Source organism: Emydura macquarii, unplaced genomic scaffold (assembly GCF_026122565.2).
Source record: "Emydura macquarii macquarii isolate MOO-44397 ecotype Brisbane River unplaced genomic scaffold, CSIRO-AGI_Emac_v2 contig_2988, whole genome shotgun sequence".
Taxonomy (NCBI): domain Eukaryota; kingdom Metazoa; phylum Chordata; order Testudines; family Chelidae; genus Emydura; species Emydura macquarii.
In genome coordinates this window covers 5,725,843-5,859,602 of record NW_027133125.1, presented here as the reverse complement: position 1 = coordinate 5,859,602, position 133,760 = coordinate 5,725,843, and the positions used below count along the sequence as shown (strand labels likewise).

The following is a 133,760-nucleotide window of genomic DNA, read 5'->3' as shown; positions in this document are numbered from 1 at the left end:
AGGGCATCGAAAAAATTGCCTAATGCTCCAGGGTGAACACAGTGCTGACGCTCTACTCCTCTGGCACAAAGCTCATCTGTGCAGGAGACAGCCCTTTCTTGGGGCCCAGCCTGAGACCGTGGAAGGAGCTCCGCCAGCAACTGAGGACAGTCAGAACCCACCACCTTCCATCCCATGGACAAGGCGCATGTCTTTGACCTGCCTTCTCTGACACAAACACAGGGCAACATGTAAATAAACAACGAAAGAAAAACCACCTCCCTACCAAAACAAGACACTCCCCTGCACACACTCATCCCCCTGGGGAGAGGATGAGAGAACAAACAACACCTGACAGATGTTCGTCACTTTGCTTCGGGCATGCCTGGAAGGCACTCGGATCCTACGGTGGTGGGGTGGTAGAAGAACCAGAATAGAGCACCATAGATTTGGTGATGATTAAAGAAGATGGTCCAGGGATTTGGGTACTGACCTGGGACTCAAGAGATCTAATTCAAGCCTCTGCTTTACCCTGGACTCCCTGTGTGACCCAGACCAAGTCACTCCGTCTGGGCTTTGGTTGCCATCTGTGCAATAAGATAAGAGTGGTGCTCTGTCGCACGGGGATTTGGGAGGATAAATACATGAAAGACTGAGGTGGTCAGGTACTGCAGTGATGGGAGCCAGGTAAGTGCCATAGACAGACAAACAGAAGATGTGAAAAATGTTCCCTGCCGTTATGCTTTCAGTTCCCCAAACCGAGCAAAACTTCAGGATTTTAACATGAGACTCAGCCGTGATCAAAGCAAACGAAAGCCACTGTCCAGTGCAGCTTATTGCCGGGTATCTAAGAGTGCTCAGCTCTTCTGCAGGCTGACAGAGGAAGGGTAGTGTCATCAGACCTGTTCCTCGGGTGCGGACACTGAGGCATAGAGAGATGAGAAGGGAGTGGCCAAGGTCACAGTGAGCCAGGAGTGACTCAGGTCATCTGACCACAGGCCTTTTCTGTACCTACTGGGCCATGCTGTCCACCTCAAATATGGCTCCTGGTTCCCTGTTGTTCCGGGGGCTGCTCCTCTGTGTTGCTTTGAGACAGGATGACTTAACCGAGGTCAGGTCGACACTACAAAGTTTTGCCAGCATATGTCGGTTGGGCTGTGAAAAAACCACACTCCCATCCAACATAGCTCTGCCAAGAAAACCCCAGTGTAGACACAGCTATGTCATCAGAAGAGGGTTTCTGTCAGCATAGTGTATGTTGTTCAGGCAGTGGTGTTATTGTACGGACAGAAAAACCTCTTCCGTTGGCATAAACTGGGTCTACACTCACAGGCTCTGCCAGAATGACTATGCCGGGATGGCTGTACTGGCCGGGTTTGTGTAGTGCAGACAACCCCTGAGCTGAAACAGGAACAAAGGATGTAGGTCACATTACTAGATGGGGGGCTGTTTCCTGGAATGCGGTGACTGAAAAGGATTTAGGGCTCCTGGTGGATAACAAATTGGACAGGAACTCCCAGTGTGATACCAGAGCTAAGAGGGGTAATGTGATTCTTGGATGTTTCAGCAGCTGAGGAATATCTAACAGAGGTAGGGAAGAGATATGACTTCCGTATACAGCATTGGTGAGACCATGACTGTGACACTGTGTCCATTTGCAGTGTCCACACTTCAAAACTGATGTTAAAAACTGTAAAGGGTTCAGAAGACAGAAGGATGATTCGTGGTCTGGAAACCTGTCTTCTAGTGGGAGAGAAAAAGCTCAATTGACTTTGTTTATTAAAGAGAAGGTTAAGAGGTGTCTTCATCACAACCTATAACAGCGGTTCTCAACCTGCGGCCCAATCAGCACACGGCTGCAGCCCATGTGACATCCTCAGGGCCATACAGGTAGTATTGGATGCAGCCCACCTATCACACGGTAAACGGTTGAGAACACGGGTCTGTAAGGATCTGGGTGAGGCGGAGATAGCTGATACTAGACAGCTCTTTAGGGTAATGGAAAAAGTCAGAACGAGATCCAGTGGCTGGAACTTGAAGCCCTACAAATCCAGACTAGAAATAAGGCACGCATTTTTGACAGTGAGTGTAATTAACCATCTGAAGATCTTGCCTGGGGCTGGGGTGGATTTTCCATCACTTGAAATTTTTAAATCATAGCTGGATATTTTCTAAATGAGATACTGTGTGTCAAGCCGGAGTTATGGGACTGATATTAAAATAACTGGGTGAGATTTTCTGCCAGGTGTTATGCCGGAGGTCAGACTAGATGATCATAATGGTGTCTTCTGGCCTGAAACTCTATGGAGGTGTGAATTTTTCAGCTTTTTTGGAAAATTTTCATGGTTTTTTTTTTAATTTTTAATTTTTTTGTTTTCCCCCTTTTTTCCCCTGTTACCTTTTTGCCACCAGGTGAATAAACTGAATCCAGTCCAGGGCTTTCTTGACAATTTTGCCCTTTTTTTTTTCTTTTCCTTTTTCCTCTCTGTAACTTTTCTAAACCTTTCCAACTGTGGAAATGTCACACTGTGGCACAGTTACAGCATCTCATCCTTTTGCCACTTCGTCACTTTTTGAAGTTGAGAAAGTTTTAAAAAGTTAGAGTGGAAAAAGCAAAAAGTGCCCAAAATCCTCACCATAATTCCTTCCCTGAGGAACGGGAAAGAAACAAAACCCTGGCATTTCAAAATATTTGAAATTTGAACAAAGGAAACATTTCGATTACAGACAAAAGTGGAAAGAAAAATTTTATTTCATCTGAGGTTTCCCCTTGAATAATTTAATAGAAAACAGCCTTTTCTAACCACAGATTTCACTTTCGACAAAATCTCATTTCTCGTCAGGAAATCTTTACCATCCAAACGTTGCCCCCTAGTTCTACCCGAGATACTCAAATGGGGATAAAACTCACCATAGAAAGGATCTCGACCCTCAAAGAACTCTCTGAAGATGTCACGGATGCTGGCAAAGTTGAAAGTAAGTCCTGGGGCCCCCTCCTCAGCCATCGATGCCCCAGGATCTTCTGGGGAAAAGCAGAGAAAGGAAATGGCAAACACAGTGCCCCGAACCTGGAGCTGGCCCTCTCAAGGGTCCTCCAAAGGAACAAGAACAGGTGATAAACAGGGCACCCTGGTTGAAGGCTGTCCAGGCTGGGAACTAGCTTTCCCCTGCATTCAGAGAACATGCAGGGCAGTCTCACAGGGGACAGACATGCACCGCCCAATGGACCCTGGGATGAGCGCTGTGGGAACTGTACGAGGCGGAGCATGTGGAGACACGGGCGGGTTTCTGGAGAAAGCCCTGCCATTCACCATTGGAGGAGCTGAGGATCATTCCTCTTCCATTTCTCCCTCTGGCTGCTCCAGTCAGGCTACTCAGGCCATCCTCTCTCCCAGCTGTAAGGACCTAATCACCGGCTCAAACTCTGAAACCTGCCTTCTGCTCCCTGAGGCACCAGGTCCATCACTGGGGCAGCTGGTCCCACAGAATGTGAGACTCCAACTCACCGTAGAAAGGATCTTGTCCCCCAAAGAACTCTCTGAAGATGTCATGGGGGCTGCGGAAGTGGAACATAAATCCAGGGGCCCCCTCTTCAGCCCTCGATCCCCCAGGCCCTGTGTGGGGAAAGCAGAGAAAGGGAATGGGAAACACAGCACCCAGGCCCTGGAGTTGGCCCGCTCAAGAACCCTCCAAAGGGACGAGAACAGGTGACAAACAGGGCACCTGGCTGGGGGCTGCCCAGGCTGGGATCCCGTCTCACCCACTGCAGAGCCTGGGGCCAGGATGAAAGGCCCTGAAGTGCAGTGCTGATCTGGACAGTGGCTGTGTAAACGTGGCCCCTCCTCCCTCTGCCAGTGGGGCCCCTGTGGATATTTGCAGATGGACAGAAGCAAACGTTCTCTGCCTGGGGCTCCCGGCAGCTGTGCAGAGCCAGCCCAGCTCGGGGAGAAAGAGCCAGCGTCGATTCTGGTCCGTGTGTCACCCACAGAATTGGGAGCAGAGTTCCAGCTGCAGGGACAAATTCCAGCCCCAGGTTCAGCGGGGCCGTGGGTTGGGCCAACGTAACTGAAGGCAGGTGTGTCGCTCACCTGCCCCCGTGAGCCCGTCCTTGCCGTAGCGGTCGTAGAGGTCGCGCTTGCTCTCTGGAGGGGAGAAGGAGCGAGAGGTCACCCAGCCCATCTCCAGCCGGGTCTGGTCTCGTTGCAGACACAGCGGCCTTTCCCCCAGTGTGACCCTCCGCCCCACTACTGAGCCACCGGGGCCTCAGCCCTCCCCACAACTGGGAAACGGCTGGAGGAACAAACATGCAACTGCCACAGGCTTGCTGGGGCCAACGTCTGCACCACGGCTCCCTGCCCATCTCTGGGAGGCACTTTGATGCCCCTGTGCTGGATGCCACAGAAATGTGTAATGTAGACAGACACTGGGCGAATGGTGCCAGGGCTGCACCGTGTGCAGAGACGCTGCCGTGCAGGATCCAGCATGAGACTGGTCTCTGGCTTCTGCGCCGGGGGCCTGAGACATTGGACTCGGGTGCCCCTGCACCTACCACAGGCAGGGACTGGGCCTGGCAGAAGGATGCCCCGTGGCTCAGCTGCACGATGACCTTCATCCCTGGGAGGGGAAGGGAGAGCTTGAGACCACAGAAGGTAGCAGCCCACTGCTCAAAGAGGTGTCTGCCAGTGCCGAGGACCTGAGCAGAGCACTGAGGTGCCCCAGAGGAAACAGAGAGACAAGGCGGGTGAGAGAATATCTTTTATTGGGCCAGCTGCTGTTGGTGAAAGAGCCAGGAACCTGTAGAAGGGCTCTGCGGAGCTCAAAAGCTTGTCTCTTTCACCAGCAGAAGTTAGTCCAATAAAAGATATTATCTCGCCCACCTCGTCTCTCTGATATCCTGGGACCAGCACGGCTACAACAGCACTGCAGCCCGAGGAGGGAGACAGACAGACAGACAGACAGACGTTGAGCGTGTGAGTCAGCAGCTGCCAGGAGTGCAACACAAGTGCAGCAAAGAGGATGTGAGCATCAAGAACCGGCAATGGACTCAGAGCGAGAGCTGACGGCTGGAGAAGCGGTTCGGCCCCTTACTGTCTGACAGCACTTCATACGCCTCTGTGATTTCTTTGAACTTCCGCTCGGCGTATTGCTCAGCCTCGGGGTTTTTATCCGGGTGCCATCTCATTGCTGCCTTCCTGTACCTGCGCAGACCCAGAGAAACAATCAGCCACACCCGACTGTGCCCATTTCGTGAGGCGTTGTGCGTCCTGCCATGCAGGCAGCCCCCCGAGCCCTGCCACAGGGACCCACTCCTGCTGTGGGGAGCCCAGAGGAAACAGGATTCTTACCGCCTCTTTCTGCTCGCCGAGCTCTGCCTCGCACACTGGCCTGGCTCCAGGGAGCGCAGCTGGGGATGGAGGATCTTTCCTGCAGAGCTGGTTTTAGCTTCTGAGATGTCCCCTCTGCCCATGTGCAGTTCCCCTGTCCCACCATCACTACACCAACTCCACCCTGCCCGTTGCCCCATGTGGTGTGTTCGTCACCCCCGCGATAGCGCGCAGTTGGGTCCCACTCAGGGCCAGCAATGACTTCTCACAGCTCCAAGGACCTGGGGCCTTCCACCCCTAGTGACCCGCACAGCCCTCCTCCTACCCTGGGTTTGCAAGGACAGTTCTGCCACTCCGGCTGACCCCTGCCCACCTCCTCTCCCCCACCCCAATAACCCACCCCCATCTCCATCTCCATCTTTTCAGGACAGGCTCCTTTGAATGCGTGTGTCTTGATGCCCCTGTCCCAGTGATGGTCAATGGTCACTAGCTGGAATAACACCCCACTTATCACACCCCAGAGGGTATCCTACTCCGAGTCTCTTCTCCTGTCTTTGTCACAGCTAAGAGCCCATGAGGGGCCTCATCAGAGAGATCCGCAGAGACCTCCAGTCCCCCGGTGCTGGCCCGGGCGGAGAGCACTGGCAATCTCAGAGCCAGGTTATCGGGATGCGTGGGAAAAAGGAAGCGCCAAGGAAGGGGACTTACGCCTTTTTGATGTCATCGTCAGAGGCGTCCCAGGGAAGTTCCAGCAGTTTGTAATACTCTCCCATGGTGACCATCCGTCCTGTGCAGAGGCCAGCCGGGCAGCTGGGGAGGAGAAGCCGCCAGGAACTGGGGAGCGTCTCTGGAGATGCAGCACAAGTCTGCAGGCCTGTGGTCAGTAGTGGTCATGGCCATTCCTGTGGCTGGACAGCCCCATGCAGAATGGCAGCAGATGCATGCTGGAGATAACTGGCCCTAGGAGCATGGGACAGAACAAGTAAGTGGGCAGATCAGCCAGCTTGCACGTCCCAGAGAGAACAGACTCCAGTAGCCTAGATCCTCGCCAGCTGTACGTTGTCGTAGCGCCGTGATTTCAGTAGGGCTCTGCTGACTTCCACCCGCTGAGGAGCTACAGCTCACTCCATCCATGGTCCTTGTGTAGCGCAGAACCAACCCCTAGCCAGATCTCCCTTCCTCTCCCCGCACCCTGACAGAGCTATGAGGATCTCTCTGTCTTGAGTCCCGGTTTATATATGTCGGTCTGTCTGTCCGACTCGCACAGTGTCGCACTTATTTGTCCACTGAATGGCTCATGTGAGCCTTTTTCGCCAGAGCATCGTACTCGGAGCTCACAGAGTCCTAGAAATATCGAGCTGGAAGGGACCTCGAGAAGATTTCGAGTCCAGCCCTCTGTCTGAATCACAACCAGGTGAACCTAGACCATCCCTGACAGGGGTTTGTCCAACCTCTTCTTAAAAAACTCCAGTGCTGGTGTAACACACTGCTGGGGATACCCAGAGCTGGGAGCCATTGTGTTACCTCTTTGCCTCAGCAAGAGTGAGTCTGGCTGTCAGCTCCCTGCCACCCCAGCCTCCCCTCCTCCCCAGCAAACTCCTCCAGGCTCTCCCACCCCAAGCCCCGCCTAGCAGGTAACAATCACAGTGTAGTCACCGAAGGTAGTGCGGTTGCTACTCTCTTAACGGGTCAGTACACCAGGGGTCGGCATCCTTTCCGAAGCGGTGTGTCGAGTCTTCATTGATTCACTCTCATTTAAAGTGTCGGGTGCCAGAGCGCTGGCCACGTGACGTCATTTGGGAGAGGGGCGGGGCCAGGAGGGGGGAGTGGCTGCCGTGCCATGGGGGAGTGGCTGCCGTGCAGCGCTGCTTGGGCCAGAAGTGGCTCCGGCCAAGGGGCTGCTGGGCCCACATGGGAGAGGACGGGGCCAGGAGCCCTGTGTTCATTGGACTAGCAGTGCGAGTGCCAGTCAAAATCATGGCGCGTGCCACCTTTGGCATGCATACCATAGGTTGCTGACCCCTGCGGTACATCATAGTTCATTACTTTACCTGGGGTAAATGCACCCTCCCTTCAAGCCCAGCACTGAATTGGTTATAGTAAAAGTAACACAGGTTTGTTCACCAAATAGCATAGATGAGGCTGTGTCCACACTTCAAATGCTATTACTGCAGCCGTGCTAATGTAGTGCCTCACTGTAGACCAGCGGTTCTCAACCTACTTGCCATTGTGGGCCACTTATGCAGCTCTCTGTGTTATGTGGGCTGCACCCACTCAATAGATATACTACTGTACGGCCCTGAGGATGTCACCCGGCTGCAGCTATGTGCTGACTGGGACACAAGCAGCCCGCAGGCCATGGGTTGAAAACCACTGGTGTAGATGCCTACTACAGGGACAGGAGAGATTCTTCCATCTCTGTCATAAATCCACCTCTCTGAGAGGCAGTAGCTAGGTCGATGGAAGAATTCACAGAGACTTGGTGGGATAAATCTCATGACAGAAATAGTGGTCTAGAGGAGTACAGCTTGTTCAGGGAGGACAGGCAGGAAAAAGGGCGGGGGTGTTGCATTATACATCGAGAATATCTGCACTTGTTCTGAAAAGCAAAAGTAGGTGGGAGGCAGACTGCTTGGAAGTCTCTAGGTAAAGATAAAAGGGGGGAAATAGTGATGACATCACAGTAGGAGGTCTACTATAAACTGCCTGGTCATGAAGTGGAGGTGGATGAGGCATCTCTAGAAGAAATAATAGAAATATCCAAACCACAGGACCTGGTAGTAACGGAGGACTCTGACTGTACAGATGTCTGCTGGAAAAGTAATACAGCAAAACACAAAATTTCCAGTCAATATTCGGCATGTGTTGAAGACAACATTTTGTTTCAGAAAGTGGAGGAAATAACCAGGGGAACTGCCATTTTTTATCTAATTCTGACCAACCAGAAGGAATTGGCAGCAGATCTGGAGGCAAGGTGGGTGAAAGTGATCATGAAACGATAGATTTTATGATTCTAAGAAAAGGGAGTGACAGCAGCAAAATAAGGACAATGGATTTCAGAAAAGCAGACTTTAACTAACTCCGAAAACTGGTAGGTGAGGTCCCAGGAGAAGAAAATCTAAGGCAGTGTTTCTCAATTGGTGTTAGGGTTCCGCGAGCAGCTGTTCTCCGCGCCACTGCGAGCAGCTGTTTTCCGCGCCGCCGTGAGCAGCTGTTCTCCACGCCACCGAAAAAGGGAAGATGTCCCGGATTTTTCAGCAGAGGGTATCGAGTGTAAGTGTAATTTAATTTATATTTAATAGAGAAACGCTGACCTAGTTGTTTGTATATAATTTGCTTATTTCGACATTTTTTTTGGCCCCATATGTAAAAATACTGTTAAGAGTTTGGGGGTTCTGCAATTATTTATTGAGTTCAAAAGGGTTCCGTGGCCAAATTTAATTGAGAAACACTGATCTAAGGGATAAAGTCGTTCAGAAGATCTGGCAGTTTTCAAGGAGATAATATTAAAGGCCCAACTGCAAACTATTCCGATGCAAAGCAGATAGGAAGCATAATAAGAGACAACTGTGACTCCAACAGGAACACTTCAATGACCTGAAAATCAGAAAGGAATTCTACAAAAGTAGAAACACGGCCAAGTTGAGAAGTACAAAATAGCATAAGTTAGTAGGGACAAAATCAGAAAGGCTAAGGCACAAAATGAGTTACACCCAGCAAGGGACACAACAGGAGGTTCTTTAAATACTTTAGGAGCAAGAGAAAGATCTTGGAAGGTGTCAGTCCTCTACTTAGCAGGGAAGGACAGCAAATCACATCAAAAAGGCTGCGGGGCCAGGAGGGGGGACTGTTTTGCTTCAGTCTTCACTAAAAAGGTTCTGGTGACCAGATACTAAACACAATTAACATTAACCACAAGGGGGAAAGACCACAAGACACAATAGGGAAAGAACAGGTTAAAGTGCATTTAGATGAGTTAGATGTATTCATGGTGGCAGGAGCTGATGAAATTCTTCCTAGGATACTTAAGGAACTAGCTGAAGCGATCTTGGAACTGTTAGCAACTATCTTCTGGAATTCATGGAGGACGGGTGAAGTCCCAGAGGAGAGCAAACACTGTACCTATCTTTTAAAAAAGGAAACAAAGACCCGGAGAATTATAGACCAGTCAGCCTAACTTTGATACCTGGAAAGATACTGGAACAAATTATTAAGCAATCAATTGAAAGTACCTGTAGAATAATGGGATTATAAGGAATAGCCAGCATGGATGTGTCAAGAACAAATCATGCCTCACAAACATAATTTCCTTCTTTGCCAGTGTTCCTGGCGTAGTGGATAGGGGGGAAGCAGTAGACATGATGTATCTGGATTTTAGTAAGGCTTTTGACAGTCCCATATGATATTCTTATAAACATTCTAGGGAAATGGGGTCTAGATGAAATTGCAATGAGGTGGATGCACAACTGGTTGAAAGACTGTACTCAAAGAGTAGTTCTGGTTTGCTGTTGAACTGGGAGGGTGTATCTAGTGGGGTCCCACAGAGGTTAGTCCTGAGTCTGGTACCATTCAATATTTTCATTAGTGACTTGGATAATGGAGTGGAGAGTATGCTTATAAAATTTGGAGATGACACCGAAAAGGGAGGGGTTGCCAGCACTTCGGAGGACAGGATTAGAATTCAAAATGACCTTGACAAATTGGAAAACTGGTCTGAAATCAACAAGATGAAATTCTATAAAGACAAGTGCAAAGTACGGGAGTTACGAAGTTAAAATCGAATGCACAACTACAAAATGGGGAATAACTGGCCAGGTGACAGTACTGCTGAAAAGAATCTGGGGTGAAATATTGAATAGGAGTCAGCAATGTGGTGCAGCTGTGAAAAAGGCTAATCTCATTCTGAGGTGTATTAACAGGAATGTTTTATGTAAGACACGGGAGGTCATTGTCCTGCGCTACTTGGCACTGGTGAGGCCTCAGCTGGAGTACTGGGTCCAGTTCTGGGCACCGCGCTTTCGGAAAGATGTGGACAAATTAGAGAGAGTCCAGAGGAGAGAACAAAACTAATCAGAAGTTTAGAAAACCTGACCTCTGAGGAAAGGATAAAAAAAACTGGGAACGTTTAGTCTTGAGAAAAGAAAACTATGGGGGGAACTAATAACAGTCTTCAAACATGTTAAAGACTGTTCTAAAGAGGAGTGTGATCAGTCGTCCTTCACGTTGCTGAAGGTAGGACAAGAAGTAACGGGCTTAATGTGCAGCAAGGCAGATTGAGGTTAGAGATTAGAAAAAGCTTTCTACCTCTCAGGGTATTAAATCCTGGAATAGTCGTCCAGTGGAGACCTATGTAGAATCCCCATCTCTGACCCTACACAGCCCTTTTATCCACACCCTAACACGTTACTGGAATAATATTTGTACAAAATATTTGCAAACATAAGATCATAAGGCGATAAGTAAGAGTCAGCATGGATTTGTCAGGAACAAATCATGTCAAACCAACCTGCTACCTTTCTTTGACTGGGTAACAAGCCTTGTGGATGGGAGGATGTGGTAGATGTGGTATATCTTGTGTGACAGGGCCAGACCGCATGGCTATGACAGAGTGCTGGAAGGCATGTATGTTAGCCCCAGGCTCCATAAAGCCCTTTTTCCTGGGTAACCCAGCTGGGGCTAATTCCAGACAATTGGGCCAATTAGGCCACCTGGAGCCTATCAAAGACGCTGCCCCAGCAGTTAAAAGCCTCCATTTCAGGCAGGCCAGGGGGGCTGAAAGGGAGTTAACAGCCAGAGGCGAGGAGAGGAGAGGAGAGGAGAGGAGAGGAGAGGAGGCAGAGCAAAGCAAAGCAAAGCAAAGCAAAGCAAAGCAAAGCAAAGCGAGGCAACGCAGAGCAAAGAGAAGCGGAGCGGAGCGGAGCGGAGCGGAGCGGAGCGAGCTGAGCTGCCCTGCCCTGCCCTGCCCTGCCCTGCCCTGCCCTGCTGCAGCTATAGCCGCAGGGCTGGGGACTATCATCCGCTGCTGCTACCACACCGAGACAGAGAGGCTCCAGCCGGGGAAGGCCGAACAAACCCTTCACGCCGGTACCAGGGAGCAGGCTACAGGCTGGGGGGCCACGGACAGGCGACCCAGGGAAGGTAGTCGGTCTCCGGGACTAAGCAGGGTGAGACCACTCCTCAAAGGGTCCCTGGGTCGGGGGCCTGGGGCAGAGGGCGGGACCGGGTCTCCCCCCCCCTTCACTCCCCTCCCAGCTGCACCACTGGCGTTGCCGGTGAAGCGCAGGATCCACCAAGCGGAACAGGCGCACCCCTCCACACTTGACTTTAATAAGGCTTTTGATACCGTCTCGCATGAACTTCTCATAAACTTGGGAAATACAACCTAGATGGAGCTAATATCAGGTGTGTGCAGAACTGGTTGGAAAACCGTTCCCAGAGAGTAGTGCTCAGTGCTTCACAGTCAAGCTGGAAGGGCAGAATGAGTGGGGTCCCGCAGGGATCAGCTCTGGGTCCGGTTCTGTTCAATATCTTCAGCAATGATTTAGATAATGGCATAGAGAGCACACTTATTAACTTTGCGGATGATACCAAGCCGGCTGGGGTTGCAAGTGCTTTGGAGGATAGGATTATAATTCAGAATGATCTGGACAAACCGGAGAATTGGTCTGAGGTAAACAGGATGAAATTCAATAAGGACAAATGCGAAGTGCTCCACTTAAGAAGGAACAGTCGGTTGCACGCGTACACAATGGGTAGTGACTGCCTAGGAAGGAGAACTGCGGAAAGGGATCTGGGGTCAGAGTGGATCACAAACTAAATCTGAGTCAGCAGTGTGATGCTGCTGCAAAAAACGCGAACATGATTCTGGGCTGTGTTAGCAGGAGTGTTGTAAGTAAGACACAAGTAGTAATTCTACTGCTCTGCTCCGCGCTGATTAGGCCTCAACTGGAGTCTTGTGTCCAGTTTTGGGTGCCACAGTTCAGGAAATCGGTGGACAAATTGGAGGAAATCCAGAGAACAGCAACATAAGTGACTAACGTTTTAGAAAACACGAGCTATGAGGGAAGATTGAAAACAATTGTTTAGTCTAGAGAAAAGAAGACTGAGGGCAGGCCCGGCCTTAGCCATAGGTGAGGGAGGCAATTGCCTAGGGCAGCAAAACCTAAAGGGCGACTCCTGGGCTGCAGCCACCCGCCTGCTGCCTGGTCCTGGCGTGCAACCAGGAGCCCGGTGGCAGCCTCCAGTGTCCTGGGAAGCAGGTGGCAGCCACCCGTGTTTCCACTGGCAGTGGGCAGCAGCCACCCCGTAAGAATGACAGCCCCTGCACCCTGCAAATACTCAGATTTTTCCACGGGGGAGAGAGGGGTGCATGAAAAGGAAAAGGACCTGGGGGTAACCGTGGATAAAAAGCTGGATAGGAGTCAGCAGTGTGCCCTGGTTGTCAAGAAGGCTAACAGCATATTGGGCTGCATTAGTAGGAGCATTGCCAGCAGATCGCGGGAAGTGATTATTCCCCTCTATTCGGCACTGGTGAGGCCGCATTTAGAGTATTGTGTCCAGTTTTGGGCCCCCCACTACAAAAAGGATGTGGACAAGTTAAAGAGAGTCCAGCGGAGGGCAACAAAAATGATTAGGGGCCTGGAGCACAGGACTTATGAGGAGAGGCTGAGGGAACTAGGCTTGTTTAGTCTGCAAAAGAGAAGAGTGAGGGGGGATTTGATAGCAGCCTTGAACTACCTGAAAGGGGGTTCCAGGGAGGATGGAGCTAGGCTGTTCTCAGGGGTGGCAGGTGACAGAACAAGGAGCAACGGTCTCAAGTTGCAGGGCGGGAGGTCTAGGTTGGAAACTTTTTCCCTAGGAGGGTGGTGAAGCACTGGAATGGGCTACCTAGGGAGATGGTGGAATCTCCATCCTTAGAGGTTTTTAAGCTGAGGCTTGACAAAGCCCTGGCTGGGATGGTTCAGCTGAGGTTAGTCCTGCTTTGAGCAGGGGGTTGGACTAGATGACCGCTGTGGTCCCTTCCAACTCTAATATTCTATGATTCTTTGTTTTTATTTTGCCTAGGGCAGCAGAATATGTAAAGCCAGAACTGACTGAGAGGGGACGTGATAACCGTTTTCAAGTACATCAAAGGTTGTTACAAGGAGGAGGGAGAAAAATTGTTCTTCTTGGCCTCTGAGGACAGGACACGAAGCAATGGGCTGAAACTGCAGCAAGGGAGGTTTAGGTTGGACATCAGGAAAAACTTCCTAACTGTCAGGGTGGTTAATCACTGGAATAAATGGCCTAGGGAGGATGTGGAATCTCCATCATTGCAGATTTTTAAGTGCAGGTTAGACAAACACCTGTCAGGGGTGGTCTAGATATTACTTAGTCCTGCCCTGAGTGCAGGGAACAGGACTAGACGACCTCGCGAGGTCCCTTCCAGCCCTATGGTTCTATGAAAATATGCCTTGTGAGGTATCTATCACATGAAAGCTAATAACATGCTGATTATTAATATCACTGTAATATGCAAGTGTTAACGTTACATGTGACGTTATGAATTCCCTGTTTGATGTTACTTGAACATGTTTAAGACAAGACAGGCTAACCTAGGTAAAGGTGATAAACACATCTTCTCCCAACAGACCTCCTTCCTGGAGCAGCATCCCATGATTCCAGAACCGAAGCCCTCCCATCAACACCATCTGCGCAGCCCTGCATTCTTCTCTAGCATGCTGGGTTCCTGCCTGGCCCTTACTCTCAGCCAGGAGGATGGACAAGAACACAACCTATGCCCCTGACTCCCAATCACGTGGTATCTATGATGGTCCCTAAATCCATTTCAGAGTCACTTCTTTCCAGAGTATAATTCCCCATCGTGTAAGTAAGTGATGCATTCTTTGTTCCTAGACATGGGACTTTGTGTTTGGCCAGATTAGCCCCCGGTCTTTGATTATGTCCAGCTTTCCAACCACTCCAGATCGGTCTGTGTAAGAGGTCTATCCTTGTCATTATTTACTGCCTCACCAATTAATTCCCCATTAACAATTACATTTGGAGATGTGTCAGTCAGCCAGTTTTCACTCCTTTTACTGTGTGCTGCATTGATTTTACATTGTGCTAATATTTTAATCAGAACCTGTGCAGTAATGAGTCAAATGTCTTATACAAATCCAAGTGTAGTAGGTAAACACCAATCCCTTTATCGGGCACACTTGTAATCTTGTCAAAGAATGATATCGAATTTGTTTAACAAGATCTTTTTTTCCAGGAAACTATATTAATTGGTATTATTTACATGTTCGTATTGATAGTCTCAGATCAGCTGTTCAGTAGTTTTCCCTGGGAGTGATGTCAGACTAACTGGCCTTGTTACCTGGGTCTTCCTGTTTACCCTTTTTAAATAATTACCCGACTTTAGCTTTCTTCGGTCCTCTGGAAATGCTCCAATTTTCCTAGTCTTACAAAAAATTAATACCATTGTTCTGGAGAGTGCCTTAGCCAGCTCTTTTAAAACTCTTGGGTGTAAGTTATCTGGATCTGCTGATTTTAAAATGTTTAGCTTTAATAGGTGCTGTTTAACATCTTCCTTCATTACCGATGAAAAAGAAAGTAATTGATCATCTTATATAATATGGATACATTCTTCAGCTTGGTTAGAGATACAGACCAGAAATATTTATTAAACACTTTTGCCTTTTCCACACCATTATTGACGTTGTCACCACTCTGTCTAGACATGGACCCAGACCATTGTTAATACTATTATTTTTCTGATCTATTTTTAAAATATCGTCTCTTTAAGCCAATTGGCCATCGATGTTTTGTTGATACTCTGGGTGGGATCCGACCAGCCTCACTCGCTGAGGTTCTAAGATGCGCTGGGAGCTTTAGCCCACAGCCAGCCAGCCGGACCCCTGCCTGTCCTGGCAGATGAGACCTGCTGGGGCAGGGGAGGGTGTTGAGCTCACTCGCTGTTGGCTGCAGTTTGTGGCCCTCCCATGGGAGAGCGAGGGGCCAGGCTCCGTCTAGGGTGGTTATTAGACCCGTGCTCCGGAGACCAGCCCTTGTCTGACCCTCCTGCTTCCTCCTTACAGCCCCTTTCACTGTCCGCTCTGCACCAATTGCACCATGCGCTCTCCAGTCACCCCCTCTCCTCTTCAGCATCCCCCTTCCCACCCCTGAGGTCTCCATCCAGCTCTGCCCTCGCCCAAGGGATTTCTGAGCGCGAGGGGGTCTCCAGGATCAGGCCATACCTTACTGCATCAGGAGAGATTGTTCAGACTCCGCTGCCCTGCCTGCAGGTAGCCTCGGCGCTATGCCAGCCTTGCGGGGCAGGAGCTCACCTTCCTCCCCTGCTGACTGACAGCTGCTGCAGCCAATGGAAAGCTCCGGCTGATTGTGATGTCAGGGCCGTGCACTAGGAGGTTATACACTGGTGATGAGCCCCTCTTGGAGTTGAAGGCCAGGCGGGACCGTCAGATCATCCAGTCTGGCCTTCTCTGCAGCACCGGCCATTGCATTTCACCCAGTGCCCGCAGGGAGCACAGGGACCTGTCTGGTGAAAGGCACTGGGCTGGATGTGAAGTCATCAAGGGATGGAGACGCCACCGCTGCCCTGGGCCTTTGAGCCCATGGCTAATCACCCGCATGTTAATTTGTGCCTCATTTCTCATGGGAATCTGTCCGGCTTCCGCTCCCAGGCCTTGGCTCTGGGTCTGCCCGTCCCCGCTAGATGGAAGAGCTGGCCAGCGCCCGCGGAGCTCTCCCCGAAGGTCTGACACGCTGCAGACAAGCCACAGCGTGAGCTTCGTTTTGAAAAGCTGAGTGGACTGAGCGCTGTAAGTCTGCCGTGGTAAGCCATTATCGCTGGCCACGAGTCATTTCTGTGGCTCTTTTCTGCCCCCTCTCCAATTTTGCTACATCCCTGGAGAGGATCCTCCTTTCAGGACATTCCTTCCAGTTACCTGTGGCGTCACCCTGGCTAGTAACCCTCTCACTGCTGATGTGTATTGCTGTTTGTGTCCGTTACCAGTACATGGCCCTGGTTGTGCAGAACCCTGAGACATACGTGCTCCAGGGCTCACACAGGACACCTATCCTGAGCCTCGTCTGTGCCCCGGTAGACACGGAACATCCTCTGATGCCCTGTTGAAATTCACAGCATCCAAACCCCGGGGGTGTATATGAAATAATCGGGCTTATGTCTGTGGATTTATGGAGTTGAAGATGGTTGTACTGAGCCTGTCTCCTCTGCCTTGTGTTTCTAGAGCACCCGCCCCTGTGAGGTCAAAACGCTAGGTCAGACGCTGCTGGAGTGTGCTTGACGAGTGCGGACGGGCACGGCTCCAGGGAGCTCCCAGAGCCCCAGCTGGCACGGACGGGGCTGTTCCAAGGGCACTCGCGCTGCTGGAGTCCCAGGTGGGCACGGATGGGGCACTGCTGGGCACCCGCACACGTGGCCCGGACAGGGTGTTGGGAGGATGAAGTCCCTTGCGTGGGGCTCCCAGAATGAGGTAGGGGAGGGAATATCATTTATTGGACCCATTTCCCTCACCCACCTTATCTCTCTAATACGCCAGGACCAACACGGCTGCAACTCCGCTGCTCCTCGAATGGGCTGCTAGTTTTTTTAACCGCTCGGGGGGCGGGTCCAGAGCTGTTTGGATTCCAGTGGCCCTTCCTCCCCAGATCCCAGTGGTGTGGATTCAGGGGCTGTTTTGGGACAGTCGCCCTTTGACGGAGGGACACAGTGACTCAGCCAGGGAGACACAGCAGAGAAGAAGGGGACAGAGAGCACTTAGGTTAAAGGCAAATAGAAGCAGCAAAGGATGCATTGGCCCCTGCAGCGCTCTCCCTCCCTTGGCAATGCCCCCAACAGACACGGGGAGCTCGGGCGGCCTGTCCCACCCAACCTGACTGCCTCCTGGGAGGAATTAGGGTTGCTAGATGGGTGCCCTTTGGATGGGCTGGGAATGAAAGGTCACAGGGCAGGCCCAGACCTCTCCCCTCCCCCTGTGTTCTGCACCCCATATTGAACCTGGTTCCGAGGTGCCAGGGCAATGAGCACACGGCAATGAATTGATACAGTCAGTCCTCTCGCTGCCAGTCTCTGCACCGTCCAAGGCCCGGTGTGAAAGGTGTCGGGGTAACATGGGAGGCAAAGGGAAAGGATAACCAGCAGAGATGACAGTGAAGAAACCATGGCGCGCTCTTTCTTCGCAGCACCTGAGAGGAGGGTCCGTGTCCCCCGCCAATATATACAGTGTTCCTGAGCTCTTGGATTGGGCCAGTGATCTGCGGGGTGTCTGGCCGCAGCACCCCAGCCCCCAGGGGTCCGCACAGCACTGGTCTCCCTCCTCCCCGCATCTGAGTCTCCCTGTCACTCGGGAGCCAGGCAGTATTGTCTAGATTAGGGTTTGTGCTTCTCACGCCGTGGTCACGGGCGCCCCTAGCACAAAGCGCTTCCTTCCGCTCATGCACGCCCTGTGCCGGGGGCCCGCAGCAGCCCCCTCCGTGAGTGAAGTGCGGTGTGATGGCTGGCTGGGTGCAGCGTTAAACCGGGAAGATAATGGGTCCATGTGCTTCCCAGGGCTGCACCAGCTGTGTGACGAAGAGACACAGCTCAGACTGGGGCCTGCTAAATGGATGCAGCAAACTAAACCCTGCGAGGTGACTGGAGTAAATCTTTTATTGAAGGGGGAGAATTGTCCCAAGTGCTTCAGTGAGGAGGACAGGAGGCTGATTCCCAGCAGTCCAGAAGGGACATTTACCCTCTAATATTCATCGCCCTCCTCTTCCTCTCCTCCATCCACACTGTCTGTCCCCACCTCCTCGTAGTCCTTCTCCAGGGCGGCCATGTCCTCCCGGGCCTCGGAGAACTCCCCCTCCTCCATGCCCTCGCCCACATACCAGTGCACGAAGGCCCGCTTGGCATACATCAGGTCGAACTTGTGGTCCAGCCTCGCCCAGGCCTCGGCAATGGCCGTGGTGTTGCTCAGCATACACACGGCCCTCTGCACCTTGGCCAGGTCACCGCCGGGGACCACCGTCGGGGGCTGGTAGTTGATGCCCACCTTGAAGCCAGTGGGGCACCAGTCTACGAACTGGATGCTGCGCTTGGTTTTGATGGTGGCAATGGCAGCGTTGACGTCTTTGGGCACCACGTCACCGCGGTACAAGAGGCAGCAGGCCATGTATTTGCCATGGCGGGGGTCACACTTCACCATCTGATTGGCTGGCTCGAAGCAGGCGTTTGTGATCTCAGACACGGAGAGCTGTTCGTGATAGGCCTTCTCAGCAGAGATGACAGGGGCGTAGGTGGCCAGAGGGAAGTGGATCCGGGGGTAGGGCACCAGGTTGGTCTGGAACTCGGTCAGATCTACGTTGAGGGCGCCGTCGAAGCGCAGGGAGGCGGTGATGGAGGACACAATCTGGCCTATTAGCCTGTTCAGGTTGGTGTAGGTGGGGCGCTCGATGTCCAGGTTCCTGCGGCAGATGTCGTAGATGGCCTCGTTGTCTACCATGAAGGCGCAGTCCGAGTGCTCCAGGGTGGTGTGGGTGGTCAGGATGGAGTTGTATGGCTCCACCACCGCTGTGGATATCTGAGGTGCTGGGTAGATGGAGAACTCCAGCTTGGACTTCTTACCATAGTCAACGGAGAGTCGCTCCATCAGCAAGGAGGTGAACCCAGAGCCGGTGCCACCCCCGAAGCTGTGGAAGATGAGGAAGCCCTGGAGCCCCGTGCACTGGTCGGCCTGCGGGGATCCAGGAAAGAGAGGGAGGGCTCAGCATGGGGAGGGAGCAGGTGGCTGAGAGTGAGGTGGGTGTCTCCCAGCCCCGCTTTCCCAGCCCTGGTCGCAGAGTCGTCGGTGTCTCACAGAAACCTTCCCGGGGATCACTCCTCCCATTGGTTGTGCGGTGGGGCCCCTGGATTTCACCTGGGGGTTTATTGCTATCTGCTGTGCTATGAGATGACAGGCACTGTGGAGGGCGTTCACGCACTCTAGCACTTGTGAGGGAAGGTGGATGTGTTCCAGGAGAAAGAGGTTTATGGAAAACGTGTCTGCGGCCAGGGCCCCCGTATTGACTCACTCTCACACTCTCTCTCTGTCTTTCACCCCTTCCCTTTCCTTAGCCTGATTCCTAAAAGCCTCCTTCCACCTTCTGCTCCCAGAGCCCCACTACTCATCCTAGCTTTACCTGCTCCCCACGGAGCGGCTGCTCTGCCGTGGGCTCTGGTGCCAGCACTGCTGACCTCCTGGAACACCGAGCAGCCTGCTGCAGGGATTTATGGTGGCACCACCACGGTTTCTGCACTGGATACTCAGTAGTGCCAGCACCGCCGAGAGCAGGAAGAGGCTGGATGCACAGAACCTTCCCACAGGTTCCTTTTCCTGGGTGCATGCGGAACCATCCCCTCTTGTCTCCCTTCCCCGGTTCTCCCAGCCACACCCTGCACTTCTCTGCCTCTTCCCTGACAGCCGTCTGGGGTCTCCTGCCGCAGGAGCGAAGGGACCTGTTCTAGCGCCCATGGAAAGGGGTGAGCACAGCTCCAGCCAGCACACACGAGGCAGCTCTAATTCACTGCACACACTTGTGCGCTGAAGTTACTCTGTACCCGGAGGGCAAGGGCAGGAGCCCAACGAAGGCTGCATTAGCCGTTCACCGGGACCCTGAGGCTGCACCTCTGTGCCATACAATGGTGCAGATTCAAGCCAGCCTCGTCTTTCAGACTGAGGTGTGGCCTGCCGAGGAAGCTGCGGGTCCCAGCCTTGCAGCCTCCAGCTAGTTCCACGCAGAGAGGCCATTCAAATGGCGCTGGACCACCGCGTGCTGGCACCTGCAGACTATGCGGCCCAGCTGCACATTGGCTGCCACTGCTCTTGCTCCAGGGTGACCCAGGAAGCTGGAGTTGAAGGCAGTGAATGTGCTGGCAGCAGAGGAGACCGACGGTGCTGATGCACTCCCTCGCCCGGCATTATTTCCACCTGGAATCAGAAAACTTCCCCGACCCCCCCTCCCCAGCATATTTACCAGCTTCCGGATCCTGTCCAGCACCAAGTCGATGATCTCCTTGCCGATGGTGTAGTGCCCGCGGGCGTAGTTGTTGGCAGCATCTTCCTTGCCGGTGATGAGCTGCTCAGGGTGGAAGAGCTGGCGGTAAGTGCCGGTCCGGACCTCGTCTGGAATTCACAACGCAACCTGGTTAGCGTCGGCCCTGCCCGAGGTGACTGTGGTGCTCGTGCACAGCTGGAAGGAGCTGGTCGTGGGCTGGGCGGGTCAGCGAATGAGCAGCTATTCCCGTGACACTGACCTTCCCGCACCAGATGTGCATGGACCCTGGCCAGCCCCACAGAGGCTCTTACGCCTGCTCTGTGCCGTCCGGTTCAAGAGGGGACGGGGTGGCCCAGGGAGCCAGAGCCAGGATGCAGAGCCTTTCACGTCGGGTCCCTGGGGGCTGATCCCGCCCCGGGCAATGGGGCATTGTGAGGGGTTGGTTCGAACTCGGAGGCAGGCAGTGCACACAGAGGTCATTAGGCACCCAGCCCCAGCCCTCCCCGGCACGCAGCGCTCACCGATCACGGTGGGCTCCAGGTCCACAAAGACGGCCCTGGGGACGTGCTTCCCGGCGCCCGTCTCGCTGAAGAAGGTGTTGAAGGAGTCGTCCCCTCCCCCGATGGTCTTGTCGCTGGGCATCTGCCCGTCGGGCTGGATGCCGTGCTCCAGGCAGTACAGCTCCCAGCAGGCGTTCCCGATCTGCACACCGGCCTGGCCGACGTGGATGGAAATGCACTCCCGCTGGGGCGAAGAGCAAGTCACCGTCAGGGGAAGGGGCCCGGTCTCTGTCTGTGCAGCCTGGCATCCCAGGTCAGCACCTGCAGCCAGCCTCTGGGCTCCAGGGATCCAGAGCCTGGGGAGACCCACCCACCATCCCACCCTCCTCACACGGGGCTTGGGGGCTGCTTGTGCCTCAGAAAACCTGAGGGGCTCGGGGTGAGACCCTCCCCCAGCCCTGCCCAGTGCATCTCCCCTCAGCTGGCCTCCCACCGAATCCTGCTGCGTTGTCCCGTCCTGCCCCTCCGCACAGGTTCAGCCCCATTCATCTCTCACCTCCTGCCTCTCGGGCCACTCTCCCCACGTCTCCCCCTGCTCGCCTCCCTTCCCCGGCTCTCCTTCCCTTCCCAAGCAGGCTCCGCACAGCCCCCCTCGCCTGCGTCTTTGCCTCATTCCAGCCTGCACCCGGCCCGCTCCCACTGCGCTGCCCGAGCTTGTTCCGTCTCCTTCCTTTGCCCACTCCTGAATTTCTGCCATCTGCGCCCCTCCTTCCCCCCAGCCAGCGACAGCCACCGGACTCATGCTGGCCAAGTGCCATCTCTCTCCCGTGTCCTCCGCGCTCCGGAGCCCGCCCTGCTCTGCAGCTGCTCCGTGTGCTCCTGTCCACATGCTCCACCTGGTACAGCGCTCCGGGCACCTGAATCCTCCCTGGAGTAGTGCAGGAATTGCCTCTTTCATTGAACCCGGGAGCTCTGGAGATCCTGCCCCTCCTTCGCCTGGGAGTGCACCCCACTCGCCCCGGCAGGGCGGGCAGCCCCCGTAACAGCAGCTGGGACTCACCATTCTGCCAAGAGTCTTCGATCCGACAGCAGAGGGCTCGGAGGACGAAGGCTGGGAACAGAGGAGCTCTGAGCTGCGCCTTTTATAGTAGCTGGGAGGGAGGGTTTGTTGTTAGTGACAGTCTGATGGGTGGCGGGGCTGGGCTGGGCGCCGCTCCTCACGCTGTCCTCTGCTGAGCTGTCTCTGGGTTACAGCTCGTTCCAACACACAACGAGGGCCTCCCAGGGCCTTGGTTACACCAAACAAAGCAGTAACTGGGCCTGGCTCCTCGCTGCTGGCTGCCCGGGGCCTCATGGTGGCCACGCTTTTCTGAGCCGTTTCCAGTTTTTCAACAGCTTTTAAAACGTGGACACGAACCCAGCAAGGCCTCACTACTGCGAGGTACAGAGAAGACCACCTCCCTGCACTGACCCGATGCACCCCTGCTTCTACATCCAAGTGTCGCATTTCCCCTCCTAGCGACAGCGGCTTGCTACTGTGCGCCCTAAGTCCTTTCAGAGTCTCTGCTCTCCAGGGTCCAGCCCCCATCTTAGAAGTGTGCCCCACTTGCTTTGTTCCTAGATGTTTGTCCTTGAATTTGCTGTGGTGAGTCACACGTTGTCCAGTTGAGCCCGCCCCAAGCAGATGTCTGCACTGCGCTGTTTGCAGTGGCAGCCAGCTCCCTTTCCCGAGCAGACACAGGTAATTTACATCCCTGCAGGTGTCAGAGAAGTCTGGTTTTCCTGCCATTGTGCATTCCTCTGCATTTACTGACGCTACATCTCATCTGCCAGGACGTCGCCTGGGCCCGGCCTGTTTCATTTGCTCTGAACTTCCTCGCTGGTCCTGAGTACCCTAAATCATTTTGTGCCATCAACAAATTTTGCTGCCTCGTTGCTCACAGCCCAGCCCAGCCCTGCTTGTCATTAAATACATTAAGCAACAACCTTGTGACTCCTGCTGTCACCCTTTGGCCCTGCTGAAAATGGACCAGTTAGTCCTACTCTTTGCTCTCTGTCTCCTGGCCAGTTTTAGATCCAGGATAATACTTTGCCTCTCACCCACGACAACCTAGCTTCTTCAGCAGCTTCTTCTGCTGGACCCAGCGGAGAGCCTTTTGGAAGTCTCAATAAATTATATCACCTGAATCCCCTTTATTCACGGCTTTATTGGCACGTTCAAGGAATTGAAAGAGAGAAGCAGATTTTCCTTTGCAGGATGATTGGAAAAAGGCAAATCTAGTGCCCATCTTCAAAACAGGGAAGAAAGAGGATCCAGAGAACTACAGCCCAGTCAGCCTCACCTCAATCCCTGGAAAAATCATGGAGCAGGTCCTCAAGGAATCCATTTTGAGGCACTTGGAAGAGAGGAAGGTGATCAGGAACAGTCAACACAGATTCACCAAGGGCAAGTCATGCCTGACTAACCTGATTGCCTTCTATGAAGAGGTGACTGGCTCTGTGGATGTAGGGAAGGCGGTGGATGTGATATAGCTTGACTTTAGCAAAGCTTTTGATACTGTCTCCCACAGTATTCTTATCAGCAAGCTACAGACGTATGGGTTGGATGAATGGACTATAAAATGGACAGAGAACTGGCTAGAGCATAGGGCTCAACGAGTAGTGATCAATGGCTCGATGTCTAACTGGCAGCCGGTCACAAGCAGAGTGCCCCAGGGGTCGGTGCTGGGGCCGGTTTTGTTCAACATCTTCATCAATGATCTGGAGGATGGGGTAGATGCACCCTCAGCAAGTTTGCAGATGACACTAAGCTGGGGGGAGTGGTAGATACCCTGCAAGGTAGGGATAGGATACAGAGTGACCTAAACAAACTGGAGGATTGGGCGAAAAGAAATCTGATGAGGTTCAACAAGGACCAGTGCAGAGTCCTGCACTTAGGAAGGAAGAATCCCATGCACAGCTACAGACTGGGGACCGACGAGCTAGGCAGCAGCTCTGCAGAAAAGGACCTGGGGGTAACAGTGGATAGGAAGCTGGATATGAGTCAGCAGTGTGCCCTGGTTGTCAAGAAGGCTAATAGCATATTGGGCTTTGTTAGTAGGAGCATTGCCAGCAGATCGAGGGAAGTGATTATTCCCCTCTGTCATGCTGGGTAGAAGGGGGGGAGCATTTGTCATATTGGTTAACATCAGTGTGTCAAAATCATACTAATCCATGTGAGATAGGCCATGTCAGGTGCTGTTAGGAAGGTTATAATGTGCTAGGTCAGATGACAATACTTATGTCCATGTGTAATGTGTGTGATGGAAGTTACAGATATATCTGAGATATCTGTATTTCAAATTGTGCTGGCTGGGCCACGCCCCAGACAGGAGGGCGGCAGGACAACAGGCTGCTTAATGGCCCATTAAGACACTCATGGATGCCAGGGGCCCAGCAGGAAGCTAAAGGCAGACCTGGAGAGTTACCGGGATTGGCCCATGTGACTCTGGACTCCAGTTTAGTTCTTGTAACATTCCACAGGCCGCATGGCCAGGGTCAGGGGGTTTATAAGGCCAAGCCACAGAAACCATTTTGTCTTTGTTCCTGTCCAGCTGCAGACACACACCTACCTCTGGATCAATTCATTTTGCAACTGAACCGAAGGACTTAGACCCATCCAGGTACTGGATGTGAACCAGAGAGACTACACAAGCTGCAACTCCACATTTCTTCTAGAAACCTGATGTATCTGGACTTTCAATCATTTGTATGTATCTGATTTGCTTTGACTCTTTAACATTTCTCTCATGGTTTATTTCTTTCTTTTACAATAAACCTTTAGTTTTAGTTACTAAAGAATTGGCTGGCAGCGTGGGATTTTAGGTAAGATTCAAACTTATATTGCTCTGGTGCTGTGGCTGACCCCTTGGGGTCAGAGGGAACCTTTTTAGTAAAGAGCACAGAGTTTAAATAACTGGTCTCTTTACTGGACCTAGTGCTGATTTGGGAGCCTGGAGCTGAAATGCAGTAAAGGCGGCTGGGTGCATTTGTGGACTGGCTTCTGTGGGGATTCAGAAGTGCAGTTTGTGGCTGGTTGGGAAGCCGGGCTTCAGTGTTACCCACTGGTGCTGGGAGAATCTGCTCTCTGTTTGCAGCCTGCCCTGACCTTGGCATTTTCAGGTGGCTGCCCTGGGCATGGAACTGGTCACAGTGGCATAGTCTTAGCAGGATCCACAGAACCAGAACATTTGGGGTTTGGATCAGAACCTCACATACTCCAAGTTTTGAAATTTGACATTGAGAGTGTTAAGGTTAAAGTTAGTCAAGATGAGCGAGCGGAGATCATGAGGCTATGAGCGCAGAACAGCGTAAACGGTTCTGCAAAGAGAGAGAGAATTAGCTCTTAAAGGGAATATCTCAAAGCAGAAAATGAGAGATATGCTCAGAGACAACGACCTGGAAACAGGGTCTCCAGCTGACTTCCTCACAGAGATGGTAGTGGCAGGAGAGGGAGGGAGGGAGAGACAGACAGACAGACAGACAGACAGACACCAGGAGCTCAGAAGGCTGAGACCAAAAGCTGAGGCCAGAATTGCTAAAATCCAAAGGATAAATGAACTGGGGAAAAAGCTCATCAAAAACGGATGAAAAAAGCCAAAATCCAACTCCAGATCCTAGAAAAGCGGAAGCTGTGTCCTTCTGGCAGCCAGCTTCTCTCAGCAGCGATTGGGAGAAAATCTTCCCAGTTTGTAGCGATGTTGATGTGTTGGATACTGATGTGGTAAATATACACAGCCAGGTTAATGTCCCCAGTCCCAGAGGGAGTGTGAATGTACGTCTCCTGTGTTACCAGTGATCAGTGGGGAGATTTGTGAAGGGGGGGTGCATGAATGCAAGCAATGGTCTGTATGTAGCCAGGTGTGCTGTGACAAGGAAGAGAAGATCTCTAGCCTTGGGAGGGTGGAGAGCAGCAGCTTGTATGTTCCTCTGCTGAAAGAAAAACCATCTATCTCCCAGCTTGTCTGCAAGCAGCCGGGGGGCTGGGGCAGGGGAGAGGGAAGTGCGAAGTATTTGGCTGGCACGAGTAGCAGTTTATCTGACGGGGGAAAGTTGGTCTCTTGTGGGCTGTCTGTGGAGCAGGCAGAGAGTGCCTCTCGGGTTCTGCTGATAGAGGATCTGTCGGTGGGACCAGAGGTGGTTCTGGATTCAACTGAGACCCAGGAAGGAAGTGTTCCTAAATCTGCATCTGTTGGGGGTAATGGCTTGCCCATGGGGGAAGTTACCCCGGTCCCCAAAAGTTTGTCTGGTTACAGCCATGGGGGCTGGGACAAAGGAGGGAACATTCCAGATTGTTTGGATGCTAAGAAAGGCAGGTGACCTGCTGAGAAAGAGTTCATCTCCCAGCTGCTGTCTGAAGAGCAGACAGGGTGCGCCTCTCCGCCCGTGCTAACTGAGGGGTGCCAGTGATCTCGGGTTTGGTCCGGGACTTACCTGAAACCCCGAAAGAGTCTGTGTGGGCTCGGGGAAAGGTCTGTACAGCAGCCTCTAGCAGCTTGTCGCCTAAAACTGCTCCTGAGGGGATAAAACCTCCCGAGGGTCTTTGCGAGCAGTTTTCTGCCATGGCAGGGTGTGAAAGCGAAGTGATTAGTTGGGTCAGGACGAGTCACTGCCTGTGGCAAGCAACAGTTCACATGCTGAGAGACCTGGGTCAGTTTCTAACGGCCAGAACGTGTCACCGGTGGATGGATTCACTGACTGGGTTTTGGAAAGGTCCAGTTTGAATACCTGGAAAAAGGTTCCAGATGAAGTAAAATTATCAGGAAGCTTAAACAGCCTGTAACCAGCGGCTGTGCTTGGTAGTTCTAGTGGAAGGACAATGATGTGAAAACCTGAATGGCTCCAGGCTGGTAGCTCTGTAAGTGAACAGATAGAGCCTCAGTTTCAAAGGAAGGATTGGGCAGCTATAGTTACACTGCAGGACAGATGTGAAAGTGATCTCTTGGAGGAAGTGGGGGGGCAGGCAAACTCTGTGGGTGTGTGGTGTAGTCTCTTAGTGGACCCAGGTACATCTGGTGCTAGGTGGAGTCAGAGATTGGCAGTGAAAAGACATCAGAACCCTGTTTGTGAAAGGCTAGTGAGAATGGTTGATGTCTCTTTAAAACCAGGCCCAGACTTGAATCCGATAACAGTTAAGACTCTGGAAACTCGTGAACTAGCTAGTGAGTGTGTGTGTGTGTGTGTGGGGGGGGGGGGGTAATGCAAATTACCTGCCTGGCAGGGGGGAGGAGAATCTACCCATAGCTGTTGGCAAGGAGAACTCATCTCGGGCGGGGCCAGCTGAAGGCGGGTTGAGTGTGCCTGGGACGGCTCTGAATTTGAGTGAAAGTCAGAATGAATTTGTCAGGGCTCAACGAAAAAATGTTTCTTTGGAGGGGGCCAGAGTGGGGGGCCCAAGCCTAGCCCCAGCAGGGGGAGCAGGCAGATTTTTCATGCATGAGGGCTTGCTATACAGAGAATTCCCTGCAGGGGAAAAGCAGCCTCCTGATAAAAACTGCCATCAACTTACAGTGCCTGAGGGATGTGGAATTGAGGTGTTAAAGTTAGCTTGTGATGATCCCTTTGCAGGACATCTGGGCACAGGAAAACTGTGTGACAGGCTGAAGCAAAACTTGTATTGGCCTTACCTGTCTGACACAGCGCGGGGTTATTGCAGGAGCTGTGATTTGTGTCAGGAGCACAGGAGTTTGAAGGGTCCTAAGAAGGTGCCCCTGCAGCCTTTGCCCATTAGTGGGGAGGTGTTTGCCAGAGTGTCTGTGGATATTGGGGGGCCGCTCCCTAAACCTTCCAGAACTGGGAAGGAGTATATTCTGGGGTGGGTGGATTTCGCCACCAAGTACCCTGAGGCTGTGGCTTTATCTGATGTTAAGGCTGAGATAGTGGCCTCAGCTCGGTTTACTGTTTTTAGCAGGGTGGAGTTTCCCAAGGGAATCTTGTCAGACCCTATTGCCAATTGTAGGTCAGCTGTGTGTGAGCTGCTGTGGGAAAGGTGTGAAATAAGTCATCTGAAAGCTGCCCCTCATCATACAGAGACCAATGGCTGGGTGGAAGGATTTAACGGGACATTGAAGGCCATGCTAAAATGTACGTGGACAGACGCCAGAATGACTGGGGTGTCTGGTTACCTTATCTGCCGTATGCGTACAGAGGTGTATCCCAAGAGTCTACAGGGTCTGCTCCTTTTGGGCTGCTCTATGGGAGGCAGGTCAGGGGACCCCTGGATCTGATTTGTGATTCCTAATGTGGAGCATGTGTCACAGGTTAGAGAGGATTTACAGGACCCCACGAGAGGAGCATAAATCATGCACCAAGAACCCACCATTGCGCTAACTGAACCCTTACAAATGTGTGGAAAGGATTGAATAATATCGTTACCTCCATAGTGAACCTTACCAGGAAAAGGCCTGTTTTAGCTGAACATGGGTTTGCTATTAACATTTCTGCCATTGTTAAATCTTGTAGTTAATGTGTTGCTAATGCAAGAATTGTAGGAATGCACCATGTGCCTGATACTTTGTAAAACCCTGAAACACGTTAAAAACTGGAGGGACAGTGCCTACGATGCATTCAGCAGTGTCTGGGGATACCCCTTTCTGCATCGCTTTTGCGTGGGGGGGTGTCACGCTGTATGAATGAGGGGGGCCTTTGGGGTGTATTCAGGAGCTCTGGTTACTCCTTTCTACACCAGTCTCGCGGTGGCGGTGTCATGCTGGGTAGATGGCGGGGGGGGGGGGTAGAAGGGGGGAGCATTTGTCATATTGGTTAATGTCAGTGTGTCAGAATCATACTAATCCATGTGAGATAGGCCATGTCAGGTGCTGTTCGGAAGGTTATAATGTGCTAGGTCAGATGATAAAACTTATGTCCATGTGTAATGTGTGTGATGGAAGTTACAGATATATCTGAGATATCTGTATTGCAAATTGTGCTGGCTGGGACACACCCCAGACAGGAGGGCAGCAGGACAACAGGCTGCTTGATGGCCCATTAAGACACTCAGGGATGCCAGGGTCCCAGGAGGAAGCTAAAGGCAGACCTGGAGAGTTACCGGGATTGGCCCATGTGACTCTGGACTCCAGTTTAGTTCTTGTAACATTCCACAGGCCGTATGGCCAGGGCCAGGGGGTTTATAAGGCCAAGGCACAGAAACCATTTTGTCTTTGTTCCTGTCCAGCTGCAGACACACACCTACCTCTGGATCTATTCATTCTGCAACTGAACTGAAGGACTTAGACCAATCCAGGTACTGGATGTGAACCAGAGAGAACTACACAAGCTGCAACTCCACATTTCTTCCAGAAACCTGATGTATCTGGACTTTCAATCATTTGTATGTATCTGATTTGCTTTGACCCTTTAACATTTCTCTCATGGTTTGGTTCTTTCTTTTCACAATAAACCTTTAGTTTAGATACTAGAGGATTGGCTGGCAGCGTGGGATTTTAGGTAAGATCCAAACATACATTGCTCTGGTGCTGTGGCTGACCTCTTGGGGTCAGAGGGAACCTTTTTAGTAAAGAGCAGAGAGTTCTAGTAACTGGTCTCTTTACTGGACCCAGTGCTGATTTGGGAGCCAGAAGCTGAAATGCAGTTAAGGGGGCTGTGTGTATTTGTGGACTGGCTTCTGTGGGGATTCAGAAGTGCAGTTTGTGGCTGGTTGGGAAGTCTGACTTCAGTGTCACCCACCAGCGCTGGGAGAATCTGCTCTCCTTTTGCAGCCTGCCCTGACCTTGGCATTTTCATATGGCTGCCCTGGGCACGGGATGGGTCACACCCTCTATTCGGCATTGGTGAGGCCTCATTTGCAGTATTGTGTCCAGTTTTGGGCCCCCCACTACAGGAAGGATGTGGACAAATTGGAGAGAGTCCAGCGGAGGGCAACAAAAATGATTAGGGGGCTGGAGCACAAGGCTTACGAGGAGAGGCTGAGGGAACTAGACTTGTTCAGTCTGCAGAAGAGAAAAGTGAGGGGGGATTTGATAGCAGCCTTTAACTACCTGAAAGGGGGTTCTAGGGAGGATGGGGCTAGGCTGTTCTCAGTGGTGGCAGATGACAGAACAAGGAGCAACGGTCTCAAGTTGCAGTGGGGGAGGTCTAGGTTGGAAACTTTTTCACCAGGAGGCTGGTGAAGCACTGGAATGGGTTACCTAGGGAGGTGGTGGAATCTCCATCCTCAGAGGTTTTTAAGGCCTGGCTTGACAAAGCCCTGGCTGGGAGGGTTTAGGTGGGGTTGGTCCTGCTTTGAGCAGGGGGTCGGACTAGTGACCTCCTGAGCTCCCTTCCAACCCTCATCTTCTGTGATTGTCTGATCCCTGCTGGTTTGGCCTGTCCTGTCATGATCTGCTGGGCCTTTTGGAATTCTGTTATTTCATCGTTATTTTGGCTAAACACAGCCCGGAGCGGCCAGGAACACAGGGCCCTGGTATGATTGCAAGGGCTGGGGGAGCTGCACGTGTCAAGGGCTCTCTCTGAGTTCAGGGCCTAAATTCAGCCCATTCATTGACCCCTGCTGAAATCTGCCCGTCTGCTCTGTGCACGTGGAGCTGAGATGCAGGCAGGTCCCATGGTGGATTCTGCTTGATTCAGGGCTTCCCGCAGAGCCAAGGGCTCCTGACCTGCCCCTCGGTTCCCAACCGAAAGGTCATTTCTGGAGCTGTAGGGAAACTGCAGCCCCGCTGCACGGTGGGGGCTCAGGAGAGCCAGCCCGGTCCAGCTGCGGTTTAGTTTAACGCCCGCTGATTCGCACTCTGCGGTCTCTGTGTGGTGGTGATGTCTGTGAACACCAGCACTGGGCCAAGGCTTGAGGTTTTCTTCGCCGTGACACCAGCGGGAGGGTTCCTCTGTTCAGACCGAGAGCTGCCGTATCTTCCGCACGGTGCTGGTGCACCCTCCACACAGCGTGGTCCCGATCCCTGGCGACTAGGAGCGGGGCGGTTGTCCTGTCTTTGGGGCCCATTCACTCCGCGGCCTCGCTGGGACTCGCTAAGGGGGCTCGTTAGCACCAGTTGTAACGGTGGCTTCTGGGTTCCCCCCCCCCCCCCCAACTCATGTCAGGTGGCAGCCGCCACCCAGGCACCAGGTGGAAAGGACTTTGTCCCTACCCGCCGTGGCCATGGACAGCGCATCTCCCAGTTCTCAGCACTGGAGCTAAATCCTGCTGGGGGAGAGCAGCTGAGTCCCCCCTTCTCTCCGATGTTCAACAGCTGCGCAAGGTTCCCAGCGTCCTTGTCATATGCTGTGGGGATGGTAACAAACCGCAGAGCACTGGCAAGGGACGTGGACTCCCTGCCCCGCCCCTCTGGGCCGTGCCGCCAGCACAGCACACACTGGGATGCCCCTTGGAGCTGGCACGGGTGATTGCAGGGGGCAGGCTTCACGAGGCAGTCCTGGAAAGGCGGTGCTGAAATGCTCCTTGTCTGGTTTCTGTGGGTCAGTCACACCCAGGAGATCCCGTTTCCAGAGCCCGGTCTGTGCAGCGCACTCCCCGCCCAGCCGCACTACACAGCGCGTGACGTGCAATGGCTGGGGACTGTGCCGCCGCCAAGGCAGCGGTTCACCCCTGGGCACAGGCCGGCTAACGGCCTCTGATCTCCTCAGCAACAGAGCCCAGGGGAGCTGCACAGTGACCAAGTCAGGGAAGGAGAGGAGCAAAACTACATGGGTAGCCACGTGCCTGGGGCCTTCCTGGGCCTTGTTTGCACAGGGATTCCCTCAGCGCCGGGACTACGGAGACGCAGCCTGTGATGGGGAGTGGATTATTCACCTGCTGCCCCCGTGCCCAGCATGCACCCCTCAGCCCTGGCCTGCCTGAGTCCAGGCCGGTGGGGCAGGCTCTGCAGCGGGGCTCTGATCAAAGGCTGGGCAGTACTCTGGGGGCATCGTCGTCTTCCCAGGACCCAGTAGCGCAGCTGTTGGCATCAGCCACCTCCCTTGGGAATGGTGACGGAGGCCCTGTGTCCTGCTGGGCGGGGAGTCCTGGCCGGGCAGGTGGTGTGCTAGGGAAGGCGAGAGGCAGCGCTCAGTGGGATGTCCTGGGGCTGCGCTGGAGGGCCAGGGGGCAGAGACCGAATAAAGGCCTGTCCTGCCGGGACACATCTCCTGGCCAGTGCTCAGGATCCCCGCAGCATGGTCGGGAAAGGGGTCGATACCAGAGAAGGGCGGTCAGGTTCCAGGCAGGGCGGTGGCCGTCTGTGCTGTGGGAGCTCCGGAGCAGGCCTCCATTGTGCTGGGTGCTGCCAACACCGCCCAGGACCCTCGACTCAGGTGCCCCCCACCGGGGTTCAGCTGCTGCTCCTGCCACGTCAGACTGCCCTGCCTGCCCTGCCCTGGGGTGTGCTGGCTGGCGGGGGCTGCCCCAGCTGGGTGTCCCGGGACGGGCTGGTCTCCAGGCCACGGCTGCTTGCCCTGGGCTGGAGTGCTCTCTAGTGCTGGTGAGCAGCACCGTGACAAACGGGGGAATGTGCCGCGTCCCAGAACATTGGGGAGACCCGGCAGGCGAGGGAATGGTTTTTATTGGCCTGTCCCCCCTGGTCAGCGAGACCCAGAGCTCTTCTCCCGAGCGGACGAGAGCCCTGGAAAGCCGGCTTCTCGTCTCACCAACAGCCGCCATTCGCTCGCACACCTTGCCGCCCGGGCTGCACGTCTCCGCCAGCCACCCCTGGATCAAGCCGAACAGCTGGGGTTTGGCTGAAGCAGCTTCCCAAAGGGCCTCCCAGCTGGATGCGAACACTCAGCAGAGGGAGACGCCGCCCTCCCTTGGGCGTTGGTTCCAGGGGTGAATCGCCCGCACTGCTCACAAGCTGGGCCTTATTTCCAACCGGAACTTGTCGGGCTTCGGCTTCCAGCGACTGGCTCTTGTCCAGCCTTTCTCTGCTAGACTAAAGAGCCTGTCAGAACACGGCGTCGTCTTCCCCTGAACGTGCTCAGGTCCCTGCTCCAGCTTCTCTCTGATCATCTAACCAGACTCAGCTCTTTCCAGCTCACCATCAGGCATTCTCTCCAGCCCATGAAAACTGGATTCAGGGTCGAGTATCGGTCTCCCCGGGGCCATGTACAGAGGTGAAATCACCGCCCTGCTGCTACGCGCCACTCCTCGGCTTTACTTCCAAGAATCACCGTAGCCCTTTTCACCACAGCATCGCCCTGGGAGCTCATGGTCATTTATTTATCCACTATGACCCTGAAATCCTTTCTGAAGTCACTGCAGTCCCCTAGTCCATAGGTCTGGCCGGCAGGTCTCATTCCTCAGCTTCGCCTTTGTCTGGATTAAAACACGTTTTGTTTGAAAGGCGCAGCTTACCAAGCGCCCCAGATAACTCCGTCTGACGTCCTGTCCTCATCATCGTTTACCGCTCCGCCACTCTTCGTGTCAGCTGCAAATTTCATTATTATTGATTTTATATTTACTGCCAGACCATGGATGAAAATGTTGAATAGCATCAGGCGTAGAATCGCTCCCTGCAGAACCCTGCCAGAAATACCCCCACTTGGTGATGATTCTCCATTGACAACGACTTTCTGAAATCTGTACTAGCCTGTTCTGAAAGCATTTAAAGTGAGCGCCGGTGATGGTGTGTATACAGCGCTGTTTTCTGGTGTCAGGTGGTGTTGAGTTAATTGCCTTACAAAAGTCTAGTACATCTGTACCGCTGCTTTTATCAGCCAAACTTGAAATCTCATCCGTGGGTGAAAGCAGATTTGTTTGACAGGACCTGTTTTCATAAAGATCATCATGACTAGCGTTAATTATACTCGTATCCTTTGTATCTTTATCAATGGAATCCCATAGCAGCTTGTCCGTTGTTTGCCCAGGACTGATGTCAGGCTAACTAGCTTGTAGTCGTCCAGGCCATGCCGCGTGCCCTGTTTGAATATTGGTGTAACGTTAGCACGCTTCGAATTCCCACTATTGTATGATTGGTTAAAACTTAACGTCCGCGGACAAGATGTCAATCTGACAGCTCTTTTAGGACTGCTGGGTTCAAGTTGTCCAGGCCTGCTGATTTTACAACGTTTAGCCCTAGCAGATGTTACATCCTCTTCCATCAGCTTCATGTGACAGGAACACATCAGCCGGCTTCTCTCCAAGTGCAAAACAGAAATATTTACCAACTGCTTCTGCCTGCTCTGCGTCGTTATTAACAATTTACCGCCTCTCTCTAGTGATGGGCCTAGACCACTGCTAAGGTTTCCTTTGGTCCTAATATACTTTAAAACCTCTTCCTCCTTGTCCGTAGCGCCGCCAGCCATGGAGTTTTCCCTCAAGCTTTTAATGTCCGTTTTCAATTTTCTGCACTTCACAACTTCTCATTTCTATCAATTTCTTTCTGTTTCTCCTTTTGCCCATTTCTTATATGTTGCTTTTTAAATTTCTAATTGCTGCCTTCATTTCAACCATTAGCTAGGTCTGATTTTTAGCCAGTGTCCACTTCCTTGACTGTGGAATCATGGCTTTTCTGCTATCTACTAAATGCTGCTTAAAGAACTCCAAACTTTCATTCACATTTTTCTGTCTACAGTTTTCCTCTTGTTCAATTTCACTCAGTGTTTCTTAGCTTTGGAAATTAGCTGTTTTGAAGCACCCAGTGTATATATTACTCGGGAGGCCTGTCTCGGTATGTCCAGGTCATGAGCACTGATCCCTAAGCAACCTCTAGCTTTCAGCCTCCTGATTAATCTTATCGGTCCAAAGCAAGGTTACCTTGCACTGGGTGTGTGACGGAGCCCCCAGGACAGGGCTCTGGAATTATGCAGGACGCAGCCAGTCAGGACTCTGGTACTCGGAGTCTGCCTCCCCCCCGGGTCCCCGCACACCAGTGCAGCTGCCTCCTGACTCTGGCCTCCTAGCGTTCAGCGCTCCTCGTCCGCCCGGGCCCCCCCTAAGATCCCCTGGCCGGGACGCTAGAGCCTTACATGCCCCCAAAAGGCCAGGCACCCACCTTGCAGTGAGAGCAATTCCCAGCCAGCGCGGGAGGCAGGAGGCTTTATTAGATCTCAGGATCACAGCGTAGAAGGACTTGGCTAACAGCTTACCTAGGAGTTACAGCAGTGATCCCCCGAGGAGCCCCAGAGCCCCAGCTGTGGGCTCTGCTCCCAGCCAACCTCCCACAGGGCACTGGTTCTTCCGTCCAGGCAGCCGGTCACCCCTCCCCAGACCCAGCCCCTTACCCCTCCCCCATCCTTTGTCTCCTTCCCAGGCAAGGTGGCCACCCCTCCTGGTCTCCACCTGCCACAACCTGTCCCAGCTGGATGGGCCAGGGCAGGGAGTCCTGGCCGGGTCTGCGGACGTGTGGCTGGAGAAGGCCCAGCCGCCCTCCAGTGGTCTCTGCAATGATCACACACCCAGGTCCCATCACCGACATACAGGAGTAACTATGGGGAAACTGAGGCACACAGACCGCACACAGAGAAAACCCCGAGAATATCTCCACTTTGTCACAGGGGGTAATACCTTTTATGTTACAAAATGATCATTTACAATGTTCCAGAGGGGCAGCGTGTTAGTCTGTATACAGCAAAAACGACGAGAGCTCTGCGGCACGTTAAAGACTAACACATTTAATTTTAGCAGGCAGAAGCTTTCGTGAGGCTCCGCTCACTTCGTCAGATGCATTTACAATGTTAAGACCCTCAGATTATATTTTGCTACTGGCTGCATGAATCCTCCAGGATACGTCTCCCAGACTGAAGTCCCCCAGAGCAACACAATTTTTCTTTCCACACGTTACAGACGGGTGTGTAAGGAGTTGATGTGGCAGGCTGTAACAGACCCTAACAGTGTCGCACCCCCCCATCCCCCAGGGCTTTGTCAGTTAGCACATTGTTCCAGATGCATTCAGGATCCTGCTTGTCTGGGTTACCAATGACTCTAAAAGGTAGTGGTGTCTGCAGTGCAGAGGGCCACCCCTCGCCCCTTTTACCCGCTCTGGTATTCTTTAATAGGTTATAACCCGGAGATTTTAACTTTCCATTCATGCAAATTGCGCCCCCAGTTTTCAGTAATGCGACTTGTCTCAGATTTCTTCTCATCCGTGAAGCATTTCCAGCCTCTCTTGCTCATGTCCCAGCCCTCCGCACTGGTGTGGCAGTAACGCAATCTGTCTGCTCGTCACGTTCTGGCAGATCAAGTTCCACTTGTTCATGATCCCGTGATTTGAGTTTGTCTTGTTAGCACCTTCCTCTTCCTCTTCCATCGGTAGTTTGATGCTCTCCTGGCTGCCTCAGCCAGTCTCCAACTGAGAGGATCACCCTCCTCCCCCACACATGAGATTCAGACCACCCCGTCCATACAGCCGCCCTCCCACGGGAATGCAGCCCCGTGTTCACAGAACCAAAACCTTTCAGGGTTTTCTGCCTTCTCTCACTCCTGGCAGATGCAGGGAAATGAGTGGCAAGAACTCCCCTTCTGGCTAGTTCAGTCATGGCTGATTTGGCTGTCAGCACCATGCACAGGCGCTCATGGCTTCAGTCTTCACGGCTGCCCCAAGAAGCACAGCAGGCTGTCCAAGGCTGCCATGGAAGTGCAGAGGGATGATAACGTCAGAGCTGGAAGCACTCGGAGCTCTTTGGCTATAGATGCTGCTGCCCTGTCAAGGAAGCATTTTCATCCTCAGCAGTCCTGCAGATACCCCTCGCGCCTCGCCAGGACCTACGCGTTAAAGGTGTCGGCTGACCCCTTTTCCTGCAACAGCTCCTGGGGGCACTACGCAACCCTGTGATGGGGCAGTCGAGGATGCCAGACGAGTCTCCAAGACTCCAGGCTCTCCTTCCCTTTTTTCACAACTCTCTAGCCACTTCCTCGGTGCTCGGTCTGACATTGCTTCAGACCGATGGCTCTAGGGGACCGTGGAAGCGGGATATGCCCTTCAATTTGTTTCTTCCCTCCTTTCCTTCCAAACTGTTTCTCTTCGAGGCCATTTCAGGAGGTTCAATCTCTCCTCCGGGTGGGGGCCACAGAAGCGATCCCAGTGTCACAGAGGAATGGGGTTTTATTCCCACTGGTTCCTTATCCCGAGAGCAAAGGGAGATCTCAGGCCAGTTTTCGACCTACATCAACTGAACAGGTGACTAAAAATGATGAAGTTTCACGTGGTCACGCTGGCAGCCATTATCCCGCCCTGGATCCTGGAGGCTGGTACGCCATCCCCGACTTTTCCAGGTGGCAGTTTATCAAGGCCACGGGGTGTGTCTGATAGTCCTGTTCACAGGGCTGCTGCTTGGCCTGGGGTTTTACACAGACTCACGTCACAGGGCCCTTACCTGGTTTGCTGAATCACAGGGGGTGGCCATTGGCTCCTCCTCTCTGTCTGCGGCAGCCACAGGAAAACCTGCTGCGTGGGATGAGATTCTTCAGTGGCCCATTCTGGGAGCTGAATGTCCTTGATGGGCTGTCAATGCGCAGCTGGCTAGCCCCAGGTAAAGCCACCTGGAGTGTCACCCAGGAATGCCACACAGGTTTTAGCGACAGGTACACAGCCAGTATTCGTAAGGTCAGATACGGAGATGAGACACGGATTTAACCAGGAGAATTGCAGGGGATGGACTGTAACTTTTCCATTGACACCTCCCGGGACACACGTGGTATAAGATTATGGAAACTGTGTAGCAATGGTAACAACAGTGATATAAATGGTCGCCTTCTTACACACCGTATCACGGTTTGTTTCGGCTGGAGAAGAGCAGACTGCGGGGGCATGAGAACAGTTTAAAAGGCTGCTACAAGGAGGAGGGCGATTAAATTGTTCTCACATCCACCGAGGGCAGGGCCAGAAGCAACGGGCCTATATTTCAGCCAAGGAGCTTTCTCGTTAGCCATTGGGAAAGACGTCCTCGCTGCCAGGGGAGTTCAGCACGGGAACAAATGACCTGGGAGGCTGTGGAAGCTCCGTCACTGGAGGGGTTGAAGAGGAGGTTAGACAAACACCTGTCAGGGGAGGTCAAGATAATACTTAGCCCTGAGTCAGGCAGGAGCCTGGACTCGACGACCTACCAAGGTCCTTCCCAATCCGACATTTCTGTGACTCTAGAGACGATACCAAATTTGGACAAGTTCTCTCAGGCATTGTGCAGAGAGATCCCGTCTCACCTCCTGATTTCACGGCTGGTGGAATGCACATTGGCCGTCACTCAAAGAAGAAGGAATGGTTACTGAATTGTTTCAGGACTGTTGTTTCAGGCGTGTTGCACAGACCCATTCCTTGACCTGCCTGCCGACCCCTCTGCCCCGGCATTTTCCAGCAAGAAGGAACTGAAGGGGGAGGGAGGCAGCTGCTCTCTTTATACCTATATGCAGCAGCGCATGGCAGCAGAGAGCACTCAAACTGCACCAACGGGTGCCGCTGAGGGAAAAATCTCTTCCACCTGCGCTCGAGACGAGGCCACACCAAGAGTGGAGTGACGTGTGCAACATCTCGCAGAACAACGGTTACGGGACAGGTTAGTAACTGGTTTATACGTCCCCCGTGGGACAGAGAACCACTGAGAACTGCTTCTGGAGTACGGTCACTCCGTCATCTGTGCACCCACCTGATCCTAAGTTCATCGAGACACATTTCCCCAATTCGCTCATGAGTCTGCCCTGTGGGACCATGCAAAAAGCCTCGCTAACATCAAGATATGTCACGTCCACTGCTTCCCCCTGGCACTGGGCCAGTATCCCTGTCAGAGAAGGGAATGGGGCTGGTACAGCAGGATCTGTTCTTGACAAACCCATGCTGCCTATTCCTTAGAGCCCCGTGATCCTGCAGGCGCTTACGAGTGATTGTTTCACCACTGGTTCCAGTCTCTTTTCAGGTAGTGGAGTTAGGCTGGCTGGTCTATAATTCCCCAGGTCCTCTTTGTAGATAGATGCTGTGTCTGCCCTTCTCCTGTCCTCTGGGCCTTACCCACCTTCAGGAGTTCCTGAAGATAATCGTTAAATGTTCCCAGATTGCATCAGCTGGGTCCTTAGTACCTAGGATGAATGTCACCAGCCCCTGCTGTCTTGCATGCATCCAACCACTCTAAATACTCTCCCACCCGTTTTCCTGTCATCCATCTGGTTTTCTGTCTGTCTGGTTGGTTGGTTTCTGAGGTCCCCGTGTCAGGGAGCTCTGAATCTGTGGCTTCAGAGTTCGGAGAGTGGAGCCCTGCGGTGTACGGACTAATGAGCATGAGTCACCACTGCCTTCCCAGGTCTGCCGACAGCAGGTCAGCGAGTGGCCCACCGAGACCAGCCCCAGTAGCTGCTCCTGCTAGTGGAGACTCTTCTGCAGCTGCCTGGGACCTGCATTTGTGGAGCCGGGGCTGTGAGTTCTGCCTGGCTGTGGCCATGGGCTCCTTGCAGGACCTCGCTGGGGGGATCTCCTGGCCCACAGGCCTGGCTGTTCCTTGATCTTCTCTCCGGCAGAGCGGGCAGCCTGTGTCACTGACTCCTCTCTGCCTGCTCCTGACAGGCCTCTTGGTGCTGTCTTCCCTGCCAACCCTTCCCCACCGTCTCAGCCTGGGGTCAGCGATTCCCAGGGCCCGGTTTCTTGCCACGGCTGGGTGCAGCCCGACAAGCCCCTGGAGACGCAGCTCGCTCGGAGTCAGGCTCTGGAGCTGGAGGGAGACTCCGTCGGGGGCAGGACGCTGAGACGTTGCAGCAAAGCCACCACCAGCTCCAGGCCGCCCCGAGATATTTAGCCTGCACAGTCCCTCGTTCGTTTTGCCCAGGCCCTCTGCCCTTGTCTAGGCCAGGCTGTAAGCGGGCTGGGGGCTGCTGGTCCATGTTGGCTAGCGTGGTCTAACGCCTTCCAGCAGGCGGCACGGCTGGCCACCCGCGCGGTCACCACTGCATGAGGGAGCCAGCCCGGCCAGACGCCACCTCTCCCCGGCCAGCCCCAGGGTCTCTGGCTTTCCCTGTGAAATCCTGTCACTCATTCCTCACTGGCCGCCAGCACTGCCCTTCCAGCCCTGCCGCCAATGAAAACTGGACATCCTACAAGAGGGTGGAGCCACCATCAGCTGCCTTCACACCTGTCTGCACCCGACTCCCCATGAGTGACAGCTGCGGGAGCCCGTGTTATCCAGACAACAAATGTCCCAGGATCTTTGTCGGGGGCTAAGGCAACAAGCCACGTGTATTGTGACCACAGAAAACTGGTCAATAGTATCAATAAACAAAGTATCAACACGGTAACAACGTCAGTATTGTGCTTTACTGGGTGAACTAGTATCAATGATGTGAATACTAGGAAAACAGGATCAACACTGTATCAATACTGCAAATACAGAGACTCTTGGTAGTAAAATATACTTCCTGGACACATGTTTCAGTTGGTTCTTTCATTCACACTGACAGGCACACACAGACAGGGAGACAGACAAACATACACAGGGATTTCCCAGATGTTATAGTCACCAGCCTCTCGGTGCTCGTGTAGTCACTGGCCAGGTGACTGCAGCAGGAGCGTGAGGAGCAAGGTTCTGCCGATGGCACCGGTTCTCCTGGCTGGTTGGTGATGTAGACCCGAACCTCCAGCCTTCATCTTCTTGTCCCATTTTATGGAAAGGACACCATGTCAGTTTGTGGGTTTTTGCTCTGTCCTGCTGCATCTGCATTTGGTGTGATCCTTAATCACCCACATCCTTGCAAGCCTGATCAGATTTTGTCCTCTTCGGCCAGTTGAGTGGTAAAAGTTATTATCTTCGCTCCTTTCTTCCTCCCTCAAACCTTTTAGGTGAGGCTGGTGTTTTCTTCATCATGTTTCCACATCCCTTACTCAGACCAATTGTTCAGTCACTCTCCCTGTCTACACCCACCTCAATTGCTCAGCCATTCACACTCCAGTCACTCAGTGCCAACTCCTAGCTGAAGAACTCACATATTATTTTTAAAGCAAACATTATTTCATTTTTGCCAGTGTCTCTCACAATGAGGTTGGTCTATTACATTGCACAGGGCGGCTTCTCATACTTAAAATAGGGTTTTGATAAATACAGTGAAAGTGGGTAAAATGAACAGATCGAATGGTCAGTGGATGGTTTTACAAACAATCTTAAACCAAACAGAATGATACAGAGTACAGACAGACGTGGATCATTCTGCAGTAAACGGATATTGTAAAAAGGCTGAAGTGAACATTTCCAAGGGTAGAACCATCGGAGTCAGTTGAGGTTTTAGCTTTTGATTAAAGGTGCAGCGTGTCAGACTGAAGTGGGGGGGGGGGGCGTGTTTGTAGCTCTGTTCTTTCATGTATTTCATGAAAACAGGATTGGGCCAACGCCCATCCCTGTCCCTGCCTGGCCGAGAATCTGCATCCTAGGGAACTAGGTTCCCTTTCTAAGGGCCCGTGATCTGCCTCCTGGGAGCCGCTCACCTCCCAAGCCCTCCAGGGAGCAAGTACAGGCACGTTCCCAGCATCCCTGCTGGGTGCCATCTCTAAAACTTTCTTGCTGCTGTTACGGGAGTTTCTGTGGGGCTCCTAGAAGCCAGCAGTTCTCTAGATCCCAGACAGTGGCTGGGCAGGGGGATCATTCCTACATTGCAGTTGTTCCTGTATAGGGACCGTTCCTCCCTCTAGTCTTTTTTGCCGTATCTGTTCCTGTTAATAAGCCCGTGACACTGCGTCCACATTCTGCATGGCATGGGTGCAACAAGGCGGGTGAGAAGCTAGAAACAGAACATGCCGGAGAATGGCCGTGAGCAGAACCAGGTCATTATTGCTGGCGCGGCAGCCTCACCGCTCCCAGACCTAATGTGCAGCAGAGATCTGTGCATCAACAGGGGGAAGGCTGCCCAGACCCCCCCCCCACTCCCCTGGGGTTTTCCAGGCACACAACAGTGCTCCCTATAGCCAGACTCTGCTGAGTGGGTGAAATCTCCCAGCCCATCTCTCAGCCTGCAGTGCCAGGCCGGCACACCCCTGGCTCTCGGGGGGGACTGGCAAATTCATGGTGTGTTTTTCGGAGCTCGTTTGTCTAATGCCCATAACAATCATAGCGACATGAAGGAAGCTTTGCAAAATCGCACTGTCCTGAGGATCCGTCCCAGCGGGGAGGAGCTCAGCAACCTGGGCTTCAAAGCGACCGGTTCAACACATCACCTGCTGCCCTCTTACAAGCCCTGGAGTCTCTGCCTTTGACCGGAGGCCTCACGCAAGGACTCTTCAGAGGCCACAAGCAGGCAGCTCCCAGCGCCCGCACCGGGGAGCTGGGACAGCAGTTGTGGCTGTGCTCACCAGATGGAGCCATTCGCCTGGTTCACACTGGCAGGATCTCACCTCTCCACCCATTGCTGGTCTTGCAGCAGGCTCATGCAAATGTCCTGGCCTGTGGCCCCACGTCAGGGTGGCTCGTTTCTTCCCCCCAGGAATTGTCTGCCAGGCACGGCCAGGCCTGCTGGATTTCCCTCCAGAAAGGGCATTTTGGAGACAGTTTTTAGTGTAGTTCAGAGTGGGGATGAAAAGGATGTTGGTCAGAAATCGTCAGCGGGTGGAAATCGAACAGCTCCATGGATTTCAGCCGGGCTGCGTGGTCCTGACAGCCGCTGAGGAGCTGGCCCTGTACGTCCACTTGCCTGGGCCCTGATCCTGCAATTGGATCTGCTAGCATGGATCCAGTTGCCAGCTGGGGGCCGTATCTTCCCTCACTGGCCTCCCTGCTCGCCTTCCCTCGCTGCCCAGACGCTGTGACCTGCTCCAGGGCGCTGGGAGGAGAGGCGTAGCAAGGCGTGCAGGTGACAATAGTTTCTCGTGCTCTTCCTCTCAAAATCCTCCCAAACCTGCTTCCCTGTGGCCCCGGGTCGTGTCTTGGCTCAGTTAGGCTCCAGTCCTGGCTCTGTTCTGCATGCCAGTAATCGGTGTGAGTGAGATAAAGAGGGTCTGGGTCTAGATTTGACATAACTCTGTGAGGGATGATGATAAACGAAGGGAGGGGGAGGCTCATGTGATCAAAAATCATGAGTCAGGCTTCAGAGTATTATGGGATTGGCTTAAAAAACCAGGAGAGTCTTTTAAACCTTAGGTTCATGTGATTTTCTTTCTAGCCTTTATGGTGTCCAAGAGACGACTACGGCGAACATGACAGAGGGCTATAAAATCATGACTGGTGCGGAGAAAGTAAATCAGGAAGTGATATTTACTCCTTCTCATGACACAAGAACTGGGGCTCACCCAATGCAATTAACAGGCAGTGGGTTTAAAACGAACAAAAGGAAGCATTTCTTCACACAAGGCACAGCCAACCTGTGGAACTCCTTGCCAGAGGATGTTGTGAAGGCCAAGACTAAAATGGAGTTAAAAAAATAACTGGGTAAGTTCATGCAGGATGGGTCCAGCATCGGCGATTAGGCAGGCTGGGCAGGGATTGCTGTTTGCCAGGGGCTGGGAATGGCCGACGGGATGGATCACGGGGTGTTCCCTGGTCTGTTCATTGCCTCTGCAGCACCTGGCACTGGCCACTGTCAGAGACAGGACGTTGGGCTACACGGACCATTGGTCTGACCCCGTGAGGCCGTTCTTCTGATCTTATGACATGGGCTCTGAGTGTGGAATCAGGGAACTCTGAGCACCCAGCACCCCGGCTTGTCTGTCTGTCCCTGGTCCTTCTACAGCGCCCATCATTGGCAGCAAAGCACTCTGAGGCCAAGGCACAGCGACAGGGGAGTCACCTAGCGGGGACAGAGACGCTGCCCCTCCCCGAGCCGGCCTGGGTCACTCGCCGCCCTGCGGCAGAGACATGGTCCCAGCAATAGCAGATCCCAGCCCAGGCACGGCACACGTGCTCTGGACGTCAGGCTGGGAAACTGACCCGCAAGGGAAGGTGGGACCCAGCTCTGCCCCCAGCCCAGCCAGCGATGCTGGAGGAGGAGTGAGTGGCCTTAGCTGCCCGGAAGGGGGCAGGTTCCTAGTGGGTGCCCAAAGGGGGACCCTGCAGCCCCTTCCCTGTGCACCTGCAAAGCTGCCAGGCCACCCAGCATGGCAGAGTCACCCAGGCCAGGGCAGCCGCTGAGGCCCCTGCAGGCGTGGCTCTGTGCCCGGCACAACGGCCTGGTCAGCTCGCACAACCGCCCAGCCCGGGCAGTGGGGGTTGGCCTGGCCCCTCAGCAGCAGGGCCAGGGTACGCGCTCTGCCCGGCTCGCTAATGACCTGGCAGCTCCAGGCCCGGTGCTGCACCCGCGCCACCTGCCTGGGTGTGGGCAGCAGGCGTGCTCAGCGGGCCTTAACCCTGTGACTGCCGGCCTGCCGCTGGAGCGCTGCCGTGTCGCGCCACCCTGGTCCTGCTGCGCTGGGACTGGGGCTAAGCGGGAGCCCTGGGAGCCGCCGCCTCTGCTCACGCTCCGCGAATTCTTCTTCCGCTCGGTAACCGTTTCCGCTCGAAGCCCTCGGCCGAGGCTTGGCCGGCTGCCAGGCCACTTCCTTCTGCTCCCAACGGCTCTAAGGGTGGCCCACGTGACTGGGCCGGTGCCACCACAGCCAGCGCTGCTCTGCTCTGCTCTGCTCTGCTCTGCTGACACCCTGGGGTCAATGACTGGATTGCACAGTCTGGGGCCTGCCCACATGTTGCACAAATGCACCCAGCGGAGGGACACGGGGCCCCGCGGGGGGGCAGCTGTTTGCAGGACGCTCCTGCCCCAGCCATGGTTTGTAGTGAGACCAAGTTCCTGGGGCCGCTGTGTTTGGCTCCTGCCTGTGATGTGATAACGCTCCCCTGGGTCCCAGGGTAGAGACGCACAGGGTGTAAACGCGCTGCAATGACTGGGGTGTGCGGCTGTGTCTCCTCTGCCTCTGCTGGGCGGAATCCAAACCGTGTGTCATAGGCCCTATAGTAACGGGGGTTCTCCTTTTGCTCAGATGGGCGGGGCTTACGCTTCTGGGGCAGCCGGGACTGAGTCCTGCACCCTGCCCACCTCCGGGGATGTTCCAGGAGAGCCTGGTGGGCGGCTGTGCGACCCGGGCACAGGCCTCGGTGGCCAGATGTTTGAACCACCTCCACAGCACCACGCCCCGGCAGCCTGACTCATCGAACGCCGCCTGGCACCGCTGGGCCTGCGTTGTGCGTCTGTGCGCTTAGCAGCTGCAGCTCCTCCCACAGCCAAGCGCCGGGGGGGTGGTGGTGCCTGGGGGGCAGCTTTGCCAGGCAGGATGGCCCAGGGTTTTCAGTGACTGCCCCAGGACTCAGTGCGGCCTGCAAGTAGCAGCAGGACCAAGAGAGGCGAGTGTCTGTGAGCCAAGGCACTGGCACCGTGTCCCGTCTCCTACACAGCCTGGTCCATCACCAGCCAAACCCCTCACCTCCCCCACATCATTTCCACCCCCCCCTTTTTATCCTGCCCCCCCCCCCCCCCACTGCACGCTTCTCCAGTCCTGCTCCTGATCCTCCCCGTGCCCCAGCTCACTTCCCATAGCACCATGCGGGGGGTGGGGGGGATTAGCAGGGGTGGGGGGCACATGGAGCAGGATCCATGTGGCAGTGTAGCTGGCAGAGGATTAGGGGGAGCGGTAGAAGAGGGGGGAGCCCTGGTCTCCAGCCCTCCAGCTGTAGCACTTTCAGCTGACAAATGCCGCAGATGGGCCCGGGCACGCACAGGTATCAGCCCCGGCCCACAGCAGCTCTGGGCGGGCTGGACCCAGCGGCTCGTGGGCTGGGGGTGCTGGCCGGGAGGTAGCGGAGGCGGGGAAGGGGAATCGAGGTGTGGAGGACAGACGTTGCGTTGACTGACTTGGTGCTCGTCCCCGCAGTGGTTACGTTTGCGCGGGTTGGCGGGCTCTGCAGTCCGGCAGCCGTCCTCGCGTGAGAACAGTGTTCTTTGTACCGGGCCGAAGGGAGACGTTCCTGGGGAACGCTCGCCCAGCAGCCACCGCGGCACCAGAGCCTGCAGATGGCAGGCGGCATCAGCCCAGCGCGGAGCATTCGTGCCAACCTTGCTGTTGGGCTGCGTGGAGGGTGTGCTAGCCTAGATCTGGGGACCGGGCTGCCCTGAGAGGTTTAAATCCCTCCCTTCCCACACGGGCATTGTTCCAGAGGAGAAGCAGAGGAGACACTTTCCCTGGGTCCCCAGGTGACTTCATCAAACCGCAAACCCTGAGGTGGATCTGTAACGTGCTGGGGGCCGGGTGGGCTTGACTGGCCGGTGCCTGGGGCAGGTGAGTCAGGCCGGTCACTGCAAACGGGGTGTAACAACCCTTCCTCGCAGCCGCCCACACCCCGCTCCTTGGTGCAGAGGACGCCCGGCGTGGCACCGAGACCTGCTCTGCGCGGTGCGTCTGTGAGCTCTAGAAAATGGGACGTTTTCATTCAGAGTGGAAACAAATTAGCAGGTGGGGAGACGTGCGCCCAGGCAGCAAACGCGGCTCAGGGGTGATTCCAAGGTAGGGCCGGAGGTTGCTCTGTCTGCATGGGGACCTGCCAAAGGAAAGGAAATAGAACAGGCCCCTTTTTATTACCGCCGGCGCCTTCCCTCGGGTCTGCAGAGACCTGGGAAACTCTTTGCTTCCAAAGCGTCTTCTCTGCTTGCGTTCCCTTTAGCGATGCGGTCTGGTCTGCTTCTCCTGGAGGGCGACTGGAGACCTGGCGGGTTGTGACAGACACCACAGCCAGGAAAGCCGGGATCCTGCCTGGCTGGGTGGGGGGCAGTGACACTTTCACCATGCGCTGGGGTCTCTTGGCTTTGTTACCTCAGGTCACCAGCACCCAGCTGGCAGCTGGCGGAGGGCCCAGCAATGCCCCGTTCAGTGCGGGAGAAGGGTCCCCCCCCTTCCACCGCCGAGAGATCCCCTGGGAGCGGAGCCCAGGACCCGCAGCCCAGCTATTTCTACGACACGTGACAAGCAAACAAACCTGCCCGCCCCCGCTAATCCCGGGAGAGATCAAAGGCAGGCCGAAGGCGGGGGCAGGGCGCCTTTCCCACCGAGCCGGCCCGGGGCTGGGCCTGTCCGGGCAGGCCGTGCGGCTCTCCGCCCGGGGCGCGCTCCAGCCGTGCGTGCCGCGGCCTGTCCTCTCTCCGGCGACGGGCTGCCCGGGGCTCCCCGCTGCAGCGGGGCTGGGTGGGCAGCGCCTGGCGTGGGCCCCCCAACGTGGAAACGGCTCCCACGGAGCCTCCGCTTCCGGCCAAAGCTCGGGTGTAGACGCCGCCCCCCCGCAGTGTCAGGAGCTCGGCGCTGCCTCCCGGCCGCTACCACGAATGAACCCTGCCCCTTTGCCAAAGCCCAGGGCTTGCCGGGGGGGGCGAGGGGTGACCTATGGGGGGTGCTTTCGTTTGACCATCCCTCCCTATGAAAACAAGCCACGCCCCCTGGGCCAGGCTCGCAGGTGGGGGCGTGGTCTGTGTCGTCACCGCCCCCGGGGGCGTGTCCCGGCGCCAGGCCCCGCCCCCTCCATATAAAGGCGGCGCGCAGGGCCCGGCAGCGCAGCAGGCGAAGCTTTTCTCACCGAGACCTCGTCGCGCAGACTCACGTGAGATCCCAGCCGCTGCTGCGTCATGGTGAGCGCGGGGCCCGGGGCCCCCCGAGCCCTTGGGGGGGGGTTCCCCGCTGCGCAGTGGGGCTCCGTGCGCTGCGCTCTCTGTGCGGGCCGGGCCAGGTGCGCTGCGCAGCGCGCAGTGCCGGGCCGGGCGGCGGCGGGGCTGGAGTCCGCGCTCGGGGCGCAGGTGCGCGGCGGCCCTCGGACTCCTGGGTTCTGCGCCCGGCGCTGGCCTCTCGCTGGGGGGGGGCCTGGGCGGAGCCGCTGCTGGCCTCGGTCGCGGGGGGCCGGGGGCGCGGGCAGGACAGAGCCCGGGTGCCCTTGGGGGGGGCAGCGCCGGGCCGGGCTCAGGCTGGCCGTGGTGACGGCAGCCAGGCTCCTGCGGGGGGGGCCCCCCCGCTCCCCTACTGGTGCGGGGCTGGGCTGGCTGCAGACGAGCAGGGGCAGCTGCGCAGCGGGCGGGGGCGCTCGGCGAAACCCAGGACGGGGGTGGGGGGGAGAAGGGACAGGACGGGGGGGCCGAGGCTGCTGAGTGGGGCTGGGGGCGCTGGTGAGGCGCGGGGCTGCCTCCCCTGAGCGCTGGGCAGGGCGCCGGCCGGCTGTCCGTCCGTCCGTCTGGGGCCGGGGCTATTAATAGGCAGGTGAGCTGGGCGCGGGGGCTCTCCTGGAAATAGCCCTGCCGGGGCGGCGCTGCCGGGGCTCCGGGCCAACCCAGGCCGTCGGGGCTCCTCTCCGCGGAGGACACGGCGGGGGCTGTCTGCGGTGCCCGGCTTTCGAGGGGCGGCCGCCCGCGCGTTGCCCTGCCCGGGGAAGGGGCCCGGAGCCGGCATCCAGGCGAGCTGCAGCCCGGCCGGGGCGGAGCCGCTGCTCCTGGCTCTGGGCCGCCCACTCGTACCCGGGCCTGGGGGGCGCAGCGGGAGCGCGGCCCCTTCCCCGGAGGCGGCAGCAACCCCCGCCCCGCGTGGCGTCTCCATTTCCCAGCGGCGTTTCCTGTCTGCGCTGCGCGCCCTGCCCTGGAGGGGCCGGGGGGGGGGGGCTGAGACGCGGGGGTGCGCGCAGCTGAGCACCCCCGCCCCGGGCGGCTAACCCAGCGGCCTGCCCCCCAATCGGGGGGGGGGGAGCTCCTGGCTGGCGCGGGAGCCCCGTTGCAGCCCCGGCGCAGGGCTCGGTCCCGGGGAGCGCGTTTCTCGCCAGGCCCCCCCGTGCCGGGCGCGGATGGCGGGAGAGGCCGGAGGGTGGGGCTCGGGCTGTCTCAGCCGCCCTGGTTGGTCTGTGCCTGTTCAAATTTCTGCCGCGTCGTGGGGCCGGGACTCCCCGCGCGGGGCGGGGCGGGGCGGGGCGGGCTGGGAGCGGGAGATGGGGTGTGGCCAGCTGGGGGTCCGGCCTGGAGAACGGCGCCCCTCAATCCCGACCCACGGCCCCTGCTGCCAGTGTGAATCCTGGCCGGGGTGGGAACTGTCCCCTCCCCCCGCCTGCCCCACAGGGAGCTGCTGTGGGGCTGGGACAGGTCCTGGGACCAGCCTGTGCTGTGCGGGGGGCAGGAGGCTGGGCTGGCGCAGGTCCGGCGAGCGCTCTTACGGGGTGCGGTGGAGGCCGTGGGTGGGAGTAGGGAAATGCAGCGGTTGCACTGAGGCGGCTCGGGCCCGGGGGACCTGCGGCCGCACAGAGCTGGGCACTTCCTCCTTGTGGCATGAATGTCTCCAGCGTGGGACTGACGCAGCCGGGCGGGGGGGGGGCTCTGCCAACCGGGGGGATCCCAGCTCCCAGCGCAGGTGGGCAGCCGGAGAACGGGCAGGGCTTCCCGAGCGAGTGGCTGTGCCCTTGCTGCTCCCCTGGGCTGGGCCTGCTTGTGCCCCCTCCCTGGGAGCTCCGGGGCGGGTAGAGCTGGCTGCCCGGCTTGTGGGTGTGGGGAGGGGGCAGAGAGACCTTGCAGGCCTGGGGGGCAGAGCCCCTGGCCCTCTGCTGAGGGGGAAGAGCCCTGTGAGTGAGCAGGGACAGGAGCGTTTAGAAAGGGGGGGGTTGCAGGGAGTAGCAGGGCCAGCCTGTCTTTGCCGCCCGTGCCCACTCCATGCAGACGGGTGCCGGGGGCTGTTGTTCTGTGGGCTCGACTGTGCCCACAGAACTGCTCCTTCTGTTTGCCCCTGCCGGGGGGGGGGGCAGGCCCTAGCAGCTCCGGGGGCTCCGATCTGTGCTGCTGGCATAGGCAGGTACTGGGCAGCCGCTCTGCTGATGCCCCTCAGCCCTGCCGGTTGCTGGGTCCCTGGGCGGTGGGGACTGGCTGCGTCCTGCGGCGGGCGCGCGCTGTGCAGGGCTGGCGGGGAGCTGCGCGGGTGGGGCTGTAGCTCATGCGTTAGGTATGTGCCTGGCAGCTCAGCACCTGCCTCAGCGCTGCAGCCACGCTGCAGTCCTGGCTCCTCCCCTGCCACTGCAGCGACAGGCCGGGCTCCACGCAGGCCCCGGGCTCGCCTCTGAGCTGGAGCCGCTGGGGGAGCCGCCGGCATGGGGTGGCAGCCGAGATTCCAGCCTGCCCCCGAGAGGCTCCGGGCAGCTGCTCTGCCAGCAAGGGGGTCGTGGGCTGGAGTGTCCTGACCAGCTGCTGGGTTTGATCCCAGCCCTGCCACGGATGGGTTCTGTGGCCTTGGGCAAGTCCCTCCCCCTCCCTGGGCCTCAGCGTCCCCGATGCCTGTCATACACCTCGGGAGGTGGCAGGTGCCCAGCACCATCCCTGGGACAGGGAACCCCCCCCCCCCAGATGCTCTGCAGCAGCTGCTGCGGGTGGTGGGGAGGGCGGTGAAAGGCCAGGGGCAGCATGGCCCAGGAGTACATATCGGGGTGCGGCAGACAGACCCCTCTCGCTGCTCCCTGGCCCGTGTGAACACAGCTAGATCTAGGGCATGGCCTGCCCCACGTGTTCCCTGGGCCTGCGCTGTGTGCGTGAGGGGGCGGGCACTGCTCCACTCCTCCCCCACGCCTGCAGTCTGTGCTGAGCTGCAGGGGGGCGGGTACGCAGCGTGGCAGCCATTCACAGCCTGCAGCACTTTGCTGTGTGAGGCAACCTTCATCTGGGCTCTGCAGCGCAGGGCGCTGGTGTCAGGGTTGCAGGAGCAGGCGGCACATTCCCTGCACGTGACATAGAATTTCTGCCTGAGAATCCTGGGCTCCTGCACTGGGCCTGGGTACTGCCCCATAGAGCTGCCCAGGGTGTGGGTGGGGGCGCTGGTGGTGACTGTTCTCGACACCTCCAGCTGTCTAACCGACATGGAGCAGGCACTAATGTCCCAGGCCATCGGGCAGCCCTCTGACCAGCTGCTCCAATCCCATTCTGCCCTGCCAGCCCCCTCGCATGTGGGGGAGCTGCAGCCCCACCGAAGCGGCCCCCGTGCCCCATGCCAGCTGTCCTGGCAAGGCACCTCAATTGCCCTTTTCTCTCTGCAGCGTGAATGCATCTCAGTCCATGTCGGCCAGGCGGGCGTCCAGATGGGCAATACCTGCTGGGAGCTGTATTGCCTGGAGCACGGCATCCAGCCCGACGGGCAGATGCCCAGCGAGAAGACCATCGGCGGAGGGGACGACTCCTTCACCACCTTCTTCTGCGAGACGGGTGCCGGGAAGCACGTCCCCAGAGCTATCTTTGTGGACCTGGAACCCACCGTGATCGGTGAGCGAAGGCGCCCGCGGGGTGGAGTGACGCCCCCCTCGGTTAAAGGATCGAGGCCCCAGCCAGCTGCTGCTGGAGCAGGGTCTGCCTTGTGGACTGGCATGCACGGCAGCTGGCCAGCGTGGCTTTGATAACTCGCATGCCCGCTGGGCGGCGCTTGCCTTGCCCTGGCTCTGGGCCAGGCCCTTCCCCACGGCAGGGGTGGGGGTGGCTGGGAAGCGGCGTCTGTGCAGTGCTTTGAAGATGAAAAGCCCTGTGTACCGTGGTGCTCATTATCCATGACACAGGCTTGGTGCCCAGAGAAACCTCCCCAGGCGGTAGGGCTGCCCCTGGAGCAGTGACGCAGGCCTGGAGAAACTCAACTCCCTGCAGGGCAGGGGGCACAACTTTGGGGGGCAGAGAGAGTGCCCATGCCCTAGCAGCTTCCTCAGGGAAGTCCATCTAGCAGGCTGTTCCCCATGCCCTCCTGTTGCGTGGAGGCCAGCCAGCCTCTCTGCCCAGCGGGCCTGTTCAGTGCACCACCCTCGGCATGGCCTCGAGGTGTTCGGAGCAGTGGCGCCCAGATGGGGGATGCAGAGCAAGGTTTGGGGGCGAGTGGTGAGGCGCGGTGGCCGAGTGATCCCAGCAGCGGGCGGGGAGGGAGCGCTCTGCCCCCAGCTCTGCTGCGGGAGCCTTGGCTGCGCAGTAATGGCGGGGGGCCCGTTAATGGGGAGGGGGAGTGACTGGAAAAGTGTGTGCACCACTGGCCTAGAGCCCTGTCCAACACCCCTCCCCACGTCTCCCCCAGATGAGATTCGGACGGGCATCTACCGCCAGCTCTTCCACCCTGAGCAGCTCATCACCGGCAAGGAAGATGCTGCCAACAACTACGCCCGCGGGCACTACACCATCGGCAAAGAGATCATCGACCAAGTGCTGGACAGGATCCGGAAGCTGGTACGCTGCCGGGCGGGATGTGGAGGGTGGGGAGGTCCCTGTGCTCCGCTGCTTGCTGGAAGTCGAGCTCGGCTCGCCATGCTCCTGCCTTGGGGGCCCTGGCCGTGGGCCGTTCTGGGCAATGGTCAGGGGGCAGGAGGACTCCCTCCTCCTTGGGGCCCTGACTGGTGCTTGTTCTTCCTGCCGAATGGGTGGGCGGCCAGCGAGCTGGTGGAAGCCTTCCTCAGCTGGTTCTCTACCTGGATCGGTCTCAGCTGTGTCCAGGCCCCCGCCTGGTACGTTCTCCAGGGAGCTCTAACCTTCATTCTCCCCACAGGCCGACCAGTGCACGGGGCTCCAGGGATTCCTCGTCTTCCACAGCTTCGGGGGCGGCACTGGCTCTGGGTTCACCTCCCTGCTGATGGAGCGACTCTCCGTTGACTATGGTAAGAAGTCCAAGCTGGAGTTCGCCATCTACCCAGCTCCTCAGGTCTCCACCGCAGTGGTGGAGCCCTACAACTCCATCCTGACCACCCACACCACCCTGGAGCACTCGGACTGCGCCTTCATGGTGGACAACGAGGCCATCTACGACATCTGCCGCAGGAACCTGGACATCGAGCGCCCCACCTACACCAACCTCAACCGCCTTATTAGCCAGATTGTGTCCTCCATCACCGCCTCCCTGCGCTTCGACGGCGCCCTCAATGTAGATCTGACCGAGTTCCAGACCAACCTGGTGCCCTACCCCCGGATCCACTTCCCTCTGGCCACCTACGCCCCTGTCATCTCTGCTGAGAAGGCCTATCACGAACAGCTCTCCGTGTCCGAGATCACAAACTCCTGCTTCGAGCCAGCCAATCAGATGGTGAAGTGTGACCCCCGCCATGGCAAATACATGGCCTGCTGCCTCTTGTACCGCGGCGACGTGGTGCCCAAAGACGTCAACGCTGCCATTGCCGCCATCAAAACCAAGCGCAGCATCCAGTTCGTAGACTGGTGCCCCACTGGCTTCAAGGTGGGCATCAACTACCAGCCCCCGACGGTGGTCCCCGGCGGTGACCTGGCCAAGGTGCAGAGGGCCGTGTGTATGCTGAGCAACACCACGGCCATTGCCGAGGCCTGGGCGAGGCTGGACCACAAGTTCGACCTGATGTATGCCAAGCGGGCCTTCGTGCACTGGTATGTGGGCGAGGGCATGGAGGAGGGGGAGTTCTCCGAGGCCCGGGAGGACATGGCCGCCCTGGAGAAGGACTACGAGGAGGTCGGCCTTGACTCGTATGAAGATGAAGAGGAGGGCGAGGAGTACTGATGCGCCGGCTGAAGGACTTTCACGTTACACTTGTAAAATCCTTGAAAAGAAATAAACGCACTCTCTGTGGTCGTGAACAGAACCCTAAAGCTGTGTCTGGTTCTTGCCAGGTCGAGGGCTGCAGAGTGTCCCGGCTGCGCTGGGCTCCCTCCCAGCTGTACCGTGCCCACTGACTAGCCCCTCGCCTGAGGGGGAGGGCCTGGGTCTTGTGCCAGGAGGGTGGCCGGGAAGGGGGTCACAAGACACCTTGTGGCTACGGGGGGATCCTGGGCAGCACAGTAGGTGGGGTGAGCGGCCTGCGGAATACCCCACCCCAGTTACCCAGCCCCTGGCTGGTTGGCCTGGCCAGAGGGGAGTGGTGGCTGCGAAGGCTCAAGCCTGTGGCCTCCAGGGAGGGAAGGTAGGTGCAGGGGGGGCAAACCTGCCCATAGGTGTTCCTGGCCCAGGGTACAGTCTGCCTCACCCTCTCTGGCTGGAGGAGGGGCTGGACTCACCCCCTGGGGTTTGCTGGGGGAGTTAAGGGGCTGTTCCCCACAGGGCCAAGGGGTGGGGGGCTGATGCCCAGCTGTGAGTGGCCCTTGAGGCTGAGAAGGCCTAGTGGGGTTTGCACAGGGGCAGGGCTTGGTTCCCAGGCACCCCACTTCTGCAGGAAGGGGCCACCATGGCCAAGTCTCTGTTGCTTAATGAGTGGGGAAGTGTCCTTGTGGTGGCAGGACTAAAGGAGGGGGCTCGCCCTCCGGAAAACCCCCCAGCTGGCAAGTGCGGTCACTGAACCCTTGCCTGCCACCATTGCTGCGGGAGCTGGGGCTGGAATAGCAGCAGGGGGGAAGGGGTGTGTGGCTCTAGCCCAGGCCCTGGGGTGTGTTGCTGGCTGTCCCCCACTCCCACAGCTGGGTCAGCAGCTGCCCAGTGGTTCTTGGGAGTAGGTGGCTCCATCTCATGTGGGAGGGGGTGAGCTGGGCCCTGTGGGGTGGTTCCCTCTCCTGGGGCCCGGGCCTGACTCTGCTCTGCAGGCAGCCCCTGGGGCAAGGGGAGCCTGGGGCAGTACCAGCAGAGATTGGTGGCTCACCAGGGATTGTGCCCCCAGACCACCCTCTCCTCTTCCCCCCCCCCCCGGGAGCAGTAAGGGGCCCTGCTGCTCTTCATACCCCAGCACAAAAGGACCCTGGCATCCGAGTGGGGGCTGGGCAGGGCTGAGCACTTCTCTTGAATAGCCACGGGCTGCTTCATCCCTGCCCACCAGTTGTGGTTGCACCCAGGGCCGAGCTGAGCCAAGGCACTCCCAGCCCTGCAGCAAAGGGTCTGGGGCTACCAGTGCCTGGCCCGGGCCAGAGCTGCTGTGGGTCCTTCCATCATGGCTGCTGCCCTTCTCCCAGGCCCTGCTTTGAACTAAGCTGCGGGGAGCCAGCAGGGCTGGAGTGACGCTCAATAGTGTGGCTCCAGCACCATTCCCCTTCCCCCCCTCATCCCCCAGCTGCATGTGCAGGAATCCCACAGAGTCACAACACATTCTCTGAACACACACTTTACTGGCCAGGCAGCCCCTGGGGTGGGGGGCAGAGTGAACCCCACCTCCCTTCCAGCAGGAGGGGGAGCAGTTGCTGGGTGAGGGGGGCAGGCTGAGGCTCAGAAGGCACATCCCTCCCCACAGCCACAGGAACGCTGCTGAAGCTACTCCAGGGTGGTGCCAGCTGGATTCCAGGAGGCAGGGCTGGGCCCCACGGCCCTGGGAAAGGTGATGTGCTAATGCCATCTTCCCCTCCCTGGCCCAGTGGTGCTCTGGGGTGGGCAGGAGGAAGGGGCACATGGCGGGGCAGGGCACCAAAGCCCAGCAGAGCAGGTGCTCCTGGCAGGGGGTATTCTAGTGCCCAAGGCATGTGTCCACCAGCAAGTGCAGGCCCAAGGCTGGCTGTGATCCTAGCAGCGGGGCCGGGCCAGGTGCCCAGGGTGGTGCTGAAGCAGAGGCCCCATGACAGCGGGGCCAGGACTGAGTGCCACAGGGCGGGTTTTGCTTTTAATCTAAAACTCCATTTGAAAAGCAGTTCTGGGGCCCCGTTGTGGGCGCAGGGCAGCGCCCAACTGCTGCATGCAGGCCTGGCTGTGCCCCCTGGGGCCCGGTGCTCAGATGCGGGTGGTGTCCTGGCCGCTCAGGGCTGGCTGCAGGGCCTCCAGCTGGTCAAGTATGTGGGAGATGTGGGGCCGCTCCTGGGGGTTCACCACCAGCAGGGAGGAGAGCAGGCGCTCCAGCGCAGCCGAATACCTGCAAGAGGCATGTCAGTAAGACTGGGCCCGCTGGAGGGCGGGGGGCACGCACAGGGCGGGCAGCAAGGCCTGCTCCTTACCTGCCGTGGGGGGGCACGCTGACCGGGTTCTGCACAGCCAGTGCCACGCTGTCACCCTTCTGGAAGATCATGTCATAGGGGCCTTCGCCGAACATCATGCAGTACAGCACGCAGCCTAGGGACTGAACCAGGCGGGGTGAGACAGGGCCCAGGGCGTCCCCCTGCAGCCAGCCCTGAGAGCCTGGCTGGGGAGAAGCGGGCCGAGGGCAGGGGCAGGCCCAGGGGTTCCTTACCCAGATGTCGGTCCGCTCGTCGATCACGCAGTGACTCTCCACGGTGAAGAGCTCAGGGGCCCGGTACGAGATGGTGCAGCGCTGAGCTGCCCAGTCCTAGGAAAGGCAGAGCACACGGTGAACCTGGCCCTGGCCCACCCAGGACTGGCAGAGGTGCCAGCTCCCTTGCCCAGCACTGGCAAGACAAGAGCCCCTTGCTGCAGGGCATGAGCCAGGCTGGGAGGGGCAGCTCAGAGCAAGGCCGTGCAGTCTGCCTAGCTCTCAGTAATGGGAAAAGGCCTGTGGGGGGGCTCTTCACAGCTGGCAGGGCAGTAGGCCAGAGAGTGGCGTGGGGCAGGGTTAGATGGGGTCTCAGTCCCATTGCCTGCCTCGGACCCCAGCAGTGAGAGAAATGTTCCTGGGAGGTAGCCGAGCCAACAAGCGGATCCCTCCCCCCCCGTGTCCCATGGGCAAAGAGCCTTGTACCTGCACGGCCATGGCCTGCCGGGAGCCCTGCACCTCAATGAGGGCCTGGTTCATGGAGCCCAGGTCCATCAGCACCGGCTGCTCCTCATCGTCCAGCAGCACGTTGGTGGGCTTCAGGTCCCTGTGGGGAGCAAGAAACACTCAGTGCCCTGCAGCCTCCCAGGCCCCACTGAGGGGCCCAGAGCCCCCAGCTCTTCCAGTCCCACCCCCCAACTCCAGCTCTGCCGGCACCCTCCACTGACCCACACCCACCCAGCACTAGTGCCCCATTGCCCACGGTGAATGCTCCGGTGGGCCAGGTTCCCCCTGGGGCCAGAGCGTGGCCAAGGGCACTAGGCTCTGGCTGGGCTCACCTGTGTGCATAGCCTTTGTCATGAATGGCCTGCAGCCCTCTGCAGATGCCAAGGAGAATGGGGAGAATCCGCTCCTCAGACAGGAAGGTGCCTTTGTCACGCAGAGTTTCCACCTCGCTCCACAGGGTCCCTCTCTGGTGAGCAAACAGTGGCCCGGTTAGCGGGAGAGCAGGCGCTCTCTGTAGGGCATGTGGAGAGGGACACACACAGAGCACCTTCCCCGGCTGCCTCGCCTGCCAACACCTGTGGCCCAGCACGGCCCCAGGCTGGGGGCTGAGCCATGAAGGGGTCCCTCACCCAAACACAGCAGAGAATCCGCCCTACGCCAGCCTAGCTGCTACGCACCAGCTCCCAGGGAGATCCTTCTGCTAAGGGCTCCCCAGATCTCTCCTCAGGTGAGTGACCTCAGGGGGGCAGATCTGGAGAGCGACTTGAACCACAGCAGCCTGGCCTGTGCTTAGTCTCCCATCCCTGCTTGGTTCTTCTCCCCCTCCCCCCGCCGGTGCAGGCCGGGCCACCAGGGAGATTTTACACCTCCCTCTGGAGTTGTTGGGCCTGGGCCTTGCTGGCTGTGCGGTTCCTCTGTGCCCAACTCCTGGCCTTTGCTGCATGGGGCCGAGCGCAGCCCCTGCTCCCTCCCACCTGCCTCTCTGCCTCAGGTGCAATGAGGAGCCCACCTGGGCAGGGCAGGGGGACAGGTGCCCGGAGGAAGAGTAACCACCCTCTCCCCCCCCCAGCAGTGCCCCGGGCCCACGTTTCCCTGTCTCTCGCTGACCCCCAACGATGACCGCTCCCAGCATGCACTGCTACATCAGGCTACAAGGCCAGGTTCGATCTGAGGCCTTGTACACAAACGCAGCCCAGCGCTTGCGCTCCAGCCAAGGCGCCCCGGGGCGGCCTGTGGCCAGCAGGAGACGGGGATGGCCACCGCAGGCTGCAGGACTGAGCCCGTGTTGTGGCTGTGGCCTGGGAGAGAGGGCAGCCTCACCCTGAGGAAGGGCAGCAGCAGCCAGGCCTCGTGCTTGGACCCCTTCTCCACCATGCAGTGGGCCTGGAGCTGCAGGATGTTGGGGTGGTCGAAGAGGCGGTGCATCTCCACCTCGTGCAGGGCCTCCCTGCAGTCCTCCTGGTCATGGCACAGGATGCGCTTCAGGGCGTAGAAACGGCCGTCCTGCAGCCCCTCCACCAAGTCCACGTAGCTGAAGCCCCTGAGAGGCAGAGATGGCGTGAAGGGGGCAGGAGCGGCTCCCAACACCCCAGGGCAGGGGGGCTGAGCCATCATATCCAGGCGTCCCAGGGTTGCTGAGGGAGAGGACAACACTCCAGACAGCCAGGCGCAGACAGCGCCCCTTTCCCCCCAGCAGCACAGCTCCAAAACCCCCTTCCCCCCAATCCCCGCAGCTGCTTCCCTGAGCACCACTCACCCTCCGGCCTCATCACCCAGGCCACACAGCACCCGGAGCAGGGCCCAGCCCTGCAAGACAGGAGCCCCCCAGGACCCCTCCACACCCAGCTGGGAGAAGGGCAAACCTGCCCAGGCCCCAGTGAAGGGTTAATCCAGCTCTGCTTGGGGGTCTAGGACCCCCCGCCCCAGAAACACTCAGGACGCAGGGGTGAGGGCGCCCGCGCCCCCCACATGCAGCAAGCTGCCATCCCAGTGACACGTGGCCCCAGGTCCCCGGGGGGGGCTGCACTGGGTCACGGCAGCCCCCTCAGGACAGGGCTGGGGGGGGAGGGGCAGCCGAAGCTGTGACACCCCAGCAGCGTCACCCAGGGGCCGGGGAACTACCCTGCCCCAGGACAGGCCCCGCCCTGGCTCCCCACCCGTCCCCGCGGGGGGCGGGGGGGTGGCCGGACGCTGTGGGAAGCAGGACGCGGGGGCCAGGCCCAGCTTCGCCACCCGCTCACTGCGTCCGACCGCGGCACCTCCCTGCCTCAGTTTCCCCATCTGTGCGATGGGTGGAAGTGACACCAGCCAGGCGCGGGGACCGGGGGGGGGGTCCTCAGGAACCAGCCGCTGCCCCCCCGCAACCCTCTTCCCCGGGCCCCCCCGCGCTCGCCCCTCCCCCCGGCCCGGCCCCCCCGCGCTCACCCCTCCCCCAGGCGCTGCACCAGCCCGTAGCGCTGCCCCTCGATGCTGAGGCGGCCCCGCGCGCAGGCGCACAGCGCGTGGCCCATGGTGGCCCGTCCCGGGCCTGGCGCTGGGGGGGGCTGGGGGGGGCCGGACCCCGGCGGGGGGGGGGGGTCATGATGACGCGCAGGCCCCGCCCCTTCCCGGCAGCGACACGGGCCTCCGCGGCCCGCCCGGCCGGCGGCGCCTCTTCCGGAACAGCGCCTACGTCATCACCCTGCGCCAGCGGCCGCCTGGCAACCGCCGAGCGGGGGAGGGGCGTGGGCGGGGCTGTGAGCGAGGGGGCGGGGCGGGGCTGTGGGGGATGGGAGAGGGGATGGGTGAGAGGGCGGGGCTGTGGGGCAGGGGAGAGGTAGGGGAGGGGCGGGGCTGTGGGGGATGGGAGAGGGGGCGGGGCTGTGGGGGACGGGAGGGATGGGAGTGGGGGCGGGGTGGGGGTGTGAATGAGGGGGTGGGGCTGTGGGGGATGGGAGAGGTGGGGGAGGGGCGGGGCTGTGGGGGATGGGATGGGAGAGGGGGAGTGAGTGAGGGGGGTGGGGGCCGGGCTGTGAGTGAGGGGGAGGGGTGGCAAAGAGTTGGGGGGGTTGATAGGCCAGAGGGGAGGGCAGAGCCGGGGGTGGGGGCTCCCCTGCAGGAGGCTCCGGGGCGCTGAGGATCAGGAACCCTTGGGTGGCAGGTGGGTGCCCAGAGGGCTTGGCACTGAGCATGACGCAAACCCCCCCTCCCCCCCCACACACACACACAGGGGTGCCTGAGGTTTTCGTGCCCCCAGCGGGGCAGGAGCAGCCCTGCTCGCTCCTCCGGCTTTGCCCAGCAGGTCAGACTGCAGACGTGGGTGGCGCTGGCAGAGCCAAAAGCAGGGCTGGGAGCCTCTGCGGCACTGTCTAGTTTCTGAGACACACACAGGCGCAGTCACCACAGCCGTGGTGGGAAGAAGGACGCCCCCAACTCTGTGCTCAGGGCAGAAGCTGCTTGCTGCAGATTTCAGCACGGTCTGCCCCTCACCTTCACGTGTCGACACGTTAGAAAGGCAGGGACGAGCCCCTTGTCATGGCTGCTGGCCCGGGCACAGTCGGGGGATAATTATCCTCGCAGCCAGCCCAGCTTTGGAAGTTTCAGGCTGCCAGAGCAGTGCTGAAGAATGAGCACCTGGAATCTTTCCCCGCTGTGAAGAAACAAACAACAAATATTGTTTAAATTACGCTTCAAGCGGTCCCATTTTTTCCCAACTCCCTAATTTTGCAGTGAATGGCGGCACTCCAGTGTGCCCTTTTATTCTGCTGCTTAGTCCCTCTTCTCTGTGAGAGGCTTTCCTTTGCCTGCAATGGGCTCTGGGTCAGGTTACCAGGTAGATCCATATAGGCTGTGACACACATTCCTCTCTGAATGCCTTGATCTTACCAAATCTCCCCAGGGTTACACTTTTGTGGGACCTTTTCCCCAGAATCCTTTTGAGGAGCTTTTATATGTGCAGTCATGCACAGATCTAAAATGTGACGTTTGTGCACTCATGTTCATTTTGCTGATTTTTCCCAGCCTGTTCCTATATTTCTATAATCCACCACTCATGGCGCTCTTCACGACAGCGGGAAGCTTATTAGCTCATGGTGCCAGTTCTTGAGTTGAAACGGTCCTGCTTCTACAGACGCACTGCTGGAAGTTAGAAGAATTCCGCTTTTCAGACGTGAGTTTCCGTCATCTCTGGCAAGTTTTTTTTTTTTTTTTAACTGTATGTGTCATTATTTGGCCTCTTATTTTACCAAATCAGAGTAGGAAGTAGCAATAATTTCCAAGCCTTCCATTTAATTGGGGGGGGGGGGGAAGGAAAAGAAATAACCCACTGTTTTATATTTGCTTCATAGTGGTTTCATATGCTTTTTGTTTCATTAAGTCACAAATATTCACTGCCTCACTGAAAGGCATTGCAGTGTTGCCTTTGAAAATATTTAATTTAATGCAAATATATTAATAAAATAAAGTCTAGCCTATTCTTGTTACATTATTTTGGTTTTTATGCTTACAAGTTGATTTTAAACATTTTTTTCCAGTGTACAATGGCACCTGTCCCACCACAGAAGAGGAATATTTGGTTGGTTCTGCTGTGAGCAGGGGGTGGGACTAGATACCTCCTGAGGTCTCTTCCAACCCTCATCTTCTAGGATTGTATCTCTTTTTAAAAGAAAGGCCCCTGGCAATGAAAATTGTGACAATGAACAGCCATCCTTGAAAATTAACTGTCCTGCAGTTGTTACCCAAATAACAAATATCACAGGATCTTTTCAGGGGATAAGGCAACAAGCCACATTTATTGTGAACACAGAAATTTGGTAAATAGTATCAGTAGAAAGAAAAGTATCAACACTGTAATAACATCAATATTGTTCTTTACTTAGTGAAATAGTATTAATAATGTAAACTCTAGGAAAACCGTATTAACATTGTATCAATACTACAATTACAGAGACACGTTTCAATTGGTGCTTTCATTCACACGCACACACAGACAGGCACACACAAACAGGGAGACAGACAAACATACATGGGGGGTCTCATAAATGTTATAGTTACCAGCCTCTTGGTGCTCGTGATAGTGACTGGCCAGGTGACTGTAGCACGAGGATGAGGAGCAAGGTCCTGCTGATGCGCATCGGTACTCCTGGCTGATGTGATGATGTTGTAGACCCGAACCTCCAGCCTTCATCTTCTTGTCCCATTTTATAGGGAAAAGACCCCATGTCAGTCTATGGGTTTTGCTCTGCCCTGCTGCATCTGCATTTGGTGTGATCCTTAATCACCCACATCCTTGCAAGCCTGATCAGATTCTGTACTTTGAAGTGAACTGGCTCCAAAGTTATCAGGGTGGCTCCTCTTCGGCCAGGTGAGTGGTAAAAGTTATTACCTTCGCTTCTTTCTTCTTGTCTTTTTCGATATCCCTTACTCAGACCAATTGTTCAATCACTCTCCCTGTCTACACCCACCTCAATTGCTCAGCCATTCACACTTCAATCATTCAGTGCCAACTCCTAGCTGAAGAACTCCCATGTCTTTTAAAGCAAACATTATTTCATTTTTGCCAGTGTCTTTCACAGTTAGGTAGGTATATTGAAAGTGGGTAAATGGTAAAATTAACAGATAAAATGGTCTTAAAACAGATAGACTTATAGAAAGTAAGTGAACATTTAAAAGGGTAAAACCATACGAATCAGCTGAGGTTTTAAATTTTGATTCAAGTTACAGTGTGTCAGGCTGAAGTGCCTTTTGATAGGAAGAGGGGGGTGTTTGTGGCTCTGTTCTTTCATGTATTTTTCAAAAACAAGATTTTGGTCAACACAGAAAAATGGACTGGATAGTGATCCTCACACCAGCATATCAATGGCCACCAACTACACATCTAAGGATGTCCTGTGTGCTCTTACATCACCAGTGGGGACAGAAGGTTGTGTTAAACAGAAGTTAACTGTTCATGACAGGAAAAACAACATCTCCATTGCCACAGATATTTCATTGCACAAAGAGGAACAACCAGTACAGCCTAAGATGGATTCATATCCTTCTACAAATGGTTGATGTTTCAGCTGTAGTTGGTTTTCTTTGTACCCCTTCACTGAATACTCAGTTCTAGAATATTCTGTTTTTTGCTTTCCATGCCGTCACTTTGCTAGTCAAAGCACAATTGGACCCAGAGAACAATTCAACAATAGAAAGTTCATTGAGCGTGGCTTTAATGAATGGAAAGATTTTCATAGTTTATTAAAACAACATTCACTCAGTTCCAGGCATAATTCAGGAAAGGATTACACATGCCATTTATGTGCACTGCCACGCTCACAGATTTAATCGTGTCATTGCAGCCATACGTTCCAGCCCCACCCAGGGTCAAGAAGTCTTTGCATTTGCTCAGGAACTGTACATCTTCTTTAGCAGTAGTGACAAGCACAATGTTTGTTAAGGCAGGAGCTAGACTTGAGTTGGGTAGATTACGTGAAACGGGCTGGTCGTGCCGGTATGACTTCCAGTCCCTCCAGAAAGTGCATGCAAGATACAGCCCTGTAGTGGAAAGACTGGAAGCCATTTCAGTTCAGACAGCTGATGGCCCATCAGCTAGCACTGCAAAGGGCTTGTGCCAAGGCTGAGGAGCTATTCCTTTCTGCTGAGGCTTTTGGTTTTGGAAGGAATATTCAAGATTTTTGACTGCTGCTTCAGAAGAACTGCAAAATTGAAAACTTGGGTTTATCAAGTGTCCTGGAATTGGTAGCAAGCAATGTAGCTGCTCTTCAAGAAATGAAAACCTCTGAAGGCAAATGGAAGGAGCTATGGGATGCAACTGAGATCATTGTCAAGGACCTTGAAATTGCTGTTCTGGGTCAGGCAGTTGCATCTGCTGAGCACAGCAATGCAGAAATGGCCAGATATCTTCCCAGCTGGCCTTGGTTTTTGCTTCTAGCGCACTGGGTCCATCATCTACACAGGATGCTCCCAAGACTTGTGGTTCTGTTATCTGTGTTAAGGCTCCAAAACTGATACCTCAAGATTTGGGATTGGGAATACTCGCAGCCTACCGCCGGCTTCCCCCCGTGCTGCCGCTGAAATCTGTCCCGCCACAAACCCTGCCGCCGAAAAGCAACCCTGCCGGCTCCGCATGTTAGAAACCTTGCCGCCGAAATGTGGTTAACGGTGGGTAGGATTTGGCGGAGGGTAGGTCCCCCCCTTTTTTTTACTTGAGTACCACTTGGGTCAGGACCAGCAGTACTTGACCTGACCAGACTGGTACTTGGGAAAAAAAGGTTGAGAGCCGCTGCACTATAGGACATGTTTTCTAACCCTTTAATTGTTCTCATGGTCTTCTCTGGACCCACTCCAATTTATCAACACCCTGGAATCGTGTACACCAGAACTGGGTGCTGTTCCAGCAGCGATGGCACCGATAGAAAGAGCCACTTTTATGTGATGCGCAGCAGAAAGCGGCAACGGGAAATGGCTCTGCGGCTGGGCGTTCAGTTCCCAGAACTGGTGCACTTGGCTCCAGAAAACAGGGCTCTAGCTTGAGGGCACAACTGGTACAGGGCTGCAGGTCGGGCCCAGCACCTTCAGGCAAAACCGTGTGTGTGTCAGCACCATCATCCCCCTCAGGGTTTTGCAGCCCTCTTCTTTGGACTCCGTTCCCTCCGTTGGGAAGGGAAACTCCCCCATGCTGCTGGGGAATCATTTAGCTGCTGTAGAATATGCTAGAAGGCAGCGTGCTCTGAGCCAAGTGCAGTGTCACCAGCCCCTAGAATTGAAAAAATCACCAGTCAGGCCCCCAAAGTCTTGAATGGCTTAAAGATCACAAGAAAACAATCAACCCTGGGTTCTTTCTATTTGTCTCCTGGTTTCTGAGCCATTGTGTGTGTGTGGGAGACGGACGGACATCTTTTAAAGTTTTTCTCCCCATTCAGGAGGGCTAGAAACGTATTTATTTTTAAAACAGAAGCTGAGATTCTCTTGTCATGACCTGACTCCAGGAGCTGGGCCTTTAAGAAAAACATCCAACGATCACAAGACTCCTGCTAACATGAGGAGAGTTGGCTGCCCTGCAAGCGTCACCAAGTGGGTTACAGCCCACGAAAGCTTACGCCTGCAGAAATCAATTTGTTAGTCTTTAAAGTGCTACCGAACTCCCGTTGTTTCTCCTGCCCAGAGGCGCTCAGGGAACTCGTGTGAGTGAGGCTGGCTAGTGAGAGCAGACAGCACTGAAGTCCTCAGTGGAGAAGCCTCTGTGTCAATATGGCAGCACCCATCAGGCCTACAGCACCCGAAGGGGCCTGGCACTCACGCAAGCTCCCATCCGTGAGAATGGAATTGCTCCCGGCTACCAGGGTGGGGAGCGTCTGAGAGCCTGCAGGAGCTGCTCCTGTGCCTGTGTGTACACGCCTGCTCCAGCTTCTCTGGGGCTGGCCAGAGGTGCCTATTTCAGCCAGGCTCTGCTCTCACCTCCCATGGGGCTGCATCCAGCGACCTTCCGAACATCACCTGTTGGCCTGCTTTCAGCTGCAGCCTGCAGCTGCCAGGTCCCTTCTGCACCCGCTGTTCCAGCTCCCGGCCTGCGCCCGTCATGGTGAGGACCATGGGGAGCTTCCAGAGAACTGTTTGCTAATCGGGGCCTGGGGCGGAGAGCAGTCTGGCTCTGCGCAGGCAGGGCTGTGTCTCAGTCACAGAGGCTCTCCCGGTGTGGGTGGCCCTGCGTGGAGAGCCACTCCCTGCTTTGGCTAATGATGCCAGGAGAGCTGTCTGCAAGGCTGGGAAGGGGTGCAAGGAGAACGCATATTGGTCTCTGCCCCAGAAGGACCCTGCCCCCCTTCCAGTTCCGTGGCCAGCCTGCCTGTGCTTCACCCCAGGGCAGACCCCTCACAGGGGCACCGTGCCCCACTGCTGCAGCCATCACATCTCCTGCAAGGTGTGTAGTTCTGTGGGAAGCCCCAGCCCACCCCTGGAGCGCAGCCACAGGTCCAGCTGCTCGGACCTTGGAAGCAGAATGGCCGGTGTGAGCAGGGCCTTGCGGGTGATTTCGTGCGGTGGGGAACCGCGTCCCAGATGGGAGTTTGCACAGCAGCATGTTCCAGGCAAGCAAAGGCACTTGGATGGGCCGGGCTGGCATAGCAAAGTAGGTGGTCCCGGCCACAGGCCCCATTAGTGTCATGGGTTAACTGGGCTGGGGTAGCGGCCAGGAGGCCGAGGCATGGACCAGGAGCCATTGTGTGAAGGGGCCAGCCGCCCTCTCCCCTCCTCCTCCCAGCGTTCGCTGCTTACTGAAGGGAGAGAGCTGGAGGGGAGGGGGGCAGAGGAAAGAGGGAGGCACGTCTGGGAGGTATGGGAATCTGCCTTGCCAGCTGTGCCTGCCATCTCCCTGCCCTGGCTGCGCACCCCATTGTGAGCTGTCATGGAACGTGGTGATGCCCTGCTCTGTGGGGCGCCTGGGCCAAGGCAGGGGGCAGCGTCCAACAGAGACATGGACCTCCTGCTCTCCAGGGCGCCAGCCTCGCCGTGGTGCGTAATGGGGCAGCTCAGCTGGCCCAGGGGCTGCCCCGCCACAGGACTCCCTCCAGGGGCACAAACCCCTTCACCGGGGGCAGCTGGGCTTCACCTGGCATTGCCCTCAGGGACAAGCGTGTCTCGCGGCGCTGTCTGTGGGTGGCACCCGGTTACCAGCGCCGGGATCCCTGGGACTATCCTGGGGACCCCCTACCTCCCGCAGACCCCACAAGAGATCGCTGGACCCCTGGGCCCCTCCTGTGTGACCCCAGCACAGCCCCCATAGCGATGGCTGCTCCCCGGGCCCCGTCTGCCCCCAGCGCAGACCCCTGGGGACTGTGGCCCAGGGCTGCTCCCTGCTCATTCCCTTGGATGTTGGGTGTTCCCGTGGCAGGCGCTGCTGAGACATGCTGATCCCCTCTGTGCCCCACTGCCCCATGCTGGGTGTCCCTCGGCCCTGGCCTGGCCCGGGCAGTGCGCGGATGGGACCCCACGGGCATTCGTCTGTGCCGCGGGGCTGGCTCGAGCTGTAACTCCAGCGCTGCCCCTGGGCCTAGCCCAGGTCCTGTCCACACCCGGCTCGGCAGGGCCCAGCTCCAGACAGGGGCTGGGGCCCAGAGCTGCTGACGCAGCAGCTGGTCCAGCCCTGCCAGTGCCCGGGCGCGATCGCCCCGTGGGGGGGTCCCCGCCTGGCACCGTGTGTGTGTGTGTGTGGGGGGGGGGGGTGTCCCTGGCTGGCACCGTGTGTGTGGTGGGCGGGGGAGGAGGGGACCGGTCACTGTGCTCCAGGCTGCCGGGGGCTGCGATGCCCGGCGCTGTAGGAAGCCCAGCCCCCGCGGGAGGAGCGAAGTGGCGCGGGGGGGCTCCTTTCCACACCCCCTCCTCTGGGGCGGGGAGTGGCCTGAGTCTAGGACCTGGGGGAGGCGCTGGGCCGGGCTGACACGTGACGGCTCCTGCCCTCCCCCACCCCCCAGGCGCGGCCCCCGCCCCGAGCCGTGAGCAGGGACCATGGGGCCCGGAGCCGGGGCCCTGCTGCTGCTGGCGGCGGCGGTGCTGCAGCTGACGGTGAGCCGGGCCGGGCCGGGCCGGGGAAATGCGCCTTGACTCCGTCCTGGGAACCGGGTCTGGGCCCCCCCGTCTCACTCCTGGGCTGGATCAGCCCCGCCCCACCCCGCAGCCCCAGTGCCACGGTGAGGGGCGCCCCCTGCCCCACGCCCAGGGCCCCCCCCCGCTCCCCACACCCAGTCCCGCGTAGCACCGTGGCCTCTGGGCGCGTCGTGAGCAGCCCCCCCACTCGCCCCTCCTCTGACCCCCAGCCATGGGGCAGCAGGAGACTCTGCCCCTTCTCTGGGACCCAGGCCCCGCAGGGGCGGGCTCCGGGCGCGGGGGGGTCCCAGGGTGGGTGCCGGCCCATGGGGCGTCGTGTGCTAACGGTGCCCGTGGGCCAGGCGGGTGCCGGCGCCCGCTCCTTCCAGGTGGACCGCGCCAACGACTGCTTCCGGAAGGACGGCGCCCCGTTCCGCTACGTCTCGGGCAGCATCCACTACGCCCGCGTCCCGCGCCCCGCCTGGAGGGACCGGCTGCTGAAGATGTACATGAGCGGCCTCAACGCAGTGCAGGTGTAGGTGCTGCCAGAGGATGTGGGGCACGTCCGTGCCTGGGGCTGGTCCCGCCAGGGCCGCTCGCCCCCCGGGTATCGCTCCCAAAGGCCCGGGGGTCCCGGTTCCTGCCCCAGGATGGGAGCCTCCTGCAATCTCCTGGAGGCTGCGGTTGGCGCCGGTCCCCGAGCTCCAGGGCGCTGACCCCGGCCCTGCAGCGTTCGTCGAGCAGCAACCAGGGCCCCACGTGGGGGGGAAAAGGGGCACAGCCCGGCCCAGGCTGCAGCCCCCCTGGGTATGTGTGGGAGGGGGCCCATGTTACGTTTGTGCTGGGCCTGAAAACATTATGCTTGGGCCCTGCCAGCAACAGCCCCTTGCGGCTGGTGACAGCAACTCTGCGCTGGGCTGGGGCTCACAGGAGACGCGTCCCCGCCCCAGCGCGCCCAGCCGGCCCTTTGGTGTCCGGAGAGTTAACGCACCGATAAGCGTCAGGGCCCTGCCGCCAGGCCTGGGACCCACACGTGTCCTCAGAGATCTTCCCGGTGTGCTGCGCTGCTTGACCTTCCGCCACCTGCCGGGCCAAGAGCAGGGAGCCCCCCCCAAGGCAGGCAGACTCCGGCAGCTGCTCCCCGCACTGACCCTGACTCTCTTCCCCAGCTACGTCCCCTGGAATTACCACGAGCCGCTGCCCGGGCTCTACGACTTCACTGGGGACCGAGATCTGTGGAGCTTCCTGGACCTAACGGCGGAACTGGGCCTCCTGGTGATCCTGCGGCCCGGGCCCTACATCTGCGCCGAGTGGGAGATGGTGAGTGCCGGGGAGGGGCTGCTCTGCCCCAAGTCTGACCCCCCCAGCCCAGCTCTCCCCCCCCTCCCCCCCCCCCCGCTTGAGCTGAGTCCAGGCCGTTGGGATGGAAGCTCCTCCCGGGGGCCATCCGGCGAGCATCTGGGCGCGGGGAATACACGGCGTAGGCGCCCTCGGGGCAGCTGGAGCCGGGAACACCAGCCTGGAAATGGGCCAGGGGCGGGGGGCACCGCCGGAGGAGCAGAGCGACCCCTTCCAGCCACGCGCTGCGCAGGCTCCCCACGCCCGCTCTGCTAGCCCAGCCCTGGGCTCCCCCTGGCTCCCCGACCCCTTGCTGGCGGTTCTGTGACGCAGGCCAGTGACATCATGCAGCTCCTTCACTTGCCCCAGAACTGCCGCGTCTCGGGGGGCTGACGAGTCTCTTTCTCCTCTAGGGCGGCCTCCCTGCCTGGCTGCTGTGGAAACCAGACATTGTCCTGCGCTCCTCTGACCCAGGTACGGGGGGTCCATGGGGCCCAGGCCACCTGGCGCCTGCTCTCAGCCTCTCAGGCCCAGGGGGCTGTTGCCAGGACTCGGGGGGCTCTGGCCTTTCGCTGCTAGGCCTCTGCCCGTCCGTGGAGCCCCCGCGCCCCGAATGCAGAGGAGTTGGGCTCCTTCTCTGCCCCCCGGAGGCTGGCATCGGCTTCCCACCCCTGGGAGCGCTCGGAATGGCTGATGGGGCCCGGCTCCGCCTGCGCCCTGTGCACAGACCCGGCCGGCTCCTGGCTGTCCCGCTAATGCCGGTGGAGACGTGGACGCGCTGGAGACTGAGCCCGGCTGCGTTCTCTGCTTCCAGCTTACCTGCGGGCTGTGGATTCCTGGCTGGGCGTCCTGCTGCCCAGGATCGAGCCCCGTTTGTACCACAACGGAGGGAACATCATCAGTATTCAGGTGCCTGTGTGTGTGCGCCTGTGTGTGGGGAGGGAGAACTCTCTGGCTTCTTTCCAAGCCTGTTCCCAGCACCCTAGAGCCCTCTGCCCTGCCCCTGCGCTGCCTCTGTAGCCCTGCCCCACGGGAGGCTGCCTCTCGCTTCAGAACCAAGTGTCCCGTCAGCCGCGCTGAGCCTCCAGTGTCAGGACACACCAGGAAGCCGGGTCACGGTAACCGAGGCCCAGAGGTCTCAGCACGGGGCCAGGCGAGGCTGGGGCTGTGCAGGGGAGGGATGGAAGAGCCACGTGCTGGAGAGTGGGGGGGTTGGGGGGAGTGAACTGGAGCTATTGGCTGAAGCCTGCCCCCCCTCCCCCCCCATCTGTCCATCCATGGGACCTGGATTCACCTCTCGGGGTGGTGGCAGGACCCATGGCCCAGCCACAGGCTGAGACTTTGGGTGCAGGGGGGGCAGAGGCACAGAATTAGTGATGGAGGGACTGGAACAGCAGGAGGCCAGGAGACAGGGGCTCTGTGGGTCGGGAGTGAGGGGCATGGGCAGGGCTGGGGGGCCCGGGGCTGGGCTAGCCGGGCGGCGGGGCGGGAGTGTGGGGCACCGGAAGGCCAGGATCTGGGGGCAGTGGCTGAACTGCGTGTGGTCCCAGGTCAGGATCCTGGTGCTGGGGTGGGGGCGTGGGGGGGGCGCTCACCCCGTCTCTTCGCTGGCGCCGTGCTGTTCGCCGCCCTCTCCCCTCCCCCAGTGTGAGGGGGGGGCTGGCCCGGGGTGCCCCCCCCCCCTCACAGCGGCACTGGCCCCCCAGGTGGAGAACGAGTACGGGAGCTACTGGGCCTGCGACTACGACTACCTGCGTCACCTGCTGGCCTCCTTCCGCGCCCGGCTGGGCGGCCAGGTGCTGCTCTTCACCACCGACGGGAACAGCGCCGCCGAGCTGCGCTGCGGGACGCTGCAGGGCCTCTACGCCACCGTGGACTTCGGGCCAGGTGCCGCCGGGGGGGCGGGGGTGTGAAGGGGGCAGGACGGGGGCACGGGCCTCGCACTGACCTGCCTCCCTCTGTCCCCCAGGCCCCAACATCACGGAGGCGTTTGCCCCTCAGCGACTCTTTGAGCCCAAGGGACCTCTGGTGAGAGCAGGCCGGGCCGGGGGGGCGCTCCAGGCGGGGCTTGTGGGGGGGCTCCAGGCGGGGCTCGTGGGGGGCAGGCGCTGCCCAGGCCTTTGTGGTTTGGTTGCAGCAGGAGCTCTGTGCTCAGAAGTGCCCTGGGGGGCGTTTGGGGGGCTGGGTGGGGGGCTCTGGACTCCCTTGTCCCAGCAGGCCCAGTGCCGGGGGTGCCGGGGGGTGACTCGCTCTGGCGGCGGCTGGGAGCTCCCCCCCCCCCCCCAGAGCAGGGGGCCCCGTGGCCCAGCCGGCGGCCAGGGTGGGGGTAATGGCCCGTCTCCCGCAGGTGAACTCGGAGTACTACACAGGCTGGCTGGACTACTGGGGCGAGGCGCACGCTGGCTCCAGCCCCGCGCAGGTGGCGCAGGGCCTCCAGGACATGCTGCAGCTGGGAGCCAACGTCAACATGTGACTGTCCGGCCGCGCGGGGGCCGGGGCGGGATGGGGGGGCACCCCAGGGCCGCAGCCCCTCGGCAGGTCGCCCGTGGGACACCTGCTGCTCTGGCTGGTCCCGGAGGGCCCCAGGCCCAGGGCTTCCTCCGCCCAGGGCCACGTCATGGCAAAGTGAGAGGGGACCTGGCGCTGCCACCTGGCCGTGCCCGGGCCCCTCGGCGGTGGGGGGACGGCTGGCCCTGCCTGGGGAGCCCCCCGCAGCCGCCGCCCTGGGGGCTGCACCCAGCCGCTCCTTTGTCCCCGGTGCCCCGTCTCCTTGAGCCGGGCGGGCCAGGCCCTGGGGCGGTCCCGCTCCCTGCCCGGTGGCTGGTAGCAAAGGTCCCGAGCCAAGCGCGGGGCCCCCCCCAGGCTGGTGAACGGGTGCCCCCTTCCCTGCTGCAGGCAGGAGGTCCCTGCGTATGCGGCCCCCCATCGCCTTGGGTTGGTGCACCCTGAGTTCTCATTCCCAGCCGCCCCTCCCCTCTTTTCCCCCCCCTCTGGTCTCGGTTCCCTCCCCCCCCTGTTTTTCCCCCCCCAGCTGTCTCTCTCCTCCCGGGGGCTCTGGCCTTCCCCTTGGGGCTGTGGCTGGTGGACGTGGCCGGCTGCACTGAATGATTTCCAGCCCGCAGTGCTGGCTGGGTCCCTCTTTGGGAGCTGGGGGTCCCCGTGAGGGAGGTCGGGCTGGGGGGGCTCAGGAAGGAGGGGTCGATGGGGGGAGCCGCGCTGGGCTCTGACGGCCGCCTCTGGGTTATCGCCTAGGTACATGTTCCAGGGGGGCACCAACTTCGGCTACTGGAGCGGTGAGTGCACCCCCCCCCGCCTGCCTGGGGCGCTGCCGGGGGCGGAGGAGCTGGGGCGGTGGGGCCAGGGCTGGCGGGTGCTGCCTGGCGGGGCTCTGGAGGGCTGTGCATTATGGGGCTGGTACCTAGGCATCCACCCAGCCTGTTGGGGCCTGGTCCAGGGAGCCCTTCTCTGCCCAGCCCGGCGGGTGTGTCTGGGGGGCCCGCGGCCCGTGCCAGCACTGCCCCCAGTAACGTGCCAGGCCACGCCCCGGGTGGCTTCCCTGCCATGGGCCTGGCGCCGTCCCCCCGGGGTTCCCGGAGCCCAGCTGCCCCTGGCCCTCACTCCCACCTCCGGCGGCTGTGGGGGAGCACCAGCCAGTGGGGCCCGGCCTGGCTCACTCCGCCTGCCTGGACCAGGTGCTGACTACAAGGGCCGCTACAAGCCAGTCACCACCAGCTACGACTACGACGCGCCGCTCTCGGAGGCCGGCGACCCCACCGACAAGCTCTTTGCCATCCGGACGGTCATCGGCAAGGTACCGAGCCCAGCGGGCCAGGGATACCGGCCCCCCCAGAGTAGTGCGCAGAGCCGGTGCCGCTTGTGCCGGGGGCCGGGCTCTGTCCTGCCGGCCCAGTGGTGGCCGCGCCGGGACCCCGGCTCTCTGCAGGGCAGCCAGGGCGAGGGCGGCTCTGCCCCTGGCAGGGCAGAGGGAGGTGGGCGCCCCCCCCGTCGGGGGCTTTAAGGAGCCGCATCGACCTGCCCGCGAGGAAACGTGGCTGCCCTGGGTTGGTGACTGTGAGCCCAGAGCTGGGGTCCCACAGAGGACTCAGGTACCCCCCTTCCATGCACCAGCAGGAGGGGCCATGCCCCCGGCCCAGCCTGGCTGGCTCCTAACTGGGGTTTGCTTGTTAGTTCCAGCCCCTGCCCGAGGGTCCGATGCCGCCCGCCACCCCCAAGTACGCCTACGGCCGAGTGCCCCTGCGGAAGGTGAGTGGCTGCCCCGGGAGCTGCCCCCTCGCCCAGGAGGCGCCCGCTCGCCTGCCGCTGACCTCCTCTCTTGCAGCAAGCTGAGCTGCTGGAGCTGCTGGAGGTGCTGTGTCCCGCCGGGCCCATCCCGAGCCGCTTCCCCTTGACCTTCGAGGCCGTGAAGCAGGTGAGGGGGCAGGGGTGGGCCTAGAGTGCTGGCACCCGGCTCCTTTCCTCTGTACCTGGCAAGGAGAGACGGGCGCCCACGGGGCTGGGTCCCGCACAGCCTGCCCGCTGCACCCCCGGGGCTCTCACCACGCCGCTCTGCCGCAGGCGCACGGCTTCGTCCTGTATCGCACACGCCTGCCCCGGGACGTCTGGGATCCGGCCCCTCTGAGCGCCCCTCGCCACGGCGTCTGCGACCTCGGCTACGCCCTGCTGGACGGGGTAAGGCCCCGCCCCGGGGGCAATGCCCCAGACCCTGGGAACGGCTGCCCCGGCCCAGCTCTGTGCTGCGCCAGGGGATTTAGTGCCATGGCAGATCTGGGTCCAGGCGGGGAGGCTGTGGCGTTCTCAGGGAATCCATCGGGGCGGGAGACCTGGGAGCTGGTTGCCCCGGCCCCAGGCAATGGGGGGGTCCTGCCCCCTGCTGGGGAGAGGCGCCTGGGCTGGGCTGTGTGCGAGGAGGGAAGGGCCCAGGCAGTGCTGGCACCGGGGCCCTGCTGGGCAGGGGATGCTGGCGCTGACCCGATTCCCCGCACCAGGTGTACCAGGGGAGGCTGGAGCGCGACGGGCAGACGACGCTGAACCTGACGGGCCGGGCTGGCGCCGCGCTGGACCTGCTGGTGGAGAACATGGGCAGGATCAACTTCGGCGCAAACATCAGCGACTTCAAGGTGCGGCTGGGAAGTGGGGGGTGCAGCTGCCAGGTGCCCCTGGGCCTGCCCCACCCCGCCTGCCCCACCCGCACGCCCTGCCCCACCACACGGCCCTCCGCCCCAGCTTTCCTCTGGGATGCCAGGCAGACAGCGGGGGCGGACAGGCTCAAGCTGCTACTCCAGCCAGCTATGGGTCACCCCATAGCAAGCAGCTTCCGCACCCTGCACTGACCCTCCGGGCTGGCCCCTCCCCCCATGTTCCCTGAGCAACACCCTGTGGGGTGGGGGGCTCCTACTGGTGTTAGTGGGGCACCCGGAGACCCCCGGGAGGGGCAGGCTGGATTCCCCAGCGGGAGCCGTGCAGAGCTGCAGCCCTGCGGGTGGGGCACCTCCCGGGGGAGCCCAGCAGGGCGTCCCTGGAGCCTGCAATTAATCCTGGGCAGCGAGGGGGCAGCAGGTGACGGAGCCAGGGAGTGGGGGTTTGCCCTGCGTAGAGAGGGCCTGTGCAGGGAGCAGGGCCCGCCCCCGAGTCCCGTTTGCAGCGCAGGGGTCACCCCCCACCTGGGTCCTGGCTCTGTGGGCAGCCGTGGTGGGGGGCAGCCCCAGGCAGAGCCATCAGCGCCCAGGACGCTGCCTCCCACCGAACTCCCTCGCCCCCGTCTCCACAGGGCCTGCTGCGGAATCTCTCCCTGGGCTCGACTCTGCTCAGCGACTGGCTGATTTACCCGCTGGACGTCGACGCGGCCGTCGCACGGGGCTGGCCCCAGGCCGCCCCCCGGGCCGAGAGCAGCAGGGCCAGGCCGGGGCCTGCTTTCTACACCGGCGCCTTCGACACCCCGGGCATCGCCTGGGACACCTTCGTGAAGTTCCCAGGCTGGAGCAAGGTACCTCGGCAGAGCGAGCGCTGGGGGGAGGGGCTGGCAGGTGGGGGCCCGGCCTGGGGGGCAGCTCTCCCACGGCGACAGCACGGCAGCTGGCACCTGTGCCCAGTGCCAGGGTGGGGCAGGGGAGAGGGCAACTGGGGGGACTTGGGGTGGAGGTGCTGGGTGGGGCTGGTGCGTGGGGCAGGGGGCCAGGCCTGGCAGCCAGGCCGGGGGCCAGCCTGGGAATACCCCCCAGCACTAACCCCCCTCTCTGCCCTCCAGGGCCAGCTCTGGATAAACGGCTTCAACCTGGGCCGTTACTGGCCGGTGCGCGGCCCCCAGCAGACACTCTTCGTGCCCGGCTCGCTGCTCAGCGCCTCGGCCCCCAACAACATCACCCTGCTGGAGCTGGAGGGGGCCCCCCCCAGGCCCTTTGTTCTGTTCCTGGACCGGCCCCTCCTCAACCAGACTGTCAGCCCTGGGCCCGGGCTGCCCCCTGCCTAGCCCCTCCCCCCGTGAGTCGCTGGCTCCCCCGGGGCTGCCGCACCCCAGGCCCCCGCTGCCCAGCAGCAGAGCTGGGCTGTGTCCCCTGGTCAGAGTTGCTGTGGGGCTGGCTCCCCTGCCTGTGAACGTCCCCACCCCCCAGGGCTGTGGAGGCAGCCGCAGGGGCCTCTCCCCACGTAGCAGCCCCTGCCCAGCCTCACTCGCGGGGGCCGGGGCCCCTTGCACCACGGGAGGCACATGCCAGCCTTGCTCCCGCTGAAGTAGCAGGTCCTGCCTGGGGCAGGGGTGCCCAGAGCAGCCTCAGGGCTCCCTGGGCTGGGCTAGACCCCAGCGGGCAGAGTCTGTCCCCCCACCCGCACCCGTGGCCAGCCCAGCTGCCTGCAGTGGACACCCGGCCCTGCTGGACAGACAGACAGACAGACAGACAGACACACAGCGTTCGCTTCCTGGAGCTTGCTGTTTATTTCCAGGTTTGGGTGCGTTGTGGGCGGGGGTCCTGCTCTCTGGCTGCGGCCCCCCAGGGACGGGGCACCCTGGGTTACGTTTTATTACTCTTGGAAGCAAAATAATCTTGTGCCTTGCCCCCACTGTCTGGCCTGGTGTGTCAGCCTGGCGCCTGCCCTGCCCCGCCCCGGTCACAGGAAACCGGCCGGGGCTGTGAACATTTCTCACTGAAGAGGTGCTGCTCTGGGTCGAGCCACCCATCATAACACCCTGCCACTGGTGTGCTTGGCCCTGCCTGGCCCAGAGAGACAGGGCCCTCGCAGAGTGCCTGGCACCACCATCACGCCCTCCTGCAGCAGCCCCCTGCCCTCCAGCTCCCCACGCCCCACTACCAGGGTCCTGCCACGCAGCCCCATGTTACCGTGATACTGCTGCCCTGGGGGGAGTGCCTGTCCCCCCACCCACACACCCTGCGATGCCCTTATCCCCTTCCCCTCTAGGGCAGGGGCAGAGCCGGCCCTACAGCCCTGCCGGGCATGGGCACTGACAGGGCGGCTCCAGCTCAGCCCCCCCTGGAGCTTCCAGTCCCAGGGGCCCAGCAGGCAGGAGGGCGCCATCCGTTTCCCCACAAGTGCCCGTTGCAGCTGCCTGCCCTAGGGGGGGCCGGGCCGGCCCCGGCGATGAGCCTGCAGGCAGCCGGTGCAGCAGAAGGAGAAGTCGAGGTAGTGGAAGGGGATCCGGCCCAGCAGCGACTCCCCGCACTGCCAGCAGCGCCTGCACAAACCAGAAGGTACCAGAAGGTGGAGTTTGGGCAGCACTGGGAGCTGGAAGCCGCTCCCCCCCCAGCTCTCTGCCCCTCCCTGCCCCCCGGGGGAGCAGCACCCCCCAGGAGCACGGCTTGCCCACCCCGTACAGGGCATGCAGCAGCTCAGGCCCTGGTACCTGTTGGCGGGAGCCACGCTGGCATCCAGCAGCTGGGCAGCCAGTCTCTGCTCGGCCGCAAGGGCTCTCTGGGGAGGAGAGAGACGGAGTCTCAGTGACTGGGTGGGGTGAGCCCTGCCCCCCCACCCAGCCTGGGCCGGGTCTGAGTGGCCCGAGAGCCAGGGCAGGGCCCCCCAAAGGGGACGGGGTGTCTGTGCCCCCCAGGCCTCACCTTTTCCCGGTCCGGCAGGGCCGCGAAGCGCCGCTTCTCCTCCTGCTCCTGGGCCCGCTGTTTGCGCCGCGCTTTCTGGGCCCGCTGCTTCTCCACCCGCTGAGCCTCCATCGCCGGCGTCAGGGGCCCAGGCACCTGGGCAGGACAGCGCCGTCAGCCGGGGTGGGAGTGGGGGGTTACTGGCAGACCCGCCCTCTCTCTGCTTCCTCGCTCCTAGAGAGGAGCATTAACGCTATTCCACCCCACACAGGTGCAGCCATGGGGCAAGGGCCACAGACTGCCAGAGCTGGGCCGCAGGGTCCTCCCAGCCCCCGCGGCACAGGGGAGCCGGTTCCAGCGGGCAGGGGCACCCTGGGGTGGGGGGATTTGAACTCCCAGGGAGGGATCTCTGGGCACCCACCTTGGCCCGCCCGTAGTCATGCTTGGCCGGGTGATCCGCCATGTACTTGCGGAAGGCGTCGCGGGTCGGCTTGTCGGCAGAGACGCAGTACGGGGGCCGCTCCTGCCTGTCCCTGGGAGCCAAGCAGAGAGCGGCTGAGGGCCGGGGTGGGCCCGACCTCGGCTTCCCCTCAGCCCCTGCAGGACGGGCATCCCCATGGGCCAGCCTGGCTACCTCGGGGCCGCTCAGGCCTGGGGAGAGCCGGGCAGTGTCCCGCACAGCACCAGCTCGCTGGCCAGCCCACTTGCCCAGCCTGCCGGCTGTCCTGGGCAGGGCGGGGGGCAGCGTGGCCTGGAGGCTGGAGCACTGCTTCCAGCAAGCCCTGGGACCGGACTGGACCAGACCAGGTCATCAAAGGGGCAAACGAGGCAGCTGCAGGCCCCCAGAGAGCCCCACGCACCGAGGGGTAAGGGAACATGGGTGAAGGCCTGTCAGCACGGCTGGCACAAGGGGGGTTTCCCACCCGTACCCGATTGGCAGGGAGCAGGGGGGCCGGGGAGGGCCACCAGCCCGCTGGGGGGGCTGTACCTGAGTGTGGGGTCGGCCCCAGCCTCCAGCAGCAGCTGCACGGCCGCTGCCTTCCCTGCCGCAGCCGCCACGTGCAGCAGGGTGAAGTTGTTCTGGTCCAGGGGCTCGCTGAGCAGGGCGAGGTGTCTGGGGGCGGCCCCCGAGGCTGCATGGCTGGGCTCTGGCCCCTCAATCTGCAACCTGCCAGGGTGGCCTTGGGGCTGCCCCACAGCACCATCCTCGCTGCCTCCCGGGTGGGCCCCGCTCTCCGCCTCGCCCAGGAGCTGCTGCAGCGTCTCCACGTCCCCCGTCTTGCAGGCCGTGAACAGGGCGTCCCGGAGCTGGCCCAGGAGAGTTTCTGGAGGAACGGACAGATGAGCTCAGCAGCCAGCCCCTGTGCTAGCCCCCTCCACCAGGCCTGCGCCTCTGGCACTACCTGGCGCCCCCACCTGCAGGGAACAACCTGCTCAGGGGCCCACGGGGTCAGGAACGGTCCCAGAGTCCGAGGGCAGCTGGGAGCCTGGTGATCGCCTGGGCTGAGCTGCGGTGCGGCAGAGACTGGAGGATCCCCCCCCCGCTGAGTCCCAATCGCTGGAGGTGGCTAAAGCAGTGTCCACAAGGGCACCGGGCCGGATGTGACGCCATGGAGAGCTGGAGAAGCCGCCGCTGGCCTGAGCGACTGGGCCCACGGTTAACGGCCGGCAGAGGGGATGATTTGTACCCAGTGTGTCTGGGATCAGCTGCCGGCCACCAGCTGGTGTTCTGCCTGTCTCAGCTGGACCCGCTGGTGCTGCAGTTAGCACCTCGCCAGCCTCTGCCTACGGGGGTCGGTGCCAGGCCTCGGCTCCGGGCCGCAAATCATTTCCGGGGCTCTTGGCTGCACCTCTCCAGTTTTTCTACATCTTCAAACCGGGGACCCCAGAGCTGGGGGCAGGGTCCCAGGATCGGCCTCCCCAGGTCCGTGTACAGAGGTAAGATCCCCCCTCTGCCCCCGTTCACACAGCATCGCCCTGGGAGCTCACCCAGCACTTACCACGCCGGCCCCACCTCCTTTCCAGGCCCTGCTGCCAGGACAGCTGCCCCGCTCCCTGGCCTGCCTGCAGCCCGCCCCTAGCCGGGTCCCTTGTCACTGCCTGTATCGCAGTGGGCCCGCTTTGCGCAGTGACAGGAGGACCTGTGGGCAGCACGGCCCGACCCGACTCACCTCCTGCCCCCCAGGGAGCAGGCTGTGCCCCCGGCCCCTCCTGGGGCTCTGCCGCCGTCACTGCTCCTGGCTGCGGTGCTGTGCCCTCGGGCTCTTCGTGGGCTCCTGGCCCTTCGGCACGGACCCCTGCTCCAGGGAGGAGAGGGAGAGGTATAGAAACATGTTCCGGAGCCCGGGCTGACCCCTTCCCCCCATCCTGGGGCACCCCCACCCCCTGCCAGCGAAGGCCAGGTGCCAGCTGCCCCGTCTCCAGGGGCAAAGGCAGGGACGCCAGCAGCTTCCACCTGCTCTTACACCCTGTCCCCCACGCCGGGAAGGACACCCACATTAGCTCCCTGTCCCGGGGTCACCACAAGGGGTGACGCTCTGCCCTCGAGCGGGCTGGCAGGGCTGCAGCAGCGCCAGTCCTGGGGGCACCCGCCATGCTCACCTCTCCCCACTCTGCCTTTCTTCCTCCTCCTCTTGCAGTTCCGCTTGGGCGTCACCTCAAACTCCCGGAGCTGCAGCGTCCCCAGCGTCACCTCCACCATCTGCAGCTCCCCGCTCTGACACTCCTCCTCCGACGGGGCTTCGGGGGGAGACAGGTGGGATGTGGGTGGGACCCCCAGACCATGGCTCTGCCTGGTGCTCCGCGGCTGGACTAGCCCCACCCCGTCTCTCAGGTGAGTGGGGGGAAGCTGGGGCTGAGGGTGCCCAGGCCAGAGCAGTCCAAGATCACCCCCCACCCCCAGACAGCACCTTGGGGGGTGCCCCAAGGCCTGGAACCGGCTGTCCCCAGGGGACCCACAAGGCTGGGGCACAAACGAGGTAGCTGCTTGGACACAGGGTCCAGTGCTGGGCACCCCCACTGGGGGCGGGGGCGAGTCAGCTGGTGCCCTCCCCCCTCACTCACTGCTGCTCTCGTCCTGCTGGGGCTCCTCTTCTACCCGCGCCGAGGGCGCTTTCCTCCAGCTCTTCCGGGGGGAGCTGGCGAGATCCGCCACCGCTGTGTCCTTCCCTGCGGGAGAGGAGCCTTAGGTGCCTGGGCCGCAGGGGGGGCCCCATAGAGACCGTCCCTACACCCCTTCCACAGCACAGCGGGCGGGGCAAGCATGGCTGGCCACCCATCAGCCCTAGCCCCACAAGGGAATGGCCGGGGGTAGGAGAACGCTCCCACCTGGCCCCACAGAATGCTCACCGTACACCTGCAGCGTGGCCAGGGCCGCGTGCACACGCAGCACCTCCCTGAAGGTGGCTCTGCGGGTGCTGAAGGGGATGTTGCAGACGCGGGGGTCGTCCTTGCACAGAGGTGGGTTCCTGCCGCCGCCGAGCAGTGCCCGGTTGGCACGGGGGGCACGCAGGAAGATGCGCTGGGCTCCCTGAAGATGCTGCGCCCAGCCGGCCAGTAGGTCCTGGATGTCCTGGGGATGGAAGAGGAGCGATCAGCACTGGCTCCAGGCCCCCGCCAGCCCTCCTCCGCACTGGGGTGCGGCCAAGCATGACCAGCCCGGCAGCTGCGGGGTGCTAGGGCGGGGGATTCAATCGTGGGATACCTCCATGGATACGCAGGATCCCCAGAGGCTGCCTGCTGGCACGCACCCCCCAGCCTAGGGGCAGTGGGGCATCATTAGCCTTCACCACTGCTCGCACGCCTGACGGGGAAGGGAAGGGGACTGGCTGAAGCCAGGAAAATGTTTTCCCCGACCCCTCGCAGGCAGCTGGCGCTCAGAGAGCAGAGCGGGCGCGTCTCACCCAGACGGAGCAGAGGTGACAGCAGGGGTTTACAAGGACTCCTGGGGGGGGCTTCGGACAGAGACCCAGGAAGACTGGGGCCGGGACAGTCGGGTTTTGTAGCAGGGGGCCCAGTGCAGCGGCGGGACCACGCCAGGGCTGAGAAAGCAAGCAGACCATGGCGGAGAGAGGGCGCTGGGCTGGAAGCACTACAGCAGGATGATCCTGGGCCCCCCAGGACGTGCTGGAGCAGGGAGGAGGCCGAGGCAGGTTATGTCCAGATCTGGGCACTTCTCAGGCTGTGAGGTTAAGAGCGGCGGTGGTGTAGGACCCTGTGTCCCTCTCAGAAGGCTGGTGAACGGCCCGTGGGGGAACTCAGCTAAATCTGGGACGGGCGCCCCGGGGGACGGGACTGGCCTGGGTCCGGCAGCCCCGGCTCAGCCAGGAGTTGGAGCACGTGATCCCTACACAGCTCTCGGAGGCACTTGCCAGAGAGCCGGGGGTGGGAGCGGAGGCATGGCCCAAAGGCCTGGCCCTGGTGGAGAGTGGCGTGCAGCCCAAGTGCCCCGCTCAGAGGGGGCACCTTGTGCCCAAGCCCCTAAGCAAGGAGACTGTGTGGAAAGCAGAGTGGCATCCCCACGGCCAGTCCCCAGGTGCCTCCTCCACCCCCAGGCGCTCCAGCCGTGGGCACACACCCTGCCCATCCCTGGGAGGGGCGACTCATGTCCTAGGCAGCCCCCCCACTCCAGCATGGCATGCAGCCCCATCTGGCAGGCCAGCAGCGAGGGCCCTCTGTGTTCGCCCCCACCTTGAGCAGAGCCGCCTCGTTGTAACGCCGCAGCGAGGCGCCGGCCGATCTGAGCCTGGAGGCCTGGCCCTGGGCATCGCGCAGCCCCTGCCCCGTGCCCCGGCGGGCACGCACCGTGTACCGGTGGAAGGTCTTGTGCTCCAGCACCTCTGGCCTGGGGGAGAGAAACCTCAGAGTGGGCCAGGGCCGCGGGCCAAGGACCCTTGCAGTGGGGAAATCGGCCTACCCCCCACTCGGGGCTGGCTGCCCTGGCCATGGGGACAGACACTGGACTGGGGTCAGGACTCCTGGGTTCTCTTCCCAGCTCTGACACTGACTCACTCTGGAACCCGGGGGAACCACTGCCCCTCCCGGTTCCTCTTCCCAGAAGGGAAATAAACACTCCCCTCCCAGCCAGCCAGAGCACACTGCCAGCTTTGGGGCGCAGAGGATGGGTATCCCAGGAGCTTCTGCTACTGCCAGGGGCACGTGAAGGCCCTGGGAGTGCCACATGTCCCCGGCGAGAGGGGAGATGCCTGCCGGGCCAGCGCTGTGCCCCACAAGCAGACAGGGAGCAAGGGGCCATCTCACCACATCCCCGAGCCTCGTCTCCTCTGATCCCCTCTGCCGGGGGCAGACAGCCCCAAACCGCCTGCAAGCCACAGCGACCCCCAGCAGGATTCCGCCCCCAGGGCAGCAGACCCTGCCCCAGCCCGCCTCGGACACTCACCCCCTGAAGACGGCTCCTGCGAAGTGTCCGCCGCCCGTCATCAGGATAACCCAACAGGTGCCCGCGCCCAGGCTCTGCAGAGAGGCCACCAGCTCCGCCTGCTCCTCGCTACTGCCCTGGTACACGGACAGCCTCTCGTTGACAGTCTGGCCGCACAGCTGCCTGCTCAGCGCCCCCACTTGGGGCATGGCCATCGCACGCACCGCACAGGATGTGCCAGCATAGGCCAGCTGGGAGCCGCTAGCCAGGGGCTCTGCAGGTGAGGGGGAAGTGGCAGTCTGGGGGCTGACCCCATGGCAGGGTTCCCTGGGGGGGGGCTGGGGAGCAAGCAGGGGATGCCCCTTCCTGAGGAGGCCAGACAGGTAATGGTGGCAGCAAACCGGCTGCACAGGGCTCAAAGGGGGCGAGGAGGGGCAGATCAGGGACCCCAGTCAACCCCTGCTTGCCGGCTCATCGGAGCTATCCTGGCCCGTGACCTGCTCCAGCACCTCTGGCAGGGCACTGGGGATGAGCTCAGCACTGCCGGGCTGTCACTTGCCTTCTTCGTGGCCAGCACACAGCGGTAGGCGGAGAGCAGCTGGCCCTGGGAGTTGCGGAATAGGACCTTAGCTGAGCGGGTGCCCAGGGGGTGGCTCTGCTGGCCGCTCGCTGCGTCTGCGTGGCCTCGGGGAGGGAGCGGATCTGATTCACTACCCGAATCGGAGTCATCGGAATCAGACCCAGAGATGCTGGAGACGTCACCTGCAAACCGGGCGGGGGAGACGAGGGTGTCAGGCGCTAAGGCGCCTGAGGAAGGCACAAGTCCGAGAATGAAGAAGAGGGAACAACTCCCACTCCATTAAGGTCACAGAGCCACCTCCTTCAGAGAGATCCCCTGAATGCCCACCGCTGCCCTTCACCCCCAGCCTTGCAGGTGCCGCGCAATGGCCTCTCTGATCCTCGGGGCTTCCTCACCCGGCCAGGAGCCAGCAGAGCGGCTTCCTGCTGCCTGTGGGCCCTGCTAAAGGGCTGCTGTGCTGGGGCATACCAGACATTTGATGCCCCCAGCTGGAGGCCCCGTCACATTGGCACCTCTCTACCCAAAGGCAGTGAGTGTCCTCTTTGGGGGGGAAAGAGCAGCGAGTTTAGACCTCCAAGAGCTGCCTAGAAAGGCCACCTCTAAGATCAGCTGCTAGTGTAACCAACAAGAATTGATCCTCCAGCAGCTAGAAAGGCCAGGAATGGGCAAAAGCCAATCAGAGCCCAGCAGGCAAGATAAAAACAGCTAGCTAGTGGCCAGTTCTGGGTGAAGCTAGGATGCGGAGGAAGGACTGGCCTGGCTTACCCCAAAAGCTGGGTTGGTTGGGGGCCTAATCCCAGCTGCACCTTTTGATTGAGCCTGTGACAGATTGGTTTATGTTGTCCAATTTAAAGCACAGGTGGCAGCTGGAGTTGGATATCAACTGATAATTAAAGGCACTCCAGCAGCTCAGGCAAGCCTGGGACAGCTGGTCTTCCTGTGTGTTTCCCCTCACCTGCACAAGTCTTCTCCTCAAACTCTTCTGCCGCGAGAGCCCGGCGCCCCAGCAACCGCTGCTTCAGGTTAAAGCGATGCCAGTCCAGGCGGTAATGCTCAGTCTGGGAAGGAAACAAAGCGAGAAGGGGCTCCCCATACGATCACTCCCCTGGGTCGGATGGATGGAAGCACACCAACCCCAAGCCACAGGACTGGACAGCACGGAGGTCCCTTCAGCCAGATGCCAGCCTGCAGGGGACTTGGGACTCAGCGGAAGCTGCCTGGCTTTTTTGGCACATCATGGTCACTTGGGTAGGTAATGCCCTTTAGTGCCAAGTTCCCATCTTGCCCCCAGGGCTGCAGAGACATGGCACCAGCCTCCTAAGAGCCGGTCTGATCCCCTGGCCCAGGGTGTTGGAGCATGTAGAAGTTGGTAACCAAGGCCCTGCCCAGCTGGGAGTTGTACCAGCAATTTACCAGAGCCCGAGGAACGTGCTTGACTGGCTTAAAATAGACTAAACTGCAGCCTCCCTCATTTTGAGCATGTGGGTGCGGAGGATGGAGACTACAAGTCCCAGCATGCAATACTCCACCGCATGCCAAGTGGTTAGGGCCAAATGGAGCACTTCTTTTCTGGCCCAGTAAGCTGGGCTGCATCTCCGTGTATGTGGGCCGCAACTAGAGCGCTCTATGGCCCACGCGTCGGCCATTCACACACCCACTTCATACCGCCCTGCTGGGGCAATGGAAAACGCCAGCACCCATCCACCTCTCTTACCTGCTCCTCCCTGCTGTCAAACACCCGCGAGCAGGTTGAGCAGCACATCCGGTCCGATATCTCCGGGATCCCTCGGGCTCTCTCCTCCCCATTGTCCGCCACTGGCTTCTCTGAAAGAGGGGGAGGGGCTCAGGGAAGGTGTGCCACTTCCACTGGAGAGGGACAGAGGGCTACAAGACAGACAGATCACCCCCAAAGTGTGGCTAGAGCAAAGGATTAGGGGTCAGGACTCCTGTATCTGTTCCTGACTCTGCCACTCATTTGATGCATGGCCCTGGGGAAGTTACTTCACCTCTTTGCCTCAGTTTCCCCATCTGTAACGTGGGGATGATAGCGACCAGCCAAACAGGATACATTGGGTGTGTGTGTGTGTGTGTGAGAAGTGTTTTGCACTCATGAGGCTGAAGGCTCTAAATGTGGGTAAAGCAACTCATACTGTTCAGCAACCAGAGCCCATCACCCCAAGAGGATGGGAAAACAGTTCCCCACCAAGCCCTAAAGGATGGGATACTTCCTAGGTTGGTCTGCAGCAAAATCCCCCCTCTGGACACTCTCCTGCCCACCCTCCAGCAAGCCCCTTGGCTGGCTCTACTGCACCTCTAACCAGCTTACTAGCTTTTAGATACTACCTTGCTGTACGGCATTGGAGTCTGCGGATGGCACGTCCTCTGACAAGCCATTTACAAGGGAGAGTCCATGCAGGAAGGTGGGGTCCTGGGCAGCCTCAAACACAGACCTGACCTCGAGGGGCTGCATAGTTTCCAGCAGGCGTCTGAAGAAGGAATGAGAGTGAGGTTGAGAGAACCATTGACAGGATCCCACACCCTGAGACTTGGCATCCGTGACCCTGGCACGGGATGGGCAGCAGCATTTGCCATGGTGCCCTGGGCATACGGCTGATATGCACACTGGCCACGGCCAGCCTGCTCCAGCGCGGGCAGCCATGCCGTGCTGCCATTGGCTTGGGGACACAGGGCAAGGAGCCCGCCGTGCTGCTGTTGGCAATGGAGCTTCCCCTACAGGGCAGGGCTGCTGGCTTCAGCGCGGAAGGTCCCCAGTTCTAGCCTGCGGCTGTACGGCCAGGGGACTGCCGAGCGCCCGGTGAGCCGCCGTGGGCACGGACCACACCGTGAGGCCAGCGCCCTGCTGCAGACGGGCCAACTCTTACGAACACAGCGCGCAAGTCGTGATTGCTCAGTGCAACTAAGCGTGCGCCAGAACGCTCCAGTGTCGGGATTTTGTTTCCCAGTGGCAGCGCCGAGCTGTTTCCAGTCACGCAGGAGGGACCCCGCCCTCGGCGCAGGAATGCGGTTTCTCCAGCGGGCAGCTAATTCCAAAGTGCTTTGAAAGAGGATGAGCACTTGTTTACAACACACCGGGCAAACAAAGCGACCAGCTGACAGGGGACGGGACCCAGCAGGGGAGAGAAACTCCAGCGGAGACAGAAGGGGGGGGGGGGGGCAGCCCTCAAATAAGCAACTCCATCGACTGGAGTTTTGTTTTGTTTTGTTTTTACACAGTTGTGAGGCTTAGCTGCAGTAGGAATCTGCCAGCCGGCGGGGCGCCGGCACAGGGAGCCCCCCCAGACCCCGGGCGGTGGAAGGACCCCAAGGAGCAGAGGTGAGGCTGGGGCTGAGGTGAGGCGGGGGGGGGGGTTTTGGGGGGGCGGGTTCTGAGCAGAGCGGGGTGCGGTGCGGGGAGCTGGACGGAGGCCGGGGGGGGGCTGAAGTGGGGGGGCTGGGTGAGGACAGGACTGGGGGGGGGGCTGGGTAGGAGCCGGGGGGGGGGGGTTCCGAGCCCGGCGGCAGGGGCCGAGCCCCCCGCACCCAGCCCCTGGGGGGAGCGACCCACACACAGGCCCGGGGCCCAGCCGGGCTCACACCCCGGGACCGGCCGAAAACAACAGAGCACCAGGGCGCAGGGCGCACCTGATTGGCCACGGGGGTCCCGCGCCCCCATTGGTCAGCACCTTCCGACCACTGGGCCAGAGGGGCGGGGCGCTGCTCCCCTACGGCGGGCGCGGAGGGAGGGTCCCAACCCCAGGCGGCGGGCGGCGCTCACCTGTCCCGGCTCCGGGGGGGGGGAAGCGAAGGGGTGGGGGAGCCCTGTGATTCACCCGGAACTTTTAAGCCAGCGGCGACCCCGGACTTACGTCACATCCGCCCCGCGCTACGAAGCGCCGTCGAGGACAATCCTGTAGCCCCGCCCCCACCCGCCCTCGGATTGGCCCGCGCGGCCCCCCCTGCAGGCCCCGATTGGTCGCCGGAGCCGCCCCTCAGAGCGGACGCGAGGCGACGGCCCGGGGCTGAGCTCAGGGAAGGGGCAGCCGGGGCCGGTTACCGGGGCGACCGGGCAGCTGAGGGGGGGCCCCGTGCGCGCCCCCAAGGGCCGCGAGGGGAGAACCCAGGCATCCGGCCGGGGACCCCGAGAGTCTCTGGGGCTGGCGGGGGGACGCGGCCCCCCTGACCCCGCCTCTCCTCCCCCCTCCCCCCGCAGGGCGCCCGGCCGGGGGGGCCGCGCTCGATGAGGCCCGGCGGGCGGGGCCGGCATGGCGCACTTCGACACGGCCTACCAGCGCCTGGAGGCCTCCTACAGCGACTCGCCGCCCGGGGAGGACTCGGAGGGGCTGCTGGTGCACGTGCCCGAGGGCAGCAAGTGTGCGTAGCGCGGGGGGGGCCGCGCGGGGGGAGACGCGCCCCGGGCTCAGCGAGGCCCGCGGGGGGGGGGCTGGCCTGGGGGCGAGCGGTGCGGGGTGGGGGGGCAGCGGTGAGCTCAGACGGGAGCAGGGACTCGGGGGGGTCAGGGAGCTGCAGGCGCAGGAGGGAACCCCCCCTTCTCCCCAGCCCCCCCTCCTATGGGGCCGGGGGGGGGAAGGATCCTCGCCACCGCTGGAGGCCAGGCACCTGGGCTTGATCTGGAGCGGCCACTCCTGTCCCTCCTGCTGTGTAAACCGGGCAGCCCCTTTTGAGCCTGGACCCCAGACAGGGATGGGGGGCGATTGCGTGGACCCAGCCCGGTCTGTGCCCCCCATTGTGCCCCAAGAACAACTGGCCACCAGCCGCCGGCTGACACCCCCTCCCCCGCTGGGCAACCCGCAGCGTGGTGAGCCCCCCGTCACCCACTTTTCCTGCCTCTCTTTCCTGCAGCTCCCTGGCATCACATAGAGAACCTGGACCTCTTCTTCTCTCGCATATCCTTGCTCTGTGCTGGGGGGCGGCTGCCCCGGCCCCGGCAGGGTGGTCAGACCAGCATCAGTGCCACACCGCCTGTCAGTTCGGAGCAGGCCCGAGCTGGAATAGCCTGAGCAAGGCTGGATTGCTGCCTGCCTGCCCTGGGCTGTGCGATGGGCCTGTTTCCACCCTTTCCACTGGGAGAGTGGCTGAGAAGAGCTGTGCGGGAGAGGGGTGTAGGGGGGTGGAAACGGCTCACTCCAGCCCTCTGGTGACAACCTCCTGGGCGTTCTTTGTAGTTCTGATGGTTAGACTCTGGATCTGTCTTTACCTGCCTCTGTGCTGGCCAGTCCCTCAAGTCCTGCCCTTGCAGGCTTTGGAGAGGGGACAGGGGAGCCCATGAATGGAGTATTCATAATCTTCTGCCTGGGCTGGGCTGGGGTGGGGTTTGGGGTTTCTGTGTCAGGCTAACATTACCCTCGGCCTGGGACGGGCATGGAGGCCTGGCCCCAGGAGTGCTTTGTAGCGGGGTAGAGAGTGCGTTTGCCCTGCAGCCATCCATCCTGACTGGTGGCTAGTGGGTGGATTGGGATGGGAGGGGTTTTCCCTCAGCTGGTGAAAGAGGGTCTCGGCTGGTGGCCGCAGAGACAGGGATGCCGAGCTATTCTCCTTGACTGCAGCTCCCACGTCTATAACCTGCACCAGAAGAATGGCTTTACCTGCATGCTGATTGGCGAGATCTTTGAGCTCATGTACGTCTTGGGTCCCCCCTGCTCTGGGGTGGGGAGGAGGCAGGTTCTCTCCATGCTATTGCTGTCGTTGAGGGTGAGGGGCTTTGTTCCCTTGGGCCCCAGCCTTCCCACTATCCATGCGCAGCCACTTGTGAGAGTTGGGTTTCAGGGGGGTGAGGTGAGAGGGTGTCAGGGCCCTTTCCCTTTCAAACGGGGCCTGTCTCTCTCTCTCTCCCCTGCCCCCTTTTTTTTGGCCATCTCCATCCCCAGGAATTTGTCCCCTGTTCCTCACAATCTGTCCTGTCAGTCCTCTCATGCCAAGGGCAGTGGGGTTGTGGGACCCAGTAGCTGCTCTTGGCTGTGGCATGTTATGAGTTGGGGCAAGGGGAGTGTGCCCCTCTGGACTGCCCCCTCATGGTCGTTGCCTTTCGCACAGGCAGTTCATTTTCGTGGTGGCCTTCACCACCTTCCTTGTCAGCTGCGTCGACTATGACATCCTGTTTGCCAACAAGATGGTGAATCACAGCCAGCACTCCAGCGAGCCCGTCAAGGTGACGCTACCAGACGCCTTTCTGCCTCCCAGCGTCTGCAACTCAAGGTAAGGCAGCAGCAACGCCTCCACTCCCAGACCCGGGCACGTTAGTCCAAGCTCCCTCTGCCTGTCTCCGGATGGGAGCTAAGGATCCAGGACCTCTTCCGTAAGGTCAGTGGGAGCAGCCAGGCTTCACCCACCTTCAGCATGAGCGTCCATAGAGGTATGCAGTCTGCGAGTCCCTGGCCTGTCTTGGTCTGAGTGGCCAAGCGCATTGTATTCTGGGTTCTGTAATCCTCATGAGTTACATCTCAGGGTATGGTACTTGGTGCTTGACCGTGCTGAGTGTTGCTGTGTGCTGTTACCCAGCTGTTGCATCCCACCCCAGATGCAGCTACATTTTGGTGGTGAGGGAAGTGATCTCTTGACAGGCTGTGTAGTTTTGGCTCCTGTGGGATGAGGCTCTGCCGTGGGGCTGCAGAAAGGCAAGCGTCATCTCATTGCGGAGTCTCTTCTCCCTTGCAGAATCCAGGCGAACGGCTTTCTCATTTCCATCCTGGTGATAGCTGGGGTTTTCTGGATCCATCGACTCATCAAATTTATCTACAACATCTGCTGCTACTGGGAGATTCACTCCTTCTACATCAATGCCCTCAAAATCCCCATGGTGCGTGACCTGTAGGACTGGGGAGTTGTGGCTGAACAGGGAGCTCCCCCCAACACCCAGCTAGGGGCTGCCCTGCTGAAACTGTAGGAGGGGGTGTTCACCCCGCCACTTGCTCTAGCTTCTTTTCTACTCCTGGTGTCTTGCCCATTGCTCCCAGGGGGTTCTAGTCCCTCCCGGTGCCTCTTGGCCCTTTCTTGGAAGTTACGTAATCATGTTGATCATCTTACGGCTTGTTTTCGTGCTGCCAAACTAACTGCAGGGCAACAACACACACACACCACCACCCCCCACTCCCCCCCCCGCAATCTGTGCATGTCTGTCTCTCTGTGTCATGGGACAGCTGTGTTCTGCAGCCCCTCTGCCAGCCAGTCACTTCGCTTTTATTCACCTCGAGGCTTTTCTTTGCCACCATCACAGCAGTATTAGAGCCTCACTGGTGTTAAGCAGATTATTCTCGTGCCTTCCCCGGGAGGCAGGGCAGGGTCATTATCCCCATTTACTGATAGGGAAACTAAGGCACAGAGCGGCTAGGGGTTGCCCCCAGCCACAGGGGGAGTCTGGCAGAGCTGGGTATTGGACCCCAACTCAGGTCCCAGCCCAGGGCCTTAAACGTGAGGCCTCCCTCTGAGAACTTGCATAAAGCGAGTAATAGCAAGATCCTTAACGTTAATTTTTGCAAGACCACGGGCCTGTGGCCTAGGGCACGTGTCCGTAGAACCCTGGAGCAGGGCATGCTGGGATCTGTAGTTTGTGTTGGCCTCTTTGGGGCCTTCAGGGCCTCCCCCAGATTCTAACGCTGCTGCTTCTCCTCCCTCCCAGTCCAACCTGCCCTATTACACCTGGCAGGAGGTGCAGGCTCGCATCGTGCAGATCCAGAAGGAGCATCAGATCTGCATCCACAAGAAGGAGCTGACGGAGCTGGATGTCTACCACCGCATCCTGCGCTTCAAGAACTACATGGTGGCCATGGTGAACAAGTCGCTGCTGCCCATCCGCTTCCACCTGCCCATGCTGGGCGACACCATCTTCTACACCCGCGGCCTCAAGTACAACTTCGAGCTCATCTTCTTCTGGGGGCCCGGCTCGCTCTTTGAGAACGAGTGGAGCCTGAAGGCGGAGTACAAGCGCGGCGGCAACCGCCTGGAGCTGGCCGACAAGCTCAGCGCCCGCATCCTCTGGATCGGCATCGCCAACTTCATCCTCTGCCCCCTCATCCTCATCTGGCAGATCCTCTACGCCTTCTTCAGCTACACGGAGATCTTGAAGCGGGAGCCAGGCAGCCTGGGTGCCCGCTGCTGGTCGCTCTACGGCCGCTGCTACCTGCGCCACTTCAACGAGCTGGACCACGAGCTGCACTCGCGCCTCAGCAAGGGCTACAAGCCGGCCTCCAAGTACATGAACTGCTTCATCTCCCCCCTGCTCACCATCGTGGCCAAGAACGTGGCCTTCTTCGCCGGCTCCATCCTGGCCGTGCTCATCGCACTCACCATCTACGACGAGGACGTGCTGGCTGTGGAGCACGTCCTGACCACGGTCACCCTGCTGGGCGTGGGCGTCACGGTCTGCAGGTGAGACGGGCCCGCACTGCCGGCCTGCTCTGTGGTGGAGATGGGGGAGGCCCTCTGCTCCCAGCCCCACAGCGCCGGCGTGTGAATGGGCCACCACGGGCTGCAGATCTGTCCTTGGGCCACAAGTGGACGTGAGTCTGCGTAGGGAGGCCCGGGCCTGGAAGTGCAGGGCAGTGGGTCAGGCCAAGAGTGAGAGGCAGAAATTTTGGGGGGTGGGGGAAGAGAGGGAGAGGAGAGCCTGGGGATGTGTGGGGGTGGGGGGAGGAAGTTTGCATATGGGGCTTGAGGGGCACCAGCAGGGATGTATGGGGACCAGGGCTGGGGTAGCAGGGGGCTGCGGGTTGGTACTGAGGGGCACTGGCAGAGCTGTGGGGAGAAGCTCTCCCAGCCCTTCTCTAGGTGTGATCCCAGCCCTTGCATGAGACTCCGGGACGAGGTTCTCTGGGAAGCGCCGTCCTTCCTATCCTTGTCCTGCCCGCCCTGCAGGTCCTTCATCCCAGACCAGCACCTGGTGTTCTGCCCAGAGCAGCTGCTGAGAGTGATCCTGGCACACATCCACTACATGCCCGACCACTGGCAGGCCAACGCCCATCGCTACGAGACCCGTGACGAGTTTGCTCAGCTCTTCCAGTACAAGGCAGTGAGTCCAACTCCTCTGGCTAGCTCAGAACTGGGGCGGGGTTGGACTGGCACATGTGCTCCTCTGCTCAGCGAGGATGCTGGGCTGGGGTCTCTGACACACGATCACCACCTCAGGGCCGCTGTCTGTTGGGAGGTGACTGCCCAGAGAAGTGCTGGTGCATGCGGAGGGGCTGGGCTGGAGAAGCGAATGTGCCTCGCTCCCCAAGGCTACGGGACCATGTGCGTGTTCCCCAGAGAAAGGGGGGGCTCACTGGAAGCCCTCCCAAGCGGTTCTAGGCCTTGGTGGGATGGGTCAGCTGGGCAGAGAATGGGGGGTGATACTGACAAGGGGCTGCCGTCCATCCGTGTCCCCTCCCGCCCCCATCTCTGGGAAGGTTCCCTGAGCTCTGTTCTGGGACAGCCTATGGGCCCCCCTCCCGGCCTGCCTGGCTGCTCCTGTTGCTGCCTGCTGAGCACCCAGGTCTCCCCAGGTGTTCATCTTGGAAGAGCTCCTGAGCCCCATCGTTACCCCCTTGATCCTCATCTTCTGCCTGAGGCCCAAATCCCTGGAGATCATCGACTTCTTCCGCAACTTCACCGTGGAGGTGGTGGGCGTGGGCGACACCTGCTCCTTCGCGCAGATGGATGTTCGCCAGCATGGCCACCCGGCGGTAGGGCCCCCCCTGCAGCGTGGGCGGGTGCTGGGGGGAATCTGTGTGCTCCTGCTGGGCTAGTTCCCTTAAACAAGGGGTGTCCTCACCCCCCCCAAACTTGGGGGGTCCTGCCGGGGCTGGAACCGAGACATGGGCTGATGGAACCCACAGAGTTCTGCCACGCAGGTGGGGGCAGCCCATAGCAATAGAGATCTTGCGTGGCTGAAGCGTTGCATGCTGGGACCTGTAGACTCTGGGCTGCATTGTTGCAATTTCAGATTTAACGTCCTGGCTCACTGCCGTTGCACCCTCTGCTGCGTGCCCCGTTTGCTGGGCGCGTGACCCCAGCTGGCGAGGACAAGGCTCTGACGTTACCCCTCGGCGCCCGGTCTCCCCCAACGAGCCGTGTCCCAGGCTGTGTGGGAGGCCGAGCTGCAGCTGCTGGGCTTTGTGCGTTGGTGATGGGTTTTGTGCGGCCTGGTGATTTGGGCTCCTCAGGCCCCACGGTGGGGAGTAAGGCAGGCCCTGGCGGGGGGTCCAAGAGAGGTTTGGAGGGCCCCCCTCTCACCTCAGCTCTCCTGTGTGCTTCGCAGTGGATGTCGGCGGGGAAGACGGAGGCCTCCATTTACCAGCAGGCAGAGGACGGCAAGACGGAGCTCTCCCTCATGCACTTCGCCATCACCAACCCCAAGTGGCAGCCGCCCCGCGAGAGCACGGCCTTCATCGGCTTCCTCAAGGAGCGGGTGCTCCGTGACAGCAGCGTGGTGCTGGCCCAGCAGGCCGTGCTCCCCGACAACGCCCTCTTCACCTCCATCCAGTCCCTGCAGTCCGAGTCCGAGGTGCCTGGCTACGGCGGGCTGGGGCTGGCAGGGAGGGGGAGGGGCTCTGGCGCGCCACGGCTGCTCCCTGCGTCGTCCGGCTAGCCCAGGGCATGGGTCTAGAGCTGGGCTCAAAGCCTAGCTCAGGTGGGTTTCTGGAGAGGGCTGGGCTGTGCCCGTCTCCGAGGGGGTCAGTGTGCTCTGGCCTGTGACCAGGCAGGAGGGGCTGCTTCCAAGGATTTGTGGGGGGTGGAGCTGGGGGTGGGGGTGTTCTGCATGGGGGCTGTAGGGTCTGGAATTCCCCCAGCGAGCTGGGCTGGGGACGGTTCTGGAGCTTTGCCAAGGGGCTCTTTCATCTTGTCTGGTGGTGGTTGCCTGCCCGGGGCTGTGACTCTGTCTCTTGCCGTTGCAGCCTCACAGCCTGATCGCCAACGTGATCGCTGGCTCCTCGGCTCTGGGGTACACGAGCCACGAGCTGCAGGCCTCCCGCCAGCTCTCCGGGGTGGCCTCTGCCTTGCGCTCCTTCTCCCCGCTCCAGTCTGCCCAGCAAACTCACAGCAGCTTCCAGACAGCAGGGCCCCACGTGGAGGGGGCGCCGCCCCGGGCCCCCAGCGCCATGACAGCTTCTGGGTAAGAGTCCATGGATTTGGCAGCTGCCTGTGAGCGGAGTTGCTGAGACGTGCTGGGCACCTTGCCCACCCCAGGCCTTGCTCCTGGGCCGTGCCCCACAATGCACCTGGGGTGCAGGGACACCGGGGTTTGGCTGCCACTCGTGTGTGCACAGGGCCCCCCTGCCTGAGTCCAGAAGGGACGGCTCTCCCCATTCCCAGGGACCTCCTGCTGGCACGCTCTGCCGTCCGTTCCTAACCCCGGGATGTGTCCCCGTGGGGGCAGGAAGAGCCGGGGTGCTCGGAGCCCCCCCAGCGATGGAGCAGGTTACCAGGGGGCCAGAGCAGGAATTGGCTGGCCCCAAGGGTTGGCAACTTATGACTGCTCCGCCCCGAAGACGGCACTGGGGTGCTGCTCACTCCCTGACATGGCGGCACTGCCGCAGCCTCCGGCACCTGCCTGGGGGTGCCCGTGCCTGGCCAGAGGCTGGTTCCCCAGGACACGGAGGGGCCCTTTCTGAAGCCAGTGCAGGGAGTGGGGTCAGGTGGCACCGGGGGATCCTCTCACACAGTGGGGCTGCCCAGGGACACGTCCCCTCCCCGAACCCCATCCCTTCTCGGCTTGAGAAGGGCAGTGCTGGCTTCGACCTGAGGCTTGCTGGGGTCGTGCCCCCGGGCAGCAGATCCCTCGCCCACCTTCTGTGTGTCCCGCCTGCAGCACCGATGCCAGGACAGCGAGCTCCGGAAGCAGTGCCTGGGAGGGGCAGTTACAGAGCCTGATCCTGTCAGAGTACGCCTCCACCGAGATGAGCCTGCACGCGCTCTACATGCACGAGGTGAGCGGGTCAGCCAGCCCCGGGGCGGGCAATGCAGGCCTGGGCTGACTCAGCGGGAAAGGGCAGCTCGTGGCAGGGCTCTGCCCGCTGGGGCAAGCTCGGGGTGTAGGGCGGCCTGCCTGCCGGAGAGGTGTGCACTTACCGGGGGTGGGGGGCTGCACGCGCCAGGCACATCCTTCCCCTGCGGCGCTCCCCAGTGCCGGCTGTCTGCTGGCCCCGCGGTGCTGCCTGGACCTGAACCTGGCTGCGTCCCGGAGCACAGGAAGGCTGGGCTTGTCCACTGTGCGCTGGAGTCGCAGCGGGAGCAGCAGCGTTGGGAGGTGGCCGTGGGAAGGAGCCATAGTTACTGTGGGTCGCCCTCCGCTGCCGTAGGGCCCCGGTGACCGAGCCACTGTGCCTGGGCTCCTGCAGGCTAGGCGTGGGGTGGGGCGGGTCCCATCTCCCTGCTTGGCTGACCGCCCCGTTCTCTCGGCTGCGCAGTTGCACAAGCAGCACGCCCAGTCGGAGCCTGAGCGGCACGCGTGGCACCGGCGGGAGAGTGACGAGAGCGGGGAGAGTGCCCCGGAGGAGCAGGATACGCAGACGGGCGCCCCCGCCGCCATCCCCCGCTCCGCCAGCTACCCCTTCTCCTCGCCGCGCCAGGCTGCCGAGGAGTCGGCCAGGCTGCAGGCAGGGTTCCAGCACCGCTACGGTGGCATCACAGGTACGTGCTGGGGCGACCGGGAGCCACAGCCGACTCCCCTCCAAACAGCCTGGAGAGCTCCAACACATTCCCTGTCCCTCCAGCCATGGGGCGCTGGCAGCACTGCCTTCGGGACGGGCTGGGGCTCCACATTTGTTAGCGTAGGGTCACTTGGGGAATTGTTTACATGCCGTTGAAGTTTGAAATCCCCCCCACGGCCTGTGCAGGGAGATCAGCTGGGGCTGGGGGCCAGCAGGTACCACGCGGCTCCTTTCCAGCCTCTGCAGAGTGCCACATGCTCCCGCCCCGACGCTCCCGTGTCGCCCTGCAAGCTGTGGGGCGCAGTGCCCCTGCTGTACAGGCTCCCGCCCACTAACGGCCCCTCCCTCCCTCCCTTTCACTGGGGGGGCTGGAGAGATTGGCCTAGAGCCCCCTGACAGGCTCGTGCCAGCTCCCAGCAGGGCACCAGTCTCACCCGCTTCTACACAGCCCGTCCCCCCGCTGACTCTTTGTCCGTACCGCAGATCCGGGCACCGTGCACAGAGCCCCGTCCCACTTCTCCCGCCTGCCTCTTGGGGGCTGGGCTGAGGACGGACAGTCGGCGCGACACCCGGAGCCTGTTCCAGAGGAGAGCTCGGAGGATGAGCTTCCGCCTCAGATACACAAGGTACAGCCCAGGTGCTCCGCCCTGTGCCCAGCTCTGCCGGGAGGGGAGGGTCTGAGCAGAGCGTTGCCCACCCAGGTAGCGAGGGCTGCCCTGGCATGTCCCAGCCCACCCGACTGAGTGGGGCAGGGCTTCTGGAGGGCAGGTGACGGTAACTCTCGAGGGGAGATTAAAAAGACAGGGAGTTTTCAGCTTGGAAAAGAAACGACTCGGCAGGATGTGATGGAGGCCTGTAAAATCATGACTGGGGCGGAGTGCATGAGTAGGGCAGTGTGATGTGAACCAGGGGTCACCCAATGAAATTAACATGCAGCAGGTTTGAACCAAACACAGGGAGGAACTCCTTCTCACAATGCACAGTCAACCTGTGGAACTCCTTGCCAGAGGATGTTGTGAAGGCCAGAATTATAACAGGGTTCGAAAAAGGACTAGAGAAGCTCCTCGAGGATTGGTCCATCGCTGGCTATTAGCCACGATGGGCAGGGAGGCAGCTCCATGCTCTGGGCATCCCTAGGGTCTGTTTGCCGGATGACGAGACGGATCACTGGCTCGCCTGTTCTGTTCTGTTCTGTTCATTCCCCCTGGGCACCTGGCACAGGTCACTGTCAGAGACAAGGCAGGGGCTGGATGGGCCATGGTCTGACCCAGCCTGGCTGTTCTCCTGTAACGGTGTGACTCTCTCCTCCAGGTGTAGCATTAGGGGCTGAGGATCTCGTGGGGATTCCAGACTCTGGAGCAGCCTGGGCAGCAGGCCCTGGGGTCACCCCGACCCTCTCCCTGCCCCACAGAGGTGGGGCGGGCTGAGTCGCCTATCACTGACGTAAATGACAAAGGGACAGAACCAGCACGTCAGCGCCTTGCGGCGGAAGCTTCTGTACAGACGTGTGTCAAGCCAACATCACTCTGACTCGGGTGGGGTGAATGCATGTGTGAGTACATACGTGTGTCCGTGTCCGCATACGTGTTGTCCGTGTCGGAGGGAATGGGCCGAGAGCTGCACGGCGCGCCGCAGAGCCTGCGAGAGCAAGGGGTGTTCCACGGGCTCCGGCTGGGCTCTGCCCACGTAGAGTCCCTGAGCAGAGGCAGCGACGCCTGTTCCACGGTCCAAATAAAGACCCCACTTCGCGCTACAGCCGGCCAGGCCAGCCCGGCTCCGGGGGCGAGGGGCGCTGTCGCAGAGTCTATTTTTGTAACAGACGTGAAGAGCTGGTTTCCCCCGAGGCCAATGGTGCTGGAGCCTCATCCCTGCGGGGAGAGGAACTGGCTCAGCCTTCAAAGCGTGCCCTCCCCCAAAGCCCCACGCGGCTCCTTGTGTCCTGGCGCCGGGCTGTCCTGTCTGGGGTGCGGGGTGGTGCCCCTGCTCCCGGCCTGGCGCTCGCCCCCTCCCCAGGGTGCTCCCACCCTGCATTTGCTGCTATCTGTGTGTGAATCCTTGGCACTAACCCCCTCCCCCCGCCCGCCCGCCCAGCCCCAGAGCACAGACAGCCTGGGCGGGAGCAGAGTAAACCCCCCTCGCTGCCCCTCCCAGCAGAGGGACAGGGGCTTTCGCTCTCCATGGCTCTGCTCCTGCTCCTGGCCCTGGCCCCTAGGAATTAAACAGAGCCCCCGGCTCGCTGCAAAGCCCCCTCCAGCTGTGGCAAGCTCCATCCTCTGCCCCAGCCGGATCAGTCACCATTAACCAACCAACCTCGCAAGGCAAAGGAGAGTCACGTGCTTCCTTCCCGCCTCCCCCCGCTGCTATGGGGAAGCCCAGGCCAAGGGGGCGTGTGACCTGGGCGTGCAGCTCGCCTGGCACCAGGGCATGTGCCGGGATCCCTTGCTGGGTAGCTGGGCCCACTCCATGCCTCTGCCTGGTCTCTGGGCCGGGATCGCTTCCCCTCAGCAGGGCACCAGTGGGACCCTAGTGCAGTGCTCGAAAGGCCGTGGGGCCGTGCAGCTCTCGCCCTGCTGGCGGCAGCAGTGCTGAGGTGCTGTCCTCCGGCACGTCCGCTTTCCAACTAGCCACCGTCCCCCTGCCAGCCCCTGTGGGACACCTGCCCCCCGTCCCCCACGCTGAGCCCCCCACTTGGCCTCCGGGTTAAGGAGAAGTTCTGCTACACCTGATCTGTCTGCCCAGTGTGGCCATTGCTGTGGTTTCAGGGCTGCTCTCCTGCCCCGGCAGAAGCCCTGGACCCCACCTCTCAGTGCCCGGGGGAGATCCCCGGCTGCTCTCTCCCCCTGCCCATGAGAGCGTGTGCGTGACATCGCTGCACAGGGGCTGCTGTGGGGCCCGTGCCCCAAACTGCAGGCGGAGCTGACGCTGCAGCCCGGGCTGCTAGCAGGAGCCAGCAGCTCCCTACACAACCAACAGCCAGGCTCCAGGGCTGAGTCCGGCGCAGGGAGGGGAGAGGCACACCGCACAGACGGGAGGTAGAGGGAGGGGCGGGAGGGATGGCTGCGCTGCCGCCTCACCCACCTCAGGTGGGCCCCTTCCCCAATTGCAGCCTCAGTTTCCCCTGCTGTCCCTGAGGCTTTCCTCCCGGGGCTGGGGGGGCCAGTGCGTGGCTCGCTGTCTGCACTGAGCTCTGCGGGTACTTAGCGCTTGTCACACTGCTACGTGCTCTTACCGCCCTCTGCATCCGTCACGCCGAGGGGCCGCCCCCGCAACCCATGCAGCAACCAGTGCGGCCCTGCGCTCGCTGGAGGCTGAGGGCGGGCGTGCCGCGGACAGGCAGCGGTCAGAGCCCATGGTAGCAGTGGGGGGTCAGCGCTGTCCCCCAATGCCCGCCCCCCTCCCTCCCTTAGCCAATACTAGGAAAGGGGGTGAGTTCTGGCACAGGGGCAGCCAATCACAGCACAGCTTCCCTGGGTGGTCCTAGGCATGAGGCTGTTCTGAGTGACAGGGCAGCTCCCCCAGGCCAGTCTAACTGGTAACCCCTTCTCCCGGCAGCGCCCGGGCAGAGCAGCCGGCACAGCTGACCATCACCCCCGGCTGCTGCAGGGAGGGAGGTGACAGCTCGTCTGTAGGCCTCTGTCTAGGGCTGCCCTGGTACCACAGCGATGGGCTTCATCAGAACCCAACTGGACAGACAGACATGCAGCGTGACCCACGTACCTTCCACTGTGCTGAGGCAGAGCCAGGCCTAGCGACCAGCCCCCTGGTGCTCTGCGCTGGCCGGCTGGGAGCCAGGACTCCTGGGTTCTCTCCCCAGCTCTGCCACTGGCTTGCTGTGTGACGTGGGGCTGATGCGACTCGCCTGCAGCCTGGGGCTGCTCGGGCGTCCTGGGAGTGGGACAGAGCACTGACAATTCCCCCCGCAGGGGCCTTTAATCCCCTGCCCAGCTCTCCTGGGCGGGCCGGGCTCCCCTGCAGCGCAGCTGCCTCCATGGTGCAAGCCCGTGAGCGTTAGGAGCTCAGACTATTGGTGCTTTACAGGTTTGATGAGGGAGAAAGTGCTTCAGTGGCCTTTGAAACAGGGCAAGTCTCACAAACCAAAGCCGTGCCAGCCCCTCTCTGCCCGGGGCACTAGACCAGCCAGCCCTCAGTCCCTCCCGCTGTCTTCTGATCACTGAGGGCAGGGGCACCTTCACGGCAGGAGCCTCTGCCGCGCTGCAGCAGACAGACAAGCGGCCCCCCGAGACGACAGGGCCCAGCCCGCAAGTAGTTCCGTCCCAGAGCCTTGGGGCCTGGCTGGGGCTGTGCACGCTGGGAAATGTCGTCTCCGGGGTGGCACCTCTGCGTTAGCGGCCGGGGGGCTGCCCTCGGCTATTACAAATGGGCCGGGCAGAGCTTGTCCCACTCCTGCCTGGGGGCTGCTCAGCCTGCAGTGCCCATTCTTGTCGAAGGGCATCTCCCAGCCTGAGCCGTGGGGCCTGCGGGAGAGCTGTGCCCCCGCCCAGGGCAGGGAGGGCTGGCAGCTGCCAGAGGTGGGGGACAGGGAGGCAAGGCCTGGAGCAGCCTGAAGAACCTGGCCACGTGCTGTGCTTGTGTCTGTCCGTCTCCTGTGTGCACGGCAAGCTGCCTCCCCTCCTGGTCTGTGTGTGACGCTAGCAGGCTGCGTGAGTGCACGGGCTCCTTGGGAGTGTGCTGGCTAGTAGAGTTCGCGCCCGGTGCTGTACAGCTCTGTAGCCATTTAATAAAGAGGGCATTTCATTCACGCTCGTGTCCGGCTTTTGAGAGCGGTCATCCAGGCCTCAGCTGGGGAAGCTGTTTGCCCATGTGCCAGGACTCGAGCCCTGCTGGGATGGTGACGGGATGTGCATGGTGGAGCCCTGATCCTTGCGCGGAGTGCCCTGTGCCCTGCTGGTGCAGGTTCTTGCCACGCCCTGAGGGTACGGGCTGGCACCACCCTCTGCAGTGCTGGCTGATCTCTGCTGGATCTTGCTCAATGCCAGGGCTGCTTCTATGTCCCCGACGCAGAGCAGGGAGCGGCGCTGCAGAGCGAGAGCTGCGGTGACGTGAAAACGCAGGGAGCAAAGGGTGGCTCTGACCTGCCGCCCTGGGCAGGAGACCTAGAAACACTGGCCCGGTCTGTACCCTGGAGCTTGAGTCCCTTGGCAGGAGTCCAGCCTCTGGGCCACCTCTCTGCTGTCTCTCACTGCCGCCTGCCCTGCCCCGCCCCAGCCCTGGGCCACAAAGTCTTGAGAACTGGAACGTTCTCCCGAGGGCCCAGCCAGCCCCTTGCGCGCAGGCTGAGGCTGCTCTGCCGGCACTTGGACCGCGACTGGAAGGGTTTCAACCTGCACCCCTCCCTCTTCCGCTCCCTGCCAGCCCTGGGCTGAGCTATCGTCCCTGCCCGGACTCCAGCCCAGCCTCGAGCAGGGCATCAGCAGGGACAAGGACTGGCTGTGGGGAAGGTGAAGTGCAGCGGGGGGAGGGAAGCTGGCCAGGCCCAGTCTGGGGGCTAGAGGCACTGGACTGGGTACGCTGAAGGGCATGCAGGGCAAAGAGGGCAGCTGCTTCCTGCCCTGGTAGCTCCTCCCCCCGCTCTGGCTGAGCTGGTTCCAGCACCAGGAGCCGGGGGCAGCGGCAGGACACAGCTGCTACAAATCCACTGTTCTCACTAGCCGGGTGCGAGGCAGAGATCAGTGCAGCACCTCACGTCACAGGGGCAGCAATACATGAGAATTGCAGGTTGTCACGGATCCACAGGAGCGGGGCCACGGCCCCAGCTTTGGAAGGGGTCTGGGAGGCCCTGTCAGTGGGTCAGAGCCCCGAGGGGTCTCGCTCCTCCTCAGGCTGAACACGGGGGACTGCAGCCCCCTGCTCCACAGCGCTCTGGTCAGCAAGTGCCACGGAGCCAGACCTGTCCGCTCGGCAGGGATCGCTGCACTGGCCCAGCGTCTGCAGGGAGGCTCCCCCCTGCCGTGTCGGGATCGCCTGTGAACTGCACACGGCACGGGGAGTTCGGGGGGCGCCCAGAGAGCTGCCGGTTAAAGCCTCACCCGTGCCACCCTGCAGTAAACGCTGGGTCTAGCGCTGTCTGGCTGACTTCCCTGCATCTGGGAGCCCTGACTCCTGCCGGCAGCCAGCTCCTATGCACCCCACCCCCCTTGTTCTCCAGCTGTTCAGCCTCCCGGGGCAGCGGGGGAAGATTTCCACCCCCTCTGCCTCTGGGGCCCTGGCTGCTAGATGTCAACATCTGGGCAATTGGACCTGCCAACGCAGCATAATGGGGGAAACTGAAGCACAACCAGGACTCCAAAATATTACAGAATATTCCTGCTTCCTCAGGCGCGGTTGCCTTTAAATCTCCTCTTTCCTGAGCGGTGAGTGTGATTTCACGGCCGCTATCACGAGACGTGCATCGCAGAAGGAAGAGACGGTTCTTGGTCTGCCGGTCTGCGCGCCGGTGCTGCAGCGAGAGCTGCATGTTGCGCTGCGTCGCAGCAAAGTGACCCTCGAACCAGCCCCGAGGCGCTCCCTTGCGCAGCTGTGGAGAGCAGACGGCTGCTCTCGGTGTATCACTGGCTCTGGGCTGGGCCGCCGGAGATCCGCCTTCTCTCTCTGCTCTTCGCATGGGCCCTTGGGCACGTCACTGGATCGCTCAGTGCCTTGGATCCCTTTCTCTGACGGGCCAAATGCTTCCCTCGCTGGGCACCAGGGGCTGGGCTCGCAGCGGGACAAGCACCAGTGAGAAGCCTCCAGCTGAATGACACACGCCAGTGAACGACCTTCCTGTGAGGAGGGGCCCGGCTGCCTGCTCCTTTCGGTCTTTTTATTACCCAGGCAGTGCAGAGGCGGAACAGCCTCTTCTCCGGCCTGCATGGACAGTGTCGTGTTTAACACACACCCCTTCCCCCAGCCCGTTAGGTAGGTGACAAGGTCAAGTGCTGGAAAGGGAGGAGATGGCAGATACGCAGCTGCCCATCCGGCCCCAATCCTGCTGCCCTGTGTCCCGCCTCGCACTGACAGGCTGGGACTGCGGGCACATGCTCGTGATGGACGTGCACACAGGCGGCTGTCGGTAAGGGGAAGGCTTAGGATCAATGGACGGGTCAGCGCCAGCTGCGCTGTGCCAGGTGAACAGGTGCTGTTGCACGCTGGCTAGGGAGAGCGAAACACGCCCTAACCCCGCCCTGCCTTGCACGGCCAGGCTGAGCCTGGCACTCCCGGCTGGGCAGGTCTCACGGTGGGTCCGGCTCACTTTTCCCACAGGGCTTGAACGGTGAAAGCAGGAGTCAGTGGCACCGGCGTTCCCAGCCAGTTTCTAGTCAGCGTCACTGGCAGGGTCCCGCCAGGAGGGGTTTGTTGCCGTGGGCTCCTGGAAGGTGAGGGCCGGATTCCTTAGGGCCTGCAGTACCCAGCGCCTCTGAAAACCAGCCCTGAAAATCAGGGCCGTGCTGTCATAGCCATGGACCTCGGGGCAGGCGGAGGGGAGCCGGTGTGACTGCAGAGGTGTGCGGGCTGGAGGAGGGGCACCCTGGACGGTGTGGGTGGAGAAGGGGGCGGCTCTGTTTTCCACGCTCTCCTGGGAGCGGAGCCTGCCTGGACTTTGCCCCTGAGCTGGCTCCCCAAGGCGCTTCCGCACCATGAATCAGCAGGGCTCCCTCGCTGCCGGGAGTGGGTGACAGGCCGTAGGCCCGTGGCGTACAGAGCTCTCCTAGCAGCTGCAGGGCCTTGTCCTTGAACAAGACACAACCGGTGCTGCTCTCGGCCTGCTGTGCTGTGCTGGGGCGGGGCAGGGCAGCTCAACATACCCTGGCAGAGAGCCCGGCAGCCGGCTGGGTGCTGCCTGGCCTGGGTGACCTTTCTCCAACTCGCTCGCCCTGCAGCAGGGAGGGTGCATCCGTGGCTGGGTGGGGATGGAGCCACACCTGCCTGGGCTGGGTCACTGGAGGCTGGTCGGAGCAGGGATCTGCTTTAACCCAGAGCCCTTTCCCCCCGACCGCTTCCCTCTCCTGATCTGCCTTCCCCAGTGACTGCGATGCCCTGGGCAGGGGCACAAAGGGGCAGCCCGGCCTGGGGTGTTCTCCCTGCTCCCGCCGCCCTCCCTGGCTTTGGCCTTCCTCCGATTCTGGAGTCCTTGACCAGCCCCTCCACTCCCCAGCACGCAGACAGCTGGCTGTGCTCGTCCGTGCCCATGCCACCGCCGTCCCTGGCTATGCCCCTTCTGCCCACAGCCCGGAACGGGGGGCAAATGACCCACGCATGAGATTTGTGGGCCAGGCAGCTCGGGAGGGGAATGGTGTCTAGTGGGTAGAGCAGGGGCCTGGAAGCTGGATTCCTGGGAGTCCCTTAAAAAGCGTGGCGACCAGGCTTGGGGTGATGTCCCGGCCTCTGCCCCAGGCTGTGAGCACGCAGCCTCGGGGTTGTCGCGCTGCAGCCGAGGCGCTGCTGAGGTGGTCCCCGGGAATTCCCACACGCTCCACACCCTGCCCCCTTCGAATGACGCTGGCAGCCCTGTCTGCCCGGAGCTGCTGCCTCCTGCTGGGGCTGGAGCTGGAGCTGAGGCAGCGGGGCTGGGAGAAGTGCAGGGCTGGCTAGCCGGGCACTGACACAGCTGCCCTGGGGTGAGAACCGGTTTATAACCGGCGCCATGGCCTGTGCGCTAACCTGCCCCATGCCAGCGCAGGTGGGACACTTTGGTTGTGGGTGTGAGCGGGTGGGCTGGTGTGAACGGGGAACGCAGAGGATCAGCCCCCTGCCCCCTCCTTCATGCACACACCCACGTCACTGCTTCTCTACACAGCTCTTGGGGGGGGGGCGGGGGGAGGGAGGGGCTTACATTTACAGCCGTGGACTTGAAGCCAGGATCCCTGGGTTCTGTTCCAGTGCTGGAAGGGGAGGAGTCTATAATGGTTAGAGCGGGGGGACAGACAGACAGACAGACGGACACTAGAATTTGGGAGACCAGGGTTCTATTCCTGGCTCTCCTACTGACTTGCCGGGTGAGCTTGGCCCCCATCCTCCCTCCGTGCCTCAGTTTCCCCACCTGTGCAGTGGGCTGGAGAGCCTGGCTCAGCCCAGCGGGTTGAGGGTTCCTTGGTTCACTAGTCGTTCTGAGGTGCTGACAGCGCTTGGGCAGGGCCAAGGGGTTGCTGCACGTTCCCCCCCACGCAGCTCTCCTGGTGTGGTGGGGAGCTGTGAGGGTGAAGGCCCCGCTCTGCAGAGCAGACACCCAGCACCGGGGCCCCCAGAGCCGAAGCTCCGGCCCCGCAGGGATGACGCGAGGCGGCTGGGCCAAAGCTCCTGAACAGACAGACTCGCACGGGGCCCAAAGGCCTCAAAAGAGGCTCCGAGAAGAGGCTGGGTCTGAGGCGGGGCCTGCAGGAGAACGTCCTGCCCCCAGCCCCGGCGAGGCCAGCTCCAGGGTCCCCTAGCGAGAGGCCCAGGAGACCCCAACCATGCAAGGGGGGGCAGATGCCTTGGCCACCTCCCTACGGAAGGGAGCAGGCGCCTGACGAGCTGGGGCCTGGCATCACTGGAGCCCCTCCCCGAGCACAGCTGGAATCTGCACTGGAGATCTCCGTCACGCATTAACGTGCACAAGTTCCCCGGCCGTCGGCGCCTGCCGTCCTGGCTCCGGCTTTGCACCCGGAGCCCCGTCCCTGTTGTGTCCACAGCATGTTGCCACGGACCCACAGAATCTGGGCCACGGCCCAGCTCGGGGACAGTCTCGCTCTCCCTCCTGGGGAAGCCATGCGGCTTCACCGCCTCTTAGACCGGACCCCTGGGCCTGCGGCCTCCCCGCTGCCCCCCGTGGGCTCCGGTCAGCACGTCCCATGGACACAGACCCTGAAGGAGACGTGTCCCGTCCCAGGGAGCAGCGCGCCCTGCACCAGCGTCTGCAGGAACACGCAGCCGGGCGGGGGGTTAGTCGCTGGGCCCGGCACAGGCAGGCCTGGGTTAGCCCAGAGAACAGCAAGTTACAGGCTGGGCCGCTCGGTTATGTAATGCCATTGTGTGCCCCCCTCGCCCCTCCGTGGCTCCTGCTCTGTCTCCCCATCCTTTGTTCAGGTTTCCGGACCACTCCTGCCTGGCCCCGCCTCAGCTTCCTGGGGGGGGGGCAAATGGCCAGCCATGATCATTAGTTGCTAGTTACCAAATGTCCCGGTGCCTGGATTTGCCCTTGTCTTCATGGACTTTCCATGGGCCTGGGCCACAAACCTGAGACCGCCGGACGCCAGTCACGCCTGCCTCTGCAGAGAGTAACTTTCCCACCTCCTAGCAGCATATGGGGGAAACTGAGGCACTGACAGCATTCGTACAAAATACAGAACATTCCCACTCCGTCTCTCTCGCACACACGGCACACACGTAACTACCCTTGCTGGAAAGCTGCAACATAACCTGACGTCGAGTCTTAGACCCCAGACCAACGAGACACAATAACCAAACCTGGCAAGAGACAAAGCAGGCTGCTCCGGGAGGCACAGAGGCCCGACTCCCCAGCACCGCGTTCTTGGCTGCCTCTTTCCAGCCTGACAGCTCCCAGAGGGTGTGACGGACGCACTGGCGGGACTGGCTCCCGTGTTCTCTCTGGCTCCTGGCTCAGAAGCTCCCAGCTTGCCGGCTTCACCACCGAGCCCCCTAGCCTGAAAATAGGCCCAAGACAGACCCCGGTCTTAACACGCTAGCTTGCAGTTCCAGCCCAGACCTCCCTAGACCACAGTCCCTGCATGGGGTGTCTCTGGGTCCGGGCTGTCCGTCCCGCACGGAGAGTTCAGAACGGCTGCAGAGGAGGAATTTTGGCCGGGCTGGGCCGTCCTGCAGTCACCTAGCAAGGGACCCAGGGCTCAGCCAGGCCACGGCGAGGGGATGCCCCCACTTCTCCAAACACGATGGTGCGCACGTTCCCCTGAGAGCCCACGATGGTCCCCACAGGGCCCCCTGTCGCTCTGCAGCGCCTGTGGGCAGCCAGGACACTGGGCTGGATGGTTCCGTGCTCTGCCCCAACGTGGCTGATTCCAGCCACACAAACCCCTGCGGCCCTGGGCCTTGCACAGGAGAGAGCAGCCGGGCCCGCCAGGCCGCCCCCATGCAGCATCGGTCCCTCCCGCCCCGGGTGCCAGCAGGCCAGGGCTGCACAGGGCCTTTCCCAGAGGGGCCGGAGGGTGCGACGGACACACTGGCGGGACTGGCTCCCGGGTTCTCTCTGGCTCCCGGGTTCTCAGAAGCCCCTCTCTCTCCATCCCAGCCCAGCCCCGGAGCAGCAGGTGCTCACCCGGCCCGTCCAGTCCCTGCCTGGGCTGCCAGGCACCCCCCGCCCAGCCCGGACACCTGCTGCCCCATGCCCGGCCCTGGGCGACCTGCCGCCAGTCCTGGGCGGGGCGGGAGGGCTGTGATCCCCTAGCATCAGGCCAGAGCTTGGTCCATCGGCCCAGTGCTGGGTGTCAGGGTGGGGCAGGGTCTGGGTCCCTGGGGGGGGTCTGTAGGGCAGAGTCCCTGGGGGTCCCTGGGATGCAGTGTTGGAGCAGGAGATGCTCTCTGCGACCTGAGATAGGAATTCGGTCCCGGGGTCCCAGGGACATCATGGGGCGGGGCACGTGCGGGGGGCGGGGCCAGGTCCCGGGGGCGGGGCACGTGGAGGGATCTGGTCCTGGGGCAGGGGGCGGGGTCAGGTCCAGGGGGCGGGGCACGTGAGGGGAGCTGGAGCGGGGGGCGGGGTCAGGTCCCGGGGGCGGGGCACTGGGGGGTCGGGTGCCGGGTGTCTGGGCAGAGGGCGCGGGAGGTTCGCGGCGGGGGGGCGGGCGGCAGGGTCGGTATCTGCCCGGCTCTAGGACCCGGCGGGAGCCGGCGGCGCCGCGGCTCCGTGTGCGCAGCTGGGAGCCGGAGCCGGAGCCGGCGCCGGTGAGCAGGGCCCGGGCAGAGCGCGCCGCTGCCCCCCCGTGCGGGGCGGATCCCTGCACGTGGGGTGGCGTGTGGGGCTGGGGGTGGCGGCCCCCCCCCCCCGTGGGTCCGGAGGCAGCTGCTCGGTTTGGCCCACGGACGCTGCCCGGTGCCGGGGGGCCGGGGGGGGCCGAGCTGGAGACCCTGGCCTGGCCTGGCCGCCCAGCGATGACCCCCCGCCCGCCCCCGCCCCTCTGCAGCTGGGGGCTGGGAACTGTGGCGGCCCCAGAAGCTCGTGCCCGGAGATCGGGTGTCTGACCCCCCCGCAGCCCCCCGCTGCTGCCGCCAGGGCTCCCCCGGGGGTGTGCATCGCACCCGGGCCGTGCCCTGCGGGGTGTGCATCGCACCCGGGGCTGGCCCGGGGCCCTGGAGCCCATCCCGGGCTGCCCGCGCCGCGCCGCGCCTCCCCTCGCGCCCCTCAGACCTGCGTGCCCGTGCATGACCTGGTGCAGGAGCGCGGGGCGGTGGATTTGGCCCCGCGGTGTAACAGCTGCTTGTCTTGCTCTGCCCCCCGCGTGCAGGGCCCGTGCCCGGCTGGCGGCATGGCCAGCCCCGGGTGTCACCGCACACCGGGACCTGCGCGCCCACCCTCGCGGGTCTGTCTGCGCACCCGGCTGTGCTGGGACAGGTGGGGCCTGGCCCCCTCGGTGCCGCCCCCCAGCCCTGGGCTGCATCCTGCACCAGCTGCCGGCCTGTTTTCAATTGGTTCCAAGGCCTCCCAGGAGCCGGCGCTTTGGGGAGCGGGGCAGAGAACGGGGGGGGGGTCGGTACCCGGCGGCAGCAGGGCTGCAGGGGCGTAACACAGGCCTAGTGTCCGTGCAGGGCGGACCTGCCCCCCGCCCCCCAGCAGGGCTCGCGTGGCCGCGCTGCCCGGCTGGGGCTGATGAATGGCCGCTCGCCCCCAGCCTGGGCATCCGAGCAGGTCGAGGCCCAGCCTCCACACCTGGAAACGCACAGCACGGCCATCCCCGGGGGGGTCGTTTTGGTTTATAGCCCCCTCCCCCCCCCCCACGCGTGCGAGCGAGGCAGTGGTTGGAGGTGATATGCCCCTCCGATTCCCAGGCACAGACCGGGCCGTGCTGCTGGCTGCTGGGAATCCGCTTTCAGCAAGGCCCAGTCACCCCCGCTCTGCAGTCCAAGGGCTGTATTCCAGCACGCACTTGCCCGGGCACCGGCTGGGGCATCTGACCCTGCCAGGGTCTGTGCATGCCTGGGCCCTGTATCTGCACGTCTGTGTGTGCATTTGCACACCCGTCAGACAAGCTGGCTGAGTGGTTACAGTGTGGGGTGGCTCATCTGGCGTGCGCTGCACCCCGCACGTGGCGGAGCCTCTCTCCCGGGGCTGAGATGCTGGGGTGAGGAGCGTGGCCGAGAACCGGCGCAGGACAGAATATCTGCGTGTGCATGTGTGTGAGTGTGCATGAGGGTGTGTGCATGCTGGCGCAGGGCAGCCCCCCCCCCGAGCTGCTGTGTCTGTGCCGTTGTGTCTCCGCAGCCGCTGGCCGGGCAGGATGGCGGTGCTGGGGAGCTACTGCGAGGGGAACGGCTCCATCGGCCAGGCCTGGACGCAGCAGGGCCTGGCTCCCTGCTTCTACCTCACGCTGGTGCCCACGGTGCAGCTGAGCCTCTGCCTCCTGCTGGGCGCCCTGCAGTCCGCCTGCTACGCCCGCTTCGGCCGCGCCATGGAGCCCAAGTACATCCCCCGCTCGCGCCTCTACCGCGGGCAGGTGCTGCTCTCCCTGCTGCTGGTGCTGCAGCCCCTCGGTGCCCTCCTGTGGCAGGCGCTGAGCCCGGGCCCGCTCTACGGCTCCGCGGTGCTGTACGGCTGCCTCTCTGCCGCCGGCTGGGCCTGCGCCCTGGGCCTGCTGCAGCTGGAGCACACCCGGGTGCTGGTGCAGGACCGGGTCCGGGGCCACGGCACCGTCCTGCTGCTCTTCTGGGCGCTGGCCTTCGCCGCCGAGAACCTGGCCCTGGTGTCCTGGCGCAGCCCCTTGTGGTGGTGGGCCCTGGCAGACGCCAGCCAGAAGGTAGGTCGGGGGCCGGGGAGCGGGCGGCTTGGGGGGCATGGAGCAGGGGGGTGAGGGGCTATTGCTGGGCTGCCCCCGGCCCTCTTCGGCTGGAGACAGGAAGCTCTCCCAGCCCCCAGAGTGGGTTTGGACCACCGCGCCCTGGGCAGCCCAGGATTGCCCCCCCGGAGCCCCATTGGGCCCTGTGGACGTAGCTGGTTCCTGCCAGCTGGAGCAGCCCCGGATGCCAGGGGACCAGCCAGCACGTCTGGCCGGGGCAGGTGCTGAGCCCCTGAAGGATGCCCCGTGAGAGCCGGGGCTGGTCCCGGACGTGCCCTCGCCGTGGCCCCATGTCGGCTCTTCACCAGCGTCCGGCTGTGGGAGGGCAGCTCGGGGCAGCGGCTGCACCGGCTCTAGCTCCCGGAGGGCAGCGGGGGGCATGGCCCATGAACCCTTTAGTTCCAGCCGGACGCCAGCGCGGTCCCCGGGCCGTGCCCGGCTTGGATCCGAACGCTGGAGTGGGGGGGAGCCCGGCTGGGAGCGTTTCCTGCTCTCCCGGCTGGTCGGTTCATGATTCCACCCCACCACGGCCTCCCCCGTCCAGGGCCTTCGCCCTGCGGAGACGGGCACCCTTGGGAGAGGGGAGGCGGGAGCTGGTGGGGGCCGGGGGGCAGCCTGGGACGATGGTGGAGCCGGAGCCAAGGGCTGGAGAGAAAATGTCCCGAGAACAGGTGGGGGGGGTCGTATCACTGGGGAGGGGGTAAGGTGACAGGCAGCCCCTGATTCCTTCCCCCCTTATTCCGCCCCCCGCCTGGCCCTGGGATTCCTGCCGAGTCACCCTGTTTGGGGTGGAGCCTGCGGGCAGGGGAGGGGGGGGCAGGACACGTGGGGGGGGCACCGTCTGGCTGTGGTGTTTTGCTGAGTCACTGGCAGAGGCCTCTGCCCGGCGGCTGGGGGAGGGTGGGGGGGAGGGTGTCTGTGCTGTGGGTCCCCTGGGGCAGGACATGGGGGCCCCTCCCTTCCTGGTCCTGCTCCTGGGCCCAGAGACACAGGCTGGCGGGGGCCACGGTGCTGCACACACACCCAGGCCCACCTGGGCCCTGCCCCCTGGCTGTGGGTCGGGGTGTCTGTCCCAGCCCCCCTTTGGTCTTGCTGTGCAGATGGGGGGAGCTCCCTGGGCAAGGGGGGGCTTTAGCTACAGCGCCCCTCCCCCCCAGCCAGACGGCTGCCCCCTCCCTTCAGCCCAGCCCAGATCTCCCCCGGGTGGGACGCTGGCTCCCCCCGCCAGCTGCCTGCCGGTTCCCAGGCCTGGGGAGCCCCCCAGCCACAGAGTCGCTCTCCCCGCGGACATCCTGGAGCTCAGCCTCCGGCCAGGGGCCCCGAGTGTCTCCGAGTCCCCAGCCCTTTCTGCTCAGCGCGGCGGGTGTGGGGCTCGTGGGGGGCAGGCGGCTGATCCCGGGCTCCCCTGGCAGGTGCAGTTCAGCCTGTGGGTGACGCGTTACGTCAGCACCTTCGCCCTCTTCGTGCTGGGGATGAAGGCCCCCGGGCTGCCGCACAAGCCCTACATGCTGCTGGTGAACGAAGACGAGCGCGACGTGGAGAACCGGCAGGTGGGGGGGGGGGGGCTGGGAGCAGGCGTGGATCCTGCGGGGAGGGCTTCGGCGGGTCCCGTGACTCACCTGGGTCCGAGAAGGGGAGAGGATCTCGGGCGTGGGCCGGGGCCCGACCTCCGCAGGCATTTCACCGGACCGTGGGTGCACCGGGGCTTGGAACGTCAGCCTTTGGGGAGGGCCGGGGGGGCACCTGCCCCCTGAGTTACGAGTCAGCCCCAGGCACCTGCCGGAGCTCCGCTGCCAGCCCCATGGGGGCGGGGGGCACCTGTCAGCCCCAGGCACCAGCTCCCCCAAGCCACCATCAGCTGGGGGTCACTCTGGTGCGCATGGGGGCGGCTGGACTTGGGCTCCCTGCCCAGGCACTCCAAGGCCTAGGAGCATCTGTCACCCCAAGCCCCGCAGGAGCCGCACTCCAGGGCCGGGAGCTTTTGCCCAAATCACCGCAGGACCTCAGTGACTCCTGGCGCTTGGGGGAAGGGACGGATCCCCTGGGCCAGACCTGCTCCTCCTCACCCCCCTTCTCCGCCTCAGCCCCTCCTGTCAGGCGCCAGCAGGAGCGGCTCCACCTGGCGGGATTTGGGCAGGAAGCTGCGGCTGCTGGTGCAGTACGTGTGGCCGGGGGGCAGCCGCCCGCTGCAGGGCCTGGTGCTGTTCTGCATGGTGCTGATGGGGCTGGAGCGCGCCGTCAACGTCTTCGTGCCCATCTACTACAAGAACATCGGTGAGGCCCGCCGGGGCGGGGGGGAGGCGTTGGCCCGGCCCGAGCCGGGGTGGCACTGCCCTGGCACGTGCAGTCCCTGCAGCTGCCCTGTGACCCCTCGGGCAGACACGCACAGCTGCATGGACGGGCCCGGCTGCCCCGGGGCAGGATCCCAGGGACTGCTGGGGAGCAGGTGGTGGGGTCTGGCTGATGCCTGGCGGCCAGGCCCAGGGGACCCCTCGCCCCAGTACGCGCTGGTCCCCACGGCCCATGCACAGTCCCCGGAGGCCCCGGGCGGAGGAGAGTTGTTGCACATGTCGGGGCAGGGGACAGAAAAGGACCTGGGGGTAACAGTGGATAAGAAGCTGGATGTGAGTCATCAGTGTGCCCTGGTTGTCAAGAAGCTAATAGCATATTGGGCTGCATTAGTAGGGGCATTGCCAGCAGGTCACGGGAAGTGATTATTCCCCTCTATTCGGCACTGGTGAGGCCACATTTGGAGTATTGTGTCCAGTTTTGAGTCCCCCACTACAAAAAGGATGTGGACAAGTTGGAGAGAGTCCAGCGGAGGGCAACAAAAATGATGAGGGGGCTGGAGCACAAGACTTATGAGGAGAGGCTGAGGGAACTGGGCTTGTTTAGTCTGCAAAAGAGAAGAGTGAGGGGGGATTTGATAGCAGCCTTTAACTACCTGAAAGGGGATTCCAGGGAGGATGGGGCTAGGCTGTTCTCGGTGGTGGCAGATGACAGAACAAGGAGCAACGGTCTCAAGTTGCAGGGCGGGAGGTCTAGGTTGGACATTAGGAAAAAGTTTTTTACTAGGAGGGTGGTGAAGCATTGGAATGGGTTACCTAGGAAGGTGGTGGAGTCTCCATCCTTAGAGGTTTTTAAGCTGCGGCTTGACAAAGCCCTGGTTGGGATGATATAGCTGAGGTTAGTCCTGCTCTGAGCAGGGGGTTGGACTAGATACCTCCTGAGGTCCCTTCCAACTCTATGATTCTATGATTCTAAGGGATGGGGTGTGCGGGGGCTGGGACGAGCCCGCAGAGAGGGGGGTGGCTGCCCTCAGCCGAGGGCCAGCGCCAGGCTCTGCTGCGGCTGCCCCCGGGTATCGGCATCGAGAGACGCTGCTCGGTCCCTGCCCTGCTTGCAGGTGCTTGTGGCCCCGGCCTGGCACTGCTGCATGCCCGGCCAGCTCGGGACCTCGGGGCTTGTGGGGCAGAGGGACGCTGCTGCCCCCGTCGCGCCCCAGAGCACCGGGGGCTCCTGGAGTCGGCGCCCTTGCCCGGTTGGGGGGAGAGGGCGGCTCTCCCATCCTGGGCCCTTCACCCCGAACGCCTCATTGTTGCAGGCACTGTGCCTGGCTGGCCCCCTGCACCAGACACGGCTGCCCCAGGGGGTGCCCCCCCCTGCTCCAGTCGCGCTGGCTTTGCCCCGAGGTTAACGAGCCTGCTCAGGCCAGACCCCGCCTGCCCCCCGGCACACAGAGCTAGTTGAGCGGAGCTCCCCGGGCTGTGGGGTGGTGGTGGTTGGGGGGTGTTCTCTGGCACCGTACCCCTGCATGGCACTGGGGGTGCTGTCTCTTGAGGGCTCCCCACTAGCCCCTTGTGTTCGCTGCCCGGCCTGGGGCCCCCTCCCCAGTGTCCCAGCAGGTCCCCTCATGCGTGACCTCGCTCGGCCTGCCCTCCTGCCATGGAGTCGCTGGGCCCAGGATTCGCCGCCACCTCCCAGCCCAGCCCCCGGCGGGGCGCCATGCCCCTCCCCAGAAGAGGCTGCATCTCAGCGCTTGGTGCGGCCGCCTGAGCCTCTGCCTTGGGCTCCGTGGGGATAAGGGGCCGGTGCTGGGGGGGCAGAGGCTGCCTTATCTCTAACCTCACCCAGGTAGGGGGCAAATGGGTCTGAGACCCCTGCCCCCCGTAGCGGGAGCGCGTCAGGCTGGGCAGTGCCGAGAGGAGATGGGGGGGGGGCCCCCTGCAAGGGGGGGATGCGCCACATAGGCCCCGGCTCCCTCCCGTAGGCGCAGGGTGGTGCTGCCAGCCCCCGCCCCCTCCGGCGCGCTGATGGGGGTCTCCTGTCTCCCCAGTGAACGAGCTGACAGAAGGTGCCGCCTGGCACACGCTGGCCTGGACCATCTGCATCTACGTGTTGCTCAAGTTCCTGCAGGGCGGAGGCGCTGGTAGGACTCACCGGGGAGCTGAGTGGGGGGCTCTGGTAGGGGCGTCGTTCCAGGCGCGTGGCCCTCTCCGGGGCTGCCGGGCACTGTCCTGCCCGGACGGGAGGCTGCTGTGCAGACAGCGCGGTGCTGGGGCTGCTGTGGCATCTCTGCCGTCCCAGAGCTGGGCAGAGAGCTGGGGGGGCGCGAGAGGGGCTGGGGGCATTATCTGGAGCACAGGCGGGCAGAGGGAGCAGACTAGCCAGCCAGCGCCCTGGGATGGTCCCAGCTCCCCGGGCTGGCTGGGTGCCAGGGTCTGGCACTGGGGGGCAGGACTCCAGGCATTTCCAGGGGCCCCTTGGCTGGAGGCGTGGGGGGCCAGCAGACCTAGGCAAGGGGGTGGTTCTGGTGCCTCGTCCCCCAGGCTGACTGGCCTTGCTGCCTTGGCCAGGCCCCTCTGCCCCGTGGGCCCTGGGTGTACCAGGGCTGGGCTGTGGGGGGGTGTCTCGTGTCCCCGTCCGTCCATCGGTCTCTGCCCCCGCCCCGCCCACAGGCTCCACCGGGTTCCTCAGCAACTCCCGCACCTTCCTGTGGATCCGGGTGCAGCAGTTCACCACCCGCCGGGTGCAGATCCAGCTCTTCGCCCACCTGCACGGCCTGTCCCTGCGCTGGCATCTGGGCCGCAAGACAGGCGAGGTGCTGCGCAGCGTGGACAGGGGGACCAGCAGCGTCAACAGCCTGCTCAGGTACCGCGGGGGGCGGGTGAGCTCCCTGGGGGGGGAGCCGGCCAGCCGGGCATCTCCTGTACCCCTGCCCCGCCTGGGAGGGGCACCAGCGAGCGCCCTGCTGAGCCTCGGGGGAGGGGAGGGGAGGGGAGTGGGGCTCACCCGGGCGGGGGTGAGAATGGGATGGTGCAAGGGGGTTAAGGTGGGGCAGGGCTATGGGGCAGAGGGAGAGGTGGGGGTGATGGGGGGGTGGATCAGAGTGGGGGGGAAGGCAAGAGACGGGCAGGGCTATGGGGTGGATCGGGGGGGGTGGATCAGGCTCGCCCGGGGCTGACATGACCCCGCCCTGCCCCCGCAGCTACATCGTCTTCAGCATCTTCCCCACCGTGGCCGACATCGTCATCGGCATCGTCTACTTCAGCTCGGCCTTCAACCCCTGGTTCGGCCTCATCATCTTCGTCTGCATGAGCCTCTACCTGAGTGCGTGCCGGGCCGGCCGGGTGGGGGGGGGAGCGCTGCACGGGGGGCTTGTGCCGGGATCCCGCCCCCAGCCGCGCACGGTGACCCCGGCGCACCGATCTGGGGGTGACCTTTGGCCCCTTCTCCCCGCAGCCCTGACCATCACCATCACCGAGTGGAGAACCAGGTACCGGCGGGACATGAACACCCGTGACAACGAGGCCAAGGCCCGGGCCGTCGACTCGCTGCTCAACTTCGAGACGGTACCGGCCCGCGGGCGGGGGGCTGAGCCCCAGGCTGGGGTGGGGGAGGTGGGACCCAGTGAAGGTGGGTTCTGGGCCCCGGGGCTGGGACTGAGCCCGGCTCCGTGTCTTTCAGGTGAAATATTACAACGCGGAGAGCTACGAAGTGAATCGGTTCAATGACGCCATCATCAAGTACCAGGTACCTGGGGAGCTCGCTGCCCCTGCCCTGCACCGGTGGGGGAACGGGCTCGGAGGGGGGGCCGCTCGCGGTGCAGTTGGCAGCCCCGTGGGGACCCCCAGCCACCTGCATCCAGGGGGGTTCCCGCAAATACATTGCACGGGGGGGCTAACTCAGATCAGGGGTGTGGGGCAGGTCTGGGGGGTTGCAGTGTGTTGAGGGTGGGGCAAACCTATTGCTGGAGGGCAGGGGGTCCCTGCGCCTCTTGGGAGGGGTCCCTGACTCTCCCCCCCACCCCTCTGCAGGTGTCGGAGTGGAAGGTCAACGCCTCGCTGGCCTTGCTGAACCAGACCCAGAACCTGATCATCGGCCTGGGGCTGCTGGCGGGGTCCCTGCTCTGCGCCTACTTTGTGACCCAGGGGAGGTTCCAGGTGAGCCGGGGCCGGGCCGGGCCCCAGCCTCCACCGCTGCACCCCAGCCGGGGCCCCCCTTCCCTGCCAGCCCCAGGGTGCAGGGGTGGGGCCCGGCTCCGGCGCTGACGGCGTCTCCCCCCATCTCCTCCAGGTGGGCGACTTCGTCCTCTTCGGCACCTACATCATCCAGCTCTACACGCCGCTCAACTGGTTCGGCACCTACTACAGGTAGCCCTGCCCCCTCGCCAGGCCCTAGCCCCGCCCCCTGATTCACCCCGGATCAAGCCATTGGTCCATCATGCCTAGTAGCCCCTCCCCTTGTGAGGCAGACCAGGTCATTGGTTGATCTAGCCAGGTAGCCCCGCCTCCTGCACCAAACCAGCCACCCTCTGGGTGCCGGCACCCCCCTCGGGATGTGACCAAGGTCGTCATGCCCCTCCCCCCTCAGTGGGGCGGGGGCTGTCTGGGCCGTGCGTGGGGCTGTGGCCCCCTGTCCCAACTTCACCTGCCCTCCGCCCGCAGGATGATCCAGAGCTCCTTCATCGACATGGAGAACATGTTCGAGCTCTTCAACGAGGAGCAAGAGGTGGGTGCCCCGCCCCGCGGCCCCATCCAAGAAGAGGCCCCGCCCCTTGGCCCCACCCAAGCAGAGGCCCCGCCCCCTGACCCGCCCCTCAGCTCTGCCCCAGCAGGGGCTGCACAGCCTGCCCCAGCTCCCACCCCAGAGGTGGGTGCCCCCTCCCCAGCAGATCAGCTGCTGCCCTCCACAGGAGATGGGGGTGACTCACTCCACCCCCTGCCCTCAACCCCCCCCCAGACACATTCAGGCATCTCTGCCCGGGGCTCAGTTTCCCCTGCACTGCTCCCTTTGCTTTGCCGGGGTCCTGGTTAGGGTGGGGCAGGGAATGGAGCTAAGGGTGGGGCCCAGCTGGCTCCCCCTCCCCCACGGCGTCCTGGGAGCAGCTGTGCAGGGGCTGGCCCTGGCGAGCCATGGGGCGGCAGGGCCCTGAGGCCATGTGTCGCTGTCCGGCAGGTGAAGGACGAGGTGAACGCCCGGGACCTGCTCTTCCGCTCGGGGCGCATTGAGTTTGAGAACGTGCATTTCAGCTACGTGGACGGGTATGGGGCAGTGGGGCCAGGCCTGGGGCAGGGAGGGGGAGCACGGGGCTCAGTGGGGGGTGGGGCAGGTACAGGGAGGGGGAGAACGGGGCGGGGGTGGGGCAGGCAGGTGCGTGTGGGTACATGGGATGGGGCCAGGGGCAGGACCCAGGTCTGCAGTACGTGGGGTGGGGATGCGGCGAGTGGCCAGGCCGGTCTGGGGTGGGGCACGGCACATGTGGGGTGGATGCCAGCACACGGGGGCACCCTCCCCCACACATCCTGGGTCGCGGCAGGCCCGCCGGCCTCTGCGTGTGGGTCGTGGCGCCAAGGGCTCCGTGGAGGGGGTGGAACGGGATGCAGCTGAACCCCTCTCTCCCCCCCAGGAGGGAAATCCTGCAGGACGTCTCCTTCTCAGTGATGCCCGGACAGACCCTGGCCCTGGTGAGAACGGGGCCCGTGCTCCGGGGTCCGTTAGTGCGGGCGGGCTTGGCTGATGGTGGTAGGAACCTGTCTGCGTAGAGCCTGCCCAGGCCGCGGGCCAGTCTGCAGAATGATATTGGGGACTGGTCCATATGGAACTGTATGGAGCCTGCCCCATCGCTGGCCCCTGTGCCCGCCCATCTTAGTCTGCAGGGCGGCTTCAGGGCCAGTCTGTGCAGAGCTGCCCATGCCCATGAATGTGGGGTCTCATTCACTTTATTTGGGAGCTTGTGCTGGTCCGTATGGTGCCATCTGGGCCCCCCCACTGCTCCCGCACCGGGCCGAGCGGCCCTTCGCCAGCTGACTCTTGTGCTCCTTTCCCCAGGTGGGCCCCTCCGGCTCAGGGAAAAGCACCATCCTCCGCCTGCTCTTCCGCTTCTACGACGTGTGGGGCGGCTGCATCCGCATCGATGGGCAGGACATCTCCAAGGTGAGCGGGCAGGGCTGGGGGAGGGGCACGGGGGGTGCCCGGGGCAGGGTACGGGGCTATCTGGGGGTGTGAAGGGCACCGGGTGATGGGGAAGGGTACGGGGGTGCCGGGGGCAGGCAGGGCATCGCGCTTTCACATGAAGTTGGGGTCACACAGTGACGCTGGATTCAGCGGTCCGTGCACGGGGGGGGCTAAGGCTGCCTGGGCTGGGGCGGCTGCTTTCCCAGGCTGCTCTCCCCTCCCGGCTCTGACGGGGCTGCCGGGCTCCCGGCAGGTGACGCTGGCCTCGCTGCGGGCCCGCATCGGCGTGGTGCCCCAGGACACGGTGCTCTTCAACGACTCCATCTGCAACAACGTCCGCTACGGGCGCTCCACCGCCTCCGACGAGGAGGTGCGCCAGGCCGCCCGGGCCGCCGACATCCACGAACGGATCCTGTCCTTCCCCGAGGGTGAGCCCCCGCCGGGCCTGGCTACAGCAGCACGGGGGGAGCGGGGGGGGGCTGGCCTGGCTCAGGATCGGGGTGGGAGGCCGGATGGGGGGCGGGAGGGGCGGGGGGGGGGGCGTTGGCAGTGGGGAGCCGGGTCCAACGCGCCCGGCTCTGTGCCCCGCAGGTTACGAGACCCAGGTGGGGGAACGGGGCCTCAAGCTGAGCGGGGGCGAGAAGCAGCGAGTGGCCATCGCACGCACCATCCTCAAGGACCCCCAGATCATCCTGCTGGACGAGGTAAAGCGGAGCCTGGGGCCCTGCCCCCAAACAGCGGCCCCCTTCCCCGCCCCCAGGGTTCCCCCTTCCGGCCATCACCGAACACTGCCCCCCCCGGCGCCCCCCTGACTCCAGCCTCTCCCCAGAGGAGCTGACAGCTCGTGGGGCCCAGACTGGGGGCTGAGACTGGTCACGGCTTCTCCCAGCCGCGGGGCACCATGACTGGGTAGGGTATGGGCCGGGGCGGTGGGGGGGGTGCAGCGGGGCACAGGGTTGGTGCAGGGGGCAGGTGGGGGTTCAGGGGGGCACAGCAGCCCCTCCCACGGGCAATGGCTCCCTGGCCCGCAGGCGACGTCGGCGCTGGACACCGAGACGGAGAGGAACATCCAGGGTTCGCTGGCCATGGTCTGCGCCAACCGCACCACCATTGTCGTCGCCCACAGGTGGGGATGGGGCAGGACTTGGCCCGGGGCAGGGGCCTGCAGGCCACGGACTGTTGGCGGGAGGGCGAATTCCCGGGGGGCGGGAGGGGCTGTTCTGCTCCCTGCTGCACGGGGCCCCTAGCGCCCCACAGGCCAGCAGTCACTGGGAGGGGGGCACCCCCTGCTGACCCTGCACCCTGCCACACGGGGTCTCGATACCCCCTAGACTTGGGCCTGGCACGGGCTCAGCAGGACCCGCCATGCTGGGAAAACAGCACCGAGTGAGCTCGGGGGAGGCTCTGCTGCTGGGGGGGCTTGCGGTTCTTACTGGCCTGCCTGGAGCAGGGTGGACACTGGGCGCTTGCACCCCCAGCCCCGTTTCAGGCTCTCGGCAGACTCAGGCGCATGGTCCCGGTTTTAAAAGGAAAGCGCCAGCTCCGGCCCTGGTCCTGCAGCGGGCGCAGGGTGGGTGGCTGCAGGGCCAGGGGCTACGCACAGCTTAGGGGTCAGGCAGAGGGATGGCGGAGCAGGAAGGCCCCCAAACCCCCTGTTGCCCGGTGAGGGGAGTTGCTCGTTTGCGGTGGAGCACACGGCCAGCTTTCCGCTCGCTCCCTCGGGGCTGCCCCCCTTGACTGGCTGCCCCCTGGGGTGCAGCGATTGCTGCCGGCCGCTCCCCGGGGCTGTGCTGAGCGGGACGGGGCGCGGCAGCCCCTGGAGCCCGGGCACCGTGGGGCACATGTGGGGGGTCTGCTCATGCCTCAGTAATGTGCTGTGTTCCCTCCACAGGCTCTCCACGGTCGTTAACGCCGACCAGATCCTGGTTCTCAAGGACGGGCGCGTCATGGAGCGTGGCAGGTACCGTCCACACACCCGCAGCTGGCGCCGGGCTGGCTGTGGCTGGCAGCGCCTGGCCTGGGGGGTTGGGGAGCTTCCGCAGAGGGCCCGATGCAGCTCTGCAATGAGTGTGGGGCTGGGCCGAGCCCTGCAGGGGGAAGGGGCAGCGCAGGGGGTAGCTGGCCCCTCTCCTAGGGCAGGGTGGGCTGGGTGGGGGTGGGGCAGGGGCTGGGCAGGCCAGAGCTGCAGCCCCCTGAGCCCCGGCTCTCCGGCAGGCACGAGGAGCTGCTGCAGAAGGGCGGCATCTACGCCGGGATGTGGCAGCAGCAGGCGGCCGGGGAGGCCTCGGACTCGGACGCGGAGAGCAAGGACCGCAGCACCGAGAAGCTGCCGGCTGCCCCCGGGAAGGGGCCGTGAGCGCAGGCCGGACCCAGGGGACGTCGGGCAGCGCCAGCGGCACCCAGCTGCCCCCGCGCCGTCGACGGGCGAGCCACACCCCTCCCGCCCGCTGCGCTGTCTTGGCTCCTCTCAGAGCTGTCGGCACGTTCCTGCCGTGGGCGGCTCCCGGGCGTGGTGTGAGACTGAGCCGCGTCCTGGCCCCAAAACCCCCCGGGAGTGTTGGTCCCTGTGAGGCCTACGGGCATCTCCGTGCCAGCCACCCGCCCCCCACGCATGGAGGGCAGCGGTGCAGCCGGCAGCGTGCCCCTAGGCCGGCCCGGCAGAGCACTGCATGCTGGGATTCGGCGCCCCCAGGGCTGCTGCGACAGCAGGACGGGTGGGTGAGCCACGTCCCCTGACACTGGTCTGCCCCCGTCCGCAGGGGTAGGGCCTGCTGCAGTGGGGGGAGGGGGGGGGCTGCTGATACCCCAGTGCAGAGGCCAGGATGGGGGGAGGCACAGCAAGGGGTGGGGGGCGGTTGGGTGTTTTTAAGTTTTGATTGTGTCTTTGGTTGTTGAATCTTATAAAGTGCTTGGCACCAACTCTGGCTCCGTGTTTTGTGGGGGCAGGCCCAGCTCTTTGAACTGGGGTTGGGGGGGGGGCAGCTCTCCAGACTCACGGTAGGGGGCTGGGCAGTCTGCACCCAGCCTGGCGGGGGTGTTCAGTGGCTCACCCACCCCCCCCTCAGTTCGCAGGCAGGGAGGGGCGGGGGCTGAGCCGCACGAGCTTTCACTGGCCATGGGGCTCCTGCCAGTCGTGTCTTGAAAGCACCATTTGGGTGTGAGCCCCGAAGTCAGGGGCAGCAACGGGGGGAGAGCTGAGAAGGGAACCCAGGAGTCCTGTGCCACCACTCCGCCCCCCCTCCCCCCCCCCCCCCGAGCTCCGGGGGCAATGCCAAGCTGGCCAGAACCCCGCTGCCCGCTGCAGGCGCTGACTGGGTGACTTGACTGAGGGTGCGGGGTCAGGTCCCCTCCTGGCATGCACGGGGGGGGGGCAGAGGGGCCAGGGGCAGCAAGGGCCCCACGGCCCCTGCACCTCAGACAGCCCCTCAGCGTGCAGGGCCCACTGCCCCCACCCCCCCTGTGCGACCCCGCTGCTGGTCCCCTGGCGCTGTGCCCCATGCCCTGCGGGGGGCTCAGTCTTGCCTCCCTCCGGGGAGGGGACCCGGCTTCAGCCAGTGCCAGAGCCCGCCCTGCTGCCAGAGCACCGGGGGGGGGGCAGCCCCTAGCAGCCCGTGAACCCGGCCGGGGCCCCTCCTGTGTCGGGGGCAGGGGCTGTGCCAGGGCGCCCGGGCCAGGCTCCTGCTGGGCGGCTGCAGCGGGGCGAGAGGCCGGGACTGGGGGGCGTTTGTCGGGGGGGGTCTCAGGCAGGCGGGCGGGGAGAAGCTGCTCTGTCTAGGCTGGGACTTCAGCCCCGGCCCGGCCCAGCCCCTCGGCAGACCCCGGCCCCCGCTGCAGCCAGACCCAGCGCCCGGCCCCGGCCTTCGGGCTGCTCCTTACCCCGGTGCCGGGCGCTGCTGCCGCCCTGGGCCAAGTCCCCAAGGGAGGGGGGGCACCAGAGTCAGGGTTCCCCCCCCCCCCCCGGGTCGCAGTGTCCCCACCGTGTACCGGCAGGGCCCCCGCACGGGGGGGGGGGGGGGGGTGAGGGTCCTCGCCCGGCGGCAGCGCCGCGGGCAGGGGCCGGCCGGCTGAGCCCCAGGCGGCTCGGGGCAGGGGTAACCCCAGGGGGGCCGGTGCCCCCCGCCCGAGCCCCAGCACCGCTCCCAGCTCGGGGCCCCCCCCGGACAGACGGACGGCGGCGGCAGAGCAGCGGCAGGGTCCTGGCCGCTCCAGGGGCGGGGCGGGGGGGGGGTGTCAGTGCTGGGGGGGCCCCGGGGGGGGGGGGGGGGTTGCAGTCCCTGCGCAGGGGGCGTCCAGCCGAACTCCGGCCCCAAGCAGCCCATGCGCCCCCCGGGGCCGAACAGCGGCTGCTAGCGCGTTGGGGGGGGGGTCCCGCGCAGCCCCCCCCCCCCCCCCCCCCCCGGGCGGTCGCGCCTGTCCCCGGCGGCCCGTCCCGTGGCTGCTGGGGGGGGGGGTCTGTCCACAGCCTCCGCCCCCCCCCCCCCAACCACAGCGCCCCCGCGTGACACCTCCCCCCCAACCCCACCGCAGCCAGTGGGTTTAGGGCCCTGCAACCCCGCGGGCGGCGATCTGTGGGGCAGGCCGCGCACCCAGCCAGAACAGGCCCGTGTCTTGCCTTGGCCCCCTTTGCCCCCAGGGTAGAGCCGGGGGCGGGGGGGGGGTGTGTGTGTGTGTGTGTGTGTGTGTGCATCCCGGCTTCGGGCTGGCACTGTGGAAGCACACAGGGGAGGCACTGTGGGGAAGAGAGCCCAGGGCTTGGGGGGCCCAGAGAGGAGCCCAGGGCTGGGGTAACATGGGGCTGTGCATCAGGACTGAGGGGCAGCCTGTTTTCACCTGGGGGACGCAGCCCGGCCCTGCTGGGACGGCCGGGTAAGCCCGGCGCTGAGGCCAGTGACAGTGCCAGCCCCCCACCCCGCGGGGCAGCATTGGCCAGTGCAGCCGCTCAGTCTCCCCCAGCTGCTGCTGTTTCCAGGGCGCCGTGCCCTGGGGACCCACTGCTGCCCCGTGGCACCCACCCGCTGGCATTCTGCTGGTGCCCACCTGCCCTGGGTTGTACACGGCTGTACACAGCCTGCACCCGGGCAGGAGCCAGCCAGGGCCCCACCCTCCAGCGGGAACACTTAGATGCCACCCCCCCCCCCACCTGCGAATGGTGCAGGAGCAGCCAGCCCCCAGCTAAGCACCAGGGGCTGCTGGCGCCAGGCGAGGCCTGGAGGGTCGAGCGCCCAGGCAGGGAACCTCCCTGTGGGACAGGGCCCTGGTTTGTGCAGCACCGGCCCCAGGCCGGGAACAAGGCTGCGGGGCGGAGCGCGTGGAGTCCAGCTCTTACCCCCAGCCCCAGGAGGACATGTCAGGGGTGCCAGGCTTTGCTAAGCTGCTCTCAGCGGAAGGTGGGCAGTGACCCCGCCCCTGAACAGGCCCTGCCAGGCCACCCCCTGCAGCAGCTGCCCCCCCGTGGGGCAGGCCTGCACTCACCCCAGCTGCTCCAAGGGGCTGCCCCTGCCCCCTTCCCTGCAGGGCTCTGGCTGGGGGGCTCAGGCTGGTTCCCCCTGGACACGTGGCCCCACAGGATCGGCCCCAGATGGCTCGTCCCAGCACAGGGGCCAGGGCCAGGCCCGGGTGGCCGGCAGGCGCAGGCGGCGCTGCCTGGGTGACAGCCGTGCTGGGGACCGAGGATCCAGGCTGCGGGGCTGGGAGCGCAGCTGATGTCAGGTGCAGGGCAGGGCCCCTCTCCCCGCACAGAGAGCCCAGCACACCCAGCTCTCGGGTAGGACTTTATTTCCCTGCAGGCAGCACTCGCCCAGCAGCCAGACAGCTCCGCCCAGCGCACTACGGCTCCTCCGCACCAGAGCCGGCCCAGCCCTCGGCCCCGGGTGCAGGACGGGACGCACCAGCCATAGCCATAGGCAAAATGCCAGAGCTGGGGAGAGCAGCTGCCCCCAGCCCGTCTAGGAGGGGCCGCTCGGGGGAAGGCTCCACTTGCCCCGTCACTATCCCAGCAGCGACTCGGGCAAGGGTCAGGTGACACCTTCGGCCAGGGCTTGGTTTGGGGGTCTCTCAGCAGCAGCCAGAGCTCACCCCCGGGGGGGCGGCGTGCCGTAGAAAACAGAGCTTCCTCCTTGGCCGGCCAGGGGCTGGGAAAGCCCCGCCCGAGGACAGCGGGGGGGTGCTCCCGGCCCTGGGCATGGCTGGTGGGTCACAGGGGGCAGCTGTGAACCTCAGGCCGTGCCCCACACGGCACAGCTGGCGCAGCGAGCAGGGCTGCAGTTCCCAGGCACGGTGAAGGGGGCACGGCTGAGTCACCACGGACGGGGAACCAGTTACCCGGCTGCTCCCGGAGGTTACAACCCCCCCTCCTCCTCCCCCTTAGAGCCGGGGCAGCCACGGGCTCTGGGCCAGGAAAGGAGCAGGCGGTCTCCCTAACTCACACCCACCATGGGCTCTCCTGAGCTCTGGGCTGCCCTCGCCCCTTTGCAGTGCGGGGCGGGGGGGCAGACATGGCCCAGCACAGCCAGCCTGGTCAGAGGGCAGGCCCGGGGGCCAAGACATCTCAGGGTGCAGTGCTGCACCTCCAGGCCAAGAGAGGTCCCCCTGCCGTTCACCCCACTGTTGGCACCGCGCAGACGGGCTGGGGCCCGACGCCTCCACTGATGACAGGGCCCAGGGCTGCTGCCACCGCTCCAGCTGGCTGGCCGCTCGCTGCAGGTCGCCCGGCCCCACGCGGTTGCAGCCGGCTCCAGTCTGTGCGAGCTGGGCGGGGCCGGTGCAGCTCAATGACGGCCTCGGGTGCTGCTCGGCTACGCTCTACCCTAGGGGGCAGGGGCTGCCAGGGCTCGGGGGTGTTCCTAGCTGTGGAGGAGGCAGGAGAAGCCCCCGCGGAGCCCCCAAGGGCCTGGCAGAGCGAGGCGGTGGTACCCGGCCCTGCGGCAGGCCTCGGTGCCCGGCCTAGAACATGCTGCAGTCGGACGGCCTCGAACTCCGGCTCTGGGCCTAGAAAGGGGAACACAGCACGAGTGAGTAAGTGTCCCCCGCCCCCCAGCAGCACTCGGGACCCCCCCCCCGCCCAGCAGAAAGGTGGGCCTCCCAGGCAGGGAGGGGGCAGCCTGGCGAAACTGGGCTGGGAGTCACCACAGGCCTCCCGGGCCAGCGGGGTCTCTGCACTGCCAGAGGTCAGGCTGCCCCCCCCCATCCCTCCCCCCCAGGGCTCAGTCCTGCCTTGGTTCTTGAGCCTCACACTTCAGCCTGGACGTGGGGGTGCAGAGCCCCAGCCCGTGCCGAGGAGAGGGGACGAGCAGCCGCCTGGCAGGGGGAGCCAGACCTTGGCACGGAGCGGCTCACCTGCTGCTGCTGCCGCCTGCGGTACTCCTCCTCGCTCGCGGACAGCGCCCGCGCCAGGGCCAAGGCCTCCTCCTCCTCCTGCGCCCTGCTGGGGACAGCGTCCAGGGCATGAGACCGCACCCAGCATCGCCCCCCGCGCCGCCACCCAGGCAAAGAGCCAATCCCACTGCAAACAGCGCAGGGGGCTTCGGGGCCTGCCTGCCTGCTGCCGGGATCCCAGCCGGGACGAACCAGGCCAACGCCCCGCCTGGGAAAGGCACGAGGGGCCGGGAAACCTGTAAGGACCTGTCCCAAAGGCAGCCCCCCCCCCACCAGAACCCCGGGCACCCGGCACGGGAATGGGGCTCAGAAGAGCGCCACCTTCAGGGCTGCACAGGTCTCCACAGCAGCTTGGCTTTTCCCAGCAGGTCTCCCACCCCGGCCCTGGCCGATGGGCTGCCAAGATGTGGGGATCGCGCCCCCTCCCCTGCCCCTCGCGTACCCAGTGCAGGCTCTGTGCGGTCAGAGGCAGCCCCCCCGCGTAGCAGGCGCGGGTGCCGGGCGCTGCCCGGGCCGTACCTGAGCGGCGGTGCCGAGCTGTGCGCAGACTCTGCCAGGGACAGCTCCAGGGCTCGCTGCAGAGCCTCGTCTTCGCTCTGAAAGGGGAGCGAGATGTGCCATGGCAGCGGCTCAGCCACGCCCCGGAGGGAGGGCGGGACCAAGCCCCAGAGATCGTGGTGCTGGGGACAATCCTTGGGGCGTGTGCGTCTGGCCCGCCTTGTGTCACCAGCCAGGCCCGGCTGTAGGCCTGGGAGTCAGACACGCTCAGCGGGACGGCGTCTGGGTTCGCAGCCCCCCGTCCTTCTCCTGCGGGGGACGCAGCAACGCACGCCCCTCCGGCCTGGCAGCTTCGACGGCGGTGGCGAGGGGCTGCTGCTTTCGCCCGGCTCCACGTCCAGGGAACGGAGCGCGGGAGGCAATGGCGGGGGGCCAGTGCAGCCTTGGCCGCGCCCGGTCCCCATGGCGGCTCCGGCAGAGCTCAGGGCGGCACTGGCTGTCACGGGCAGGCAGCAGAGCGAACTCTATGGTGGCATCACTGCGTGCCCGGGGTCCCCGTTCCCAAGTGCCGGCCCTAGGCGCATCCAGGGGCCGTCGGGCCATGGTCCTGCCACCTAGGCGGCGGGCGATGGAGCTGGCTCCAGAACACGGCTCCGGTGCCTGACACCCCTGAGAACTGACCTTCCTGCCGTGCCGTGGGCAGACAGCCTGGATCCCTGCCCCCCTCGGGTGGGTACCTCGCCTACACAGGGCTACGGCCTGCCACAGCCTTGGCACTAGAGCACCCGGTTCTCCATGCCACTGGCACCCCCCGGATGGTTTGCACCGGGCACTCACCAGTCCATCCTGCAGTGCGATGACGGGGGGCAAGGTGTTGCCGGGCTGCCGGGCTGCCGTCACGCCACCTCTGGGCAGAAGAGGAGGAGCAGGGTTAGTGCTAGCGCAAGGCCCAGACCCGCTGCCAGGGCGGACTCCCCGAAGTAACGGGTGGCTCTGTGCCGCCCCCACCAGGCGCGAGGACACGCCGCTCTCTGGAGGGGCTGCTGGATCCAGGCCCTGGGGCGGGGTGGGGCTCTGTGCCGGCTCCGTACCTGCCTGGGGCTGGAGCAGGGGGCCCGGCGGTGGCTCTGGCGGCTCCTTTCTTTGACGTACTGGCTGTTTGGGCTCTTGCGACCGCAGCGTGTCTGCGACAGACAACGTCAGTGAGCAACAGCTTCCCCCGCCGGGGGCTCCCAGCCCCCGTCTCCACCTCCCCCCACCTAGGCTCCTAGCCCCCCGCCGGCCCCATCAGGCTCGCCATGGCGGGGGACATCAGAGCCCTGTCTCTGCACCCCTGGAGGCCCCCCACAACGTGGGCACTGCCCCACCCTTCCCTCAGGTGCTCAGCTCCAGCCACGGGCCCTCCATCCCTCCCCCTTTCCCATGCGCGCATCTCCAGGACAGGCCCCCCGCCCTATCCGGCAGTGGTGCCCCAGGCCGTTCACGCGCCGCATCCCTGCTCAGGCAGACACGACACCCCAGCAAGCGTCAAGGGAGGGGGCACATCTCCGGTGCAAAGCCCAGCCCCTGGCAGCTGCAGGGGAGTCTCCTGGCACCAGAATACAGCGCCGGGGCGCCCATCTCTCGTACACACAACACGGGGGGCACAGCTCCGGGCAGCTCTCCCTTCCTCACCACCGCAGTGAGCATGGCACTGGCCTGGCAAAGCACTTCTCTCCCCCCGTTACCCAGCTTTGGAGAGGGGGGGCCCCGCCCCAGTGCAGCTGTGATCCAGGGGGTGCCGGTGCTTGAGGCAGAAGTTCCCGTGGCACTGGTCGCAGATCACCTTCATCATCTCCCTCTGCTTGCAGCCGGCCTTCAGACACTTATTGGTGAAAATCTAACCAGAGACAAGGTGTCCGGTGAGCAGCTGCGCACGGCGCGGCGCGGCGCACGGGGACTGGCGCGGTCACTGCTTCGCTAAGCAGACAGAGCCTTTGCAACGTACCTTCCAGGGGCTCCAGCGCTCCCGGGCCCGTCAGCCAGCGGGCCGGTGGCAAGGCCAGGGACACGCCCCAAGTCTCCATAGCCCAGCTCCAGCCCCCGGCCCAGGCTGCTCTCTGGGGAGCTAACGGCAGCGACGGCCAGTGGCTGCATGGACCCAGGGCTCCAGCGGGAAGGGGCTTTGCACAGTGCAAGGCTCCCGGGGCTGAGGCCAGACAGGCTCATTTTGCCCCCTCCTCTGACGTGCGTGGCACAGAGCAGAGCGCCGCACGCAGGGACCCCTGCAGAAGAGGACCTGTCCCCCCATTTTGTAAGGGGCAGACCAAGCCCAGCAGCTTGGGGCTGAACTAGGGGGGGTCGTAGAGTCCAAGCTGCCCCCATGGCCAATCTGAAGGTGCTACTTCAAAACAAGATGTATTTTTCTAACTCCAGCGTCCATTAGACCTGGCCAGACCCCCCCTCGTGGCTCCGCGGGCCCCTCGGTTCCTATGGCGGCAGCAGGTCCCTGCCCAGCCCCTGTTCTTCCAGGCCTGAGCTCCCCACCCACAGCCCCCCCCCCCATGCCAGGCCTGGACACTGCCTGCCCCAGACACTGCCTGCCCCAGCGCCCCCCAATCCTGATTTACAGCCCCCATCATTTCCCGCCTAGGCCTCGCTTAAGCAGACGATGCTGAACCGGACCAAGTACCATGCGGCTCAGGTGATTTATTCCGGTGTCCACCGGGGAGTCAGCTGAGAGCAGCAGACTTGGCTCAACCTTTCCAGCCAGCATTACGCAAGGGCGAGGCAGAGATCCCCCTCCGATACCCCGAGGCACAGGCCCCAGGTGCCAAGGGCAGGGTGCCAGGCGGAAGCCAGGTGGCAGCTTCCTACCTTGCGCTTGCGCTGAGCGGGGTCGGATTTGCAGTCCCGGTCTATGTGCTCCCCCACCACCACATCAGGCATCTCGCCCCTTCGCACAGGGATGGGGATGTTGCAGAGAGGACACACGGGGACCTGCACGTCCTGGAACACACCAGAGGCCAGGCTGAGCACACACTCGCCAGCCCCGGCCCAGCCCACGCCAGCTCCACTCCCCCCAGGTCCGTCCCTCCCAGGGAGCAGGATCTGCCTTTCATCACTTGGTGTTTTCTAACCCGTCACGGCGCCTTCAGGGTATTCTGAGTAGACCCTGGGCACACCCATGCCAGCGGGAACACGGGCAGCGGGCGAATCGCAGGAATACACAGTGAGAAGCTAAGGTGCAAAGGACCATTACGACCATGCAACCTGCTCCCCTCCGTAACCCCGGCAGAGACCCTCACCCAGCCACGTGGGCCGAGCCGTGCTGAGCAACAGCCAGTCTTGGGTTAAAGACTCCGAGCGACGGAGAAGCTGCCCCATCCCTTGCCCTCCCCTAGGGATTGTGACTGAAACTCAAGCCTGGCCTACACGTGGAACGGCAGCCGAGGGCTCTGGGCTGTGAAATCCCACCACGAAAGAACGCTGCTGTCGCTCGCGTGCGAGAAGGCTGTCCTACCCCGACGCTGCTGTCAGCTGCATCCAAAGTGCAGCCTTCTAACGGCACAGCTGCAGCACCAGAGCATCACGGGTCCCGCCCCCGGGGCACAGACACGGCCCCGGCCTCTCACCAATGCCTGGGCCTCCCCTGAGCTGATGGCCGCACTCCGTGGGCAGCGCTTTGAGCCCAGCCCACTGGAATTAGCTCGGCAGAGACAATGTCCAAGGCGCTGCTAAGCCCACCTGCATTAGGCCCGCTCGGATACCTCCAGCCACTAGCTTCGGGTTCCAGACAACGGTTCGGCAGGCCTGGCAGATGTCTCCACCCTGCAGTCGCCGGAGAATTGCCGCACGGCTGCTGGGGAACGCCGAGCGCCATTCTGTCCCTGGCAGCATTCTCCGACTAGCCCCAGACACAGCTACGCCCCCCGGCAGCTCACCTGGCTCCACCTGCCCCTTCCCTCCCTAGCTCAGCACAGTTCGCACACGTGGGGCCTGAGCTCAGACCAGGAGCGGCTCGGCAGCTCTCAGGAGTGCGTGCCAGGTAGCCCGAAGTCGCTGGGAGCGCAGCACTCAGAGAAGGCCCCGGCCTCCCCTGCCCACGTACCTTCTTGTAGGCAGAGGTGCACTGATGCTGGGTGTAGGTGATGTGGTCGGTGCAGAATATCTGCTCGCACGCGTCGCATTTCAGAGGGAGGAAGTCTGGCAATACAGGAGAGACAGCGGGCAGGTCAGGGGCCAAGGAGTCAGCGCTCCCCATGCCACAGCCCAGGTGCCAGCCAGCTGCTGAGGGCACAACCCAGACACGAGCTGCCTGGGCCAGCCAGCCGGCAGGGACACAGGGCTGCAGGCAGCAAAAGACTGAGCCATCCCGCATCTCCCATCGGTAGCTACAGCTCCCAGAGACTACAGCTCCCAGCATGCAACGCTCCGGCTTCAAACCAAACCCCACATTTGGAGCCTGCACTAAGTTCTGTGGCTTCTCCAGGTTGGTGAAATGACGGGAACGTTTCCCAGCAAGCCAAAGGCAGAGCGACCTCAGGGAGACCGGGGACTCTTCCCCGAAACATTCACCGTGGGTAGGAGCCGCAGGAAGAGCGTGTTTGACTGTCAAAGCGGGGAGCATTTGGTGCTTGTGTATATACGGGTTTGTAAGCTCAGTGCCTGCCCGGCCCCTGCACCAGAAGGCTGATGATGCCGGTCAATGAAATACGAAGGGGGGGGGGGGGGGAATTAAACAGAAGCAGCAAATGCTCTGCAGATCTGCGCAGTGGGAATCACGTCCTTAAGAACTCCACACACAGCTCTCCTGAGCAGCCTCCCTGGTCCGCGAGCGGCAGGAGGAAGAGAAGAGAGCGAAGCCGAGCCAGCTCCAACATGCACAGTCTGAGCGGCCTCCCCAGGGATCCGGCCCAGCCCAAAGCGAGCTCTGGGAGCGCACACCCGGCACCACGGGAGCACACCCTGGCCTGGGCAGTCGGCACCTGTAACAGTCAGTGCACGTTCTCGCTGGCAGGGGCAGCCCCAGACACCGGGGTGCATTTCTGCTCCTCACATCAGCTGCGCGACCTGAGCAGTGCAACGCCCCAGCACGTGAGGACGCTCAGCGCCTCTGGTGCCTTCCGACCGTCAGCTAACGAGCCCACGAGGGATGGCGGCGGCAAAGGGCTGGGGCAGTGCCCAGGGGTCAGTCTGATTGTTTCCCTGGTGCCCACCACCCCCCAGGAGCCTACGACTGGGACACAACCCACAAGAGACACGCCTGGGTAAGAAGCAAAGGCTGCGGGAGCTTCGTTAGCATCACACCACTCCCCCGAGAAAGGCTGGCTTACCCGCTCAGAGGGCCAGCAAAGCTGGGCGTGCCAGCATCTCACTAGGACCATGCGGGCACTGCCGTCACACTGACCGGGCTGGGTCGGTCCCCGCCCCAGTGCGGTGCACCCTGTCACCACAACACGACAACTGTGGGGCCCACAGCCGCTAGCGGGGGGGGGCTTTAAGCACTGATACACCCAAGCAACGGGATTGAAAGTGTCCCGGCTACTGCACCAGCACATCAGAGACACTGTCGCGGGAGCTGTCGCCCCAGAGCCCATCGGGGAGACGGGGGCGCTGCCCCTGCGGGCTCCCCGGGGAAGGGAGCTCACGGCCGTCCAGCCACACAACCTGCCCGAGAGCAGGGCGGTGTGAACAGCCGCGTCACCCTTCACACGGCTACAGCAAGACACAGGTTGTGCCACTTGCAGACGCTCACGCAGCAAGTTAGTGCAGGGCCAGGGACAGAACCCAGGCGTCCTGGCTCCCGGCCCCCTCCCCCCGCTCTATCCACTAGACCCCACTGCCCTCCCAGCGCTGGGCCAGAACCCAGGCGTCCTGGCTCCCGGCCCCCTCCCCCCGCTCTATCCACTAGACCCCACTGCCCTCCCAGCGCTGGGACAGAACCCAGGCGTCCTGGCTCCCAGCCCCCTCCCCCCGCTCTATCCACTAGACCCCACTGCCCTCCCCGCGCTGGGACAGAACCCAGGCGTCCTGGCTCCCCGCCCCGCTGCAGGGCCCTGAGCCATGGCCGGGCAGTGAACACGCCACGACCCCCAAGTGACAGCCCCACGGGAGGGCAGAGACGGCCAAGGGAAGGCGGGGGGTTCCGCGCTCTGCCCCCCAGCAGGACCGGGGCTCACCTAGGCGCTTGCAGGTCGGTTCGGAGCAGTGGGCGCCCAGGTCTGGGAACTCCATGGCGGCGGGGCCGGCTCCGGATCCGGCTCCGGGCCCGGGTCCCCTGCAGCAGCAGCAAGAGTGAGCGCGGCGGGGGGGGGCGCGGGGGTAACGGGGGGCAGGACACCCAGCTATGGGGGGGGCCGGGCACCCAGCTATGGGGAGAGGGAGATCCAGGGGGGGCCGGGCACCCAGCTATGGGGGGGTGGGGGACCTGTGGATTGGGGGCAGGGCACCCACAGGGGGGCCGGGCACCCAGCTATGGGGGGGTGGAGATCAACGGGGGGGCAGGGCACCCAGATATGGGGGGATGGGAGACCCAGAGAGGGCGGGGCACCCTGGGATTGGGGGGAGATCCACGGGGGGCGCAGGGCACCCAGCTGGGGGGGATGGGGGCGGGGCACCCACCGGGCGGCCGATGCGGGAGCGACCCCGAGCCCGTATGACCCAGCGCAGGACCCGTCCCGGACCCGGAAAGCCGCCCAGCCCCAGCCCCACTCCTCGTGACGTCAGGGCCACGCGAGGGCGCGTGCGTCGGCTCCTGGCTCCGCCCCGCGGTGGGGATGCCCCGCCCCTGAGCGCGGGTGGGCGGGACTAAGGGCGCCGGAAGTCCCTCGCCTCGGCCCGGGTCCTAGCGCCCCCCGACTCTCCCGCCCCGGCCGGCAGGGCCGCCCCGCGCCCAGCGCTGCGGGAGGAGGCGGGGGTCGCTCGTTATCGCCGGGCACCGAGCCCCGGCCGGGCGGGACCGCCACCGGCCTGAGCCTGTCCCCGCCCCCGCCCACGGGCGGGCCCCGCAATAACGCCCGGCCCAGGACTAGTAACGCCCAGGGGGAGGGGGATCACCTGGCCCAAGGCTAGTAACGCCCGGGGGGGAGGGGGGATCGCCCGGCCCGGGGCTAGTAACGCCCGGGGGGGGGGGATTGCTCGGCCCGGGGCTAGTAACGCCCGGGGGGAGGGGGGATCGCCCGGCCCGGGGCTAGTAACGCCCAGCGCAGGGCTACTGGAGACACCCCCCCTTGAGTTGAAAGCGGCCAGCCGGGCAGAGCCCCGCAGAGCCCCCGGCAGATCGCACCGCGGGTCCAGTGACGCTCCGGTCACAAATCACCCCCTTTCCCATCTGAAGGTGCCTAGCGCCGATGCCCGGTGTCATGGCCGTGTGGGGCTGGAAGGGCTCCCCCGAGCTCAGCCCGTCCCCGGAGACAGGCAGCCCGGGCGGGTTTGTTCCCCAGACCCGCCCGTGACAGGGATTCTCAGCCGGCCCCGGCGTTTAACGCCCCGAGCGTGAGGAAGTTCTTCCCAACCTTGCACCTAAATCTCCCTCGCTGCAGATTAAGCCCGTTATCGCTTGTCCTACCTCCAGCGGATCTGGAGACCCATTGAACCCTGTCTTATAACAGCTCTTCCCCTCTTTGAGGACTGCCATCAGCTCCCCCTCAGCCGTTTTTCTCCACACTAAACAGGCCCAGGGCTTTTGACCTTTCCTCCTAGCTCAGGTGTTTTAAAGCTTTTATCATTTTTTGTTGCTCTCCTGGGGACTTCTTCCAATTTACCCACATCTTTCCCACAGCGAGGTGCCTGCATGGGACCCAGGGCTCCAGCTGAGACCGCCCCTCACCTCCTGCGTCTCTCCTACGACACTCCTGTTCAGACACCCCAGCACGAGACCAGCCGTCTGCAGCTGCAGCACCGGGCTGACTCGCTCCATTGGTGGTTCACTGCTACCCCGCCAGTCATTCCCCATGGTGTAGCACTGCATTGGAGTTTCCTTTCCTAAGCACCACACTTTGCCTTTGTCCTTACGGAATTTCATTTGATTGAATTCAGGCCAATTCTCCAGGACCTTTTGAATCCTAACCCTGTCCTCCAAAGTGCTGGCAGCCCCTCCCAGTTTGGGGTCAGCTGCACATTTTATAAGCATCCCCCTCCACTCCATTATCCCAGCCCTTAATGAAAATATTGACTAGCAGTGGACGGAGGAGTGACGCTTGAGTGAGAGACCTCACTACATACCCCCTCCACATGTGACAGGGAACCACGGATAACTGCTCCCTGACTGGGGTCTTTCAATCAAATCAGTTATACACCCACAGACAGAATGATCAGACACAGAGATGAATACCATTGGTTGGGGGAGAGCCAACACAGCCTTTGTAAAGGGAATCCTGCCTCACCCAGCTCTTCGACTTCTCAGACATGTGCACAAGGGGGATCCACTGGCTATAATGTACATGGACTTTCAGAAAGCCTGTGACAAGGTCCCTCCCACAAGGCTCTTATCCCGTGACAGCTCACTTTGGTTAAGAGGGAAGGTTCTCTCCTGCGTCAGTAACTGACAGAAAACAAAGGGCAGGAATAAATGGCCAGTTTTCACACAGGAGAGGTAAGCAGCGGGGTCCCCCAGGGGTCTGTACTGGGACCAGCACTGTTCAAGA

General features: G+C 62.0%; 8 protein-coding genes across 12 annotated transcripts; 4 read left to right on the top strand and 4 right to left on the bottom strand.

Moving 5' to 3' along the window:
* Nucleotides 1-17,985: 17,985 nt before the first annotated feature.
* Nucleotides 17,986-21,944, bottom strand: LOC137167806 (tubulin alpha chain-like). The gene is made up of 4 exons (XM_067570096.1): nt 21,906-21,944; nt 20,867-21,089; nt 20,325-20,473; nt 17,986-19,045 (listed from the first exon to the last, which is right to left on the bottom strand). The coding sequence occupies exons 1-4, from the start codon at nt 21,906-21,908 to the stop codon at nt 18,065-18,067; spliced, it is 1,356 nt and encodes a 451-aa protein (XP_067426197.1). The 5' UTR covers nt 21,909-21,944; the 3' UTR covers nt 17,986-18,064.
* Nucleotides 21,945-47,240: 25,296 nt separating this feature from the next.
* On the top strand, nt 47,241-53,269 carry TUBA4A (tubulin alpha 4a). Its single transcript, XM_067529455.1, has 4 exons — nt 47,241-47,324; nt 50,738-50,960; nt 51,748-51,896; nt 52,213-53,269. Exons 1-4 carry the CDS (start codon nt 47,322-47,324, stop codon nt 53,185-53,187), a joined length of 1,350 nt encoding a protein of 449 aa, XP_067385556.1. The 5' UTR covers nt 47,241-47,321; the 3' UTR covers nt 53,188-53,269.
* A 707-nt stretch (nt 53,270-53,976) lies between these two features.
* Nucleotides 53,977-58,918, bottom strand: STK16 (serine/threonine kinase 16). Its single transcript, XM_067529456.1, has 7 exons — nt 58,673-58,918; nt 57,569-57,788; nt 56,581-56,714; nt 56,228-56,348; nt 55,763-55,858; nt 55,530-55,651; nt 53,977-55,447 (listed from the first exon to the last, which is right to left on the bottom strand). The coding sequence occupies exons 1-7, from the start codon at nt 58,756-58,758 to the stop codon at nt 55,309-55,311; spliced, it is 918 nt and encodes a 305-aa protein (XP_067385557.1). The 5' UTR covers nt 58,759-58,918; the 3' UTR covers nt 53,977-55,308.
* Nucleotides 58,919-59,331: 413 nt separating this feature from the next.
* On the top strand, nt 59,332-74,944 carry GLB1L (galactosidase beta 1 like). Its single transcript, XM_067529435.1, has 20 exons — nt 59,332-59,387; nt 60,248-60,395; nt 60,760-60,800; nt 61,433-61,589; nt 66,694-66,784; nt 67,168-67,340; nt 67,975-68,125; nt 68,557-68,617; nt 68,958-69,052; nt 69,850-70,030; nt 70,113-70,171; nt 70,491-70,612; nt 71,396-71,436; nt 71,836-71,954; nt 72,332-72,406; nt 72,483-72,572; nt 72,719-72,832; nt 73,150-73,281; nt 73,932-74,147; nt 74,409-74,944. Exons 5-20 carry the CDS (start codon nt 66,728-66,730, stop codon nt 74,628-74,630), a joined length of 1,908 nt encoding a protein of 635 aa, XP_067385536.1. The 5' UTR covers nt 59,332-59,387; nt 60,248-60,395; nt 60,760-60,800; nt 61,433-61,589; nt 66,694-66,727; the 3' UTR covers nt 74,631-74,944.
* A 667-nt stretch (nt 74,945-75,611) lies between these two features.
* Nucleotides 75,612-86,427, bottom strand: ANKZF1 (ankyrin repeat and zinc finger peptidyl tRNA hydrolase 1). Its single transcript, XM_067529443.1, has 17 exons — nt 86,350-86,427; nt 84,712-84,937; nt 84,507-84,680; nt 83,878-83,987; nt 83,119-83,221; nt 82,143-82,345; nt 81,605-81,720; nt 80,896-81,049; nt 79,555-79,777; nt 79,270-79,374; nt 78,808-78,945; nt 78,378-78,506; nt 77,195-77,531; nt 76,628-76,739; nt 76,228-76,362; nt 76,017-76,084; nt 75,612-75,848 (listed from the first exon to the last, which is right to left on the bottom strand). The coding sequence occupies exons 1-17, from the start codon at nt 86,425-86,427 to the stop codon at nt 75,728-75,730; spliced, it is 2,532 nt and encodes an 843-aa protein (XP_067385544.1). The 3' UTR covers nt 75,612-75,727.
* ATG9A (autophagy related 9A) lies at nt 82,934-100,106 on the top strand. Of its 4 annotated transcripts, none has more exons than XM_067529433.1 (16): nt 82,934-83,411; nt 85,398-85,497; nt 86,374-86,534; nt 87,024-87,067; nt 87,735-87,799; nt 88,215-88,376; nt 88,836-88,977; nt 89,797-90,545; nt 91,032-91,185; nt 91,658-91,837; nt 92,413-92,658; nt 93,050-93,267; nt 93,964-94,081; nt 94,562-94,784; nt 95,288-95,430; nt 96,116-99,798. In XM_067529433.1, exons 3-16 carry the CDS (start codon nt 86,426-86,428, stop codon nt 96,119-96,121), a joined length of 2,559 nt encoding a protein of 852 aa, XP_067385534.1. In that variant the 5' UTR covers nt 82,934-83,411; nt 85,398-85,497; nt 86,374-86,425; the 3' UTR covers nt 96,122-99,798. The 4 variants fall into 4 exon arrangements, 3 of the variants coding, with proteins under 3 accessions (XP_067385534.1, XP_067385535.1, XP_067385533.1); XR_010916490.1 differs by lacking the exon at nt 82,934-83,411 and having other exon boundaries at nt 85,205-85,497; nt 96,116-96,356; nt 98,843-100,106; XM_067529432.1 differs by lacking the exon at nt 82,934-83,411 and having other exon boundaries at nt 85,205-85,497.
* A 6,492-nt stretch (nt 100,107-106,598) lies between these two features.
* Nucleotides 106,599-120,030, top strand: ABCB6 (ATP binding cassette subfamily B member 6 (LAN blood group)). Its single transcript, XM_067570089.1, has 20 exons — nt 106,599-106,699; nt 108,234-108,765; nt 110,217-110,354; nt 110,889-111,078; nt 113,141-113,233; nt 113,763-113,955; nt 114,293-114,414; nt 114,547-114,656; nt 114,772-114,837; nt 115,122-115,247; nt 115,381-115,457; nt 115,752-115,815; nt 116,263-116,348; nt 116,714-116,771; nt 117,136-117,240; nt 117,515-117,689; nt 117,853-117,965; nt 118,293-118,387; nt 119,153-119,221; nt 119,476-120,030. The coding sequence occupies exons 2-20, from the start codon at nt 108,250-108,252 to the stop codon at nt 119,615-119,617; spliced, it is 2,538 nt and encodes an 845-aa protein (XP_067426190.1). The 5' UTR covers nt 106,599-106,699; nt 108,234-108,249; the 3' UTR covers nt 119,618-120,030.
* A 2,381-nt stretch (nt 120,031-122,411) lies between these two features.
* ZFAND2B (zinc finger AN1-type containing 2B) lies at nt 122,412-131,888 on the bottom strand. 2 transcript variants are annotated; one of them, XM_067529438.1, is made up of 10 exons: nt 131,737-131,888; nt 131,295-131,392; nt 129,224-129,318; nt 127,990-128,121; nt 126,861-127,012; nt 126,225-126,317; nt 125,971-126,040; nt 125,155-125,231; nt 124,597-124,684; nt 122,412-124,248 (listed from the first exon to the last, which is right to left on the bottom strand). In XM_067529438.1, exons 2-10 carry the CDS (start codon nt 131,347-131,349, stop codon nt 124,204-124,206), a joined length of 807 nt encoding a protein of 268 aa, XP_067385539.1. In that variant the 5' UTR covers nt 131,350-131,392; nt 131,737-131,888; the 3' UTR covers nt 122,412-124,203. The 2 variants fall into 2 exon arrangements, with proteins under 2 accessions (XP_067385539.1, XP_067385540.1); XM_067529439.1 differs by having other exon boundaries at nt 124,597-124,681.
* Between the last annotated feature and the right edge of the window lie 1,872 nt (nt 131,889-133,760).

Excerpts from the sequence above, each read along its gene's own strand:
- LOC137167806 (XM_067570096.1), bottom strand. Across the intron at positions 20,474-20,866 it reads CCTGGAGCCCACCGTGATCG|ACGAGGTCCGGACCGGCACT; the intron begins GTGAGCGCTGCG and ends TGTGAATTCCAG. Across the intron at positions 19,046-20,324 it reads TGGACAGGATCCGGAAGCTG|GCCGACCAGTGCACGGGGCT; the intron begins GTAAATATGCTG and ends GGATCCCCGCAG.
- TUBA4A (XM_067529455.1), top strand. Across the intron at positions 50,961-51,747 it reads CCTGGAACCCACCGTGATCG|ATGAGATTCGGACGGGCATC; the intron begins GTGAGCGAAGGC and ends CGTCTCCCCCAG. Across the intron at positions 51,897-52,212 it reads TGGACAGGATCCGGAAGCTG|GCCGACCAGTGCACGGGGCT; the intron begins GTACGCTGCCGG and ends TTCTCCCCACAG.
- STK16 (XM_067529456.1), bottom strand. The coding sequence starts at position 58,758 with ATGGGCCACGCGCTGTGCGCCTGCGCGCGGGGCCGCCTCAGCATCGAG. Across the intron at positions 57,789-58,672 it reads GTGCAGCGCCTGGGGGAGGG|GGGCTTCAGCTACGTGGACT; the intron begins GTGAGCGCGGGG and ends TCTGCCTCTCAG. Across the intron at positions 56,715-57,568 it reads TGCTGCTGCCCTTCCTCAGG|AGAGGGACCCTGTGGAGCGA; the intron begins GTGAGGCTGCCC and ends TTTGCTCACCAG.
- GLB1L (XM_067529435.1), top strand. The coding sequence starts at position 66,728 with ATGGGGCCCGGAGCCGGGGCCCTGCTGCTGCTGGCGGCGGCGGTGCTG. Across the intron at positions 68,126-68,556 it reads TCTGCGCCGAGTGGGAGATG|GGCGGCCTCCCTGCCTGGCT; the intron begins GTGAGTGCCGGG and ends TTTCTCCTCTAG. Across the intron at positions 74,148-74,408 it reads AGTTCCCAGGCTGGAGCAAG|GGCCAGCTCTGGATAAACGG; the intron begins GTACCTCGGCAG and ends TCTGCCCTCCAG.
- ATG9A (XM_067529433.1), top strand. The coding sequence starts at position 86,426 with ATGGCGCACTTCGACACGGCCTACCAGCGCCTGGAGGCCTCCTACAGC. Across the intron at positions 88,978-89,796 it reads ATGCCCTCAAAATCCCCATG|TCCAACCTGCCCTATTACAC; the intron begins GTGCGTGACCTG and ends CCTCCCTCCCAG. Across the intron at positions 94,785-95,287 it reads CCGCTACGGTGGCATCACAG|ATCCGGGCACCGTGCACAGA; the intron begins GTACGTGCTGGG and ends TCCGTACCGCAG.
- ANKZF1 (XM_067529443.1), bottom strand. The coding sequence starts at position 86,427 with ATGCCGGCCCCGCCCGCCGGGCCTCATCGAGCGCGGCCCCCCCGGCCG. Across the intron at positions 82,346-83,118 it reads TGAGGAGAAGACTTGTGCAG|GTGACGTCTCCAGCATCTCT; the intron begins GTGAGGGGAAAC and ends CCCGGTTTGCAG. Across the intron at positions 76,740-77,194 it reads GGGGCCGACCCCACACTCAG|GGACAGGCAGGAGCGGCCCC; the intron begins GTACAGCCCCCC and ends CTTGGCTCCCAG.
- ABCB6 (XM_067570089.1), top strand. The coding sequence starts at position 108,250 with ATGGCGGTGCTGGGGAGCTACTGCGAGGGGAACGGCTCCATCGGCCAG. Across the intron at positions 114,657-114,771 it reads CGCTGCTCAACTTCGAGACG|GTGAAATATTACAACGCGGA; the intron begins GTACCGGCCCGC and ends CGTGTCTTTCAG. Across the intron at positions 114,838-115,121 it reads ACGCCATCATCAAGTACCAG|GTGTCGGAGTGGAAGGTCAA; the intron begins GTACCTGGGGAG and ends ACCCCTCTGCAG.
- ZFAND2B (XM_067529438.1), bottom strand. The coding sequence starts at position 131,349 with ATGGAGTTCCCAGACCTGGGCGCCCACTGCTCCGAACCGACCTGCAAG. Across the intron at positions 129,319-131,294 it reads ACCGACCTGCAAGCGCCTAG|ACTTCCTCCCTCTGAAATGC; the intron begins GTGAGCCCCGGT and ends CTGTATTGCCAG. Across the intron at positions 126,318-126,860 it reads CCCCCCCTCTCCAAAGCTGG|ACACGCTGCGGTCGCAAGAG; the intron begins GTAACGGGGGGA and ends TGTCTGTCGCAG.